This window comes from Musa acuminata, chromosome BXJ3-3 (genome assembly GCF_036884655.1).
Source record: "Musa acuminata AAA Group cultivar baxijiao chromosome BXJ3-3, Cavendish_Baxijiao_AAA, whole genome shotgun sequence".
Taxonomy (NCBI): Eukaryota; Viridiplantae; Streptophyta; class Magnoliopsida; order Zingiberales; family Musaceae; genus Musa; species Musa acuminata.
Window position 1 is genome coordinate 28729422 of NC_088351.1, and position 128065 is coordinate 28857486.

The following is a 128065-nucleotide window of genomic DNA, read 5'->3' on the forward strand; positions in this document are numbered from 1 at the left end:
GCAGGAGGAAACAGAGGAAAGGAGGTGCTGTTCGTCGGGGAGAAGAAGGGGAGGAAGGAGAAGAAGAGAAGAAGAAGAAAGGAAGGAGGAGGAAGAGGAGAAGGGAAAGAAGTAGCTGCGGCTGCGGCTGTAGCAGCTGCAGCTGTGGCAGGGAAAGAGGAAGAGGAAGGAAGAAGGGAAGGGGAGGAAGAAGAGAAGGGGAAGAGAAGGGGCTGCGGCTGCTGCGATGGCAGCTGCAGTTGGAAGAGAAGAAGGAGAGGAAGATGAGCAGGGGAGGAAGAAGAGGTTGTGGCCGCGGCTGAGGCTGCGACTGCAACCGTGCAGCTGGGAAAGAAGAGAAGGAAAGAAAGAAGAAGAGAAAGGAAAAGGGAAGAAGAGAGGAAGAGGAGAAGGAGAGGCAGCTGTGGCAGTGGCAGCTGCAGTTGGAAGAGAAGGAGAGGAAATAGAGCAGGGGAGAAAGAAAAGGCTGCGGCTGTGGTGGCTGCGGCCATGGTTGCGACTGCGACCGCGGCAGTTGCAGCCGGGAAAGAAAAGAAAGGAAAGGGGGAAAAAGGGATTGCGGCCACAGCGGCAGCGACTGCGTATGCAGCAGCTGTGTCTGCGAAAGAAGAGGAGGAAGGAAAGTAGTGCGGTGGAAGGGGCTGCGATTGTGGCAGCGGTAGCGACGGCGGCTGTGGCAGCTGCGTTTGGGAAAGAAAAAGAAGGAATGAGAGTAAGAGACAGCAGGTGACTGTGCCTCGATGTTCGACACGTGGTGTAGTTGCGAAGAAAGGAAGAAAACGGGAGCACAAAACGAAACAGAGAGAGGACACGGAGGAAAAGTAGAAGTATTTGGGCTAGCACCTTCTTTGGATCTTCGGATCGAAATCTTTGAAAGGCAAGTTCCCTGATCGTTTCTCCTATAATTGCTTTGATATTTCTTATTGCAAGTGTTCTGATCTTTCCTATTGCAAGCTTTCTAATCTTTCCTATTGCAAGTGTCATGATCTTTCCTTATCGCAATTTTACCGTTACATTTGTTTTGAATATGAGGAACTTTGAATTGTTCTAGCCTTTCATTTGATATATCTCCTGTTTAGACGTAACGATTCGAATCTATGCAACTTCTGATATTCTGACCCTTCTACTTTGTTATGGCTATAACTTCATGTATTGACCTCTGATTTGGACAAAACTTATTTGATCAGAATATAGACTCATAAACCTTTGTTTTGATAGCTTATTTTAAGAATTCGGAGTAAGTTTGTCTGCCCAAACTTCTGTTTCAAATGAGCCTACAGATTCTGCAAAACAGGGATCGTAATTTCTGACCTTTTGATACTGAACTGCTTATAAGTCCCTGTTGCAAACATTGATTTACTCAAAGCTTATTTCATTGGAAACCAGACTCATAGATCTTTCTTTTGATATATGGATTGAAAGATTTGGAATCCAAACACCTGCCCAGTTATCTGTTGAATCTGACATTATGAATTCTGCCAAACAGAGATTTTGTTCTACGACCCTTGTTTACCAAATTATTTGTAACTCTCTCTATTGGACAGTTCAATTCATATGAAGCCTGTCTTATCTGAAAGTATAATCCAATGATATATTTCTGAGTAAATTGGAGCACGATTGATAGTTTGAATCATTTGTTCAATGTGCCTCTTGTATTCTGCCAGAAATCGAGCTTTGGTCGATTTCTAATATTCTGGTTTCATTCCTTTGGAAATTGATATCCTTTAGCTTTCTTATTCAATTGAGCTTTATAATACTACTTTGAATTCTTGTATGCTCTTGTCCTTAAAATTATTTTCATTCTTGAAAACTATTGTGTAACGTTTAAGCTATATCGTATTGACTCCTATAGGCACATGTATAACTCATTGTTCTGCATTTGCTTTCGATGTGTGCCTATTCTAGTTTCATTCCCTTGGATATCGAATCCATCTAACATTCTTATTTGAATTGAGTTATATATGATTGTTTGGAATCCGTGTATACTCTTGCTTTTATTTCATTCCAAATCTGAATACATTTGTGAGAGATTTGTTCCTTGCATCATATTATCTTGAAAATGCACATGTACGTTTTGTTGTTCCGCGTGGGCTTCCGATATATGCTACTTATTGTTAAAACTGCCCTCTTGTACTCTGGTGTGTGGGATTGTCTGGACCTTTGCCAGAAATGGTAAAGGGTATGCGCTTATTGCCCGCTATGTGGGGTCCCGCTATGTGGGATATTCTGGACCTTTGCTAGAAATGGTAAAGGGTATGTGCTTAGAGCCTGCGATGCTCTGCCGGCCCCCTCTGACTTCACCTAGACGTGGGTGGATGGAGCTCCCAGACGTGGGAGACTTTTGTCAGGTGGTCATTCAGAAATGGATGAATCACATTCTGACTGAGATCCCACTACACATTCTGTATGTTTGATATGATATCCAGAGCTTTGGTTATGTGTTTCTGTACATGCTTTGGATAAGATTGATATGTTTGCAACGTCAAAGACGACGTTTGAGCTTCTGTACGGTATTTGTTATTGATATGCTCTGAAATGTTTCATCCACTGTTGATATGTTTCGAAATGTTCCATATGTCGTTGATATGCTCCGGAACATTTCATACGCCATTGATATGCTCCAATTACTCTGTGCTCCATTTGCTATGAACTGATATGTTCTGAATTGTCCTATCTGCCATTGATATGCTCCAATTACTCTGTGCTCCATTTGCTATGAACTGATATGTTCTGAATTGTCCTATCTGCCATTGATATGCTCCAATTACTCTGTGCTTCATTTGCTATGAACTGATATGTTCTGAAATGTCCTATCTGCCATTGATATGCTCCATTTGTTATGAATCAAATATGTTTTGAATGACATGATACATATGATTTTGTATCTAATGAGATGGTATCCTTGAGAATTCTTGTATTCTGCCTTACATTATGATACCTTACTCGTTTGAAACTGTTCCTTTTGTTTTGAATATGTTTTGTCACTTGCTGAGCCGTTTTTGGCTCACTCCGTTGTTATATAAATCTTTCAGGTCAGCGTGTCACTCTTCGAGATGTTTGATTTGAGCTGAGGCAGTGGATAGCTATTCAGAATTATGGGCAAGTCTTGTTGGTTTTTATGTTATTGTTGTATAAGCATATTTTGTATGTAATGAAATGTTGTTGATGAATCGAAATGGATATACTGTGTACAAGTGTTAGAAGATCTCTCTTATTTGGAATTTCGAAATGTTAAGCCTAATTTATGATGATATGAACTTGTGGTGAATAGTTGGAGTTCTGATCGTATAATTTATTTAGCTTGTGGATTTATAAGTGTTGTTCATGTTTGTTAAGTTGGCTTGGGTTGCCATAAATGTGAATTATCGAGTGATGTGATATATGATTATAAACTGCACATGTTTTATATATGTGAATTTGATAGAATGTTTTTCAGTGTCCTCAAATGTTAGTTTGGATCCTGGATTGGTCTGTGATGAAAATTTTAAAAATCATGGATATTTTGAGGGGCGTGACAACGACCGGCACCACTGTACGTAAGCTTTCGCGTCCCGGCACTTGGTCGGCCAGTAGTAGCCTTGGCGGAGTATTTTGTGCGCCAAGGTTCGCCCGCCGATGTGCTCGCCGCAGACCCCCTTGTGGGTTTCGGCTAGGACCGTCCGGGCTTCGTCAGGCTCGAAGCATCGTAGGAGGGGATAGGTGAAGGACCGTTTGTAGAGGCGACCACACTCCTCGATGTACCACGTGTGCGTGCGACGCAGGCGCTGAGCCGCGCCTTCGTCGAGGGGAATGGTTCCGTCCCTTTTGAAGCGTAGTAGGTCTTGCACCCACGTGATCGGCGCGCTGCTTGGGGCCGTCGTTGCTATTTCGATGGTGCGGGCAGGGAGTTCCTCAATCTCCGTCCCTGCTTCAGGGGTTGGTCTCGACGCCAGCTTGGCCAGTGCGTCGGCTCGCTCGTTTTCTTCCCTTGGAACATTAGACAGCGTAAAGTAATGGAACTTGGCGGTTAGGTCCCTTACCCGGGCTAGGTATTTCGCCATGGTTGTGTCCCTAGCTTCGTACCCGCCGTTGAGCTGCTCGGCCACCAGTTGCGAGTCGGTGTGGACGTGTATCGCGGCCACCTGCATCTCGAGGGCCAGCCTCATTCCTGCTAAGAGGGCCTCGTACTCCGCCTCGTTGTTGGTAGCTTTAAACCCGAAGCGGAGGGAGCGCTCAAATGAGCGTCCGTCGGGGGCGAGGAGTACCAGCCCTGTGCCGGCACCCTTTGAGTTGGCCGAGCCGTCGACGTGTAGGGTCCAAGCCTCGGGAGCCTGCTCGAGATTTATATCTTCCATTCGAGTCAGCTCCGCGATGAAGTCGGCTACCGCTTGGGCCTTAATGGCGGTCCTGGGCAGGTATCTTATGTCGTGTTCGCCGAGCTTCACCGCCCATTTGAGGAGCCGTCCTGCCACATCAAATTTTGTTAAGACCTGCCGGAGAGGTTGGTCGGTGACGACTTCCACCGGGTGTGCCTGGAAGTAGGGGCGCAACTTCCGAATCGAGAGCACCAGGGCAAGCGCGAATTTCTCTATCGGCGGGTAACGTTCCTCAGGTCCACTCAGGACGTGGCTAACGTAGTAGATCGGGAGCTGTTGGCCGGAGCTTTCCTTGACCAGGACAGAACTGACTGCATGCGGGGAGGCCGCCAAGTAGAGGCCCAGCCTCTCGCCGGGGGAGACGGAGGTGAGCCGGTGAAGGCTGGCCAGGTGCTGCTTCATCTGTTTGAAAGCCTCCTCGCATTCCGATGGCCACTGGAAGTTCTTCGGGCTTTTAAGCGCCTTGAAGAATGAGAGGAAACGATCGCCCGATCGGGCGAGAAAGCGAGATAGAGCGACAAGTCGACCGTTAAGTCGCTGCAGGTCTTTAACCGTCCGGGGGGACTGCATATTGATTATTGCCTGAACCTTCTCCGGGTTGGCGTCGATTCCTCTCTGGTGTATAACGAACCCGAGGAACTTCCCGGAGGTGACGCCGAAAGCGCACTTTGTGGGGTTGAGTCGCATGCCGAACTTGCGCAGCGTGGCGAAGGCCTCGGCCAGGTCTGCAAGGTGCGTTCCGGCCTCTCGGCTTTTCACAATCATGTCGTCCACGTAGACTTCCATGTTCCTCCCGATCTGATGGGCGAACATCTTGTTTACTGTTCTCTGGTATGTGGCTCCAGCATTCTTTAGCCCGAACGACATGACCTTGTAGAAGTACACCCCTTGACCGGTGAGGAAGGCCGTGTGCTCTCTGTCTTCGGGCGCCATCCTGATCTGGTTATACCATGAGTAGGCGTCCATAAAAGAGAGTCGCGCGTGGCCGGCCGTCGCATCGACCAGCTGGTCGATCTTTGGGAGGGGGTAGCAGTCTTTAGGGCATGCATTGTTGAGGCTGGTATAATCAACGCACATCCTCCAGCTTCCATTGTGTTTTTTCACGAGGACCACATTGGACAACCATCGAGGATATTTGGCTTCTTCTATGAAGCCCGCGGCTAAGAGCCTGTCCACCTCCTCTTGTATTGCACGTTGTCAGTCAGGGGCCTGGCGCTGAGGCTTTTGTTTCACTGGGCGAGCGTCAGGCGGGATGTTGAGGTGATGCTCCGCGACCTCTGGATCGACACCCGTCATGTCTGACGGGGACCAGGCGAAGACGTCGGCATTTTCCCGTAGGAGGCCGATGAGCTGCTCCCGTTCCCACTCAGGTAGCTCAGATCCGACCTTGACTGTCTGGTCCAGGCGAGCTTCTCGCAGAGGAATGTCAATAGTGGATCCCCTCGGCTCGGGGTGGGGAGTCAATTATTTTGTTTCCCGCGGGTCTTCCAGGGACGCCTCGGTCCTAGCTCTCTTGCCCAATGCTGTTGAATCTCGTATTTTGATGATGAAACTACTTGATATATGTTTATGATTTAATCTGCGTTTTGAGAGACGCAGGATGCTTCGATCAGGATGAGACAATTAAAGCAGGAAACTCATGTTGTGCCGAAGGAACATGTCAGAAGATTGGACGTCGGGCCGGTGGATCGGTCGACGTATCGACAGAAGGCTTCGGGTCGTGGACTCGGGCATCGGGCCAAGAAGAGCGGGTATTGTGCCAAGGAAATCGGAGTTGCGGAGTCAACTGGCCGATTGGGCAATAGGCTGCAGGAGAGGACGATGCGCCGAAGAATCGGACGAAGCGTCGAGGGACCAATAACATGCCGGACAACTTGGTTAAATTGCTTAGGATTAATTGTCTCGATCAAAGTTTTGTTTTAATTGTGCAGGATTAACTATGATAACGATGAAGATATAAAGCGAAACAAAGTGTCGGAGTCAAGCGCGAAGGATTTGTTGCGAGTTCGAGAGTTCGACGGAAGTCCGAAGGTTCATCGGGAATGCTACCGGAGCTCGCCGAGAAAGATCGGAGCTTGCCGAAGAAGCTCATTGTAACTCGCTAAGATCAAATCGTGAAGTCTAGGAGCTTGCTGGGAGTCCGCAGAATGGTTTCCGAGAGTTCATCGGAAGACCGTCAGAAGTTTGCCGGAAGCTCGCCAGAAGAAGTCTTGACTTGCGAACTTTGTAATAGCTTAGAAAATGTCTTTAAATTCATAGTTAGCATGTTAATTAAGGTTAGGATTAGGTGTTAATCCTATAACCCAAGTAGGGGCCAATTAGGCTCAAGTTCGGACTGGTTTGGGCCAAGTTTGGAGCCAAACCAAGTGAGTTGAAATAGTGAAAGAGGTGGCACCGCCAGGGTTGGAGGTGGCACCGCCCAGGAGAGGATCTCCCAGCGAAGCTGGGCGGTGCAACCGCCCCAAGCAGGAGGTGGCACCGCCTGGGCTCAGTCTCCGAGCGAGACTGGGCGGTGCAACCTCTCCTGACAGAGGTAGCACCGCTTGAGCTCGGTCTTCGAGCTCTGGCAGGAGAGGTGCAACCGCCTCAGTCAGGAGGTGGCACCGCCTGGGGCTCAGTCTCCGAGCCAGACTCAGGCGGTGCAACCGCCCCTGACAAAGAGGTGCAACCACCTGGGCTCAGTCTTCGAGCTCTGCCAGGCGGTGCAACCTCTCCAGTCAGGAGGTGCAACCGCCTGATCCCGGAATTCCGGGATTTGATCGTTTTGAGCTCCAAATTTTAACTGGGTTGGGGCCTATAAATACCCCACCCATTCAGCACAGAAAGAGTAAGAGAAAGACACCGAAATCTTGATCTTTTCTGTGATTCTTAGAGCTCAAAATTGTGGTTAAGGCCTAAAGTTCTCCTCCCTCCGTTCTTCAAGTTTTGAGTTGTAAAGAGAGGAGAGAAAGGTTCTGTAATGGTTGTCTCCTGAGCCCGTCAAAAGGAGTGAAACTGTAAAAGGGCAGTTGGCCTTCGCCTATTGAAGGAAGGCCTCTAGTTGACGTCGGTGACCTCGTCGGTGGAGGAAGCCAAAAGTGGAGTAGGTCAAGACTGACCGAACCACTCTAAATCTCTGGTGTGCTTTTACTTTGAGCACTTTATCATTACTGCAAACCTCCTACATAGCTACTGCCCTCTGCGCTTTTACGAACAAATCTCTAAGTTCTGATCTTTCCGAATCTGTATTCAGACGTAAATCGGTGTTTTCGTACGATCTTTACATTACAGTTTATGCTTACGTTCTGATTCGATTTATAACTGCAAACTATCTTCTGTGCTTTTACAAACAAATTTCTAAGTTCAGATCTTTTCGAATCTGCGTTTAGACGTAAATCGACGATCATTACATTGCAGTTTACGTTTACGTTTTGATTCCATTTATAACTGCAAACTACTTTCTGCGCATACATAAAACGCTTTTCAAAGTTCAGAATCTGCTTTTAGACGTAAACTACGTTTAGACGTAAAACTACGTTTAGACGCAAAACTACGTTTAGACGTAAAACTGCGTTTAGACGTAAAACTGCATTTAGACGTAAAACTGAGTTGAGACGTAAACTGCTCAAACTACGTCTAGACGTAAAACCGAGTTTAGACGTAAAACTACGTTTAGACGCAAACTGCGTTTAGACGTAAACTGAGTTTAGACGTAAAACTGCGTTTAGACGCAAACTGCGTTTAGACGCAAACTGCGTTTAGACATAAACTGAGTTTAGACGCAAACTACGTTTAGACGCAAACTGCGTTTAGATGTAAACTGCGCTTAATCTTAAGTTATCTTAGAATCGGCTTTTACATCGAAATCGCTTTTATTGAACAAACGCAGCTTTCGTTTGTATTCGCTGAAAGATTTCCGCTGCACTAATTCACCCCCCCCCCCCCCCCCCCCCTCTTAGTGCTCTCGACCCTAACAATTGGTATCAGAGCCCGGTTTTTCTCATTTCGGATTTACACCCGAGAGAAATGGATCTTCATGGTTTTCAAGAGGGCTTTTTGGTCTTTTGTCCACCGTCGTTTAACGGATTGGACTACACTTATTGGAAAACTCGAATGAGAGTTTTCTTGATTTCTACGAATTTAGATTTATGGAATATCATTGAAAACAGTTTTCAACTTCCCTCTAAACCGATGAACGAATGGTCGGATTTGGAAAAGAAGTATTTTTCTTTAAACGCAAAGGCTATGAATGCCTTATTTTGCGCTTTGGACAAAAATGAGTTCAATCAAATTTCCACGTGCGAAACGACTTTTGACATTTGGCGAACACTTGAAATCATGCACGAGGGAACTAGTAGAGTCAAAGACTCGAAAGTTAACTTTTTATTGCATGATTTCGAGCTTTTTCAAATGCAACCAACCGAGACTATAGGCGACATGTACACCCGTTTCACGGATGTCGTCAATAGTTTAAGAGCTCTTGGAAAATATTTTTCGGATTTTGAACTCGTAAACAAAATTTTGCGTTCTCTTTCTAAAAAGTGGGATTCAAAAGTAACTGCAATACAAGAAGCTAAAAATCTAAACAGCTTACCACTTGAAGAACTAATTGGTTCATTGATGACATATGAAATGGTGCACAATGCACATGATAAACATGTTGAACACAATCACCTTTCAAAGAACAGGAAGGATTTGGAACTCTGGACAAATGAATGCCACTTGAGCGATGACTCAAGTGATGAGGACAATGACGAACAAACCAACCTTCCAAAGAATAGGAAGGATTTGGGACATAGAACATTTGAAGACCACTCGAGCATAAGCTCAAGTGATGGTGAACTTAAACTATAAATGAAACGAAAATTAAAAAGCAAAAAGAATGGAACTACTTGCTTTAAACGCAAGAAGAAGAACAAAAATTGGGATGAATCAAGCTCCTCTGAAGACGAGAAAGTCAACAAAAGCGAGGCGGCAAACTACGCCTTACCAGCCTACGACATTGAGGTAATTAAAATGCCTTTGGTTTATTTTAAAATTACTTGATGCTTTCATGATATATTTTCTTTTTTAGTTTAGAATTAATTTTCTTGAAAATTACATGTTTAAAAATAAAAATACAAAAATTATGATCATGCTGATAATTTCGAAAATGATAATATTGCATGATAAACAAACAAAATGATTTTGATCATGGTTAAGAAGTAATAATGTGTATCATGTTTGATTAACATTGTTGAATGAAATCACGTTTGATTTAAAGTAATGCATAAAGATGTAATATTAAATGGTTATTAACAATTTTATGCATGAGATTTTAAGTTATCCATGATCATGAGCTTGTTTGATCTTCTTGATTTAATTTCAAGATCTATAGCAAAAATCATGTCTGAATATATGAAAGTGTTAATTTCATTTTCGGATTCACTTAACAATTGGTATCCTAACAATCAGATTTTCTCATACACTTATGAAAAATATTTTTCTAAAATGGATTTGATGAAATGATTCCTGCTTATAAATTCCATCTTGAAATATGAATGATAGTGTTTTTGCTTGCGAAGATTTGTTTCACATTCATATCTCCTATGATTCATGTGCAGAAAAAGAATTTATAAATCATAATACAATGAGATTTCTTATGCAAAAATAAAGTGCTTTTGTGATTCTTTGCTAAAGAGAATAATCATAATCATGATCTTGATAATTATAACATGAAGCTCTTTATAAATCAAGATCGTTCATTATGCTCCCTACATTTATCAAAAATGAGCTCTTCAAATGAAATGCAATTCAATGAAGTGTCATATTGATATCTTGAAACTTGGAATATTTTAAAATGTGATCTTGATAAGAATGTTTCAAGTTGCTCTTTGTACTATATCTTTTCGAATGAATCATGAGCCTTGATATCATATATTTCATAATACAAGATTTTTTTGCCTTATGTCTTGAACTTTCATGCTTATCTTAATTTGGCATATAAAGACTAAGGCATGCTTAGATGAAAAAGAATCTCTTAAAAAATGCTTTTCCCATCTGATCGAGATTAATGATTTCATGATATTTTGTGAATCTCGAAATTAATGACTTGATTATGAATTTCAAGTTAATGATTTGATTTGAATAAGTTTTATCTAAATCATAATCTTGATCTTGCAAAATTGAAGTCACAAATAATATCTTGTGGTATTCATGAATTGATACTCACAATATGAAAGCATTGATATTCATGACTTGAATTGGATTGAAACATTGTATGCTTAAATTAATCATTCTCCTATGTTTCAAAAATTCCTTAAATGCCTTATGTGATGATTGAAAACTAACTTGCTTTATGATGAATCACAAATCATGACTTGATCTATGATGTAAATGCCTTGAAATGATTGAAATATTTAACACTTTTATGCTCTTCCCCCTACTTTCTTCTTGTTTTCAATGATAAAATAGGGAGAAGTTTTGATCATGCATGGTAGGATATAATTTGACAAAATTGATACCTCATGATATGAAACATTTATGATGTGCAATTATGCATGCAATACTTGTGCTTTCTAATTATGATGTGATGTATTGCATATGATGTAAATCATGATTTAAAATGCTATGAGTGCCAAGTTACACATTTTGAGAAGAAATTGTTATATTGAAACATTAATGTAATTATGAATGGTGATATGATATCATGCATGTAATACTTCAACTTATGATAATGATGCATGCAATGATAAAATATTCATGATGAAAAATTGTCTTGACATTCATAACTTGATTATTCATCCTTTGTCATGATTTTGAAATTGTTGTAAAAGGAAAAAAGAACTACAAAACTGTATTCTCTCTTTCTTTTTTACAATGACAAAGGGGGAGATAGCTAGCTTGTACAAGTCAAGAAGATGCAAACACTTGATTGCTAGCTTGCCTATCTTAAGTAGCAAAGATTGCTAACTTGCTTATTTCAAGAAGAAAAATTGTCTTCTTGAACATCACTATCTTGAATATCTCAAGAAGCAAAACTTGCAATTTGCACATTGCAATAGGAAGCAAGAATCATAAGCTTACACAAGAAAGCTATCTTGCATTTTCTTTCGAAATTTTTGCTAGCTTATATATTGTGAAACTTGTATATCGTAAAAATTGCTAGCTTGTTGGTCTAAAGAGAAGCAAAAAAAGTTGCTATCTCAAAAGAAGCAAATGTGCTATCTTGCCTATCTCAAGAGGCAAAAATGCTAACTTGCGCATCTAGCAAAGTGAGCAAAATTTTCAAGAAGCAAGAGTTGCCTTCTTGAACATCTCTAATTTGCTAGCTTGCATGATGTAGAACTTGCTATCTTGAACATTACCAAAAGTACTATCTTATATGCTATAAAACTTGCATATCTAAAACTTGATAGCATGAATGTTCTAAGCATGATGTAACACTTGCTAAATCTTCTAGCTCCAAGATTGCATGATGATAAAACTTGATACTATGTTTTTCATGCAATGAGTTTAATCTATATCACAAACGATTGATTGTGATACTTCTCCTTTTTGTTGATGACAAAGGGGGAGAAGTATGTTGATGACATGACACGTGATGCATAAGTTTATACATATGTTCATGTTGACGTGTTGCAAGTATTCATGATGAATATTGCAATGACTTGAATTCAGTTTGAATTCAAGGTTCTATCAATATGGCATATTGATAGGGGGAGTTTGTTTAAACTCCGGGAGTTAAGTTTAACTCCGTCATCAAGTGGTTGTCATCATAAAAAATGGGGAGATTGTTGAATCTCGTATTTTGATGATGAAACTACTTGATATATGTTTATGATTTAATCTGCGTTTTGAGTGACGCAGGATGCTTCGATCAGGATGAGACAATTAAAGTAGGAAAATCATGTTGTGCCGAAGGAACATGTCAGAAGATTGGACGTCGGGCCGGTGGATCGGTCGACGTATCGACAGAAGGCTTCGGGCCGTGGACTCGGGCATCGGGCCAAGAAGAGCGGGTATTGTGCCAAGGATATCGGAGTTGCGGAGTCAACTGGCCGATTGGGCAATAGGCTGCAGGAGAGGACGATGCGCCGAAGAATCGGACGAAGCGTCGAGGGACCAATGACATGCCGGACAACTTGGTTAAATTGCTTAGGATTAATTATCTCGATCGAAGTTTTGTTTTAATTGTGTAGGATTAACTATGATAACGATGAAGATATAAAGCGAAACAAAGTGTCGGAGTCAAGCGCGAAGGATTTGTTGCGAGTTCGAGAGTTCGACGGAAGTCCGAAGGTTCATCGGGAATGCTACCGGAGCTCGCCGAGAAAGATCGGAGCTTGCCGAAGAAGCTCATTGGAACTCGCTAAGATCAAATCGTGAAGTCTAGGAGCTTGCCGGGAGTCCGCAGAATGGTTTCCGAGAGTTCATCGGAAGACCGTCGGAAGTTTGCCGGAAGCTCGCCAGAAGAAGTCTTGACTTGCGGACTTTGTAATAGCTTAGAAAATGTCTTTAAATTCATAGTTAGCACGTTAATTAAGGTTAGGATTATGTGTTAATCCTATAACCCAAGTAGGGGCCAATTAGGCTCAAGTTCGGACTGGTTTGGGCCAAGTTTGGAGCCAAACCAAGTGAGCTGAAATAGTGAAAGAGGTGGCACCGCCAGGGTTGGAGGTGGCACCGCCCAGGAGAGGATCTCACAGTGAAGCTGGGCGGTGCAACCACCCCAGGCAGGAGGTGGCACCGCCTGGGCTCAGTCTCCGAGCGAGACTGGGCGGTGCAACCTCTCCTGACAGAGGTAGCACCGCCTGAGCTCGGTCTTCGAGCTCTGGCAGGAGAGGTGCAACCGCCTCAGTCAGGAGGTGGCACCGCTTGGGGCTCAATCTCCGAGCCAAACTCAGGCGGTGCAACTGCCCCTGATAGAGAGGTGCAACCGCCTGGGCTCAGTCTTCGAGCTCTGCCAGGCAGTGCAACCTCTCTAGTCAGGAGGTGCAACCGCCTGATCCCGGAATTCCGGGATTTGATCGTTTTGAGCTCCAAATTTGAACTGGGTTGGGGCCTATAAATACCCCACCCATTCAGCACAGAAAGAGTAAGAGAAAGACACTGAAATCTTGATCTTTTCTGTGATTCTTAGAGCTCAAAATTGTGGTTAAGACCTAAAGTTCTCCTCCCTCCGTTCTTCAAGTTTTGAGTTGTAAAGAGTGGAGAGAAAGGTTCTGTAAGGGTTGTCTCCTGAGCCCGTCAAAAGGAGTGAAACTCTAAAAGGGCAGTTGGCCTTCGCCTATTGAAGGAAGGCCTCTAGTTGACGTCGGTGACCTCGTCGGTGGAGGAAGCCAAAAGTGGAGTAGGTCAAGACTGACCGAACCACTCTAAATCTCTGGTTTGCTTTTACTTTGAGCACTTTATCATTACTACAAACCTCCTACATGGCTACTGCCCTCTGCGCTTTTACGAACAAATCTCTAAGTTCTGATCTTTCCGAATCTGCATTCAGACGTAAATCGGTGTTTTCGTACGATCTTTACATTGCAGTTTATGCTTACGTTCTGATTCGATTTATAACTGCAAACTATCTTCTGTGCTTTTACAAACAAATTTCTAAGTTCAGATCTTTTCGAATCTGCGTTTAGACGTAAATCGACGATCATTACATTGTAGTTTACGTTTACGTTTTGATTCCATTTATAACTGCAAACTGCTTTCTGCGCATACATAAAACGCTTTTCAAAGTTCAGAATCTGCTTTTAGACGTAAACTACGTTTAGACGTAAAACTACATTTAGACGCAAAACTGCGTTTAGACGTAAAACTACGTTTAGACGTAAAATTGCGTTTAGACGTAAAACTGCGTTGAGACGTAAACTGCTCAAACTATGTCTAGACGTAAAACTGAGTTTAGACGTAAAACTGCGTTTAGACGCAAACTGCGTTTAGACATAAACTGAGTTTAGACGTAAAACTGCGTTTAGACGCAAACTGCGTTTAGATGCAAACTGCGTTTAGACGTAAACTGAGTTTAGACGCAAATTGCGTTTAGACGCAAACTGCGTTTAGATGTAAACTGCGCTTAATCTTAAGTTATCTTAGAATCGACTTTTACATCGAAATCGCTTTTATTGAACAAACATAGCTTTCGTTTGTATTCGCTGAAAGATTTCCGCTGCACTAATTCACCCCCCCCCCCCCCTCTTAGTGCTCTCGATCCTAACAAATGCAACGGAGGTGAGGTAGCACCGTCTGGACTCTCGGGGGCTTCCTGTGACTTCCCCAACTCCCGCACGGGTTGGGAACTTGATGGTCTGGTAGTAGGTCGAGACGACGGCTCTGACCTTATTGAGGGTCGGCCGACCAAGTATGACATTGTAAGCAGTGGGGAGGTCGACCACCAGGAAAGTGGTCATCACCGTCTTCGACCTTGGTGGAGTCCCCAGGGTCAAGGGCAAAGTAATAGCCCCCAGGGGCGATATTGAATCTCCCATGAAACCGGTGAGCGCCGAGCACATCGGGCTTAGATTTTCCCTGGACAGGCCCAGCTTCTGGAAGACATCGAAGTAGAGTATGTCGGCCGAGCTCCCCGTGTCGACCATGACCCTCCTTATTTGCGCGTTGGCTACCCTGGCCGATATCACCAAGGCGTCATCGTGGTCAGGTCGCTCGGCAGCTCCGGTGGGGAAGGTGATCTCGGGCTCGGGCTCATGTTCCAAGGCTTCGTCTGGAGCGGCTCGGGCATACGCCTTTCGGCCCGACATGGAACCTCCCTCGGATGCAGGGCCCCCGGCTATCACATCAATGTGTCGCTCGACGGGGCCCTCTGGGCGAGGCGACTGCTCTTTGTTCGGCCGGAGGTACTGGCCGAGATGACCCCTAAGGATGAGCTCCTCGATTTGTCTCTTCAACTCGTAGCACTGCTCAGTGTCATGCCCGTGCTGTCGATGGAATCGGCAATACTTCGAACGGTCCGCGAGCTCCCGTGGGTTCTTCATCGGGTGAGGGTCCCTGAGGAGCCCCTTTCCCCTCTCATGCAGGAATATTTCAGTCCGGGAGGAATTCAAGGCGGGAAGAGGGGGCCTCAGGTCAGGTCTGTCCAACTTTCGCCGGGAGGTGGCGGGTTGTTGCTGTCGAGGCGGCTCTGACTTGACCTTTTTGTGCTCCTCCCGCTTTCCAGCCATCCAGGTTTTCGCGGCGATAAACTGACTGGCGCGCTGGAGCATCTCGGGAACCACGGCCGGGGGCCGCTCTACGAGCGACCAGAAGAACCTGGAGGGGCGCAGGCCAGTCATGAAGGCCTGCATCAAGAGAGAGGGGTGAGCATCCGACAATCCACGGATTTGCATCGTAAATCGGTTCACGAAATGGGAGAGGGGCTCATCCTCCTTCTAGTTGAGCCCCAGGAGCAACGCCATGGATGGCTTTGGTCGGGCGTATGCCAGGAAGTTAAGCTCGAAATCCTTGGCGAGCTGATCGAAGGAGGCGATGGTCCCCGGCTTCAGGCCGCTGTACCACGTGCGCGCCGGTCCCCGTAGAGTCGTTGGGAACGCCCTGCACATCAGGGCGTCTGAAGTCCCGAACAGCGCCATCTAGGCGCGAAAAGCGGCTACGTAGTCCGCTGGGTTGGCGGTGTCGTCATACGCATCCAGCGAGGGGAGGCGGAAGTGTAATATCCCATTAGTCCCACATCGGAAGTGGGGAATGTGTGTGATTAGCTTATAAGGGTCTGATGAGTGTACTACGTAACTTCCCGCTTAAGCATTTTGGTCCGTCGTTGAGGACCAAAATGGAGTTATTGGCCAGTTAGTTCATCAGACCCGGGTCGTGACATTTGGTATCAGAGCCGACCTAGCATTAGGGCAGGGTGAGAGGGCTGCAGTAGGAAAGGGCTACCCGTGGATGGAGTCAGAGAACTCATCACGGTGTGGAACCACCACTGAGTTAAACCTCACATGCACTATGCTAGGGTTCGATCTGGGATATGTCGGGCCTTGACGAGGACGTCAAGCTAATTGAGTTGGGGATAGTGTAATATCCCATTAGTCCCACATCGGAAGTGGGGAATGTGTGTGATTAGCTTATAAGGGCCTGATGAGTGTACTACGTAACTTCCCGCTTAAGCATTTTGGTCCGCCGTTGAGGACCAAAATGGAGTTATTGGCCAGTTAGCTCATCAGACCCGGGTCATGACAGGAAGTGCGGCGGGATCGCCTGATCTTGTATCTCGGGGGTGAACGGAGATCCTTGGTGCCCGTCCATCTCGAGCTCTCCCCTTGACTTGCGAACCTCCTGTTGTACCTCGTCAAGCCTTTGACTGACGAGGCGTAGTTGAGTCCGTAGGGCATTTGTCGAATCGACGGTCGGAGCCTCGGGCTCGGGACGACTCGTCGTTTCTTTTGCTTCTCGGCTCCCGGGCCGAGCTGCGGGGTTTTGAAGTGAGATGGGGGGCTCAGGAAGTGGTGCGCAAGTCTGGACAGGGGTCTCCCGTTGTGGTGAGAGCCGGGTCGCGTGCAGAGGGGTCCGCTGGGAGACGATCGGGATGATGGTCTGGACCATGCTTGTCAGGGTCCGGACTTGGTGGGCGAGGTCATGAAAGGCCTCGGGTGACACTTGCGACGGGCCGGCGGGTGCGCCGCCGGGGGGTGACAAGCCTGGGTCATTGAACAGTCGCCAGTAGCGTTCTGATACCGCCGCGGGGCGTTCGTCGTGGGTTTCATCATGTGGGGGATGCTCCCCCAAGGCGGGGAGCTCAACAGCTGAGGATCCGCCGAGGTGGATTCGCTGATCGCTTGACATTTGGAAGGCCCTCCTTCTAGCGCCAATCTGTTACGGATTCGTAACTTTTTTAGCCGTGACCTCGGGGTCGACGCGGTTGGTTCCGGGCTCCGAATGGCTGGGATCAGACGTGGCTTCCCTCGGGGTGTTGTGGTGGCTGACACAGGGGACCTGGCTGGAAAGTTTTACGGCGCCAAGTGGATTCAGTAGCGATCGAGTACCTGCACACAGGTCGGGTCGGTTGCTCGGCCCGACCCCTCCGACGACCAAGTTAGTGATGGGGGAGAGGAGTTTTTTTTTAGTCCCCCCTTGCCCATGGGGAGCCAGAGGGTATTTAGCCGTGACCTCGGGGTCGACGCGGCTGGTTCCGGGCTCCGAATGGCTGGGATCAGACGTGGCTTCCCTCGGGGTGTTGTGGTGGCTGACACAGGGGACCTGGCTGGAAAGTTTTGCGGCGCCAAGTGGATTCAGTAGCGATCGAGTACCTGCACACAGGTCGGGTCGGTTGCTCGGCCCGACCCCTCCGACGACCAAGTTAGTGATGGGGGAGAGGAGTTTTTTTTTAGTCCCCCCTTGCCCATGGGGAGCCAGAGGGTATTTATAAATGGGTTTGATGTTACATGATGTGCCATCCTGTCGGGGCAGGGTCATACCTCTGACGGCGTCTGTCGTCATCATGGACGTTGCGTGGGAGGCCGAGCCGCCGCAGGGCATGGGGGTGTCAGTCAGCGCCTTCGCCTGCCTCGACCGGCCCCGAGGGGTCAACCGAGGAGGTTGTTCGGGTACGGTGGGTGTGGGTGCGTGTCGTGTCGTTGTTAATGCTCGTTCTAAAGCAGTGTGCCGCCCAGGGTGTCCGACGTGTGGGGGTGTATTACGTCAAATCAATTTTTCTTACCCCTATCAGTATTAGCACAACAATGTTGAAAATTTGATGATATTAAATATCATTAAATTGGATGATCTAACTCTCAAACTTTAAATATCCTATAAAATATTAGTAAAATAATTATTAGGTGGAAGCTAATGAGAGTCGCATGAAATAGAATGTCAAATATTTCCAGCAATTTATACGCCATCAGAGTTTACAGGGGTAAATATGTTACTCTGCAAACTTTGAAGGATAAATATGTAAACTCACATTATAATTGTTAGATTTAGATTAATAGAGAGGAAAACTAAAACAAGACAGAAAAATAGAAAGAGGCGGCCCTTCAAAACCCTCACCTTTTTCCCCTTATGCCTCGCCATTAATCCTCCGTTCTCCTTCTTCTCGTGGAGGAACTCCAACGACTCCTCCTTGTCTCGGCAAGAAGCTATAGACTTAATTGGTAACCTAACCCTACTTTTATTTTTTTCTCTTATTCGTTTTCTCCCTTTCTTCTGTTCTTCGGCGAGCTCTTTGCTGGCAGAATTGCTGCTCCGCGTCGTTATTGGAGTGCCGGAGCAAGGGCAGTCGGGTCGTCTTCGGCGCGGGAGATGGAAGGGGGTGCGGGAGGCTACAATCCGCGGACGCCGGAGCAGGTCTTTGGAGATTTTCGAGGCCGGCGGGCTGGAATAGTGAAGGCTCTCACAACCGGTACCCAATCATTTTGTCCTCCTTGTTTCTCTCTGTTAGATCTCGCGGTCTGTTGGGTTGGAGTAAATTTAGTAATTTTATGTTTTTTTGCTGTAGATGTGGAGAAGTTCTACCAGCAGTGCGATCCTGGTGAGATCCCTTGCTCTTGATTGGATCCTTTGGCATCAACATTTGTTATCGAATCCACCGGCTTTTGCTTCCTTTCTTGTTTTTGCGGTTTGGTTGCAGAGGAATTACGGGGAGGAAAATCTCTCTCTCTCTCTCTCTCTCTCTCTTCTCGACCTAGGTTCCGGTGGTTGGGATGCTTAGGTGCTTACGCTTTTTCTTTTCTTGGATTCTTTTTTTTCTCTTTACCTTTCCGTAAAAGCAATTTTTTTGCATATTAGTCCCCGAAATCTTTTAGGTTTTTTGTTAATTCTCCAAAGCTTTAAATTGCAATAAAGCCCCTAAAATATCGTTTTAAGTACCAAAGCTAATCAGATTGGAGTTGCTCATGATTTAATTTGACCCTTATGCCCCTAAGTCATTATATTACTTCTGACGTTGATGGAAAGTTGGTTTTTTTCTTTTCTCTATCTTGTAAGAAAGAAATGGGAGATAGTCTGAGGGCATCTTGATTACATTTATGTGATTGTATAATGCATAATAAATGTATGAAAGGTAGCATTGCCCAAAAGATGAGTTCTATGTTGAGTTTTCAGATTGGTTATTGAGTATGAGTTATCCTGCCTAGGGAATGATCTGCTTCTGTATGTTGGATAACAGTGGACTGCATGGACCATCCACAACAAGAAGGACAAATAATGTTGAAGACAAGTTAACGGTGTAGGTTGGAACCAGACGGCCCATTGGTTGACCTCCCACCAAGACTACCTCACCTTGAAACATGAGTTTGATAACTGGAAGAGAGGCTCTTATCTGGGTAACGAAGGGGTGGATATCAGAAATAGTTTCAAATAATAATGGAGAGTAAGGGATAGGAAAATGGTAGAGGGGCATGATGGGAATGGAACTGAGAAGAAATGTCAGGTCATCACAAAGTTAAATAAAACTTTATCTTCAGGCAATATGCTTCTTGAAAAGTGAGGGACAATTAATTATGAGGAGGCAGATTCTTGAAGGAGAAGATGATGGCATATTCACTTCAGAAGTTAAGGGTAAAATTGCACAAGTTGTTCCACTGCTAAATTAATTTAAAGTGAATAATAGATATTTCAGGTATACTCTTTTCAGGAGTGGTTAAACGTACCCCAAGAATGTATATATAAGATGTTATGTAATTTCAAGGATTAATACATAATATTAAGGATTATGAGGATTAGTAAGAAAATTCAAAAGATTGGAAACAAAACTGGAATTTCAAGTGTTAAATGGGGCTGGAGACTGAATCTTTTGCGACGTAGATTTCATTGATTTAGTTGTGATGTTTGTACTAGTGTGAATCACATGCCGGCTTTTCACTTAAAAAATATACACCGAAACATGTTTGGTAACTTTAATTATACTTTTTTACTTTTCTGAAAGCACTTTCCTCATTTATAAATATTTGGAAGGCTCATACTTTATAATCCCATATTTTTTATCACTTGCTTGTAAGAGTAAGGTTGTGCACATTATTCCTTCTGAGGCCCTGTATTGGCTGCCTTGTGGGCTGCCCATAATTCCATTTTCTTAAGCAACTTTCAACTCTTTTAGCCTCATGACCATCAAATGATCCTTGTAACATAGGCCATTGTTCAATTTTGCACCCTTCGAATGAGACAAAGCTTTGACCACTGAATGCATAAAACTATATATTATTTTTTTGTTATTTATTTGTATGTTTAGATGCATGGAAAACATAAGTGGGGCCTACTGGATGTAGTTTTCAGCTGTTGCATTATTACTGCAATTTTTCTACATACAATAAAATTCTATTCCAATGAGAAATTTGTAAACCTGCGGTCTTCCATGCAGTTTGTTTGGCCAAATATCATATGATGATTCCGTAAGTCTCTGATTGTTTTTGCAGAAAAGGAGAACCTATGCCTATATGGATTGCCTAACGAGACTTGGGAAGTGAACTTGCCAGCCGAGGAAGTTCCTCCTGAGCTTCCAGAACCAGCATTAGGTATAAACTTTGCTCGGGATGGAATGGATGAAAGGGATTGGTTGTCACTAGTTGCAGTTCACAGTGATGCATGGTTATTGGCTGTTGCCTTTTACTTTGGTGCACGTTTTGGGTTTGATAAGGAATCAAGGTACTTTAACATCTTTCTTCTGCTTTGCTGATTTATTACTTTGAGATCTTACCATCAAGAACATGTATGGAGCATTTGTCTTTCACTAAAACTTCAATTCCTGGATGTTTATTTGGTTTTTGCAAAGATGTGTTTATAAGTATGCCATACTGGTATTATGCTATTCTCATTTTTTGTTTGCATTTATAATAACATATTTGTGTGAAGCATGCATCTTTGAAGTAGCCTTGATTTCTTTCATTTGTATACAGTGGTTTTGTTAAGTTCTTTATTTATTTTGTATATCTAAGCATCATTCATGTTAGGAATTATAAAACTTAGCATTAGTTCTTCATTGTGCCTTGTTTTATCTTCGTTGTGTACTTATGTTTTGGTATTCTTCATTTTTATCAATAGCTTATATAGTTAAATCAAATGAAAAATTTGAGCTATGAAAAAGAAAAATATCATTTTTGATTTGGTAACATAATTTCTGAGTTCTAGATTTGGAATGGTATTTAAAGAAAAGGCGAGCATGCTTGCAGCTAAACAATAAATTGATAGCTTCCATGTTCTTAATTTTGAGTGTTTCTGTTTATTTAAGTGTATTGAGTCTGCAGCTATACCAGTCACCACGTGGAAGCTGTTTCTCTAGACAATCTGGGAAATATGTAACCTTTTATAAATTACTGTTGGTGTTGTTTGACATCTGATGTTCTTAAATATTTTCTGTACACATTTAGGTATCAACTTTACCATAAGAGGATATATTATGGCTCTTGTGCATGTGCAGTGTTATGTACCTTTTATTGTTATAGTGGCATATGTGGAAAAGCTATGAAAGGCTGTTCCAATAACTTCAACAAATAACTTGTTTAGTTCTTTGCTAATGTTGTGAGCTTGTAAAGTGATGCTAGGCTGCCTTGTAATATGCATTAGAAAGCAATCCATAGTAAATAGACTGCTCTAGATTTATGAAAAAAAACCTTTTTTATTATGTTTATATTATTAATTGTTTCATGCTATATGCAAACTTGCTTTAGTAAAATCTGATTAAATTATGAGAACAAATTTCTGAAAATATTGGGCGCCTCAATGCCCATAATTATAACTTGAGATTCCTCCTCTAAAGTTACAAAAGCCATGTTTGATAAGCCACTGGAAAAAATGATAACCTAACTACCTAAGTCTAACCAACTCAGTTGGACTGGTTCAATCTTTAATCCTGTCAGTTTGATGTGGTTTGACTCACCAATATTCTGTGCAGATATGCTTAGGGGGAGAGTAAGTATACTGCCAAAAACCAGATGATCTGTGGTTAGAATGTACCATCCGGTATGGATGGTACCCTATAATGTTTCATTTATAGTTCAGAGTTCAGACTAAGATATTATGCAAGTTTATACTATTTCAGGTTGAAGGTCAGAATTATACCTCTCTTCTCTGTTTCTGCTGCTTTAGTTGTATGGTGTAAGCCAAAGTGGAATAATTACATTTTATACTTAAGCAACCTTAAAAGCTAGATTTAGGTTTGGTTTGGTAGGGAGTGTCAAATGACTTGCTCTTGCTTTGCTCGAATTATTCAGGTATCATTTTGATACCTTTTTGTTCTAATGTTCCTTGCCAGTGTCTGAAATTTTGTTTGTACCTATGATTTTTCCAATGCTTAGATTGATTCTTTTTTATAACTTTCTAGAATATTTCTGGAATTGGTTGATGCTAATTGAGATCCCCAAATTCCCAATTTTTCATGGGATAGTATGAATTGGATACTAGTACTGCTAACCTTTGGGGGAACCACACTAATCATGCCTCTTGCGGACATACTAATCATGGTGTTTCTTGACATCTTCTGTCCGACACTGATTCCAGCCATTTAACATTTGTTAGGCAAAACCAAGCTGGCTTTGACTTGTCGAAGCCTTTTTCTGATTATTTTAAAAATAAATGTACTTACAATTAAATTCAGATCCTGTTACTAAATTATATGACCAATCCCAAACATGTGCACCTTGCTCTATAGACAAGTTCTGATGTATCTTTTGAATGATGTAAATCTTGTTTGGTGCTTTAGCTATGGTTTTGACAAGGCTTTGATGGATGTATTTGGGAAGGCACTTCATGTTTTATTGATACACTAGTTTAATTTGAACGAAAACCAGTTAAACAATCAGAAGTTCAAAAGAAGAAAAGTTCGAAGGGTTAAGAAAACTTCGGGCAATCTCTTTCCCATTTATTTTGTGGATGATTAGGAAATTATAGATGAACTCAATGGTGAGGATTTTTGTATGAACTAGGTATATGTTTTTGACCATCTGAACAATGAAATGCTCCATGGAATCTAGTGTTCTGATTTAAATTTATGTTTCTTGAGTACATGATTTAACATTAATGAGTGTTGGTAGTTCACTTGCAACAGCTTCTTTGTGAGCATTGAAATTTATTGTGTGTTAACCCTTTCAAGTTTATGTTGTTTGCATGCATTGTTTAACATTAATGACTCCCAGCAAAGAATTCTGCCTCTTTTTTGGAAGTAAGAGCATCAGTAAACCTCCTCCCTACTCCCTTCTCCCTCCTCCCTCCTCCCTCTTCTCCCATGCTCGGGTTACCTTAGAATGAGCTAAAGTAACTACTACCTGGATGAGAAACTCATTTTCCAAATTCTTGATCCTTGGTAGAGGTAGTCTACATTTTAAAGATATTTACTTTTAAGGTTTAGGCATATCTACTATCCCAGACGACTGCCAAACTTGGTGTCACTTGATTCTCCATATGTAAATGCCATGTCTAATAACATTCTAAATCATGGATTAGAAATGAAGAGTCAAGTTAGTAAATAGAATAAATTTTAAGCTAATTGAAATAATTTTTATTCTTGTACTTGTTACATGCATCGACATGGGTTCTCAATTATTTTGGCAAAATAGGCTTGTCAAATCTTGTTCAGTTTTCTTTAATTTTGCATTTAATTACCACATTCTACTAGCCTTTTGTTTTTCTGCCATACTACTTCTAGTGTTAATGTGCTCCACTAAGAGTTCCTAATCTGGTAATCATACTGACTACTGAGTGTACCCTTCTACATGAAAATTCTTTCTTTTTGGAGTGAGTTCTGATGTGTTTGTATCTTGAAGTTAGACTGGTGAACTTGTACCAGTCTTGCATGTTTTGCTGACTGGTGTGCTATGCCATACTAGATCATGATTTGCTGAACTGCTAAATTCCAGCTTGTATAGGTTCTAAAATATTACTAATAATAATGATGGTTTTCATCCATGCTTCTGTGGTGCCATTTCCTTCAACACATGTATCACATCAAACAATTGATATGACAGATTGGACCATATCAAGGTCTAAGTGAGCATCAGTAGATGTCATTTCTTGCTGAAACATCATGTTAGCCTCTAATTACATAATTACACTTCTTTTTGGCATTTGATATTGGAAACCACTGGACATGCTGCTTGATATCGGGTACCATTATAATTGCAGGAAGCGGCTGTTCAACATGATTAATGGTCTTCCAACTATATATGAAGTTGTGACAGGAGCTGCCAGGAAACAACCGAAAGAGAAAGCTCATAGTAGCAATGGCAAGAGCAACAAGTCTGGTTCAAAGGTCGTTTGGATAGACTGCTTGGTATAAATTGCTCCTTTGCCATTGATATGTGGCTCACTTTTCCTTTTCCCATGCCGCCTCCATTTTGTTTTCAGCCTTCAAGATCCTCCGAGTCCCATGCAAAGACCTCAAAGATGCCTCCACCGAAAGAGGAAGAGAGCGAAGGAGAGGACGAGGACGAGGAAGAGAACGGAAACACTCTATGTGGTGCATGCGGGGACAACTATGGCAATGATGAGTTCTGGATATGCTGCGATATTTGCGAAAAATGGTTCCATGGGAAATGTGTTAAAATTACTCCTGCACGTGCCGAGCACATAAAGCAGTACAAGTGCCCCGCTTGCAGTACCAAGAGATCCCGAGTATGAAGACAGACGATGAACAGGCATGTGGTTTCCGGCTTAAGAGATTAGGGCTTCAGAAGGGACAACCATTTTGAATGCAGCAGACCATGGGACCGCAAATTGGAGTCTCCTTGACCCTACTTAAAGACTAATTCATTGCTGTTGATTATTCATAGATATCTAGAACTAGCAAACTAGATCTGCTGCAATTTCCTTGCGTCTGAACATATCTTTAGCTTTTCCTATGAACACATCTGCGGTTGTTTCCGTGTCTGTTTGTGTTTAAGATTTGTGATAAACCTGTTTTGTTTCTTTGTAAACAAAGCCCTCCTTATGGTGGAACTTTCATGTTGTTTTGCCAATCTCTAATGCATTTAGCTCATGTCTTGAATCGTAGGCTTCTTTTAGAGATGTGAGTTATGGGTTTCTTAATGTTCAACATGTCTTGTCTGCCTATAAAACCATTTCTGTGAAGAAACCCTTCCTATTTTCATCAAGTTGATGCCATTTAACAGGATTTTACTGAAGAACAGCTCCTAAATATAAAGGTATATATATAGAGGTAAATCTCATATTGATTGGTGGATTGGATAGACTTAATTCTCCCGAACTTGATCCTTCCAAAATGGATCGGATCTAACTATGATAATTAGATTCTAATTCATATCTAAAGCCAAACCCAAATGAATCAAAGTTAAGATGGAGGCGGAGTTGGCTTCCGTGTCTAAGCTAAGCGACCAACCACATGAGTAAGGCCTCCCATTGGTCGGTATCCGTGGTTCCCACAGTCTTGCCATCCTTCCCACGGTGCGAGGGCTCGGGATAACCCCTTCGATTTGGAACCCTAAAAAGATCATTTTTGTTCTTCTTCTTGTTCCTCGGAAGGCTCGAGATTCCCGCGGTAGAGCGTATATTTCTGTGGGATCACGGCGTTTCCACTTCTCCCAGGATCATTAACTGCTCTGCCTCCGGGAGTCCGGCGCATTGCGGAACTCTCCAGCGTGCTTTGCCTTCTGCTCTCGTCCGTTGCCATCGTTATACTGGATGCATTCCGTTCTTCGACTAGGGGATTCCAGGTGATTCTCATCCTTATCCTTCCTTGATCATTTTATCGGTCGTCGATGGGTCTTTCTTTCGTTCTTTGATCGCAAGTAGTGTCGCTTCAACGCGCCATTTTGAGCGGATTGCCACGCTTATTCGCATAACGGAAAGACAAGCTTTTCTTGGTACGTGACGAGGGTGCCAAAGATCAACTCTCTATGGATGTTTTCATGTACCAACAAGAATTTGCGTGTATTATTCCGTAAACTATTCTCGAATGACCAATATATTGCTTCAAGGCTAGCGAGGGTAATCGTTCGTCACTTCTATGGTAAGCTGTTCTTTTCGGAGATCAGTACATTTCTTCTCAAATTTTAAATGATTTATAAAGTCTTATCATAGAACTCTATCTAACTTGTATCTATGTTGGTTGTTTTAACAAGAAATTGAGAATTTTATGCTCTAGATTGCAAGATCAGGGAGTGTTAAATGTACATTCTCATCGTACCGCTCGTTCACCTAAGCTTGGCTTATACCACATGACCATTGTCATAATTGTAAGACCCACCTGTTAATTTAGCCTTGACCAGAACACATAGTTCTTCCATCTACAATTTTTGGCTCTGTGAAAGTCTTCTAGAAATTTAATTGTCTTTTATAAGTTTTCAGTATGCTTATAGATTAGTCCATTTTCCAATTCTCTACTAGTATGCTTTGCAAAGATTTCTGAATGTCAAAACTCTTAACATCCCAATTTACCATAGAAAGATTAGTTAATTCACATCGAGTTAGATATATTGCTTTAAAAATTTATAGACATGACCCAACTTAAAATTTATCATCATGATAATAATATTGGATGATTACATGTGAAAATAATGTGAAAAGCCTACATGCAACATGACAAAGAAAAGAGCTCGACTAATGCTTTGGTTGAAAATCATGTTTTTTAGCTTTACCATTAGCTATAGTTGTTAGTTAGAAACAGTAGCTGGAAAGTCGATAAAATGACCTTTCTGTAATGGTAAAGCATGAGAAAAAAAATTATTGGCCAACTAGTCAACTACTATAAGTTTACATATATTCTAATTAGTAGAAATTGTGCATTTGTGGAACACTATTTGAGATGCCTGTACAATAGCCATGCACCAATCTGACATATAGAATGATTAAGTGTTTGAGTTTGCTGCTAATATCCCAAAATCTCTGTTCCTATCTGAGCATTAGAAAATAGGTTTCAATTAAAGTTAGATTATACTTGTGGCCGAACACATAAATATGTATTTGGACCAGTAAGAATCGATCATGTGACATCACCAATAGGATCAATCTGGTAGTACTCATCATGGAATAAATGTTGAATGATACATGTTGGCATTTGATGATTACTAATGAGGAAGGTGGTGAACCATTATTTTACTTCCCTGCATGATTTACTACAACATCCTCCAAAATTTTAATTAGTGGTTTGCTCCCACATCTACGTCCTTCATCGACAGGCGTGTTGCCCCACCTACATTTACAAGTACAAACTTATAACATGACTTTTATTGCTACTAATGAACTTTGATAGGAAAAAAATTCAACTCAAAATCTGTCTGCACTACTGATAAATCATTAAAGTAGACAGCAGAAAAATGAATTTTAGAAGGACAGACACATTCTTATAAAGATAACTATTCATATTAGTCTATCACGATGGACAGCGATGGCTTGGGTTTTAGTCATTTGGTCGAATTGGTGATTTTATTAGTATTTCAATATTTTCTTCCTTCTTTTCATATTATTTAAAATGGTGAATGATTGTTATACATATTTCCTTTCAAACCATTCAAACCCTTTGTTTTCTCTCTAAACCTACTGCATGATTTGTATGATTTTTATGTTTCTGCACCATATGCTTTAAATTTGAAGGATCATTTAATTTCTTTTATCCTGCTATTCTACCCTGAGTTGCATCTGATTTATACGTGATTATATATGCTTAAAACAACCATCGGCATGAAATAAATGAGTAGAATTTCCAGTCCTTTCACCTTAATTCAGTGTGTTAAAATCAATGATATCACTAGTCACCAAAACTAATGGATAAACATGTGCTATTGGAAGCACATTAAATTTGCAATTGGAAGTAAGAAACAGATATCAAATTGCATTATAATAATAGCCAATAAAGCAGTTATTACCTATCTTTAGAAAGAACATTTGCTCCAAACTCGATTAGGATATTGGCCATCAGATGCAAACCTTCTGAAGCTGCAACATGTAGTGGTGTTCTCCGGTCATAGTTTTTGGAATTTGGGTTGGCCCCATATTCCAGCAAACATCGCAATAAATCTATATTGCCATTCGTCACAACTTCGCATAGATAATTCCCAGCATCATCCAGATTCAAGATTGCACCATTTTCCACAAGAATGGCAGCAATCCTGTCATTTCCTGTCTTCAGGGCTTCAAATAGTGGAGAAGTCCCAAACTTGTCTGCATTGACGAAAAAGCACTCTATATCTGATCCTTCCTTATAAAATTAATAGGAGACTACTTTTAAATTTGGTAGCTTCACCTACCAATGCAATTGACATTGCTTCCTCGTTGTATAAGAAACTTCACAACTTGTTCATGTCCTTTGCATGCAGCCATTTGCTACAGAAAAAAAGATGTTATTATCAGTAAAATTCCCTCATATCATAAATCTATATATCTTGTTATACAACATATAACTGGAGTTTCTATATGCACTATCTTGTAAAACAAATTAATTTGCAAGTTATATGCTTGTTTGTTCTCCTGCAACATGTAATATCTTACAAGACATGCAAACAGACATGTGAGCAGATGTGTCATATTTTAGCTGATTGTTCTATGGCAATGATTGTTTTTAGAAGATAAGCCTGTTGTACCATGCTCAATCAGTACAATTGTTGAGGGAATGATTAGAAATAATGGGCTAAAAGTATTTTTTTTCTTCTCTAGTTATGATGCATAAATTTTGAAGGATGAAATTTTGATGAAATGAAAATGAGCAAAAAGAAGCTTGGTGATAGTGCTTGAAAAAGTAAAATCAAATACAAGTGCAGTTCTCCCATCATAGTCAGTTTTGTTTGGATCTGCTCCAGCATCGATTAAGACTTTTAGACGGTTAATGTCTCCATGGTAAGCTGCACTGTTGACCCCCAATGCTAGCTCAGCCTCTTGCTTTGAGATGAGATATTTGATATCTTGCTCCAACTGCTTGATACTCGGTTCGCTTCCTTTCCCCTAGGTGTTGCAAATAATTAAACCTCGTAGAAAGAAGATACCTGCTTGCTTGTTATTTCAACTTTGTAAAAATAGCTGGTTTCTTCTAGTCTTTTACCTTCAGTAAATTGACGAGCATCTGATTTCCATCCTTGAAGTATAGCTGTGATATGTTTGCTAAGGATTGCTTCTCTATTCGCAGGAGTCTACACAGCTCACAAACGCGCACTGTATATCGTTGTGGGATATTGCACAGTGCAGCAGCATCACCCAGTGCATCATAGGTTGTAAGTTTGGCAATTGATTCTTCTGAGCCATCTTCTCGAACAGCAACTGCCTCCTATGTGGAAAAAGAAATTTCCTATTTATTCAACTGCTGCTTTGTTATTTCTTATTTGCTCCTATAATACCTATGTTGCCTTTTTAGACAATATAATTAATGTACATTGGTCAAGTTTACATTTCCTCCTTGAAATGAATGGAACCTAAGGCTACAACAGTCTATTCTGACTCTATTGTTTTAGGAAACATAGCTCCGGATTGAACCAGCATGCCATTGACATTAAGGTAGTTGTAGTGATAAAGCCTTTTTATGCCTTATGAGAAATCTTGGTTGAAGTTCATTGGGGATTATTTGGTGCTGGTGATTTTAATAAACCAATACAGGTGAAGATTGATACTTTCAGATTTGGTTCCGAGATTTTATAATAAAAGAGGTTCAGACTTCAGAGCATAAGATAAACTTCTATTTGATGACATTATTGGTCTCAAGAGGCATCATAGGACGAGCTAGGATAGTTTTTCATCCTGAGAGGTTTGGTAATATTATTTTATAGCATGTGCCAGGACAGTTTTTCATGTGGATTACTGCAGAAACTTAACAACTTGGATTGCAGTTCTAAATTTCTAATAACTTTTCTTCAACCAGAGTTGTCTGTATGCCTTTTTTCCATAGTTAATTGTTATAACGTCCAGAAGTCTTTTCTCCTGAAATAGGAAACTGGTTTACATCATTATATTTGTTTAATTTCTCTTTCTCGTTTCCTACCAATTCTAAGTAATTCACTGTACTGATAGAGAACTAACTTTATGCCACTGATCTTATTTGAATGTTACTGTCTCTTCATTTTAATTCTAGCTTTCTTACATTGTGAGAAGCTCGGCACTTACCAGATATCCTAATAATATAATATAGACTTGATCCGCAGGACTTCCTTGTTCTATGACCACTTCTCCTGGGAGGAAGAATTCTTCATTCAGCATCATTACCTGCATTCAGTGTAAAAAATTTCCGTAACACTAGATTTGTGTTATAAGTTCTTGTTAAATGCGTAATGGCAAATAAATAATCTCTAAAGTGGTATATTGCAAAACATACAATCTGATTAAGGAATTCATCTGAACATCCTTGGAAAAGTGGAACTTTCTGGATCACATCAAGGTATAGAATTTGAGATATCTGCAAAAGTATTTTGTAGAATAAGTTTAATTACTATAACAAAAGAATGATTATATTCTGTAATTAAAAGTAACTTTCACGAAAACTGATATGTTTTGTGATGCTAATCATGACCAAGTTCTTATGATTGTGCAAAAGAATAATTGTACTTTACTGACAGTAAACAGGAAACCGATATTAGGAGCAATAAACATTAAATATCCATGATAAATTTAATCAAGGAATTATTGCTTTTCACTTAAAAAAAAAAATTCGTGAACCCAAATATTTTATCAAAAATCCTTAATGTTGTTTATTTTGACAATTGTTACAAGGCAGAAAATGAGCCAGAGATGAACTGTATTTCCTCTGCCGTATATGAATATGATCATAGTTAGCTTGCTTCTTTTTCTTCTTAGAATTTCTGATGTTATGAAATGTCTGGCAAACTTTCATTTTGTTTCTCTTTATTTCATTACTTAAGGATGCACAATTACCTTTGATCGCAAGGCCATTGGGACGTCTTCGAGAACACTTTCTTTGTTGTAGCTACTTTCATACTGTAGTCTTAAATGGTTTTTGATCTGAGATCTGATGTCTTTCCCAAGTTTGTTTCTGTTCATGTACTTGATGAGGTCTGTCATTTTGTCTCGAAATTGCTCAGTCTTGGACCCCTTGACAATCAATGCAGTCATATTACCAATCAGATAGGCGCCAAGTATCATTGTCAGAGAAATATATATCATGCTGAAAACCATCTCTCTAGTATTCACAGCATGTACATCACCATACCCTGCAATAGTATTGGCATGATGTGACAAAAAATGTCAAAATTCAATGGATGAAATGGTAAATCTCAAATCTCATTGAACATTTGAATTGGGATTCTCAGAATAGGGCAATTCCTTTTTCTGTCAGAACATAGCTTGAGGGCCTCCTTCTACCAAAACCCAAAGTAGTTTAGCTGCACCCTGAAGAGTATGAAAGTCAAAAAAAGAACCTTTCAGGACTCACCAACTGTTGCCAAGGTAACGATTGAGAAGTATAACGAAGTAATGTATCGTCTCCAGAAGTCAATCTCTCTGAAGTTTGTGTATTGATAGTCCCCCATCGACAGGCTTCCAATCCATGTATATCCTTCTTGTGCCGGTGGCACTGTTGTTGCTAGGTAATAGAAAACACATGCGGCCGTGTGCGTGCAGTATAGCTCGACCATTATAAGCTTCACGATCCTTGTGAAGAGGTAGTTGATTCTGATGTCCTTCTCCATCGTTTTAAAGAATTGATTGATCTTCCTTGCCCGAAATATGCGAACCCATATGAGAAACCGAATTGCTTCTACTCCCATCATCTGTGTTAAGCGAACATATGAATTATGTGTTTATAATATTCAAGCTAAACTCGCTTTATACTTTACCTTGTAGATGGAGTCCCAAGGAACACATCCAAGAAGATCAACAGCGAAGCTACCCTTCAGATAGCTGCATCACAGGAATCAATTTCCAGTCTTAAGTCCCAGACAAAGTGTTCATTTTCGTGGGATTATATTAAAGTATGCACTGGTAATCGATCAAAGGTGTTATGAACTAGTGGTTTCCTGCTTTTGTCCATTTATATGCAGTGATTGAGCTTCTCCCATCTCAGGGGTAAACAGTGCTGGAAGTGTCTCCACTTCTACATGGATGAACTGTCCTATAACTGGAATGAAAGGTGTTCCTCTTAAAGGATACTCGTAAATGAGAAGTGGCATTGAAATGGCTCTATCTTTTGTGTCATGGTGCCAACCTTGTTGTCATTCAAGCTGGTGGATAAGTTGTATCAATACTTGGTTTCATGAGGTGGTGGGTGGGTTTCATACCCTAACGTAATCTAGCAATATGCTCTTAGTGCAAGCAGGTCACCTTCCTCGAGTCTTAACAGCATGTTTCAGCTTTCATGTCTATCTAATTTGTCCAAACCTTCATAAACTCTATCAAATAGACATGTTCTAACTTGCGACTGTATGATGCTTTGTGCATAGTATTTTTGTTGGTGTCGTCGAGACATCAAACATGATGATATGGGATGACCATCGACTGTGCTGGTGTTAATCAGCTGTACAAAACGAGTGCACCTACCAAAGCATAAACATTGCCAAATAAGCTCAATTTACCAAACAAATATTAATGATATAGCTCACGAATCCAGCATGATCACCGGAAACCATTGTTCATGTTGGACTTTGCAGTGCGAGTGGCATGGGTGAGTCAGTGCTGAGCTCATGCAAACTGCGAGGAGCAAGCTTGCATGCAGAACTCAATACAGGACGTAATCATGCGTGCAGGAGTCATTCAATGCATGCGGAACCTCACGTAGCATCTGCTCTCACCGCAAGGCGATGCGTCTCCTATCGCAGACCATCTTGTACGTGTGCGCGTCCCTGTACGCCACAAAGAACTGAAACACTACATCAGCAAGGAAGATGACCTGCACGCAGTCGAGGTCTTTTAACAGCTCCGGCAAGCCTCGGAAGAAGCCGAACTCCAGTGGCGTGAAGAAAGCGGAGTAGATGGACCAGACGAAGACGACATCCACCCATATCCTGTACGACCTGCTGAAGCATGATGGCTTCCTACCTGTTCAGTATCATTCCTATCCATGCCTTGTGGAAGGACATGCATGAAGTAGCTGAGAAGACAAGGATACAGTCTGATATGTACGTGTATACCTTCCATTGGGATTGATCACAAAGCTCCTATAGCAATCCCTTGAGACCTTCAGCTTAGTACCGCTACTCCACTTCCTGTTTCCAAGTCCATACTCCCTACTGATCCAAGACAGCCTGCTGCCAACAGACCCTTCGATGTTATCCGCCACTTCGTTCAGCTCAAACTCTCCATTGACCTCTTCACCCATTCTCTCGCCCCCTTCCCTTCTCAGCGTCCGCATGCAAGAAGAGGGAGAAGGATCCTTTATACAGCTACGTGGGTGGAGATTGCAGCATGCATTACGGCCACTAGCAGATGATATTGGTTGTTTTAAGGCTCTCAGAGTTCGTTCTATTTATGTCATCACCTCACTTCATACGTGACATGCACAATCAAGTCGACCTACACACACACACACACACACTCGAGCAACTGCTTACATCTACTTCCTGCGTATCGACTGTGGTTCAGGTACAAGGATAAGTAGAAGAACATGCTGCAGGCTGTTGTTGAGATTTATGTGGTGGATGCTAAAGGTTGAGAGGCCAAAGATGCTAATCAAGTTTGCACCACTAGAAGAAACCCATGGATTAGTTCAAGGACGTACGCTTGTGCTCCACCACAGAGAAAGAGTGATTAGTATACAAGTGTCTCGAGTGGAAGGGCATTTAAATTAGTAGTGAGATCCGTATGGTTGGCAACCAAACATCAAAGAATACAAAGATTAATGGTATGGCTGTGCTACTTGTTATTAGGTCACAAATAACTTGATCAGAGAAGACAAACCACTTCACTTTCTTGACTTAATTTTATGAGACCAGTGGGAGAGATATGTTTAGGAATCCAACATGCATGAGAGAAGTCAGCTAACTTGCTGTAATCCCAAAGTGGTCAGCCAGCATCACTGAATGCCACTGTTGGTGGTGCAAGAACAATGCCCACTGTTTGGTATATCACCTATAATTAATGCTATTGTACTGTATCAGTTGGCTCTCAGGATGCCTTATGGTCTGAGATCAATTTATATTAATTAGGATCAAAGTGAGTGCACTTAGCTTTGCTAAAGCATATTTGTGTGGATTAAGTTTCTGTCTAAGCATCAGATTGTTGGTTTAGAAGACATGTTGCTGGCTTTTCAATGCAGCAAATCATTTTGTTCTGGTCATTTGTGTTCCAAAGATCATAAACTATGGAAAGTTGATGGGGATTGAGAACCTTGCATAGGAAGAGTGACAACTGTGTTTCTCTTTCATTTTGGTGTGATTCCTCATCTTCAGGATTCATTTATGTAGGTCCACATTAGCAGAGTTAGTCTTGCATAGCTTTGGAAACATCCAATTCCACTTAGTGCTTTTGATGAATTCAATTATTATATACTTAATTTTATATAATAATTATTACATGTAATATTTATATTATTCAGCTAATAATTATAGGATGATTTCTCTAGAAAATATCCCCATTTTGGGCATTTTCCAAATCTTTTGTTTTTATTATCAAACAATACCCTTAATTTAAAAATATCCAAAATACCCTTCGAAGATTTTCCCATCAAATCTTTCCTTGTCTTTTTTTTTTTTTTTTTTGCCAGTTTTGAACTATTAGAGTATTTTCATTTGGCTCGTTTATATTATTTTTCAATAACATTTATGGTATTTTATTGATATATTAAAAATATTAAAAATATTTTTAAAGAATACTGTAAATGATATCGTTTCATGTCTCTTTGATTGTCATTGCACATAGACCATCAAAATATTATATTCTTTATTTTTGAGTTAGTCTATTTAAATTATTTATAATATTTGTAAATAAGTTTATAGTATTTTTATTGTGACGATCAAAACACTGTGATAAGTCAGTAATAGACCAAAACACTATAAAAAAAAAAGGGATAGTTTGAATTTTTCTAAATTAGAAGTATTATTTAAGAAATAATCAAATGAAATGTATCAATTAAAAATAATCTAAAATGTGAATATAATATTTATTATTTGTGGGATCACATGAAGTAACCATTTGGGTTAATTGGGCCCAAAGAAGTGGGTTTATATGGGCCTAATTAGGGCCATCTTAATCTTAAATATAATAGTGCCGTCTCGGCCTGCTCTCTCCACGTTCACGTTTGGAGTTGACGACAAAAGGAGGCGGACCGGAAGGAAAGAGGAGTGGAGGATGGCGCAGCCGTTGGGGCCGACGGGGGAGTTCTTCCGCAGGAGGGACGAGTGGAGGAAGCACCCGATGCTCACCAACAACCTGCGCCGCGCCACCCCGGGCCTCGGCATCGCCCTTGTAGCCTTCGGCATCTATCTCGTCGGCGAGGCCGCCTACAACCACTTCCGCGGCCCCGACCCCCACGCTACCTCACACCACTGATCGTGGAACTGGTGGATGATGCGTGATCACTCGTTTCCCCCTCTTTAAGGTCTCTCCCCGCTTTCTTCCCCTTCCTAAAAGAAACGATTTTGCGAAGGAAAGTCCTTTTGTTGGTTTATGGACCGTACTCAATTTTGGATCTTTTCTTGAAAATTTTAATTTGCTGATGAAAAATCGTTTTATTGGTCTTTTTAGGGTTTGACTGATTCGTTATTGATCGATTAGGGATTTTGTTAGCATCAACATTGTCTTGTAAGTTGCCATGCTATCCTGATCTTGTTGGCCGTATGGTTCCTTTGTAGTTTATGCTTGGAATCGAGGCAATAGAGACGTTATGACCAAACCTTTGCGATATTGATTATTGTCGTTTGTAATGATTGATTTTGAAGTCAACTTTAAATTGATCATTGGAATAGCATTTGAAACCCTCATGGTTTGCTGATCCGGTTCTTATGGCCACAGTTTCTTGGTCCATCGGGCTTGTTGAGGTTTCTTGCTTCTCTTTATTTGTTTAGGATAATCTGATACCTGGTGACAAAGTTTTATCTTTGCGAAATTCATGATTTATCTTATATTATCTTTTCTATAGATTTCCCATTTGCTCGTCTGATGAAGCTTTTCTTTTTAACGCTTAAGTGGTCGATGAACTATTAAAAATTTGACTAAGCAATCAAAGAACAGAATCTCGATGGTTAGGCTTCTGACAAGTCATCAAGGATCAACATAAGTTCTTTTCGTGATGCAACCAACAATTCCAAAAAACAACACAAATATGTCCAGTGTTATATGTTCAAGAAATGATACAAACAAATATCAAGAAACTTTGAGAAGGCTAAGGTTGCTTTCTGGCCTCCTTGCTTTTAGAGCTAAGGTCGCTGCGTATCATTGAGTCTGTGAAATGATGGGAGAAATTTTGAGAGGGCCCTTTCCATGGCGGTAAGGTTGCTTCTTTCTAAGGCGGTAAGGTTGCTTCTTTCTAACCTTGATCACTAAAGTTCTGGCCTCTTTGCTTTTAGAGCTATGGTCGTTGCGTACCATTGAGTCTGTGAAATTATGGGTTTATAAAGCATAGTTAATCATGTGGGACAACATTCTTTACATCAACCAATTTTAATTTATAGATGAAGGGTTAAAAAGGTGATGGAGAAAAAAATATGCTACACAAAAAGTTGAAGTTAAAACTTAAAAGACTCCAAAGCCTAGCTAAGTAAATTATTCTAGAAGATGATAAGGAGATTGATTTGTGGCTTATTGGACATGCTACAAGAGAAAAGAGGTTACGACATGTGCAGTTGATCACCCGCATCTATATTTTGTTGATTAAAAAAAATCTACCTTACAATTTGACAACCAGATTAACAATCTTTATTAACTTAGACAGCATGTAACTTCTAAAGACCAAAGTGAGAATTTAATCAACTACAATCATATCTAATTTTATCAGGTGATTTTGACCTACTGATGTAGAATAAAGTAGAGAGAAGAGAGAAATAGAGAGAAAGCAAGAGAGCAAGAGAAGAGTATAAGAGACTAGGAGAGAGAAGATACAAGCCTTCTTTTTCATTCAAATCTAAAGTGTTTGATCCATTAACAAGCTCCACTATTTATAGGAGTTTAGGAGCCTCGTTACAATTAATGAAGACAATGATTTCTAAGAGTAATCTCCTATGGAATTAGTATGTCTTTTAGAAATCCAAAATGTGACTTTTATGTTACCTAAATAGTAAATGAGTGCACTTAATACAAAAGGAGTTTGTCTTTTTAATTTTCAAAACTCTTAGAATTTCTAGGCTAACTAATTGATTTTTTTTTATACCTTTGCCAAGAATAAACTTTTCATAAATCCTTTGTAAAGCTCGACGATTCTCCATCATTCTCCCTCAGTGGAAAAGAACTCAACTCTGGAGAGTGATTTGCACGGTACTGGTCCAGTAAGTCTAGTGTAAAGTCACAAAGTTCTTCCAAAGTAATCTAAGTGACATCGAAAGCTAAATGATCACACCACTTAATAAGAAAGTATTGAGTAATGCTAGTAGCAAATGTAACAAGGTGATCATCAAGAATGACCTTTACGTCCTCTCTGTGTTGTGGGAGAATCGGTGATTTGGGAGGATTATCACATGCAGGAACATGGGTAGATATAGGAGGAGGCACAAAAGTACCATGATATGGAGTTAAATACTCCACATTGAAAATTGGATTAATATTTAAGTTGGAAGGAAAATCGAGCATATATGCATTAGATCTCAGCTTTTGGATAATGGAAAGGACCACTGACTCGGGCATGCAACTTTTTGAATGAGTGTTTAGGGAAAATCTCAGGGCTAACGCAAACAAAGACATAATCGGCAACTTGAAACTCTTGACTTCTTTGATGTGCATTAGCAACAAGTTTATAACTTCCATTACTTAGGATAATTTTACGTTGAATTTTAGCATGCAAATCATGAATATGTTGAGCGAAGGAGTGGACTGGTTTTGAGACTCGATAGTAAAGTGAAAGGGGTGCAAGGTCAAATGGGGGTGCTAGGAGTATAGTCGAGGATAGTTTGAAATAGGTTTTTTTTCGATGGAGCGGTTGATTGAGCTATGATATGCAAATTCTATAGTGGGTAAGGTTAAGTCCTAATTTTTGGGTTTCTCTCTAACTAAACATCTAAGAAGATTTCCCAAGGAATGGTTAACAATCTCAATTTGACCATTAGTCTGAGGATGAAAGGGTAAAGAGAACTTCAATGTTGTGCCAAACAATTTTCATAAAGTTTTCTAAAAGTAGTCAAATTTCACATCTATATCAGACACCATAGTTAAGGGCAAGCTATATAATTTAACCACTCCTTGAAAGAACAATTTAGCAATGTGTGAGGCATCATTAGTCTTATCACATGGGATAAAGTGGGTCATTTTGAAAATCGATCAACAACAACCAGAATAGAGTTATGGCCACGGGCTGTTTTGGGAGTCCAAGGATAGAATTTAAACTTACATCTTCCCATGGCGAATGTGGAATAGGCAAAGGGGTGTATAGGTTAGTATTGTGTTTGCGAGTTTTGGCAATTTCACAAGTGTGACATTGCAACACCACTCGATCAACATCTTGCATTAAGGAAGGCCAGCAAGAACTATCCTCGACTAATGTAATGGTCTTGTCTCGGCTTAGGTGACCAGCTAATTCACTTGCATGCATTTCCTAAACAAGTCTCGAAGGGAGGATCGAGGAACACACAAGCTAGTAGATCAAAAAAGGTAATCTTCCTTGTGAATGAAGTTCATATTGTCACGGACTTAGCTGGTTTTGCCTAAGTCGTGCGGCACCCTTGCGAGTCCGTCCGCAAAGGTTAGCCTCCCCGAAACCTCCTATGGTCCCTTAGGACCTAGAAAAGAGAAAACAGGTTAGAGAAAGCGCCTCACTCGGGATTCACAAGCAAACATTTTAGAAAACACTTCATAGACAATGCAAATTACAAACAAACTTTACAAGATCTGAACAGTTGCACAACAAAGGATCAAAATGGTCCACTACAGATAAAAAATCTCTCACAAGTGTCCACATGACACAACCTTTATTTACAAGCCTAAAGTGGCCACCAAACCCAACTAAAATGGGGCTATTAAGCATTCGGTCGTCTCTCTACATGCTGTGCAAAGTATGAACATACCAAAAGATACAGACATATATAAATATTACTTCAAACATCCTGTTTAAAAGTTTGTCCGCGACAATATGTTCATGACAGTTTTCATCTTGGACTTCTCGATATATGTGACTAAAGTCTAAACATTGGGTATCCTCTTCTTTTTAATCGCTTGAATCCTATGACCTTGACACTCATGGTAGATAGGATTGTAGAAATTTGACTAAGGTCATCAACAACTTTGTTTTAAGTACTAAGACAATGCTTAATTATAAAAGAGCATTCGTTGAGAAACTCAACCCACTTTGCATGTTGAGCATTTAATTTCTTTTGGGCATTTAAGTATCTTAGGGCCTGCTAGTTAGACAATAAGACAAACTCTTATGGCAAAAGGTAATATCGTCAATACTAAGACATTGCACAATCACATATAATTCTTTGTCGTAGATAGAATAATGTTGTTTTGCATCATTGAGTTTCTTACGAGAAAAGGCAATAGGTTGACCCTCTTAACTAAGAATTCCTCGTATGCTTGTACCAAAGGCATCACAAGTGACTTTAAAGGGTTCACTAAAATAAAGGTGCCTAAGAACAGTAGTGGTGGTTCGTTTTCATGTGTAGCAAAGGCTTTGGTAGTATCTAGGGTCCAAGAAAACTCACCTTTCTTTAGGCAATTAGTGATAGATGCCATGATAGAACTAAACCCTCTATGAATCTCCTATAGAAAGAGAGTAATTCGTGAGAACTTTGAACCTCATAAATGGTTTTTGGCTTATGCCCTTGTAAAATGATGCAAATCTTTTCTAGATCAGTGGCAACATCTTTGGTAGAATAATACATGGGTTTGCATGAACGAACACTTTTTTGGATTGACATAACGCTTAGTAACTCGAGGGTAATAAGAACCTATCGACGATGTTCTAAATAATTCTCTTTGGTCTTACTAAAAATCAAGATGTCATCAAAGTAGACTACACCAAATTTGCCTATGTAAGGTTATAAAATTTGATTCATGAAGCGTATGAAAGTATTTGGGGCATTGGATATACCAAATGGCATGACTAGCCATTTGTATATGTCGTCTTGAGTTTTGAATGTTGTTTTCCATTTATCACCAGGTCTAATATAAATTTGGTGGTATCCGTTTCTCAGGTCAAGTTTTGACAACCAATTAGATCCATCGAGGTCTAGCATATTCTCAAGTCGAGGAATTGAGAAGTGATATTTGATTGTTATTTTGTTGATCGCTCGACTCTCAACACACATCCTTTGAGACCTATCTTTCTTATGGGTTAACAAGGCAGGGACAACACAATAATTGAGGTTGTGTCGTACATGGCCTTTAGCCAAAAGTTCTTCAACTTGCTTGTTTAACTCGGTTCTCTCCTCAGGATTCATTCTATAATGTGGAAGATTAAGGAGGTGTAATCTTGGGATAAGGTCAATGGCATGTTAGATTTCCCATAAGGGTGGTAGCTCACTATGTAATTCTAAGGGTATGACACCAAAAAATTCATCTAATAAGGATTTAACCTCAGGAATTAAGTCGGGAATAGTGCAAGGGTTAGGAATTTCTCTAGCAATGATGTCATATAAAATTTGTTATTTAGGCTCTATTTTAAAATATTTAGGATCTAGCAAGTGGAGTCCCTTGATAGTTCGGTTTTGTGGAAGAGACTTGGGTGTTCCTGTTTTGTTTTTTCTAATGGTTTTATTGATCGTAAGATAATGTTTTTGCCTTTGTATTAAAAGAAATATGTGTTTTCTCTCCCATAATTGGTAATATCAAGGTTATACAACCAAGGCCTAGCTAAAAGAATGTGCGCAACATCCATTGGTAGGATGTTACAATAAATCTTATCCTAGCAATCGCCTATTTTAATTGGTACCAGACAACTTTCGATCACAGGTAAAATAATTTTGTTAAACTAGGCTACTTTGAATAGGTCGGATGTACTTTAAGTTTAGTCTTTTGATAGCAGATTTTAAGACTACGTTTATAGTGCTACGTTCATCTATAACTAATTTACAAGTTTTTTTTCCGCTTTAGATGAAAGTATGGAAGACATTTATCCTCTTCCATTTATTGGAATCACTAGTAGTAGAGAGAATAATGCGGACAACGTTAACAAGGGCATCGTCAATTTCTAGTTCGTCTTTGTCACTTGAGTAGGCTTCAGGTTCAACTATTTAGTATGCTTCCTCGATTTGATCCTCTGGTTCTTGTCTTAAGGTAAGGGTACATTGAGGACAACAAGAGGTAATGTGACTTTTATTATGGCAATAGTGACATTGGATTTAAGACAAACTAGTTTGAAAATTCATAGTTGAACAAGTTGGACAATTCATGGTTGGACCAGGATTGTTGCTAGTAGTGGGGATTTTTGGCTTGATAGAGCTACTACTTGGGGTAGATTGGGAGATAGTTCTATTGTCGAGAGACCAAGAAGATGCTTGACGAATTGGATAAAGTTTAATGTTCTTCTCAATCTTAAGGTCTCATCGAGAACTCTATAGTGTCAGGGAAACTAAGGGAGACTTCTCATTGGATGTCAAATCTCAACCCATTAACAAATCTTCAGATAGTGATGATTTGGTCATCTTCTATTTCACACATAAGTAAAAGTTCCTCAAATTGGACCAAATACTTATCACACTAGAATTCAACTATTTTAGGTTTAACAATTGTTGAACCAATTGGCTTCGAAAGTAGGTGAGGAAATATTTTTCCTTAGTTTTTGTTTCATGACTTTCCATTAAGTGATGGGAGGCTCTCGACGGTGTTCGAGACTGTGGTGGACATGTTGCCAATATTTTCTAGTGGATCCTATCAGTTCCATTTTTGCAAATAGTACACGTTCCATATCAATCATTTCATACCACTCAAAGTTGTCTTCCATGCTATCTAACCGGTCAACAAATGCATTTGGGTCAAATCTATAATCAAAGTTCGACACATCCACTTTGACTCTTCTAGCTATTTCCTCCAGATTATTAGCAAATCAAACTCATTGGCCCATTACTCAGGTTTGTGGATTTCTAGCAGGTTCTAGGAATTCATCTCTAAGGTCAAGAGCTTGGTCATTAGGAATTGTTGGAGCATGATTGCAAATAGGTGCCTTATAGGTGGACCTAGGATTTGTTCGAACTGGAGCTTGGGGAGTAGTTAAAATTTCCTAATTTGAAGCTATGGATTGTGGAGAATGGATTTGTTGCTTAACTGACTCATCAACTTTTTCATTCATGGGTCATTTTTCAAGGTGTCGGAGAGTTCTTAGGACTTGGCTCATTTGGTCATATAACTGGTTTAACATTGTGTCATGATCTACTAGCTTGGTCCTAAGGGTGTCTAACTCACTCTATTGGTTTAGGGATTCATCAGGATTAGTTTGATTTTTATGTCGTCAAATCATGAATCTAATGCTATTAACAAATTGCCTTTTGGTAGTGAGGTTGTTAATTATTGCAATGCACAAGGTAGAAATACAATGTTTTAAATGGTTCTCTTTTTTTTTCCCACACTTTTTGTTTTGGTTTGTTTTTTTTTTTGAAAAACTCTCAAGGGTTTAAAATTTAGAGGTATTGTAGTTGTAGCTAAAGGGGAGCGAGAGGGTGATTAATATATAAAAAAAGAAGAAAATGGGGGGAGAAGTGATGAAAACCATGATTTAATGAAATGTACTATTTTTCTTTTCGACATAGAAATATTGGTAAAGTTTTTGCTTGGCATTGAGAGCTATGTGGTCCACCAGTTCCGTAGGGATAGTCGTCTTAAAGTCCAACTCCACACGCAAGGGATTGACGTTGGGAGTGCAAGGATTCTTGAGTGTTGATCGAAGCTTTTGCTGCTAGTTGGAACACAATAGGATACAGGGCAGATTTCTTGATGGGCTCTAATACCAAACTGATATAGAAAAGTAGAGAGAAGAGAGAAATAGAGAGAAAGCAAGAGAGCAAGATAGCAAGAGAAGAATGTAAGAGATTAGGAGAGAGAAGATGCAAGCATTTTTTTATTTTAAATCTGAAGTATTTGATCTATTAACAAGCTATACTATTTATAGGGGTTTAGGAGTCTTGGTACAATTAATGAAGACAATGATTCTCAAGAGTAATCTCCTAGGGAATTACTATGCCTTTTAGAAATTCAAAATATGATTTCTAAGATACCTAAATAGTAAATGAGTGCAAAGACCAAAAGACTTTTCAATTTTCAACACAGCTCTTATAATTTTTAGGGTAACTAATTGATGACTTTTTTTGTTGATATCTTTGCTTAGAATAATTTTTTAAAAAATCCTTTTGTAAAGTTCAATGGTTCTCCATCACCTCCTACCCTTTTAAGCCTCCTAATTATCAGCCTTTTAAAATACCATTTTTCATGAACTTCTGATTAGGAAATTACCTCACTGAAATTAGAGGAAATTTAGCTGAATAAATCATTTGATCTAAAAACCTAAGAGATTAGGAACAATTTACATCTGATAATTAACTAAATAAATCACAATTACATGAAGCAGACCTTACTAATATAGAGCAAAAAAACAGCTGGAGGACCCAAAAAGTAGAAAAGATTATCTGGATCCAGCTGACTCAACCGTGGCTCCGTCTACTTTTGACTCGCTTTGGACCTGAAAAACCAAACCCAATATGATTCTGTTATCTTAATTGGGTTGTATGTATGCAACTCTATCAAAACCATCCCTCCTTAGATATTGAATCCTCTCCAAGAATGTCTAAAAATTTATCGATGCTTATTTGTAAATTTAGAAGTTCTTGTGGATTGCTACACGTAAGTCACTAATATTCTAGTGTTAAGGACTCAACTTATGATATCTATAAAGACTCATTGGCAATACTGCCTGTGCGGATTTCTCAGTAACCCATCAACATAACAAAATCAACATAAATATAACATATAATACATAGAAACTAATTCCAAGGCTCTCGAGGAGTTTGGTATGATGTCTTAACTGACCTAAAGAAAACCTAATTAATCTTATATCACATCACAAATGTTTGCTGCATGACCTAATTGTTGCCAACACTGGGCTTTTCTCTGTGTTTTCCTTTCCCATGTGGTGTCTGCAGTTATCTAGTGATCATCTTTGTTTATTTCACACTTGTGTTACGACACTGTGTGCGATGCCAAAGGCTACAATCCTCTTTTTTCTGGGTTTTACATACATTACTTGCTGCAGTCCTCTTATTTGATCGGCTAATCCTTATTTACAGGTTTTTTTTTTACTGTGGATTTGGCCCGTGGACCCAATGTTTTTTCATTTTCTCTTTCAGGTAAATGCTCGACATAATTGACGTTGATCCTTTTTCTTTCCTGAAAGACAGCTGCTTCACTTACAAGATGGTCATACTCTTGCAGGTTATGGTGTACTCCGAAGAAATAAGTCTTTTTCTTGCATGGTTTTTGGAACCTTGTGATATGTACGTACTTTCTGAGATGATTAACTTGCTCCCATAATGTTAGACTTTTGAGGTCTTTGAAGGTTGACCATCTCCTTGAGTTGGCATTAGGAACAAAAATCACAAGACAATTTTTGTCTTGTGAAAGTTATGCAAACAGATTTATGCTTCATAAGACTATTTTGTTTCTCCTATGATCTTCCGTGGCATATGGCATGCACATCAAAGCTACCAAAGAAACGTCATGGTTGTGAGTTAATTTGGCTGTTCTTTCTCTCTGGATTCTTTGAACACCTCATGCCACAAGAGAAGAAACAGGTGTTGTGTTCTTCATGCCCATCGAGATCAGGTGGTGCACAGAAAATGCTTAGAGCAAAAACAATGAATAGGAGAGGTAGAAAGATTAGATGAGTTCATATGATTATAATAGCGCTCTTATTCCCTTCATTGTGATTCTGGATCGTCTACAGTTTTTGCAGGTCAACTGGAGGATGAGCCAGGGTCTGGTATCCCATACCAGCGTTCGAGCTCGACACCATCCAAGAGCTCAGTCCAAGACCACCCATCATGGCCCATGGGATCTCCCGGAAGCCTCTCACCCACAGCCGCTGTCGGCGTCGACGCCAGAGAGCCTGAAGGACTTTGGATTCCGCTACCGCCGCTGCCGTTGGCTTTGCATCTACCACCACCACTGCTGCTGCTGCTGTCGATGGCATCGTCGACTCTCACGCCGGTGATGAGGAACCGCTGGTGCGACGACCCACAGGGCTTGGCTGCGTGCGTCGTCGCGTCGCACTGCCGGCACAGCAACGCCCGGTCCTCCAAGCAGAAGAAAAACCCAGCTTTCTCCTGCAGAAGATCATTACGGTATGGCATGACATTACATTTCTTCGGCAAAGCTAATCGATGCAAGCATATTATTTTGCTTTCTAACACTCTGTGACAGGAAATTGCTTTTGGCCTAAACAAAGCGGAGAGCTTTCTCTCATTCCCCAGTGAAGAAGGTAAGAAGAATAAATGCTGCGCACTGCCCTCTGTTCTATAATTATGAGAAAGTGGAGATCTGATGGGGAGTGCAAAAAAAAAAAAAAAAAAAAAATCGATTGAGACAGCGAGAATTTAAATGCCAATTTTGGTTCAAGAAAGATGGATGGCTACCTGCTGCCTAATCCAAACAAAATAAAAAATATGAACTCTATTGAATTAAAGAGTCTTTTAGGCTTTTTAAATTTTAATAATAATAATAATATTATAATGATTATGATTAATTATTATAATTAACCAGAGATTATTGATTGGATGGATGCTAAAGAGGCATTTGAACAATCGAAAGGTCATATGCTAAAGGCATTTGGAATATGTTACAAGTCAAAAGGAAACGTCTTATATTGGAAAGAAGTATTATTACACATATGACTGACTACAGCAGAAATAAAAATAAAACACAAAAAGAGAAGAGCAGAGCAGAGCAGAAAAAGGGAGAAAAAAAAAAGAGAGGAAATAAGCGTGATAAATCAGAGCTACAGTCCGTCGATAGAACGGCTTCGGCAAAGACGACAACGACGTCACCTTGCAGACATCGCAGGCGGGGATGTTGTCAGCCGAGGTCGAGGAAGGATGCGGGGAAGGGGAGGAGGAGCCCCTCGGGAGCAGCAGAACTCGGCGGTGCTTCCCCGCGACCTTGTTGGCGGCGTGCACCTTCTCGTCGCAGCTCCAGCAGAGGGCGGCTTCGTCGGCGAAGCACAGCACCGCCGCCGCCGCTCTCTCGCAGACGTCGCACTGTATCTTCATCCTGACCCGAATGCCCCGCCCTCCCCCCGTGCTGCAGGTTACGCTACCAAATAGCAACGCACGTCACTCACACGTACATGAATGGGCAGCCTAACAACTGGAGACAAGCAGGAACAATCGAAGACGTTGACGGCCCGATCAGCAGATTTCTCACGCATTATTCCATCGATCCTAAGAACTTTCAGGTGAAGTGACTACGGAGAGAGAGAGAGAGAAGTGGTACCTCCTCTTACGTACGTGAAGTCCAAGGGTGGTGAAAATCTCGTTCTGGAGTTGCACTGGTCTTGTCCGGTGGAGAGAGAGAGAGAGAGAGAGAGAGCTTTGATTGGCGGTCTTATAGTAGCAAGAGGTGGGTGGGGGGGTTCGAAGGAAAGAGTGCGGTGGGAAAAAGTAAAAGGAAAAGAGGCAGCCAAAGAAAGCTGAGGAGATATTTTGGTGGATTGTGCGAGAGCACTATGATGGTGGCAGTGGCCGAGAGGATAACCCACCTTCTTTCCCTATAATATTTCTCATCAGCATTCAATAAGATGTGGTGTTAATTAATGGCCTCGGAAACATGACAGGTTAAACTACACACCTGCATGTACTTACTCTCTCTCTCTCTTCATATATACTGACAGCCCTCCTCTATAGATAGCTCTCTGAATGCAAAGCAGTAGATCTCAGGCATCGCATTTCAAGAACAAGGTAAGAAATCAGGTGACAAAAGCACCCATCCGAAGAAGCTGACTGCCAACGTCCGGAAACAATGAACCATCAAAGCGTTGCGTGCGTGATTTGCTGCTTGCAGAAGAAGAAGAAGAAGAAGAAGAAGAAGAAGAAGAAGAAGTTTTCAGCATCGACGATGACAGAACATATGTGAAGAGATATCAGATGGACTCAAATGCAGAGGCCAGTCTGCTGATTGGTGGGCAACTAGTACAAGGGACACAGTTGCAGTGGCGACGGCAGCTGCCGGACTTGTCTTGGTGCTATTAAAGACCATCAGCATCAGGACCACTGCGTTTGGCTAACATGCATTTTAACTTGGCTTCTTGGGACATTACCGCTCCTTTTGTTGGTATTGCTGTTGTTTGCATCTGACTGGCTTGGCAAGCAACATCTCACCATCTTATCTATTGACTTCCACACTAATCATTCAGAAATATTGGAATAGAGACATCAAAATCATTCGGAAATATAGTTATAAAATTCGGATCTAACAGATCAATTGGCTTGTTCGCTAAATATTTAAAAGATTTAAATACTCTCAACTTTAAAGTTTTCGATTCTCTTTTGTTCTCTCTTATCATTGCCCATATCATCTTCTTGAATTGTATTATATATATTTTTATATTATTATTACTAATGTATTTTATTGTTTGATATAATATATATTATTTAACAAAATTGTTAAATGTCAGAGTCCCTCCTCCGATTGATGGATTCCTACTTATAACATTTGTATACTTAATTTTATCCCTAGATATCTAATGTCGCTTAATTTTTAGGTTTTTCTTTTCCGTTCAAAATGTTATCCGTAGATAGGGAGATATGAAGATAAATTGACGATCGACATATTTGGTGGATGTGTCACGCACACTTGATTGATACAATATGCAATTCTTTGTTCTATAAGATCGATGCAACGCTGATCAAGATATAAATATTTGTGTCAATAGATGAGCCCATTCGATCGGAACGATGATCGACAAATCTGACATCAAAACGAGTTGTTATAGTCTTGAGTCAAAACGAGACCTTTCCTAAAGAAATAGTAGAAAATATCGATGATCCAATTAAATTATATAGACTTATACAATTAAGATGCAGTTGAGTGCAAATCCTCAAAAGAACATGAGATAGAATAAAATAGTGATTTGACTATGCAATCTAAAAATCCAACTCGCACAAAATCTCAATCCAATAGGGCCTAAGAAACGGCTAAAACAGTGATTGGACCAACTCAAACACCAAAGTTCCAATGCATCTCCCATGGGTACAAAACCCTTTTATGTTGAAGAAGAAGCAGTTTGATGCTTCGTCAATAGTCGAATGACTCTAAAAGAACTCAGAATTGACTCCACAGCACCATCAATGAATGGCTGGCTCATAAGTTGTTTGGTAGGGAAGTCTGTGTTTGTGATGGTGGATGATGAATCATCAGAAATTTCCATAGCTTTCTGCAATGAGTGGGGAGATCAGCATAAACCCTTACTAGCCGTGGAGGGTCACCCCTCACCATCTCAATGTTTGCAGACTCGAATCACCTGTGGTCCTCCTCCTCTCTCATGAATCATGAGTTGGGGAAACCACATGCTCCTTCCACTTGATCTCACCAAAATGCTTCCATGCCCAAAACATCTTGTTCCTGAATAAGATCTAACTCACATGCCATCAGGCTTTTGAGGAGCTTTTCTACTCTCTCTCTCTCTCTACCAACATGAGGAGTTCTGTACTTGAAGATTTGCAGAAGAGATCCAGTCACCTTATCCATAACTTTCATCATTCGTGAAAGGCCAAGAAGAGCAGGAGGAGAATAGTAAAGAAATCATTCCTGATCTAAAAGTTATTTTGGACTTGACCCCCAAAATGAAAGCTATTTTTCTTTCTTTCTTTCTTTCTTTCTTTTTCTACTGGTTATATTGTAGTGATTGTAGAGTTTAGGCACATCCAGGATAATGGGAAGATACATGCAGAGTGCTCTCTTTCGCCGACGTAAGATTCAAAGAGAGTCAATGTATATAATCTTATCTCTATTTTCGAGACTATCGATCCCTATATGTTGTCAACATGGGATGATGATATAAAGAAACGATTTTAACATTATACAAAGTCTCACCCACTGTGTATAATAATAAGGATAAATAAGATATCCATAAATTCTATTTAAATTACAGTCCAATTTCAACATCAATAGCTCGTTTTAGCATCCAAATCCAATTCAATAGTTAGTACTTGAAACCGCATGATCTAAAGTAAAAGATACTCAGAATCTACTTTAAACAGGTTGGATAGAACAAAACGATCATACTCTTTGAACTCAGCTCGAGTCTTTATTTTCTTATAGGAACTCAGATTAAAAGGCCTCAAATTTAGCTTGGATCAACATGAATCCCTAAAACTTGACCTACAGTAGTATCTCGAATCAAAAGCCGGTGATGGAGTAACGAAATGAGGAAAATTGATAAGCTATCGAAAGATTAACCAATTAAGCCTCCTGTACCTTATGCCTCACGTTGGAGATCTTCTTGTCACTTCTCATCCATAATTAAAAGGAAAAAAAAAAGAGATGATGAGATTGTTCCTGACATTATGCCTCACGTCACAAAAAAGGTTCCAAGCCTGTTCTTGTCATCCAATTAATGTTTTAGTTGGGAAATGGCAACAAAACAAGCTCGGAGAGAGGGAGGGCATGGAAATTGCTCCTGGTCGGGTGGGGGCGGATGGGTAGATGATGATGATGATGTTGATGAAACCCGAGTCCGGACCCATGACGGGCCACATGGGTCAATGTCGAGGGACCACATTGGCATGGGCAATAACTATGCCCACGATTGGAGGCACGAGTGAGATGGACATGGCCACCTAATCCGAGTGAGATGAGGCACCAGTCGCTGTCCGAGGGATGGGCACCAGATTTGGGTCGCTTTTCCCACTTGGCATCATCTCTCATGTCCTCCCTCGTAAGAACGAATCTTGATGCTTCGTCTTTCCCCTTCCCTTGCTCGTGTGTGTGATTACTAGGTTTTCCCATGGCCGAGGGTCACATTGATGATGATCTATTTCCACTTATGTCATCCGAGGCCCATGATGTCTTGTCAGGAATCCGATGATAACATCAAATCTTTTATTTTATTTTATTTATATTCTTATATTGGTGAATGAATGAACCTACCAGATAGAGATACATGTCATGATGTATTTGTTTTATTAGCCGATGATGCTGAGATAAAACTGATGTGAACTTGGATCGTGGAAATAAAACTATGATTTAATGCACGAAATATTTGTCAGAGCAATGCTAAAGAGAAGAACTGATCATGCAGATAAGATGGCTGAATAAAAAGCTTCTGTACCAAATGATTTAGGTATCTTAATAATTTGAGATTGGATTGGATGACCTTTAGTGTTAAATGATAATTTTCGTAACATAATTATTAGATCATTCATGTGATGGATTTCAGGTTCGAGTCCATGAGAATAATACTATGCATGCAGTTTGATATAATACTTATATTATGAAAAGAATTAAAAATATGGCAGCAAAATTACCTTCCAGTATGATGTGCTCTCCTGATGTAACTCATCTCTTCCGGATTGCTCACTGAAAACACTGAAAAATTGGATCGAAGGTTAGAATACATGAAAGCACCCAAAAAAAAAAATCTCCATATCAATAAGATCTCATCTGAAATAGGAAGAAATACATCAACCTGCAGGAAGTGAACAGTCAATGGCTGGAGTTGGTTGAATCTCTGGCATCTGAAACATCATCACTGGGGGCGCCTTTTCTGCAGATTATTGCCCATTGAATCATCAGATAAATCATTTACAACGTTGCAAACACTTGCATCTTCTTCATGGGAATTGCTGACCTCTATCCATATTGCGAGTTCCTCCACCGGAGCTTGCATCAGTTCCTGCATGCATCAGGAATGAGTGACATAAAAACATCAGCAGAGGCCAACACAAGTATATAATCAATAAGAGAATCCACCTGTTAGTGGTTGCAATGAGATATCCCAATCCTGAATCCAAATTGTGTCTACTTTCTTTGGATTTCTGAACACAATCTTCTCCTGCTATCACAGAAAATGTGTTCTTGAAGTCAATCCAGCATGCCTGTGCAACTGCTACATCAAATGTGGGGCAGTCTGAGGAGATGAATCTACTGGGCGTTTATGGAATATTCAGATAGTAAAAAAACAATATATATATATATATATTATTACAGATAATTAAGTTCATATAATAAATAAAGGTTTCAAGAAATAATAACCTATCTTGACCTAGTAATAGAAAGCTACCATTACATTACATCTGCGACCATACATAATGCCACAACAAAGATGCATTTAAGTGTTATCCTAGGTTTCCATGTTGACTACTGCCGCCAATGGTGGCTCTGCCATGGTGGGCAAGTACTGGAGCCAGTCCTTTGCACAAAAAAGTGCTTCCACTGTCTCTGGGCGTAAAGAACTTCGATATTCATCAAGCACTCTGCTCCCGGTTCCTGAACTAAATATAGAACAGCCTGTATCGACCATTGATACTGGAATAGCTAAAATATCCCGAGCCATCTTTGAGAGTGTAGGATACTTTAGGTAGTTGAGCTTCCACCAGTTCAAGATATCAAACTCTTGAATCCGTGGCATAAGTGACTCTTCCAAATACTGATCTATCTCTGACTTAGAGGACTGATTCACGGCTAACTCAGACAGATACATATCAAAGTCTTGAAGCCCATCCGCCGCAGGCATTGATGTTGTGGGCACATTTTTGTCATCGCCATTGGCATGGTTGGCCTCTCCTTGGTCCACATAAGCCAGAGTTTGAGGAAGTGGCTGTTCAACATATTCGAGATAGAGCTCATGAACACTGTCATCAACCAACTTAACATATCTGGCAGAATCTGCACCATAAATCTTTGAAAAGCTGAACTCAACTAGCTTCATCTTAAAACGAGGATCCATAACCACAGCAAGAGCCAAGACAAGGCTGCAATCTTTCCAATATTTGTCAAATTTCTCGTGCATCTCTTTAGCTATGCTGCTAACCATAGTGTCCTCACTCAATGTTGCATTAGTCAGCTCCGCCTGAGTTTTCCAAGCTTCATGAAAAAATATATTTGCAGTTAGATCTGCTGCTGCCATGACAACATTTGCAGAGTCGTATAGAAGTTTTAGGTATGTACAAACAATGTCCACCTTCTTCCAGTCATCAGCTGTTGGAGCTTCATTGTAATTATCGTCACAGGTTTCCAAGAAATTAAATGCTTGTTTATATTCCAAGGCAGCTACTAACATGAGGTAAGTTGTGTTCCATTGTGTTGTGACATCAAGAGATAGGGCCTTCGTGCTGAGAATTTCAAGTTGTAAGGCAATCTCAGCAAATTTTTCCTCACGGGCCGGAGATGCTTTCACAAATTTTATACTTTCACGAATGTTATATATGATACCATGAATTGAAGCAATCACATCTTCCGCAATAACATTCAGGATATTGGCGTAGCAACGTACAACAAACAATTGTCCTTTCAGCATAAGCATGTTTTTATTGGAGAGGTGATCCCTTAGATTTGCACTATAGATGTCATGTGATGAGCAAGTGTTGTCTAAAGTTATGGTGAACAACCTACTCTTCATATTCCAATCTGAAAGGCTAATACTGATGGCTTCGCTAAGAGCATTTTCTGAATGGGGAGAAGATACCATCATGAAGTTAAGCATTCTCCGATGCAACTTCCACTCGCTATCAATGAATTGCCCACAAAGGCAAATGTAGCCAAGAGTCTGACTAGTTGTCCACAGACCTATTGTCAGGCTAATCCTTCCAGGCATAGTTCCAAAGACCTGTATGAGGTTTTGTTTTTCCTTCTGATAGAGTGATAAGACCTCTCCTTCAATGGTATTGACATCGACCATCCTAAATAGCGGTTGGAGACTATGAACAAAAGCAACGAAAGCAGGGTGTTCAACCATGTCGTGAGGGTACTCATGCACAATGATCATCTTTGCAAGATTTACATAACTTTGATCCTGGTCGAATACACTTGAAAAGCCAGATGACCTATAGCGTCTTTTGGGTGGATCAAGGGTATCTCCATCAACTTTTGCAAGTGCCAGTTTGTTCTGAAATTTTATTTTGGGGCAGGAACCTAAGGCAATATGTCTCTTGAGGTGGCTGGTGCCGGCTATCTTCGACCCACTACTGTATGCAAAGGTTTGTTTGCAAAGCTTGCAGCAAGCTCGTGTACATCCTCCGGATACTTCTTCAATAGTGAAGTGCTCCCAAACTGACGATTTCTTTCTCCCGCGTCTTGAAGTTGGTGGTGTTGTTTCTGTTTTGACTGGTTCAGTATCATTACCTCCGGTCATGCTACATTAAGCATACATATAATATAAATTAAAATGTATTAAAGCAAAATGCGACCAAGGGCTCTTCAATATTGTCTGGATATGCTTAATCAAAACCAAAGACAAAAGATGGGAAGTTCATTATCAAACCATTACCCAACTACAAATTGGACAACAACAAAATTGGAAATGTTGCAATTTAAGGTTTCTGATTAAAAAAGGAGAGCACCCTGTAATTATTCGAAGTTATAATTACATGTACCTCATCAAGTTCCAAATTGCATGCATACCACTGCAGAGTTCACAATTGCATGTAAACCATCATAAGGTAGATTTTGTACATGTACCCTCAAAACATCAAAGAAGTGGTATTGTAATGTATCATCACTCACAAAAAAAGGAAGAAAGCAAGAAATCAAAATGTTTCTGAGAATGCACATAAATATGTGCTTTATAGTGTATAGAAACCTACAGAATAAACAAATGCATGCTCTAAACCAAACAGAATATGCACTTATGAATCCCACACTAAAAATTTGATATCAGCATAATTAGGTCTTTAGGGCCTTTTGTAAGGTTGACAAAGTAGCCATGGGTGCAATACAGTTGCCGCAGGTATCTTCTTTATCTTATGTGAAATGGTGAAGTGAGCAAAGTAAACCAAAATATGAAATAGGAAAATTGCTGGAGGATAATTAGATGATCTTTAATGAAATCGTAAGGCTTCACTCCAGACTCTTCTCTCTAGGCATTGATCTTCTGAGTTCCACCCTTGCTGTTAAATTTTGCATCCGAAAGAAATGAGGGGAAAAAAAGCTTCAACTTTGGTGAGTGCAATCTTTCTTGCCTAAAATGACGAGAAAGGGGAAAGAATGGAGGAAGATGTTTTCTTACCTACCAATCTCATCCTCCCCCATTTCCGTGTCTGAAGCCCTGGATTGGAGGCAGAACGTGCAGGGGAAGAGGTACAGGAGGTGGGTGGACTGCTGCACAAACAAAAGGTGGATGTGTAGAACATCCATGATAGAGAAGAGGGGAGAGGAGGAAGAGATGTGGAAACCATTGAGGGGCTGGTGAAACTAAAGACATAAGAAGCAGAGAACGAATTGTAGGTTAGGGGGTTTTCATTGGATGTTTTTCACGGCAGAGCTGAGGTTGGGATTCACCATGAGGATCAGAGACTATTATTTGGGCCATTCCCTAGAAGCCCAATCAAGGTTGAGATTCCCATAAAGTTTGAGCTGAAGTTGGCCCTAAACAACATAATTCAGAATCATTTCAAACAACAAAAAAAGTGAATGTTGTTCTGTATGAGAAGCTTCTGACAGAAAATGCAGTCTAGAAGGTTAATTGACAGATAAAAAAATCAATTCAACTAGGTTATCGCTATAGTTTAAGAAGCCAGTTACTCATGACAACCTGTATAACAAAGACTAGATAAAACAATAACTCGACAAACATCAAACTGGTTACAACTTAGACACCAATAGAAAATTAGATTAAGTTAGAAAAAGAAATAATAATGTATATGAATCTTGTTAATTGTTATCAGAAGCAAGGTTCGCTGTATCACAGTGTACCACTCGGTATGGGTGGTTCATACCAATCTAACAAGGGACCGGTATGGGTGGTACATTGGTATGACCCCATGTATCATGTGTCAGTATGCTCAGTATGACTCGATACAGCTCGGTATGTATCATACCGAGAGCAAGTTGGTACATCAGTATAGACTGGTAAGGCGAACCATGATCAGAAGCATCAAAAGAATTAATGTTCAACAAAACAAATACAAACTATGCATATCAAAGAGTATTTACATCCAAAGGTTGGTGAAATAAATAGTAAGCATGCAAGTACAGCAAGCATGAATATATGGACTTATACTAATCATATAAATCAAATCTATTTGCAATAAGCTTTCTACAAAAGTGTATGTAAATTGGCACTCAATCACAACAAAAAATTGTGTATAAAGAATAACATTAACTACATTTATGTAATGAAAATACTACATGCTTCCCAAAGCAAGAAGATCTTGCAAAATGAGACCAAGTTAAAATATCATGACCTAAAAAAGTGAAAATAGGCCACTGCATCAACAGCTTTTTCTTGAGTTCACATTGTGTTCCCACAATTGAACGAAATAACTAGTGACTTGAAGAAGTTTTGCAACTAGGGCTCATAATACAAGAAGGAATGGAATTGATTGAGGTAGTTTCGGCTACAGCTACATATACACACCAACAGCTGGGTCCCAACCCAATCCGGCTGATCTCAATGACTAGATTGCGATCAATTTTTTCATTGTATTTTTATCAGCTGAGCTTAGTTGGACCCAGCCCATATCATTCAGTTCTGGCACCTTATGACATAAGGAGGGTAAAGGGGAAGAGGAACTCAGCAGACCACCCATGACAGAAGGTTTCCCCAGTGGAAGAAAGAAAAAAATATTGAACCAGGTGAGACATTCAAGTTACCTTTTCTTGTTTTCTAAATCACTAAATTATGAAATTAATTCTTTTAAATGATAGATGTCCATTTTTTAATAGATTTTTTGGTTGATCCAACACAAACAATCCTGATAGAATGAACCTGGATACCATTGTATGGAAATAACAGCGGAAGTATAAATGATAGCCTACAACTTATTGTTGCCTACAATAATGACCATATACAACAGGAATGACAATCGTTATTTGGTTTTATCATATATATACACAAAACTCAATTGACTTTTTTGTCTTGACTAAAAATTAGCATCTCATATTGTTCATTTCTTTCATCAAGAAAAAGAAGCTTGCATCTTCTAACGTTGTCATAGTGATATGACCAACAACCAACAACCAACAATTCTGAATATTTCTCATTCAAGCATCAAAATGGTATACAACGGGCTTACATAAACAGCACATAGCAAGCTGGAAAGATACCTTTTCTACAGAAAATTGTCATTACCAGCTTCAGCATCAACCATTAAAGGTAACTTTGAGGAGAAGAACATACCTCATATCTTATGAAGAAGCAGTAGAAATCAACAGACCCCAAAGACCCAACAGAATAGACGCACTGCAAAGTCGAGGTACATAATCGTTACATAAATGATCAGCAAACACTCTCATAAAGAAATTTTGAGTTGAGGAACAGACGAGATGAAAAATAACCAGGAACAAAACAAGGAACCGAGAAATCCCCACAGAAGAAACATTCTAACGATGACACAATTACCCAGAAAGCCTGATCAATACATACTGGAACGAAAGAGACAATATTAAACCTCGAGAACTAATCTGCTACTGAGAGACGTAAACACCACCACCACTAGATTGAGAACAAGGCGGTAAAAAGTTCTCACCGACGTCCAGAGCCAGAGCGGGAAGGATAAACCGCGGAACGCTGGAGGAATCGCGTGAGAGAACAATCGAAGTATCCCCGCCCCTTCCGGCGGCGACGAGATGAGCAAGCAGGAGCGGGTAGGCCGGCGATCCGACGGCGGCGCGGCGGTACGGGGCCACCGGAGCCTGGTGGATTGGGTCGGGATGGGGATTGGGGTTAGGGTTTGGGCCGTGGTGTCGAGGGAGCTCGGCGGCGGGCACGGGCGCCGCGATCGAAGCCGAGGAGAGAGAGCCGCTTGGGGTCGCCCATGGGCCGATCCGTGGGCCTCCTATTTATAGCACTTCACGGACCCAAACCGGTCTGGTGGGAGTAATTGGTTCGATTCCGGTTCGAGTCGAACCCAGCCCATTATTCTTGCGTGACTCATGTTGATCTCCCTTTGCTCCACTTTGGTCTTTATAGAACAATTAAGGATCGAGAATAATTTTCTGCAATCTTTCTTTCATTTTTTTGGTGGAACTGAAAACGAATCAAATCTTTATTTTCCTTTAGATTTTATGTGTGCCACAAGAACTCCAATCTCTTTTATTTTCCTTTAAATTTGCAATAGAAAAAGCTCCAATCTCTTTTATTTTCTGAATTCTATGATCATTGTGAGGTGATAAATAAGCATTGTATTGGGATCACAAGGAAAAGTTGATGATCTCTAGACTAAGGTTCCATTCCAGTAAGATGAGTTCAACAAAGCCAATCATAGCAGTTCCCTTCTCAAAGGAATTATGATGAGCTGCACCAGAAAATGGCATGCAGAGATGTTAGCATTCAGCAAGTTCTATATCTGCCAATCTTGTGATGATTCCAAAAGCGAAGGGCTCAGAAGCTGGTAAAGGGAACTATAGTAGAATAAAGGAAATGAAACAAAATTAAAAGGTGGGAAAGAAGATTCAAGAAAGGGATTTTGGAGGAAGCAGAGCTGAATAAAGCAGTTTGCTGTAAAAAGATGCAGAGATGAAAAGAGAAGAGCACTAATCCTCAAGGGTAACATGTCAATGGGGATTGGTGAAACAGCCTGTTCTGATACAATTCCACCTTAAAGGTTTCATGTCGGCTTCCCCAGACATGTTCAAGGATCTCATGCTGTTCTACAGCAAAAGTGGCTTGTGATGGAGGATGTTGCTCAGCCAAAGAACAATGAATCCCATGGACCATGGCATTCACCTTTTGTTTTACCCTTTGTTCAGTGAAGAACCGGTAATGATCTTTGAATACAGAGCTCAAACACTCGATAAGAGTGTCCTCAAACAGACGTTTATGTTTCCGAGGAAGGAAGGAAGGAAGGCTCTGAAACCTTCAAAGCCTGATCTAAGCTCGAGCAGCATTGCCAGTAGCCGACCAAGATAGTGCAACGAATCATAGGATGCTTGAAGTAGGAGAGATGCACCGAGTAAAGTCCCATCGCACATGAATGGTGCATTATTTTCTTGCTGACAATAAGATAATGTGCATGAAGAGCTTCCCAGTGACGTTGATGACTGCAGGTTCTCATCGGACTCATTGCACGCCCGAAGTTGCTGCCAAATCGTCGACATCTGATTTCCTCGGCGAGAGGAATGGAATGTTGAGGGTATGCTGTGGGGACTTCGGCCACTCTCAAGCTGTGACGTGTTTGTGTCATTTGTTTTCCTGTAAGGGTGTATTGTTAGCAAGCTTTCTTTATGTTCCTCGACGCCATAATGAGGGGGACTGTTGCTGCTGCTTCCTCTCTCTCTCTCTCTCTCTCTCTCTCTGTCTCTCACCGAGTGCCTCCCTTCTCTGACACAGCAGTCGTCTCTTTCTCTGTCTCATCACTCTCTCCATCTATGGCGTAAGCTTGATTCCTGATAGTGCAAGCAAAGCAAACACCCCACTTTCTTTTTGTTTGGTCACAGCCTCCCTTAAAACTTTCTCGGTTTTCCTTTGTCCTGTAAAATTCTACCTTCCCTTTCTTGTTCCAACATTTGTGCTCCCTCACTACTGCTGTAAGACTCTTATTGTCTCACACCACAGCCCTTCTACCAAATCACTTTATTTCCTCTCTCTGGGATTTCTTCCACCCTTTGGCCTTTATTTGTTTTGCCTTCCTTCTTCGGTCCAAGTTCCTCTTGATGCTCAATTCTCGCAATGGAAAGAACAACGAAGCATACACTGTACCTTCTTATGGGATAAAATCCATGCAGATTTTCTCTCACCTTCCATGCCTGCAGCCGAGAGCGAGGATGGTGGGATTTGCTCTGTCCCAGGTTGTCAACCATTCTGCGCTTCTGCATGACTCCAGGTATCATGGAGTACCTCTTCTTGCTCTCTTCAGCTGTCCTTGGAGACAATGAAGAGGTTCTAGGAAGAAGACCTTTGGCACTGTTGTCGTTTTCTTTCTCACAGCCCATAGGAACTAATTGAGTTGTCTTTTGTATGAGATTTGAGGACTTCACCTTCTTAGAAAGAGTGGTAATTACCGGTCTACAGATCATAATGAATGCTTGGTCTTATGGAGACTCCAAAGTTCTTCCTCCTCCTCCTCCTCCTCCTTCGTACAAGGAAAAACTTCAGGGCAGTCATTCGGAACAAATTCTTCGAGTCTTCTTCTCCCCCTCGTTAAACTGCTAATCTTACATACCTTCCTCGACTTTCTTCTCAACGCATTTACATCGAGAAAAGATTCAAGCATCTCTTCCATTGTTAGTGTCTCCGATCTTCATCCACACTTGGGTCCTCACCCCAAGGAGTGTCAGGATAAGGATCACCAGAACCTGAGGGTTTTGATTTCTGCAAAAGCCAAAGTGATCCATTAGTATCTTAGTTGGATTTCCAAGACATACCCGAAGCCATAGCTTATGTTTTGAGCCTTGAGGGTGGTCTAGTCTAGCTCTCAGAAAGAAAGAAGAAAAAAAGATCAATCTTTCTTGTCCAGTGTCCTTTTCCTTCTGGTGTTCAGGTCAAGAAGAGCACTTCAAATAAAGAAAGAGAACAAAGATTGAGAGAGAATGGATGTTTCTGGTCGTGAAGAAGAGATGGCAACACCAATGGCCAGTGCATGTGTTGGTGATCATGGCCACAACAGCAGCATCCATGACACCCCTCCTATCCACCACTCCACCAATGGGCCTCCTCCTCCCCTCTCCATTGTCACCACAGAGGACCACCATCACCATGGCAAGAAAGGGGTGGTGGTGAAGTACAGGGAGTGCCACAAGAACCACGCAGCTTCCATCGGTGGGAGTGCTACTGATGGCTGTGGCGAGTTCATGCCAAGTGGGGAGGAAGGAACTCCAGAGGCCTTGAAGTGCTCTGCCTGCGGCTGCCACAGGAACTTCCACAGGAAAGAGACAGAAGGCGAGCCCTCGTGTGACTGCTTCCACCCCTTTAGGGGGAGGAAGGTGATGATGGGTCAGAAGGGCTTCCTCGTCTCAGGATCAGATGCATTTGGCTACAGCCCTGCAAGCAACAGCCTCGTTCCAAGGGTGGTGATGCCACTGGGAGCCATGCAGACCTCCGAGTCTGACGAGATGGAAGGAGTTGGCGGGATGGTGCCGAGGCCTGCCATGGTGAAGAAGAGGTTCAGAACTAGGTTTACCACAGAGCAGAAGGAGAAGATGCTGAGCTTTGCTGAGAAGATGGGATGGAGGCTTCAGAAGCAGGAGGAGAGTGTGGTGCAGCAGTTCTGCCAGGAGACTGGGGTGAAGAGGAGAGTCCTCAAGGTGTGGATGCACAACAACAAGCACAATTTGGCAGGGAAGGTCTCTCTCCAGCTTGAATGACCACTTCAATCTGCCATTCTCACTGTCATTTAGTGTTTCCATAGCAAATGCTCATCCTACAAGTTTTGAGTTTGGTGGTCGCATGTCATAACTATTTTCTCATGTCACTCATGAGGTGATGAAGGAGGATAGGAAGCTTGGTGGATTGAAACCATGAACTTTTTCTTCTACAGAGTTCTCCAAGCTTAGATGTTGATCACTTCAATGTCATTCCAGGACTATGCTTTCAGGTGTTTCTGACAGCTGACAAGGAAGACATCCCTTGAATTGTTATCAATCACTGCCTCTTTCTTTCAGATGGCTGTATGACTTCTCTTTGGCCTTCTCTTTTCATTCTCAAGAACTGGTTTGTGTTTTCTTGATCCTTCATATAAGAACTTTGAATATGAACAGCATGTCATAATTGGCAGATCAATTGGCAAACCATCAAAATATACTTAGTTGTACATATATAAACACAAATACATATATACATATATACACAGAGAGAGAGAGAGAGAGAGAGAGAGAGAGAGAGAGAGAGAGAGAGAGAGAGAGAGAGAGAGAGAGAGAGAGAGATGCTATTTATACTTTAAAATAGAGGACAAGTAGATCATATATTTTATCATCAAGAAGATGATCAAAATGAGGACCAGAGCTGGCTCTGCAAAAAGATTGAATTAATACATTACCATGTTTCCTTAAGGTCACTATGATCTCCACCTTTGTTTGTCAAGTAGGTCACTATCCTACTATCATGGTTGAAAGCACTCCCCCACTGAGTTCAGCAAATACATGTGGATCCAATTGCAGAAGCCAAGCATGTAGTCATCCATGCAATTTATTATTTTTGGCTAAGAAAACTGACCAGAGCTGCCAACTATCAAACATTATATTCCCATTCAAGTGTAGAAACTTGGGACAACATACATGCATATCATATTTCCCTTTGAGTAAGACAATAAATATATTAGTTCACCATTGATATTTGAACTGCCAACCTTTAGAAGACATTGCTGTCACCATTTAGTCAGTCTTTTGTCATTAAACATTGCCAAGGCAATAGCATTTACTAGTTTGGTGCCATCTTCCTGAACTGACTGTATGTTCAGTTTCCTCATGAGTTGGTTCTGAACAATGAACAGTGCAGTGAAGTGCATGGGATAAAGTTCATGTGATATTAGTAAAGCTTTCTTTATTCTCAACTGAAGCTGAGTGCTCACCAACATTATCTCCCTAATAGAGATGTTTTTACAGCATCCCCTACTAGACACTACTATGCTTCTCCTATGTTGTGGGAACAGATTGCAGGTTTCACTGCCCATAGGCTGGTAAAGTACTGGAAACTTACCACAGATGGGAACCAAAACAGCAGGTCAACTCATTTAGTGGCATTTATGACAAGGGTATAAGGAGCATCACTGCTCCATTGGAGAGTAGTGCTCCCTGGTTAGCAATCACATGCTTTGACCCTGAACATAAATCCTGAACATAAATATTTGTCTAGCACTGGAAGGTCTATTATACCATAGAAATAGAAGGATGTGCAATGTTCTCAAAGATTTGGGCAATCAGTGTCCTCAAAGTATAAAAGTTGCTTGAGACAGTACATTACCATATGAACTAGTCTGAAGCACATCTACAGTGTGCTGGCATTGCATCAAGGCATCAAGGTAGGACCTTTGTGGTGCGCAAATGACTGATTTAGCAAAGAAGTGTATGTAGTTTTGCTAGGTCTCCTTTATTCTCTAAATGTGGTCAGCATAAAAAATAGGATGATAATGATGAGTGGTTGGGGTGATCACTACTAACAAAGGATAAATGGTGATGACCATGGAAATATTTAATGACAAAGAAAGACATTTATATGATTACATATAAATGGTATCTGTACTTGAAGGAATTAGCATACTTCAACAAAAGCTCAATCGTGGAATTTCTCAGTGGAATGCAATCTATCAGCTAAAGGTACTGGTTTAGATTTGTCAAATGAATTACTGAGCATCATACATTTCTTCACTTCTTTTTCTAGCTGGGCGAAAGTTTGGTAAATGGCACAGCTTACTGCATGAAATGGAAGGGACACATCTCGTGTGATACAGTCCAATGAGCTTGCGAAAGAAAAGCTAGTTACTGGCAGAGTATGTCTGGAATAAGTAAGACAAAATCTTCTTATAGTCACCCATTTGTAATCCGGTGTTAGGATCAACAAGATATGGTACCTGCAACAGATAAATGCCACACAATTGATGTTAGGATCAATTACATTAGATGTTGCAATAGCATGACAACAAAAATATCTCAATGAAACTTGTCATTGCCAAGCAATCCTACCAACGGATCCAGCAGATGTCATTGCCATTATTTTTGAAGTCCCGTTCCTAGATACCAATCCATGCCATCATATTCTTCTATCTATGATCTCATTGCATTACTAGCCTATATCTCCAGATAATCACATACTTAGAGAAACCCATAATTGGTTATCAGCTAAAAGCCTACTTGCTTTATAAAAAAAATAAATTTCTCATGATAAAATAGAAAACAATTGAAGTATACAAAGGATTATTGGGCTATGCTTGTTAATTATGTGATATTACCTAGACCCATAAATACTTCCTACTGTGTCAAGAGGATTAGCAAGGAAGAACAGGTGCCATGTGGCCTCTTTAATAGAAAAATGGGTTCTTGTGCTGACATAGCAAACTCTTTTTCTAATAAGTGCATGATTTCCCAGTAAGAAGTTGTTTACTTGGCTATCTAGAATAGAGAACATTGTGCTTAAAAATTCAGTTGAGATGCAAGCACAATATCTTTCTGTGTATATTTAGATATCTTCTTTTGTTTTTAATGGAAATCGATCTTTACACCTTGATGGCTCACCTTGTTCGAACCAGATGTCTCAAGAAGCAACTTGGATTTTGTTGAGCCCTCTCCAACATTTTGGAGAATGTATGGAAGTTCCAACTCACAAAGCGCTTCTCGAACAATCCTAGAATACTACATATAAAAAGAAGATTGAGGATGGAAAAGACATCAAAAGAACATTTGTAGAAGGGAAGTATTGCATACCACACTGTTCTCATATGAATAAAGTTCTAGCTTCATCGAAGGTTCCTTTCCTGCATTTTTCCACAATGTCATGCCTCTACCGGCCCGTAGAAGAGTAGGTACCCATCCTGTGAACACTGTGCTGCTCCTCCCATAGGTGGGTAAGATTTCAATTTATGAAATTAGACATTCTAGAAATTGGTGTTTTATTTGGCAATATATTCTCAAGTAAAATGATTCGACAGTCCTGCACCAACAATGCAACGATGATGGCAGTGAAGAATTCTTAACTACTTAGATGTTGAAGTTCACTTGATACACATGTATATCATCATCGTCACATAAGCCTTTTTAACATCAAGATGAAGTCGGTACATGGAGCCTGAAAATTGTACCAGCCACATGAATTACTTGATTGCCAACCTGACCAGGCTAGGGTTGAAACAAAAATATTTATAGTTCACAGGTACACGAATGGCTAAAGAAAGTACATACACATAAGGACAAGCTCAGCATAGGTCAAAAGCTACAACAAAGGTGACAGTAAATTGTAGTTTGTACATCATACCTAATTCTTCCTCGGAGGGTACTATGTTATGATACTGCATAAAAGTTCCTGTAGCTATGTATCTCTTTCTAGTTCCTATGTAGTGGCTCATGTCATAGGTTTAGCCAGTCTTCATTAATTTAAATTATCATGTGGTCTTCAACTAAATGAAACAAGAAAAGTAACATTATACAGAGAGACAACCTAAGAAGACATGTAATGGTGATTATCACAGAAAAGAAAACCATTGAACACAGCGATTTAAAAAGGCGCTCGGGCGCTCGCCTAGGCACTACGTATAGAGATGTTGACGGAATCGATTAGGACGAGATGGACGATCACAGGGCATAGAGATGTGTCGATGCACACGTAGATTATGATGTGAGTGATTGGGCCCATTGGCTCGGGCTTGATCATATTAGATTATGATCCATGATTATTTGGTATGATTACTCATATGATGTGTGATTACTTATACACCTATTAGATATATATATATATTTGCATGTGATGTAAAAATATATATTAAATATATATATGTGTGATACGTCATAGGAGACCGAATCAAAATCTCCCCTCTCAATAATATTAAGTCGGTAAACTTGAGGCAATTAGATTGACCCACATGGCCTTCCATCGTTATAGGGAGAAATTGATTCTCGGCGTAGGTTGAGTCCCTCGAGGCTCACCTATATCATGATTCGATATATTGCCTATGATATAGAGATGTCAACGGTGACCTGAGGACGTGGTATGTTTGGTCGAGTCCCTTGAGGGCATATCATCGAATCAAACTCATCTTTTAACGATGGTGATGAGTTAACCGAACATCATGGTTGGTCGAGTCCCTCGAGGCCATGATGGTTCGGAGGCCAAACAAGACAAGAATCATAAATAGTTGTGATCGAAAAGAGTTGCATGCCTTTTTGGAGTCGAGGCGAGGCCCGAGCGCCTCGCTAAACTTCCAGGCGGCGCAGGCGCCGCCTGGGCGCTTTCCCGAGCCCAGGTGCTGGGCGCTTCGGGCGAGCGCCTGGGTTAAACCAGGCGACCGAACCAGAATTTTAGGTCTGGTTCGATTTTCAGTGGTTAGTTGGTTCAATCGAACCAACTAAAACCGATATTAGCGACAACTCAACCCTAACCCTCATTGCCGCTGTCGCTCTCGATCCCGATCCTGTTGCTCGCCGCTGTTGCTGCTCGCAACCGCTGCCGCTGTCGCTGTCGCTGCTCGCAACCGCTGCCGTTGTCGCTGCTCGCAACCGCTGCCGCTGTCACCGCTCGCGCCTCCAGCTGCTCGCCGCTCCTGCTCCTGCTCTTGTTGCCGCTGCCACTATCGCCGCTCCCACTGCCATTGCCGCTGCCTCCTTACACTCCCGCTCCCGCTGCCTCCTTACACTCCCGCTGTCTCCTTACATTCCCGCTCCCGTTGCCGTTGCCTCCTCACACTCCCGCTGCCGCTGCCGCTGTTGCTATCACTTCCTCTTTTCTCAATCAGCACCCCCTTACACTCTTCCTTCTTCTCCTTCTATATGCTGTTAACAGTATACAATAGTATATATTTAATATACTATATCTTATATTTTCTTAATTTAACAGCATATTTTTATTTAAAATTTTAAATAATTATATTTATTAATTATATTATATATTTTTATATTTTAGCACCTCGCTTTGCTCGGGCGAGCGCTTGGGCGAACGCCTAGCGCCTCGGGCGTTTTTGGATCTTAGCACCTTTTGGCGCCTAACGCTTTTTAAATCACTGATTGAACTACATAATGAAAGAATTTGACAACAGTTAATATAAATTATTAAGAAATATTCAAGGAATTTTCAGGAAAAATTATACCTCAAGGAATTAAAGAGAAATTGACTGTGATTAATAACTAATTAGTAACTCATATTATCAACAACATAATGACAAATTCTGATATTAAATGGTTCTAGAAGTATGTTCTACAAGCATGCTAATAGATAATGAAGGTAAACAGAATCGTACATTTAGAATGATCTAATTTAAATCCAAAGAACAGGATTCCTGGTCTGCTACCTTATATTAAAACCTAGGAACAATCATCAAGAGACATCTTTGCAGAAATGAAAAGCGACATATTCAAACCTGAAAATCTTGAGATTATATATACAGCTCTAAAAGAAGAGTCTTGTAGTGCTCTTGACATGGATATAATTTTGCTAATATAACAAGAAGTGGAAAATATGACACAAATAGGACTACTGTCAAAATACTGATTCCTCAATGGGACACCAAATTCAACTTACTTATGGATGCTTGCATGGCATGTGTATAAAGTTACCAGGATTCTGTAACATCCAACCAGCATCTTAAAGAAGTTCCAAACTCTTTGGAACTACGGTCAACAAGGCCAATATCAATTTCAAGAGACTTAAACTAATCCGACTAAGTAAACCTGTAACTAAATGATCTTCTCAAGTTGGACGCAAGATCAACTTCTTTTATATTACATATGCCAGCTATTGCCTACTTTAGTCACATTTCTAGTCATAGTACTTCTTTGAAAGTAATTGAACATTTTTAATGCTTGAACTAATACTCCTCAACATTCAAGCATCACTACATGTTATGTTATCCCTCAGAAATCAATACTAAGAGGCCAGGTGTTAGATTCCCAAACTCCCCTCCCGCTGAAAACAAAAAAAAGCAAAATATAACAAAACAAAATGAAATGTCAGTATCTAGATGAACAAAACTTCAAAATGACTGATAAATATTACCTCTCCAAGAGACCAAAAGATGGGTTCCTCCCTTGACCATACTGCCTGAATAGGTACTTCACTATATCATCTATACATGTACAAATTACATGTTATAAGGAGGTTTTCAGACATCAATAAAGTTTACAAGCAAGATCACAGTAACATGCAGAAAGATAAATATTTGCATGATTCTAGAAGTAGCAAATCACAAATATGATATCCACCTTCAAAGCTCAGTTTAACATGAATAGCAACTGGTACACGAAAGCATCATCCTTGTACAAGAAACCTAGCCAACTAACAGTAGATGCTATCACAAATTGTATCAAGACATTGCATTTGTGTGCAGATAATGGCATGAAAATGAAGCCTGCCATGAAGCTACTACCTCTTATCAATGATAGGAACTTCACAGATCAAAAGATCCCGTTATACATTATAAATTTAAAATAATTCCATAAGCAATACTGGTATCAAATAGATATATCAGTAATCATCTCTTTGTTACATAATAAACTTTAAAAGGTCATTTGGTTCACAGGTTTTGATCACTGGAATGAGAATTAAAATAAATGGTTTCAATTTCAAGAGTTATATTTGGTTATGGTGAATAAAATTTCAAATCTCATCGTTAAGGGAATCAAAATCCCCCATATGGAAAGATTTGAAATTCTACCTAGTGAGCTGGAAGTGTGATTTCAGATCTCATTCCTAAAAATTCTAGTGGATTTCAAATTAAATTCTGATTTTAATTCTGATGCCAACTGTTATGGAGAAGACAATAGAGAAATACCAAACTAAATACTCTGGTTTAAAAATTTTCACCTATAAGTTCTGTATTCATGTGCAATAACTGAAAGCATACTACAGCATGATGACTTACTGCTTTCGTACATTGAAACACCAGTATTCAAATCCACAAGAAAAGGAAACCTGCATAAAAGCATTTTTCAAGTAAAAATGAGATTCTAATAAACCCCACATAATAAAAGCATCACAACAAGAAAAACTTCACATCACAGAAATATATTCTTTCAATTAATAACTAAATGGCACGTCTCAGACCAATTCATTGAAATTATGCATATGCAAATGTCCAAAAAAGAAATAGAAAATAACATAAGCTGCAATATTTATAAATGAATATGTCATATTAACATCAAACATGATAATGGATGACAATTATAATTATGGAAGTGCTATCACTCAAAGTGTTTGATTAAAGACAGTGAATGTAATACTTACTGTTCTTTCCCACCAATACTCCAGACCAATTCTCTATGGCGTAGTGATCCTTTTGGGCAAGGGTAAACCTGAAAACTGATCCAAATATGACAAACTGACATATGAAAGTACTTATCAAAAAAGAGAACATGTTAAAGTACAATATCATGGATGGACCTGAAATTGAATCGATGTATTATTTCTAATAACTCAGAGAAAATTTTACTGGAAACCAATTAAATCTATGTGGGAGATTAAATGATCACTAATTCCTATTCATTTATATCATCAAATTATGTTTCTTAAGCATGAAAGAAAGTAGGACTTTGGATGCCTTCATTGCCAACCTTCTTCACACAAAATTTCAGATAAATGTGTATACGGACTCATAGGGTTAAGGGTAATAATAATATAACGTCTGCAGTGCCGAACTGTACCGCCTGGTACGGGCGGTACGTATCGGTCCGATAGGTTGTCGGTATGCGGACCGCCGGTTACCGGTCCGAGTGCACTGTATCACTGTAGCATTGCACCGTAGCACTGTAGCAGTGTTACAGTACTCGGCACACCTGAGTGTACCGCTCGGTATACCGTACCGTATCGGTACCGAGCCCAGATCGAAATACCGATACAGTACGGTATTGCGAACCTTGAATATAAGTATCACTTTTTAGTACCTCTACCGTGAGATCCAGCTCAGTCATTGCTTCTCTGACCCTCCTACAAAAAGGGCATGCCTCTGTTGAAAAATAATATTAAGAACATTCCACTTGTGAATCAATGCTATTATGAAAAAAAGTATCGCAAGTCGCAACACAATCAACATAAATATCATAGTGAATGAATCATTTTCTTAATAAGGTAAGAATTTTAAGTTGAGAAATACAACTTCACAGGTACACATTTCATGTGTTGCCCTAAGTCAAACAAAAAAATGTCTTTTCGATTTACTTGATGAAAAACAAGCAAACATGACCTCTAGCATGTAAATGACATGAATGACCTGGATTAGACTAAATTCTCCAATGATGCCTCTTTAATTTTAAGTTGATGTAACTAATAAAGGCACAATGATGTTTTATAAGCCTCCCGATGGGTTTTAGAAAAGAAAAAGGAAAGAGAAGTACATCTACTAAAGATGTAAGTTCTCTCACCATATTAACCAAAAAGGATTAATAACCTATGATCAATTTTTTCGTGAACAAACAAGACAATAGGATCAACCCAGTGCACGAGGATCTCGTAAATGGGGTCTTGGGAGAATCAATATATGCAACCTTACTTTACTTTATATTTACTTTATAATTAGAGATATTGTTTCTGAGACGTGAATACTGATCACCCATATTGTAAAAAACAATCTTACCATTGTACCAAGACAAAGAGACTCATAATTCTTTACAAGTTTGTCAAATGAATTTCATGTTCTAAGTAGGAGTTCCAAGTAATGATTCTTAATCTACTTTGTTCTTAAGCATTAACGAAGTTATAGTGGGTTGTTACTTAATTTGGCTGGTTTTATATGATCACTTAAAAGCATATCTAAAGCTAGATCCAATCACTTGTAGACTGTTTGTTTATCATAATTAAACATGAGAATCCCTCTGTAGATGTAAGAAGAAGCTTACCAAATTCATATATTTGCAAGTATGGTTGTGGACTTGTTGCAGATTCCAGGTTGTTTATGTTGTTTAATGATTTTGAACCCCATGGAGATCTAGCTAAACTAGATATTGAAGATGTTGCAACCTGTGAGATAAAACAGGTACTACAATAAAAAATAAGACATGTGCTACAATCAAAAGGATTACATTCTCATATTACAAAGAAAATTGTATATGTCCTTTATCCTAATAGTTGTTCGCTGATTGGTTAAGTGCATCATGTAGCTAGCAACTAATTCAGATGAAGAATGATGCATATTGTATACTCATAGCAGTTAGTAGTAAAAAAATATAAGATTAGGATGTATCCTACCTCTAGAAATTCATTTCGTTCTTGAGACGGATCTCCTCCCTGTTGCAAAGAAAAAGATCAAAACACATCAATCATATCCATAGAGCGGCTTAAAACTTTAATGGGTTCCTCAAGCACAACAAATAAAGCTAACTAAGGGAAACATTATCAGTCTAATTATTTGTTGAAATTATCTGGCAAGCATGGTATTATTACAAGTAAAATATTCTCTATGCATGAAAAAGCTTGTCAATAATAGATTTGAGATCATCTGTGTTGAACTGTCAGGTCAAGGTGCATTTCAAATGGAATGGATCCATTTTGAATCCAGAGGTCCAAGGGCAAGACCTGGGAATTAAAGGGTAGAAACCAAAGAAGGTACCAAATAGACAAGGTCCTGACCCTCATATTTCAACCTTCTGTAATTTTGTAAGATGGTTTTATTTTACTCTCTAAAAGACAAACTTCTGCCATATGGCTGCAAACGTCGATATGTAACAAGAAAAAAGGCAGTTTAAGTGTCTACATTATCCAAAACATTTGGTAATTGAATCCGAACTTTAGGAAATGAATCGATGTGAGATAACTCTTGTTCCCATTTCATGGTCCATTTGGTTCAGAAGCAGGAGGAAAGTATAAAAGACACAAAAGGTCACAATGAAATGTGCTATTCGTAGGGTTCATCAATTTAGTTCTAACAAGATAGCCGCTTTTTAGTTTGAATCCAGGTTTCCAATCTACCAAAATCACTAATATCCTCACCAGATATTCTCATTTGAATTTTTTGCAGAGAGAGAGAGTAACCCACTCAAATTATATGATCAACCTTTCTTTCACATAAATAGATTTGATTATTGCTTCCCTAAAGCAGGTTTCATCAAAATTTCGACTTTGATCCTATCTGGCTCCTCCGGCACTAGGGGTCCAGTTTCTAATCCAGAGAAATGAAGAAGGTGAAAATTAATTTGATTTGATGTTTACGAGGCACATGGATTAGAACAAACAATCCTATTGAGAATAACCCTAAAACTGAAAGCACGAACTAAGATTCGGAAAACTAGAACAACCACTTCTTTAAAGTCCTAGAACGTAGTACAATCAGAATCAAGAACAGAAATGCCAAAGAGGAGAGAGTAATTCTTACACCAAAGAACTTGAGAAGAGGGCAGAGCAGGGACAAGAAACTAGTAGAAGGGCTTCCGGAACCAACTCTGCTTTCCACGGCAGGATCTCCGTCTGTCCCTGGAGGCCGCGCGTTCCATCTGCTTCTTGAGGAGGACGACGAGGGGGGCAAGCTTCCGCTGCTATAGGATCTCCACGGTCGGCATGGGGAACCTCGCTCGACGATTGAAGCCCTGCTGCGTCGGACCACCAGGCGATTGGGTTGGCCATGGAAGGATCGCAGGGGGTAGAACGGGCGGCCGCATGCCACGGATAACATGATGGTCTGTGCCTTCGAACGCCACCAGAGGGCCGCGTGCAGACCCTTGATTTTGTACGCGTGATTCTTATCTGACCGTTAGATTCTAAATCAACGGATGTGATGTCCGGAGAGAGTACGTTATGGATGATGGGATATCTGCGCAGTTTCTTCCTCGTGCCACTTAGTATGGCTTCTTCCTTCCATTGCTCTCCCATGGATTCCAAAGCTTTGCTCGCCGCCAACTCCAAACCCCCCGTCTTCTTTCCTGCAGCCGTCGCCAAAGCCTCACCGAACCCTCCCCCCGATGCCTTCCGCTCCAAGCCCCGACAGCCTCCGGCCGTCCGAGCCCTCAAAGCCCCCAAATTTGCCGAAGCGGACGCCTTCCCGGACTCGCTCCCCCTCCATTCGAAGAACCCCCACGCCATCTACAAGGACATCCAGCGCTTCGCCCGCCTCGGCCAGCTGAAGAAGGCCCTCACCATCCTCGACTACCTCGAGCACCGCGGCGTCCCCGTGAACACCACCACCTTCTCCGCCCTCCTCGCCGCCTGCTCCCGCCTCAAGGCCCTCGCTTTCGGCCGCCAAATCCATGTCCACTTGAGGATACACGGGCTCGAGAGCAATGAGTTCCTCCTCGCCAAGCTCGTCGAGATGTACGCCTCTTGCGGGTCGCCGGACGACGCAAGGCGGGTGTTCGCGGAGCTCTCTCCCAAGAGCGTGTACCCGTGGAACGCGCTGCTCAAGGGGAACGTCGCCGGCGGCCCCCGGTGGGGCCACGCGCCGTTGGCTGTCTTCTCGGAGATGCGGGGAATGGGAGTGGATGCGAACGAGTACACGTTCTCGTGCCTGCTCAAGAGCTTTGCGGGCTCGCCGGCCTTCGCTCAGGGCACAAAGGCGCACGCTCTCCTGATCAAGAATGGATTTGCAAGTGCTTCTGTGCTCTTACAGACCTGTTTGATTGACATGTACTTCAAATGTGGTAAGACTCACATGGCGATGAAGGTCTTCGATGAAATTACCGAGAGAGACATTGTTCTTTGGGGAGCGGTGATAGCAGGCTTTGCGCACAATGGGTTGAGATGGGAGGCTTTGAAGTACTTGAGATGGATGGGAAGTGAAGGGATAGAGCCCAATTCGGTAATAGTAACATCAATTCTTCCAGTGATTGGAGAGCTCGCAGAACGGCATTTAGGCCGTGAGATTCATGCTTTTGTGTTAAAGAGGTTCAGGAACTATGACAAAATGGTATTTGTTCAATCAGGATTGATTGATATGTACTGCAAATGCAGGGATATGGTGTCGGGGAGGCGGGTTTTCTATGGGTCTAATGAGCGGAATGCAGTGTCATGGACCGCTCTGATGTCAGGATATGCATCAAACGGCAGGTTTGAACAGTCTCTGAGATCAGTTGTTTGGATGCAGCAGGAAGGAATCAAGCCAGATGTTGTCTCGATTGCAACAGCTGTCCCTGTTTGTGCCCAACTGAAGGCATTGAGACAAGGGAAGGAGTTACATGCTTATGCTGTGAAAAATTGGTTCTTACCAAATGTCTCCATGTCCACTTCGTTGATGACCATGTATTCAGCATGTGGAAACTTGGAGTATTCCTGCAGATTGTTCGATATGATGGAGAAAAAGAATGTCCTTGCTTGGACAGCCTTGGTTGATTCATACCTGAAGAATGGCTGCCCTTATGATGCATTGCATGTGTTTCGATCCATGCTCCAAGCTAACCGGAGGCCAGATGTTGTTGCATTAGCTAGGATTTTGAACACTTGCGGTGAGATAGGGGCATTAAAACTTGGGAGGGAAGCACATGGTCAACTGTTGAAAATGAAACTAGAGTCAGCACCTATTGCTATAGCAGAAGTAGTGAAAATGTATGGCAAATGCAGAGATGTTGAGACGGCAAGGAAGGTGTACGATAGGACCGAGACTAAAGGATCTCTAAGTTGTACATCTATTATAGAAGCTTATGGTTTTAACTCTCAGTACAAAGAAGCTATTTATCTCTTTAATTCAATGCTATTGAATGGTTTTGTTCCAAACCATTTCATGTTTGATGCAATCTTGAGAATTTATGAGAGAGCAGAGTCGGTTGATGCAGCTCTCAGAATATTTAATATGATGATCCAAGAGTATGATCTGAAGGCCTCCGAAGAAAATTATGACTGCATTATCAACCTTCTTACTCGTGTAGGTCGGATCAATGAAGCACAGAAGTTTCTCTATTTAAGATCCATGTTGCTCTCTGTATGATGTGCATGTCACTTGATTTCTGGCTGGGGGTGCTTCCCTTGATATGGTCTATTTTCTGGAATCTGAACATTGAGTTGTTGATTTGGATCAGATGGAACAGGTTCTTCAGATATCTAATCATTAGCAGCTGAACTGGCTGATACTTGAAAATGTTGTCCAATCTCTCAAGAACTTATTACTGTTCTATATGTTCATTGCAGCTGATGGATCCAGGGAGGGGAGGATCATTCCCGTTATGCCTAACAACATAAAGGATCCAAGTTTGCTGTGATTTAGTTTTTTATTTTTTTGTTTAAAAATACCAGTTCTCCGGGAGCATAGGGGAAACAATGTACATACTAGACAACTGAATTCCAAGTCTGAACTCCATCCCTAGCTGTTGAATTCTTCTTTTATTATTTGACACTACCAAGAATAGCATCACTGTAAGTTTTTCATCTTACTTTTTGATTTGAGTACAGCTTATCGGATGGCTAAGCAGGCTTAAACTGCTAAAACAGATTGTTCCTTCACTTTGATGTTTTGTATAATGATCTCGTTAGGTTGTTCTGATACAACCTGAAAGTTTGAACATATCTTTCTATTTTTGAAAACAAAAGGATGAAGCACCCATTTTTCTGACAATTTCTGATCTCTCTAACTCTTTTCCTGTATCAGCTGCATCAGCATATATTATCTATAAACCAAAATCTTTGTGAAGATATTATAGTGATCAATGTATTGTGTCTACAGTTTAAGTAATCAAAGGAACTAAATCATTTTTAGAACTAAAGCCTACTGCAATGCGATACATTTTGCAAGTAATAAAAAGAATCATGTCTATGATTCATGGTTGTAGAGATAAGAGGAAATATTTTCTTATCAATCAGAAATTTTTTTTTCTCTCATATATTGTGACGGTAGCCCGTACAAAAGCGAAAAGCATTTGAGTGGGAACAGATGTTACACGAACCAGGACTTAGAATAAGAATTTTTAATTATGCCCAGCCTTAGCATTTGGATTTGTTGAAAATTTTGGAAGAGTTGATGATGAAATTTATGCAGAATATTATGTAGCTCCCCTTAAAGAATAATGATGAATTGATGATAACAAAAATGATACATTGATAATTATGCCAATTTTTGATATATCTATACAAAGATGACTTGATTAGAATATAAAATTCTTGACAAAATTATGCAACAATCCTTTCTTTAGGTCTAACTATTTCTTTTTTTTTAATCCTTGAGAGGCAATTCAAGTAATGAGCATGAATCTTTAATGACCACAATCAGAGGCCTTCCTGTATCTCAAAGCAGCTGATGACTCCATTGCCTATAGAAATCTTGGCCTGCACATTTGGCTTTCAGCATTTTGCACTATGTATTCTGGTTCTTGTTATCAATCTGTAATATACTAATATGACAAGTTCATTGTTTGGTTAAATGCTTCATACTTCTTGCATGCCTGATTTCTGTTTACATTGTCTTAATCTGTTGTAATTTTGTTCTCAGTGAGTATTAGCCTTAGAGAGGCAAAGACTGTCAGATCATGAAGAGGATCTCTTTGCTGCTGCAGCAGCTGCTGCTGGTTTCCATGTGATGAACAAAGAGAGAAGCCAGAATGCGTCAGGTTTTACGACAATGCTGTCGATGTACAGCCTAATAATTGCTCATCATGTCCCTATTCTCAAGTCAATTTGCTGGCCTGCCTGCTGTAGAGTTTGCATCATTTCTCCTCTCTCCTCTCTTCTCAGATTTGAAGCTTGGTTGGAGTCTGACCAGATCTTGAGCTGCAAGAGGTGAAACCATGTTGCTAAGGTGCTCATCTTTATGGAGCTATGGCTTGCAAGGAAGCATGCAAAGCTATTACAGATCTGTGAGAGTGTACCTACCACACTGTTCATCTCCTGCTGCCGCTACTACTGCTGAAATCTGAGGCACCAGTTACATTTGGGGTGCATGTAGTGGAGGAGCTAAGGAATCCCTTGTGAATGTAGCCAAGATACTTGGCTTTGTTTCAGAGGACAAAAACCTAATTGTGACTCTTAGTTCTTCATCTTTGGCCATAGAATCTATTATGTTATGGTCATCTTCATGTACTACTAATCTTTACTAGAATATTGTTGGTGTCGTATGAGCAATGCACAAAATTGCCTACAAGCTTTGGACATCATACTGCAGCTTCAATTACACAAGCAATCACCCAAGCAAGTCATGTTTGATCTTGGGTGATAGAGTGTTCATGAATGATCTTTGCAATGTGAGGCAAGAGGGAGACTTTTTTCTTGGACTACTTCAATCAGAAGTACAGCATCTTCTCTTGTATGCTTTGGACCATTACCCTACTTCTGGTGACAAGCCAGTGTAGCCTTCCCTCCGGTTGAAGGACCTGATGTGGTGAGGCTTTCAAACAACAAAAATAAGGAGAAGACAAGAGAGAGAGAGATGGGTGCTGAAAGCTAATTTGCATCTCGACAGCAGTAGGTTTTGAAGCAACAAAAACAAGGAGAAGACAAATATGAGAGAGAGAGAGAGAGATGTGAGAGTTGGATGCTGTAAGCTAAATTGCATCTGGGCAGCAGAAGGTGGGGCAAGAGGAGTCAGTGACTGCAACAGAAGTTTGCAGAGTAATGACCAAAGAAATAATAGTGGAATTGACACTGAATATAATATAAGATGACAAGAAATCAAGAAATTTTTATCCGAAAGACTGATCCATAAAAAAAAAAAACACAACCGAAGATCAAATTATATGATAGCAACTAAAAAGAGGGGGGACATTTCATTGTCTTATTTCCTTAGATCCATGTGCAGGTCAAGATGCTTAGGAAGACAGCGAATCTAGTTGAAGCTCCGGAAAATGGCTGCAAAGATCTCACCACCAGAATCCATCGTCTGACCTGTAACTTTCACGGTTATTCCATCGCAGATATATGCTAGATATGATGTCTCTTTTAAGATCTTGTGATTCCTCAAACAAAGGTTCGAGGGATGACCGCTGCAACGCCAACCACCACCTTCTCATCTCCGTCCCCACTCCACACATTCTTCCTTTCATGAATAGGTTTCTGTAGCTTCATGACGCCATCCCACTTCACGCAGTCTTCAGCTTTAATACAAAGTGCAGATCACAGGAATCAGTGGAGGACTTGGGGTTCTACAGTGTTGTCGGTAGAAATGGAATTGATCTTTTAATCATGCTTTTGTTTGCTATATGATATCAGCATGCATAAATGATCTCTGTATTCAACACACAGGATAGGCAAATATGTGTAACAAATCAAGAGAATTATTTACTCGACAGCTACTCCTTTTGACTCAGCTGTTCACTGAAGAACAAGTGGTCAGAATGAATGACCATTATTTTGTCTCATGCTAATCTAATGGTTTATACAAGGAAAACAGTATGATCTGCTACTTGAGCAGCTTGGCATCAGCTTTTACCTCTTTTTCTTTTATGTAATATAAGGATGTTTTAGTGCGCATATAATCACAGAGAGAGAGAGAGAGAGAGAAGTCAACCATATCAGGGAGATGCCAGAAGAGGGAAACAAATATCAACCATTTGCTTAGAGAAATCAACAGGAAGGATTTGTTTCATTGCTAAGCTATGGGCTGATAACATCCATAGGAAGAGAAGAAATCAGCAGGAAGGATTTGTTTCATTGCTAAGCTATGGGCTGATAACATCCACAGGAAGAGAGAGAGAGAGAGAGAGAGAGAGAGAGAGAGAAGTCAACCATATCAGGGAGATGCCAGAAGAGGGAAACAAATTTCAACCATTTGCCTAGAGAAATCAACAGGAAGGATTTGTTTCATTGCTAAGCTATGGGCTGATAACATCCATAGGAAGAGAAGAAATCAGCAGGAAGGATTTGTTTCATTGCTAAGATATGGGCTGATAACTTCCACAGGAAGAGAGAGAGAGAGAGAGAGAGAGAGAGAGAGAGAGAGTATATATGCAGTGTAGGGCTTCCAACTATTGAGGACTGTTAGCTGCTTGTTATTGCGGCAGCTATTTAGATGCCTCCGGGGGTCGATGTGATCTTGTTCTACCTTCCTTTGGCATGCGTCTCTGGTTTCTCTCTCTAGGGCTATGGTAGGTGCAGTAGTGTAGATTGATGTGAGGCTTACTGCATGCATGCAGCTGAAATCCCAGCATCAGAACAAGTAGCTCATGGAATTCTTCACATCGCTGTTTGGAGATCACATCAATTGAAGAGTAGTTTCGTGATCATTCATGCCTCCAGGTTTTTACCCAAGCAGATTCGTATCTGCGTGAGAAAAGGAATGAGGGCTTCGACAGTGGGAGTGGGAGCGGGAGGAGGAGGAGGAGAGGCTGTCGCTTGAAAGCCATGCGTGGGGTTGATGCCGCGAATCCAATGGCAGGAAAGATTCCCCCCGACAACAAAATCTAGGGGAGGAAAGCATTCCGTTCCCCTCCCGAGGGGGCCCCACGCACACAACACGCGAAGGGTCCCACCATCGCCTTCCGCTTTCCTTATAAGAGCTTCGACTCGCTCACCATCCCCTCCGGCCTCTGGGGTTGATCTCCTCCTCCTCTCTGCCGCATGCATGATAGAATTCTTGCGTTGGACTCTGCGGTGAGTGAGTTGCAGGTAGATAGAGGAGGAAGATGAGCAAGGAGGAGGTGGAGGAGGCGAGAGAGGAGGGGAGTCATGGCAGCATGTTTGAGGGAGGGGTGGAGGTGAGGGTGTTGGTGGTGGATGACTCCCCGGTGGACAGACGGGTGGTGGAAGGGTTGCTCAAGAGGAGTGGAGCCATGTTTCAAGGTGAGATCAGTGAGCAGGAGATGGTGTTATGCCCTTTTTTTTTTTTCTGTGTGGTTTCAGATTTGGTTGGTGTCTTCTATGATCAATTCATTCTTTCGTTTTCCCTTTTTGTCTTTTTAGCTCCTTCTGTTATCTTTTTTTTCTCTTAGATTCTAAGCTTTTTCAAAGAAATAAAAGTTATCTTAGAATTTGGCATGTTTTATTGGTGTAGTGATTACTTTTCCTTTCTTCTCTCTTCTGTTTAGTGTTTGCTGTACAAATTCAAAGTTCTTCAGTCTCTCTCTCTCTCTAAAGACACATCTTCTATCTCTTTCAATAACCCCAGTGCTGGATGTTCTTTCTTTTGCTAAAAATCTGTACTTGAAATGTGGATTGGTATGTGTAGTCTGGGGACTATCTACAGTAGGCATCTCTTGAAACTGGACCACAATCTTCTGAGGTATATTTTTTGGGGACCATTCAGAATCTAGTAGCAAATATGCATCTATCCATCAGTAAAATCTCTATTTTCCACTGGCAATTGCATTGTTAAGGTTCTTCCATGTATGATCATGAAAGAAAAATGTAATCTATATCTACACAAAAATTGGTTTCCAACTTTTGCAGAACATACATGAGGGATTTTGATCTATCTTTTTAGTTTGCTCTGCAACTGTTGCCGACAGATCTAAGTTAAAAAGTTCAAAGCATTTAGCTATGCTTTGTCCATTGACAGATTTGTTTCAATCATTTTGATGGGACTAACTAAAATCAAGCGTTAGGAAGCAATCTATGATGATGAAACTAGAAAATTTTCATGTGATAATTTGGTACGTCGATTTCACCAGCAATCAACATCGTTTTGTTGCTACTGTCAATTCCAATTGAAAGTTTCATTTCTAATTGGAAGACTTCCAAAGCCTGATTCCTCAAACAAGCTATTTTCATGCAGTTATAGCTGTCGATAGCGGAAAAAGAGCAATGGAAGTTCTTGGATTGACTGAAGGGAAGGAGGCTGAACAGCCTACTGTTGATGTAAGTCACACTGTCGATCGAAAAAAAAAATGGCAATCTTGCAGAAAGATTATGTAGTTCAACTTTGCAGTAACTCTAAATCAAGTCAATTGTCATTCGACCATTAGGTCTAATTATTTCACTGTTAATGCATTTAACGAGATTTAAAAAATAATGTAGGATCCAAAGATAGACATAATCCTCACCGATTACTGTATGCCGGAAATGACTGGTTATGATCTTCTAAAGGCTGTCAAGGTATGATGCTTCATTTTCCCTCTACTTCACATTTCTAGTCATATCTATTGCTGTGTCTGTAGTTAATCATAAGCAATTCTTGATATTGCTTTTGTCACATATCTGTCTTAAATTTCAGGAGCAGAGCTGTCAAAAACCTATTCCTGTGATCATAATGTCATCAGAGAATGAGCCACAGAGAATCAGCAGGTCTGTAGCTTCCTTAATTTTCATTTCCAGTCCATATGATGTTAATATGAAATCATATCAAACAATCTGTTTTTAGCACAAATATGAACAAATCTAGATACAAAACTCGGTAGCCAAGCAAACATTTTATACAGATACCTAACCACAGCTCATTATCAAATATCTGTTATCTGAAAAGATTTGGCCTAATTCTTCTTCTTTCTGTCACTATAACAACTACAAAGCAAGTCAAGTTAATCCGAGAATGAGAAAGTAGAAACCAGCTTTCTATGTACGCATTGATCTTAGATCCCCATCATTTAATGAACCATCATAATCAGACAAGCAAGTTTCTATTACATTGGTCACTTTGAAGCCTTTCTTGGTCCTAAGGAAACCAATAGACTTTCTAGGCATGCCATGTGTTATCTATCAGGATATATATATAATCTAGGATACAATGATTTTTCCTTCTAAAGTAGGATAGAGTTGTGGATTGAGAGGTACAATGGATGGACAGAACAACTTGATTCAAGTTTTGCTTTTATGATTCGCCAACTAGATATTGGTTAACTTTTGTTGAATAGTTCCTTTTCTTCAATGACATTGATGTTCCCCAAACTTAAAGCAAGCTATGAAATGATTGTGGATATGAAGATCCAATTGTGTGGTTGATATGCAAAAGATATCACTGCAGTCAAAAAGTTCTTAGCTAGAAAATTATCAGAGTAAACTTATCATTTTACCTTTTATCATTGTCCATCAACATATCATATGCTTTCCTATCCACCCATCTGAACTGGCATCAAACAACATAGTCAACAACTTATCATATGCTTTTCCTATCCACCATCTCCATGACTTCTGGAAACTGTTTTTCCTGCTGAATTGTCCTTCTGGTCCTTGCTTTTAGCTAAACTGAAGATTTTGATGTTTCTTCCTCGACTAATGCCAGCAACACCAATTGATCGCCCATTTGTTTCATTGTAGGTGCCGAGCTATTGGCGCTGAGGACTATCTCCTTAAACCTCTTCAAACAAATGATGTACTGAGACTGAGGGATTATGTTCGACCGACAGCGTTATCACCCAAAACAGGCACCAAAAGGAAGATCGCAATAGAAATGATGGCTGAGAACAGTGGTTCGGAGAGGAGACAATGCCTTGCTGGGTTGGCAGTGGCCTGATGATAATCATTCAAGCATGATAAGGAGGCTCTCATGCTGTAACAACAATTTAGTGCCTATCATAATATATCCCACCTCTCCTTGTGCTCTCAGTAGTGAGTTTGCTTGTTGGTGTGAGTGGATGAATCATCTACAGACAACTGTTCTTCTGAGTTCTTGTGAATGTTCTCCTAATTAAATTCCATAAAAGTTCTGATTCTTCTAGGCTTGTCTGCTTGCATTGGACTGTCAATTTGAACTCCTTAATTCTGTGTCTATAAGGGTGCTTCTTTGCAACCTGAAGATTTTAACTACCACCTGAATGTTTATCTGATAAAATAACCTTGTGTTGTAAGATCTTACAGGTTCCAACACATCATTATTTCTGTCTGACTCACCATAATCACAAACCCAATTCAGTAAATATTCTTTTCCTCCACTCCATCAAATTTTAGATTACTCCTACACTGATACCACCAAACATTGAATGTTTGATGTTCCAAGATCTTGCACTACTGTTCTTGAGGAATCTCAAATGACACTGAGTTGATCTTAATCAGAAACTCTTTTCTCTGCTGCCACAGATATTAAACAGCACTTGTTATTAGAACTAGAAGCAGCTAATCCAATAGAATGCCAGCTTTATGGTCAACATTTTGTTTCCACCAAGGAGAAAACTTCAACTAAAAGTTCTCAGATTATCATTATAACTGATTTCATTTATAATCAGCTAACGCTTTTTTCAGGCAACATCCGTGTAGTTGAGGCATCACCGACTACTATATGTTTACTTTGTTCTTGTGTATGTTGCTCTGGAGGCCTGAGTAATATATAAATTGTGGGAGATATAGCGAAGATATTAGATGATCAAGAGCAGAGAAATCTGTCTGTTTGTTCAAATGCAAATCCTTTCCATTGGCTCTTTCATCAGCTGATCCAAAGTCCTCAGTGTATTGTAAATGAAGGTTCTTTTTCGATGAGATAGATCACCAGCCACAAGTCCATGTCTCTTCATTGTCAGTTTGCTCGAATGCAAATCGTTTCCATTGGCTCTTTCATCAGCTGATCCAAAGTCCTCAGTGTACTGTAAATGAAGGTTCTTTGTGGATGAGATAGATCACCAGCCACAAATACATGCCTCTTCATTGAAACCTCAAGCCAGCTGCATCCTGCTGGCTTCTTGAGGTCCCTGGTCTTCATCAGTCTCCTGACCTGCTCAACACCTTCCCACCTCTCATCTGCAGCATATATATTTGACATCACCACATAGTTTCCAATGTTTTCAGCCTCAGCATCAAATAAGTGATCTGCCACCATCCGCCCAATTTCCACCTCCTTGTGGATTTTACATGCTCCCAGCAGCGTACCCCACACATTGGCATTAGCCTCACAGGGCATGTCCAATATAAACTCATAAGCTTCTATTAGTTGTCCTCTTCGAGCAAGAAGATCCACCATACAGGCATAGTGCTCCATTGTAGGTCTAATACCATGAATCTCAATTGTGGACTTGAAAAGCCTCCACCCAACATCAATTAACCCTGCATGACTGCAAGCTGACAGAACAGCAGTCATGATAACATGATCTGGTTTTACATGGGCTTCAAGCATATCAGAGAAGACTCTGATTGCCTCTTCTGCCAATCCATGCATTGCATAGCCACCAAGCATAGCAGTAAAGGTTACCAAGTCCTTCTTGGGGCTTGCCTGAAAGAGTTTGTATGCATCATCTAAGCTTCCACATTTCGAGTATGAATCTAAGAGAGCACCTTCGAGGTGAATGTCGTATAGAGAAGTACGGATCACATAGCCATGACACTGCCTTACCAGACAAGGAGAAGCCAGACGTGCACAAGCTGGAAGAATGCTCATGATGCTCAGAGAGTCAGGTCTCATGCCCTCACTCTGCAACTGATGAAACAGAGTAAATGCAAGATCACTGCAATCGTTCTGAGCATAAGCTTGCACCATGAGATTCCAAGATGTGATATCCTTTTCACACATCTGACCAAAGACCATCTCTGCATCCTCTGAACGACCATGCTTCAGATAGCCTGAGATCATTGTATTGCCTGTGATGACATTCCTTCCTGTCAAGTTCAAGAAGGTTCTATGTGCACCCTCAGTGCTCCCACACTTTGCATATGCATCAAGTATCGCATTTCCAACAGTAATATGACTCATGAAACCAGCACGAAAGGAATAAGCATGAGCTTCTCTGACCTTTCTTATGCCATATGCAGTGCTTGCCCGAAGAACACTCAAAATTGTTATAGAGTCAGGTTGTATCCCTTCGCAAATCATTTGAGTCAGGAGGTCAGCAAACTTCTCCAACTGTTCATTATCGATACAAGCTGAAAGCATTGTGTTCCATGATATTATATCTTTCTTATTAATACCCCTAAAAGTTTGTAGTGCATCCACTATGTCACCACACCTTCCATAGAAATCAACGATAGCATTCCCTAAAGATGTTTCCTGGCACAGTAGATTCTGCCGAATAACATAACCATGGATCTTCCTTCCCCCTTCTACGTCATACAGTTGAGCACATACAGGAAGAATGCTTAGGAAAGTAACTGAGTCAGGTTTTGTGCTACCGACCAGCAACTTCTGAAGTAAATCTAATGCCTTTGAGGTCCACCCGTTGATGGCATAGCCAGCAATCATGGTGTTCCATGTCACGAGGTCCCATGAATCCAATCTACCAAAGATATATTCAGTTCTCTTCATGTCTCCAACCTTTGAATAATGCGTCAGAAGTGAATTACAAATAGAAAGTTGCACATCTAAACCATGCCGCAGAATGTAACAGTGGAATTCATTTCCACGATGCCAGCCACCTTCCGTGAATGCACAGATAGGAAGAACAGTCACAAGTGTTGTATCATTCGGCAAGAAATTCATCGACACCATCCGAGAGAAAAGTCGGAATGCCTCAGCAAATAACCCACACTGAGAGTACCCTCCAATCAAGGAATTCCATGATACCGTGTCCTTCGAAGATATGAGCGAGAACACTTTGTGAGCATCATCGATGACGCTACCGCATTTTGCGTACATCGACACAAGTGCATTTCCCACCAAAGTATCAGTGTCTAATCCAATCTTGATCACGTAAGCATGGACACCTTGCCCTGTCTTCAGAACGTTTAGCTTGGCGATAACCGGAAGGATCACAGCAATAGTCACCGCAGTAGGCTTGACACCCTCGACACCACACCCATGCATGGAGTGGAACAAACGCATCGCGTCCTCGGAAAGCCCGGCACGAGCATATCCCGTCAACAGCACGTTCCAAGTGACCGAATCTCGCTGACCCACCTCCTCGAAAACCTGGCAAGCATCACGCAGCGCTCCAAATCCGGCATACATGTCGATCATCGCCTTCTGGACCGCCACGATCCCCGCGAATCCCGCCTTCACAGCAAACCCATGGACGGCCCGTGCGTGTCCAGCGACACGAAGCGCCGCCGCGGACTTGACGACGGCGGCGAGCGCAAAGCCATCGGGCCTGAGCCGGGCGCCAAGCATTCGCACGAACACGGAGAGCGATGCCTGGTAATCGCGGTCCGACGTATGGACCCTGATCCTCTGGTTCCATATTCGGAAGTCGGGCACGGGCATTTCGTCGAGCAGGTAGAGGGCGGTGTTGAGGGGCGATCGTTCACGGGGCATTCCGAAGCCATGAGAGGACGCAAGTGGTTCAGCGGAGAGGGATCTAACGACAATGGATGTTGGAAGAGGGCGAGCCGAAGGGTTGGGATCCGAGGAGAAGAAGGTGACGACGGGCTTGGAACTCGGTCGGATGGCTACCTTGCGAGTCCAAATCGGGACCATCAAAGCATAGCATGGCAACTTCTCTTCGCCTACAGACGCATCCTGATGCGTTTACAAGGGTGGATATGACTCCACGTTGGCTATCCGAGAAGGCTTATTATTATCTATCTAAATGTAATGCACAAAATACAATAGCAATTTACGGACCCATATCGAGCCATGCAACATATATCACTTGGTTACGTTAGCCATATCCATATCCATATCCATATCGCAAGGCCTAAGTGACCATATGTCGCCGTTTAGACATAGGAAAACCTCTATATATTTAGCCCATTAATTACCAAACTGGAAAGTCTCGTCTTGCTCGATCAAGAGGATTAAAAATCTTCTTTGCATAAAAGACCATCAGAACACTAAATGTAGTCGAATAAAGCAGCTTAAAACTCGAATGGAAAGATGAAACGTAGGAAAGAGTGATCCATTCTCAAAATCTTATCCTTGGAACGGATCGACGGCCGTGATTCAGCCACCAGCTGCTGCGTTTGGAGTCCTCTCTCCTCTATAAAAAGGCTTCGTCGTCGAGTCTCTCCACTTCCTTGCGTACGTGATGTTCTCTTTGCTTTCTTAGCTTCCCTCGGCGCGGGCGACAGAGAGTCTCATCCACCTCGATCAACCTTTTGGCGCTCCGAGCACAATTGGAGGTGTTCTCTTTGGCCTTCCTTTTCGAGTTTTCTCTCTCTCTCTCTCTCTCTCTCTCTAAAAACCTTCAATTGGGTTGCATACTCTTATGTACTTCTGTCCTTTAAATCATTTTTGGGTTGACTATTTTATGGTTCTATGATGCTTGATAAGTTTATGCTTTAGATTTACCTTATAGATGGGCAGTTATTATTCTGCTGGGGGTTGAATGTATAGGTATATGAATGATTTCTAATATTCACAAATCGTATAAATGTAGAATGTGATAGAAACATCCTGCATAATGGTGGAGAATATGTATCTGATGTTGTAAGAGCTATGGTGGTGCAGAAGGTGACTGCTAACATGGACTCAGCGAATACTAGAAAGGATGGAGGTGTTGGTGGTAATATTCCACCACGGGGGAGAAGTGCTGAAGAGCCTGATGCTGGAGAAGGCAACGCTGCTGTTGATGACCCGAACAAGGACAAGGAAAGTGTAGGGAAGGACTCACAGGAGGATGGATGGCAGGTGTACACAAGGAAATCCAGGAGGAGGAGAGCTGGACGTGCCTCGTTGAAACCTTGGGGTTCTTCTGTTTCTTCACCAAAAGCTGGTTGGTCTTCTGGTAAGGATTGTGCTCCATTGGAACCTTGGGGTTCTTCGATTTCTTCACCAAAAGCTGGTTCGCCTTCTGGTAAGAAGGATTGTGCTCCATTGGAACCTTGGGGTTCTTCAATTTCTTCACCAAATGCTGGTTGGTCTCGTGGAAACAACAGTCTCCAAAACAATAAGAATCGGCCTCTTGGCAGAGGTAATTCTAAGCAGAAACCACGGCACATGGCTTCAGCTCCGGTTATACCTCCGCCTCTGCCACATGGCTGGCAGTGCGCAACAAGGTTTGGGCCATCTAGTTCTCAATCGAAGGTAGAAGAAGACTGTCATGTTGAGGTTGCTGATGCGGAGGAGGAGGAGGAAATAGTCGATGACAGCGATGATGATCTCACTAGCTATTATGATACTGATGCAAGTCAAAGGGGCCACGAGACCAGAAGGAAGAACAAATGGCTGCAGAAATTTTTTGGAGAGATGGATGATCTGACGGCCGAAGAAATTAGTGATCCAACCAGAGAATGGCAGTGTCCTGCATGCCACGGTGTTCCTGGTGCCATCCGCCGTTACAAGGGCCTGCAGAGTCTCGTGAGCCATGCAAAGACACGGAAGAAGGCCCGACTAAAGCTTCATGGAGAGTTTGCTTCAATGTTGGAAGAAAACCTTGGTCGTAGAGGAGCTTCTGCCGCACCTGCCGGTAAGGTGTTTGGCAAATGGCAGGGGCCGAAGAACATGACGACCGATCATGAGATAGTCTGGCCTCCAACGGTGATTGTCATGAACACCCGACTCGATCATGATGAGAACGAAAAGGTACTTGTACTTGAGGATTGCTATTTTGCGAACTTGTGTTCCGATTCATGTTACTGTTGTTATGCTACAGTGGATTGGGATGGGAAACCAAGAGCTCCGCGACTGTTTCAGCTCATATGATGTAGTGAAGGCCCGCCATTCCTATGGCCCTAATGGGCACCGTGGGATGAGCGTTTTGATCTTCGAAGCCACTGCGACGGGCTACTTGGAGGCCGAGCGGCTGCACAAGCATTTTGCAGAGCAGGGAACCGATAGGGATGCATGGGCACACCCTTGCCCGAGGCTGTTTTGTGCAGGTCGTAAGCGGCAGCTGTATGGTTACTTGGCCCGGAAAGAAGACATGGATTCCTTCAATCGCCACTGTCATGGTCGATCTCGTCTGAAGTATGAGATGAGATCATATCAGGAGAAGGTTGTGATCCCGACGAAGCAAATGCGTGAGGACGCTAAGCAACTCCCCAGGCTCGAGAAGAAGGTCAAGAGGCGAGAGCGACAGTACCAGACCCTCGAACAAACCCTCGATGACATAACCCAGCTATTGCATCAGGTCATGGAAGAAAACAGCGCTGTGAAGCTTAGAGCCAAGCTCCAGCATGAAGAACACAAAGCACAGGTGATCTTATTCTTCATGACTTCTGTTCCACGATCACTTTGGACTTTGATCTTTGCATTGGCTTAATGATGTTTAGATGGACAACCAAGATAGATTTCTCAAGGAACAAATGGACAAAATTCACAAGATGACTAAAGAGAAACAGAGGAATTTTGAGAAGCAGCTGCCGGAGGAGCGTGCAAAGGCAAAAGATTCGGATCAGAGGCTCAGGTAAAGCTTAAGTTATCTACGAACACTTTCGTAAGCTTTATGATGATGACAGTGACGGTCATAGAAATATATACAGGAACGAAGAGATCGAAAGGTTCATCAATAGCCAAGTTAAAGAGGTGGAGAAATTTGAGGCAGACAGAGAGAAGCTGAAGCATGCACATGAGCAGAAGAAGTTGGAACTGAAGAAGAGACGTCAAGCAGAGAAAGTCGAGCTGGCGAAGGAGTTGGATGCTGCGCTGACAAAGTTGATGGAGAAATACACTCCTGCTGGTTTCCATGCCTCCTCCACCAGTAGCTCTTAGAGGTTTTAGGAGAAGAGGAATCGTGTACAGAATCTTTCTTTCATTTGGAAAAGACATAAACATGACAGAGTCCATTTGATCTGTGTATTACTAAACTTGTGTGAAATTAGAAGTCCTCTCTGTTTCCAGGTGTTGGGCTGGCAGCCCAAAATGGGTTCAACCCATAACCCATACCCCTTTGATCTAACCCTAGATCAATATAAGGGGGGTGTGGGGGCTACGTTTTAAAAGCAGAAAAGAGACAGAAAAAGGCAGCAACGTGGGCAATAACGTTGACATCCTCGTAGCAACAAAGAGAGAAGAACAAGGCAGAAAAACAAGAGAAAGAAAGGGAAGAAGACAAGGACAACGCAGAGAGATTGTTCTCAATCATCTAGCAGTGTTCTCATCTCAGGTTAGATCAAATCTACAGTAGACTCTTGCTGTGATTACTTGGGGAGGTTTTAGATATTGTGGGCAGTGACGTAATCCTTATATCCCAGTTATTCTGTTGTGGTTGTTGCTAGGGTTTTGGGCAAGAGATTGAGATTTGTATATTCATTATTCTCATAGTGGATTATCTCTAGTTTGCCCCATGGTTTTTACCCTTCACATTGAAGGGGTTTTCCACGTATATCTTGGTGTTTTGTTTGATTGTGTTTCCATTTTATTCCGCTGCGTATTATGGTCTTCTAGTATTTGTTCATATACAAAGGTTATTCCTCTTTATATCCACTTCAACTGGTATCAGAGTAGGGTTTTGATGATTTAATTTTTGTATTTGAACATGGAGGCCAGTAATGTTTCTCGCATGATTAGTTTGAATGGAAACAATTGGATGATATGGAAACCAAGAATGGAAGATCTCTTGTATTGCAAAGATTTGTATGGACCTTTGTAGGGGATAGTGCAAAACCTACAACTATGACAGATGATGAGTGGAAGAGGTTAGATCGAAAAACAATTGAGTTTATTAGACAATGGCTTGATGATAGTGTCTTTCACCATGTTTCTACTGAAATTTCTGCATATTCTCTTTGGAAAAAATTGGAAAGTCTCTACGAAAGAAAAACAGTTGACAACAAAGCTTTTTTGATCAGAAAACTTGTGAACCTAAAATATAGAGAGGGTGCTTCTATTGCTGAGCATTTGAATGAAATGCAGAGTATTACTAACCAGTTATCCTCTATGAAAATGTCTCTTGATGATGAGTTGCAGGCATTGTTACTTCTAAGTTCATTACCAAAAAATTGGGAGACACTGATGATTTCCCTTAGTAATTCTGCGTCAGATGGTATTGTCACTATGAGTCAAGTAACAAGCAGTTTGTTGAATGAGGAGTTGAGAAGAAAGAGTTCGGCAACATCTCAGAATGATTCACAGGCACTTATCTTAGAGAACAGTGGAAGGTCAAAGTCTAGAAGCAGTTCACATATGGGTAGGAGCAAATCAAGATCAAGAAAAGATATTGTTTGTTATAACTGTGGTGAGAAAGGACATTACAAGAACCAATGTAAGCAACCTAAGAAGAACAAGAAAAAGGGAAAAGAAGTGGAGTCTACAGAGTCAAAGGATAATACTACAGCTACAGTGCAGGGTGGTGATTATTTGATTTTGTCTCCTTCTGGTGATATTTTTTCTTGTGTATGTCAGGATCTTGAATGGGTGATTGACACAGGTGCTTCTTATCATGCTACACCACGGAGGGAGTTTTTTGCTACATACAGGTTTGGAAACTTTGGTGTTGTCAAGATGGGCAACTATGGCACAGCAGACATCATTAGCATGGGTGATATCCATTTAAAAACCAACCTTGGCTGCAAGTTGGTACTTAAGGATGTGAGGCATGTGGTTGACTTGAGGCTGAATTTAATTTCAGTTGGAAGACTAGATGATGAAGAGTATGAAAGCAGATTTTACAAAGGGTAATGGAAACTCAGTAAGGGTTCTCTTGTTATAGCTAGTGGAAAGAAATATCATACTTTGTACAGGTTGCAGGCTAAAGCTTATGGTGAGCAGTTAAATGCTACAGAGAAAGACTTCAGTATGGAGTTGTGGCATAGGCGATTGGGACACATGAGCGAGAAGGGGTTGCAAACTCTTTCCAAGAGAAAGGTATTGCCAGATCTCAAAGGTATACATATGAACCCTTGTATTGATTGTTTGGCTGGTAAATAACATAGAGTTTCATTTGCTAGTGCTGCTTTGTCTAGAAAAATGCATGCCTTAGACCGTGTTTATATAGATGTATGTGGTCCTTTGAGGACAAAAACTCCTGGTGGATCTGTTGATGTTCTTGGTATAAGTGGTGCACTTTATTTTGTCACTTTTATAGATGATTTTTCCAGGAAAGTTTGGGCTTATGCTTTGAAGACCAAAGATTAGGTTATTAATGTCTTCAAAGAGTTTCATGCCAGGGTTGAAAGGGAGACAGAAAGGAAATTGAAATACATAAGATCAGATAATGGTGGTGAGTATACGGGATTGTTTAATGACTATTGCAGGTCATATGGGATCCAACATGAGATGACAATTCCTGGTACACCTCAGCATAATGCAATTGCAGAGAGGATGAACTGCATCATCATGGAAAAGATCAGATGTATGCTTTCACAGGCCAAGCTACCCAAAAGGTTTTGGGATGAGGCTTTGAGGACTGTAGTTGATGTGATTAACTTATCACCATGTACAGCCCTAGATGGTGATGTTGCAGAGCATGTATGGTCAGGGAAAGATGTTTCCTATAGGCATTTGAGAGTGTTTAGTTGTCGTGCATTTGCACATGTTCTAGATAATGAGAGGTCCAAGCTAGATGGTAAGTCTAAAGAATGTATTTTTCTTTGTTACTCACATGATCAGTTTGGTTACAGGCTTTGGGATCCAGAAAAGCAGAAGGTGTTCAGGAGCAGAGATGTGGTCTTCTTTGAGGATCAAACCTTTGAGGATTTGAAGAAGAAGACATCAGCCAAGACTTCTGCAGAAGGATTAGCAGATTGTGACCCAATTATTCCTCCAATATATCAGGGTGATGGGAGAGATGTGCAGGAAAATAGTGTAGAGCCTGATGTTGATTTACCTATAGGACATGTTGAGCAAGAAGAAGTAGGAGAGCAAGTTCCCGTAGAACCTCAGTTGAGAAGATATTCTAGACAACGTCAACCTTCTAGAAGATACTCTACAGATGAGTATCTTCCAGAAGATACTCTAGAGAGTTACCAGGAAGCAATTGAGAGTGAGTAGAAAGAGAAGTGGTTAGTTGCTATGCAGGAAGAGATTGATGCTCTTCAGAAGAACCACACTTATGATTTGGTGCTGCTACCAAATGTTGATGAAGACCTTACCAAAAGAAAGACATGAGATATGCCGACAGTTGGTCGGCATGGCTTCACATTGAGGAGTCATGGGACAGCCTCCCTTATGGGCCGAAGGGGGAGGTTGTTGGGCTGGCAGCCCAAAGTGGGTTCAGCCCATGGTGGGCTTTATCAGCCCACAACCCACACCCCTTTGACCTAACCCTAGATCAATATAAGGGGGGTGTAGGGGCTACGTTTTAGGGAAGAAGATAAGGACAACGTAGAGAGACTATTCTCAATCATCTAGCAGTGTTCTCATCTCAGGTTAGATCAAATCTACAGTAGACTCTTGCTGTGATTACTTGGGGAGGTTTTAGATATTGTAGGCAGTGACGTAATTCTTATATCCCAGTTATTTTCTTGTGGTTGTTGCTAGGGTTTTGGGCAAGAGATTGAGATTTGTATATTCATTATTCTCATAGTGGATTATCTCTAGTTTGCCCCATGGTTTTTACCCTTCACATTGAAGGTGTTTTCCACGTATATCTTGGTGTTTTGTTTGATTGTGTTCCATTTTATTCCGCTACGTATTATCATCTTCTACTATTTGTTCATATACAAAGGTTATTCCTTTTTATATCCCCATCATCGGACAATGAACGTTTTTTTATCACCGTTTAGTTGATTGTTTTGGGAGCTAATTGAATCTTTCTTTTCTACTAAAGAAACTTTTCTACTAAAGAAACCAGCTAAAGCTTCGTAGCAAAGCTTCCGAGGGCAGGAAGGGCCAGTGCAGGTAGCAGAGGAAGAGGAGAGCCTGTCCGTCGGCTGTCATCGTCAAATGATGGCAAGGCAACTCACGTAGGAAAGCGACACTAATGCTTATGAATAATTGAAGGGATTTGACAGGAGACGATTGGCAGAGATCAGGAAGGGATTACAAAAGCCAAATGCTATGATGGAAGACTGTATTGTACATGGACCCGAATAGAGCTGCGTGACGATGCTGTCATGCTTACTCTGCATCCAGCAAAACCCTGTACACATGTTGAACTGGGAAAAAGCACCGTTATTCCAAGCATTTCCTTACCAAATTCCGTTCAATTCTGAGGAAATAGCTTGCATTGGGTCAAGAGATCACGACAGAGCTCGTAGCTGTTGGCCTCCTTGTCGGCTCCGCTCCCGTCTTCTCCAGGAGGAGGAGGAGGAGGAGGAGGAGATGATGGGAGTGGACATTGGTCGTCCGTAACGTGGTGAGGGAACTCGGAGAGCATCTGCACCACCTCCCTCATGGTTGGCCTCTCCACGCTGTTCTCTTGGACGCACAGCATCGCGACGAAGAAGACATGCATGACTTCATCCGTCGGCACACTGCTCAGCCTGCAGTCCACGATGCTTGCGGCGTTCTCTCTTCTGCAGGCGGTGGCCCTCTTGACCCACTGAACTATGTCGACGCCGTCCCCAAAGTCCCCGACCGGGCGCCGGCCGGTGATGAGCTCCAGGAGCACCACCCCGAAGCTGTAGACATCGCTTTTCTCGTCCACCTTGAGAGTGTAGGCATACTCTGCACACAGAATCGCCATGTAAGGGCTCAATGTCAATAACACCAGCATCATGTTCCGAGACAGGGATGAAGTGGGTGGCAACAGCCTCAGCAGTCCCAAGGTAAGAAGAGGGCGAGAATCTTTGGTATCTTGGCACCGAGATGGTGCGCAGCACATGCTTGGCAAAGACATGGAGGAGTTGGGTTGGTGATCTGAGGGCTTCACTTTCACGAAACCCTAGTCTGCTACTGTTGAGCTGCTTTATCGAGCCGAGCTGCCGTCTCCGTCGCCCTCCCCATGCCAATGACTTGGACATCCATTTGCGATGGTACGATCGCTGACAGTGACTGCTGGTGTTTCCTGACTTGGCTTTATGGGGCGTCTGAGTTGACTATTTAGACTTCAACTAATGTTTGATCGGAGAGAATCTAACTACGGGTCTAATCCAATATACATCCAATCTTTATAATGTAACTGTTGTAAACGATGCGGGAAGCAGGAGCAAATGAAACCGTCCAACGTACCCGGGGCGATGTATCCGTAGGACCCAGCGATGGCAGACATGCACTCGGACCCACTATTGTCGTCCTGCAAGAATCTGGCTAGCCCGAAATCCGCCACGTGTGCCTCAAACTTCGCGTCGAGCAGGATGTTGCTGGACTTCACGTCGCGGTGCACTATCATCGGACTGCAGTCGTGGTGGAGGTAACATAAGCCCCTGGCCGCCGCCACCGCTATCCTGTACCGACGGCCCCAGCTCAGGCGCCCGCCGCCCTTCCCGTGCAGCGCTTCCCCCAAGCTCCCGTTGGTCATGTACTCGTACACCAGCACGTTGGTGGCAGAGTCGGAGCAGACGGCGAGCAGCCGGACGATGTTCCGGTGGCGGACGCTCCCCAGCGTCCGGATCTCGGCGCCGAACCCGCCGTCCGATCCCAGCGCCGCCAGCCGCTTCACCGCGATCGCGCCGCCGGAGCGGGTCCTTCCCCGGTACACCACCCCGGCGCCGCCGCGCCCCACCACGTTAGCGTCCTTCATGCACCCCAGCACATCCGACGCGCCGAAATCCACCTCGTGGAACGCGGTGAGGCGCCACGTACCGCCGCGGCGCGACCGGGCCCGCACCGTTGCCGCGAGCCCGAGCGCGAGCGAGCACAGCAGAAGCCCCAGTGCGAAGATCAGCTTAGAATCGCCATGGGAGTGCCCAGACCGGGACGCGCCCGCCGCGTCGTCGCACGGGTTGCCGAAACCCGGCCCGCACAGCTTGGGGTTGCCGGAGAAGGCGCTGGCGTTCAAGAAAGCCAACTCCCCCAAGTCCGGCAGCCTGCCGGAGAGATCGTTGAAGGAGAAATCGGCGGCGGTGAGGCTCCTCATCGCTGCGATCGACCTCGGCATCGGCCCGTTCAATCCATTGCGCGATAGATTCAGATAGTTCAGTATCCCGATTCCGGCGATCTCCGGCGGGATGGGGCCGGAGAGGTTGTTCTGGCTCAGATCGAGGTAGGTGAGCTGGCGGCAAGCTCCGACCTCCGGCGGGATCGAGCCCGATAGGCCATTGCGGCTAAGGTCGAGCTTGACCACATGGCGCAACGAGCCGATCGAACCGGGGACCGGACCGGTCAATCGATTGCCGCTAATTAGCAAGGTTTGGACGGAAGATAGGTTGCGAATGGAGGAGGGAAGAGGTCCAGTGAGCGAATTATCTGAGAGGTTGAGTTGGACCAACTCGGTCGGACTCTGGTCAGGGTTAGAGTTCTCTGGGATTGGACCGGAGAGGTAGTTGGCTTGGAGCTCTAATAGGTTGAGCCGTGGCAAGTAGAGGAGGCCGGAAGGGATGCTTCCATTGAGATGATTCTGACCGAGCCTCGCTCTGGTTAGGCTCAAACACTCGCCTAAGCTCTCAGGGATGGGACCACAAAAGGAGTTCCTCAAGAGGATGAGGACTTTGAGCCTGTTGAACGGGCAGAGGTTTGAGGGGATCTTACCGGTGAACCTGTTCGACGAAATGTCGAGCACGCTGATGTGGCCGCCGGCGCCGAGCTTCTGTGGTATGCCGCCGGTGAAGTTGTTCATGAAGAGCTGGAGAGTGTCCAGTTTGGGCAGCTCAGCGACGAACTCCGGCACCGGCCCGTGCAAACGGTTCATGAAGAGGTTGAGGAGGCTCAGCTCGGTGAGCGCGGCGAGCTGCTGCGGGACTTCTCCTGTGAGCTCGTTGTTGGACAGGTCGAGCGAGACCAGCCTCGTGAGGTTCCCGAGTGACAGCGGCAGCGGGCCGGATAATTCGTTGGTGTGGAGGAAGAGGGTGTCGAGGTTGGTCAAGTAGCCGATCTGGTGGGGAATTCCGCCGCCGAGGCCGCAGCTCGACAGGTCGAGATGGGCTAGATTGACCAACTTCCCGAGTTCGACAGGAATGCCGCCGTCGAACACATTGTAGTAGCCCAAGTAGAGCTGCTTGAGGCCTGTGAGATTGCCCAGTTCGCTGGGAATTCGACCTCGGAGATCATTGCCGTTCAGCGAGAGGTACTCTAAAGCAGCTAAGCTTCCATAGGTCACCGGGATTCTTCCAGTGAAGTAGTTGCCACCGAGGTCCAGGTACTTGAGCCTCCTCAAATCTGCGACGCCGAGCGGTAACGAGGCCGTGAAGTTGTTGTCGTAGGCGTCGAACACCTCCAAGCTCGGCAGGCTGGTGTAGTTCCAATCGAGCCCGCCGTTGAACTGATTGGAAGAGATGTTGAGGTATCGGAGACCAGGCAAGTTCGCCACCGTGATCTCACCTTGGAGATGGTTCCCGGAAAGGGAGAGGTTGACAAGGGAGTCGATGCCAGAGATCTCGACCGGAACGGAGCCGGAAATGTTGAGGTCTGAGATATCGATCCCGACGACGCGATCGTGCTCGCACCGGACTCCGAACCACGAGCAGACGAAGACCACATTGGAAGTGTTCCAGCTCTCTAGTTCTGGGGTGGAACCACGGAATCCTTGTCTTATAGAAACTAACGCTAAGGCATCACTCTGAAGCGTAGTGCAAGTGCAAGAACTTAGAAGAGCTAACAGGGTAACAAGAAACAGAGGAACAGGGTCCATCTCCTGAGGTTTCTTCTTCTTGGATCTTCTAGTTGGACATGGTCTTGTGGTCATTGGAGTTCGAAGGATGGAGGACAGAAATGTAGTGTTAAGTGTGCAGAGAAGCATACAAGGCTAAGGAAAGGGAGAGGAGATGAGATAAGAGAAGCTTCAGAGGGTAGTGGTATGGGAGCAGAGGCATCTTTGGAGGAGAGACTTCAGAGTGAAGGAAGAAGAGGATATGGAATAAGTACCTCTTCTATTTTCATGTTCATCAAGAGAGTAATGCTTGCTGATGTGTTGATTCTCCTGCTGCTCTGCTCATGGATTTGCGTGTAGGAAGTGGCTGATGGCTGTGGTTAGAGGTTCACTGCTTATGCCACTTAAGATGGGCAAAAGAAGCAGGGGAGAGAGAGAGAGAGAGAGAGAGAGAGAGGGAATGGGAGAGCTGATTTAAATTCTATTAGCAGGACAAAAACACTAGTGCATTGGCTGCAGATTGCCTCTTTTTATGCTCAATGTTCTTCACCCAGCCCTCTCTGGATCTGTTGGCGAAGGTAGAACAAGCTTGATGTTGAATGATCCTGTTCCAAAACCAGAGATCCAACATCAATTTGTCTTTGACCAACAAAGATTCATAGTTATGGTCAACTCAAGTGAGTCAGGAAACATCATGTTCGTATGGAACTAGTTACATGAGATGATCACTAGTTTACACACAGGCATTGGTTCCGGCATCCTCCTGCTCTACTCACTTCAGAACCGTACACTGCCATTACAAGTCAATCTTGGGTCACAAGATCTCACCAAAACTGAGTGGTCACTGTATGGTTTCACTCACATAGATGCAAGTGCAAATGGATTACTACGCAGTTGATGATGGCTGAACTATCATTTCAAAAAGCCTACTTCAAATTGGGGTTTTGGCAGGAGGAGGATGAATCATCATGGCAAGGAATCATTGAAGCTTTTGTGAGCTTTATTCTTTGCCTCTTCCTTCCCCACCCCAAGGATATGTAATCTTAAAGAGAAGGCTAGAAAAGCAAAGGAGAGAAAATGTGGGGTTAAATCCCCTCCCACTCCACATGGGAAAGAAAGCTCTTGTATCGTATGGATTCAGATCGGTGCATGATCTCCTTTCTCCCTCTGCCTTTCTAAAGTAGCCTTATTCCTCTCTTAGATCTCCTTTTTACTACTGCAGACTTTTGTGACTCACCCTTCCAAGTCCCTTAGCAAGGGTGACTCTGTTTTCTGAGAGGTCACAATACGAGCCTTTATTTCATTACAGTGCAAGAAGCGAGTGGTCTGTCACTGGGGTTCACACACCACTAAATGACCGAGGCAGGTTGATGGATTGCCAGTGGTTTAGGCAACAAGTTCTTTCTTTCTGAAAGACCATTCTGAATCCGTATGCACAGAAAGATTCATCAAAGATGAGATACGGAATGATGGTGAGTAAATGCATTGAGTTCTATAGTTTGAGTTTGATGAATACGGTAAGGATTCTTTGCTTCTTCCATGCTGCTGCCCTTCTTCCTACAGCTTCAGAGGGCATCAACAGGCTTTCTTACAGGAAGATCACTTTATGAACTTAGCAGACTGGCCTAATGAGGTCTGCAAATAAGCACTTACGTACTGCTTCATCCAGACACAGGTAATTTGCGATTGCAGACACTTTGGTTCGGGAGAGGGATTTAGCGTTTCACATCGATGGTCTCAGTAAAAGGAAGATTGAAATGCCACTTTTTGTGTCGAAAACATCATATCATAATCATACTCTGCCATCAGCTGAATGATTGCCGAGTGGAACACTACTCCCCTATCTTTCTTTGATATCCCATGCACATTGATATCTGCCAAAAAGCTGGTCTTCATTCGTGGAGGAGATGGAGATGAAGGCCCTCTAAAAGCTAAAGCGCAAGGCACAGCCTTTTTTATCTTTGTTGCATGGTGCACTTCAGCTTATATTATATTGAATGAAAGGAGGCCATCATCATAGGGAAGAAAGTAAAGCAGGAACACAGAGTTCTTCCTCGAGATCTATACACACTTTGGAGCTCAGTCTGCCTTCCAGGAGAAGAGAGTATCTATGGAAGGTGCCAAGGTTCTCCCTTTGTGCTGCAACGAATGACATGAGAGGTGAAAGGATCTGAATGAGGACATGAGCTTCATTGTTTGAATGCCTGTTCATTTGATTTCTGCTGTGTCTTGGCACACAGTCACAAGAAACAAACATCTCAAGAGTCCAGCCTTCGGACATACGATCAGAGGATGAAGACAAACAGCCCATGCTTTGTTCACCTCCATGACACGGTTGAACTCTACCTCACATAATCTGCACACCCTGCCTTGTTTGCTTGCGTTCAAGTTATATGTGCCGCTGCTGCTGTTGTTGCTCAGGTATCTTAACACCCCTCTCTGCATCAAGTTTGCCTGCCAGTGATCTATAAAAGAAAGGGAAACTTTGTCTCTTATCTCTGCTCAAATTGTAATGGCAGGAAGGTACGCTGTTCACGTCGCAGAAGGACGGCTGACATCTGAATCTGTATCCATCTATCTATCTATCTATCTATCTATCATACTCTTAAAGTATGAAATGTATGCAATGCTCGAATTCAAAAGACAAGATTGGGTCACTGGAACGAAGGTCAATGATGGTGATCTAGATTTATTGACTGCAAATGACATCGATGGAATCCAAGATTGAAACAATATTATGTAGAATTGTTTGAAGTTGAGCTAATTAAACTGTGTGTGAATGGCCTTAGATTGATTGATGTGACTCATAATAATGTTCTACAGCTCAATATGTAGGTCAGTGCTCAAAGAAAACTTGAATATGAACAAGTGGCCCCATCTCTCTTCTTCTCCCTTGCAGCAGTCATTAGTCCAACATAAGAGTATCTAACTGTAGCTTTCATGGTATTACCATGACTGTTTATCCCAATAAAAATATACTTTTTTTTTTATTGCATTGCAAATTGTGATTTAAAAGGGTAAGACCAAATCATTGATACAAAGTGGGAACATGTTTTGCATTACTCTATGGTATTATCAGAGGTCAGATATTATATCTTCTCCATCTACAGCTTTGTGATGTGGATCCAAACACTTTATTTGCTGAGAAAATATGCATTTTTTTGGGCAACTTGATACACTCAGAGATTGATGAAGACTGGACAAAGCATGACCTCCCTTGGTTTTGGTGAATAAAGTAGTTAAATATATGTTCTTCTGACCAACATCTATCAAAAGTCAAAAACAGCTTATCTTCATCTCATTAATCACTTGCTGCTTCCTCACATAATGGCTGGAGTAGATTGACATAGAAGACTGGTGATGGAAGGACTTGTGATTCTATTCTTTTCTATCAACAACTCCATGAGAAGAAGAAAATGTTGAGCATGTTTGGACTTGTTGAGTTTGGTTGGCGATGTTCACAGAGAGTCTTCAAACTTGGCTTGCTACTCCCTCTGCTCATGATTGATTTGTAGACACAAAAAACCAATTGTTTCTGCACCTCACCAGATTGATCTTTCTTGGATTGGCCTCTCTGGGTATGGGAGGACCCAATAGCTTCTGTTCTTGAGGTTTATGCTTGATAATAGTCAAGATCTTCGTAACAACCTCGACAGCCAAGATCTTCTCAACTATATAAAAAAATATAGTAGATCTCCCTTCTAACATGTATAAATAGGGAGTATTGTATTGTGTATTGTTTCAACTCAATGCAATCTTCTTCTTTGTATTTTATTTCTATCTATCATGGTATCTCGTGATAACAATCTCAACAACAACTAAAATCTCAACAACAACCAAAATCTACTTAACTACATGAGGAAATATCGTAAATCTGTTAAGAAAAATTCTTCTAAATTTTTTTTCTTTAAATAGAGAGTATTGTGTATTGTTTCAACTTAATGTAATCTTGTATTTCATATTTATCAACACTCTCAGGATGGCTTCTCTGTCCAAAAGAAGAGGTAAACATGGAAAGGTCAAATAGGTTTGAGGTGGGGGGGGAGGGGGGCCTAAACAACCACCGTCTTATGTGCGGTTGTCATGATCTGCACGCTTCCTTCAGAAGCTGACAAGCCTTTCCAAAGTCCTCAACCAAAAATGCCAAACCCCACCAACCCTATCCTTCCATTAGATATTCAAGGAGAAGACTCGAGTATGGTTTGGGCCACAGAAGTGCTTCTTACTTGGTGTTTGAAGATTCCACATTTCCATTGTCTATATCAGTTTGTTGGCTGCAAGAATCTGATTACATGTATGATGCTATCATTGCTGATGGTGAGATCGATAAGTTCTTCTACCGCGACTGCTTTACATCCTCTCAAGCCCATCACTTGCCATGCTTCGTTCTTTGTGTTCAAAAGCCAAAGCAAAATCCTTCTTTTCCAGTATATTATGTCAATAGTGATTCTCATCATTTCTCTCTATCGAAGTTCTCATCATTTCTCTTTTTATCTTCGGGTTGTGAGAGAGACTAAATCTTCGTATCATCATCAGATTGGCGACCCCTTCTCCACAGTCCTTTTGACAATAGACAGCTGACAACAGATCGAGTATGGAATGAGTCAGACGAGACTTTGTGGCTGAAGGGAACTCAGAAAGAGTATTCCTGAGAGGTTCTTACACGATGGACTTGGTCTGTGCCACTGACATACCTAAACCCGCGTCTGCACCGTCTTCAACCCCAACAAAACCATCACCTCCCACCCCTTGGAATTAACAATGATCCGAAAGACGAGTTCAATTCTTCAAGCTCATCTTCCTCTCTTTCTCTCTCCCCCACTATTCCTCCTCGTTCCGTCTCTTCCTGTGTTACGATGATATACGCCATCCTCTTTGCCGCCCTTCGCCTCCAATGCGTCCTCCAAGCTTCGTGCTCCTCCTATTCCTCCTCCTCCTGGTCCTTCTTTCGATCTCTTTGCCGGCCAGTGTTGCTTCTCCTCTGTCGACGGTAGCTATATCCCGTGCGTCCAACACGACGGTGGTTTGTGCTGTGGTTCGTTCCATAGCCAACGATGAGTACGAGCTTAGTTGCACCAGCCTGCCCACGGGGCTCCAACTCACGTACACGTCGGGCAACATCTCCTCCTCCGCCATCGCTGGCGGTGAGGGATTCCTGTGTTTCCTCCGCATGTCCACCAATGTCTCCACCATGGTGTGGTGGGGCTTCTATCAGGAATCCGACTACTATGGCTCGTCGCGGGACTACAAGAGGGTCTACCGTGGGCCGCCCCTCGCTGACCTCTCGGCTGGAGACTCGCGTGTTTGCGGCATCCATGCCGGAGGCCGCCCCATTTGCTGGCGATGGAAGCAGCTGGTCTTCCCGGAGGGGGTAAGATTCTCTGACATCGCCGTCGGCCGGGACTTCGTCTGCGGATTGTTACGGGGCTCCATGGAGATCCGGTGCTTCGGAAATGACACCGGCGTCGTGGGCCACGAGCCGACGGGGTCGTATCGGACGATCGCCGCCGGATCCCGGCACGCCTGCGCGGTGTCCAGGGAAGGCAAACTGGTCTGCTGGGGAACAGGGGCGCCAGCAATGGGAGCGACTCCGTCCGAGATCAGCTCATTGGCCTTGGGGGAGAACAAGACGTGCGCCCTCGGAAGCCAAGGAAGAGTGACGTGCTGGGGAGAGAGGTCGAATTTGCCGTGCAGCCTCAACGACACCCAGTTCATGGCGATTCAAGCGAAGGGCAGCGCCATCTGTGGGATCCTCAGGGTGGACTACTCGTTGTATTGTTGGGGCAGCGACGTTTTCGATCACAATCCGGTCGTCTACGCGAACGTGTTGCCCGGCACTTGCGTGCCGATATCTAGTTGTCGCTGCGGCGTCCTGGAAGGCTCCGGCACACTGTGCGACAGAGGAAGCGCCGTCTGCCGTCTATGCGAGCCCGAGAAAATATCGAATCCGACGGCATCTCCGACTCCTTCCTCTCCTCCTCCTCCTCCATCGACAAACAGAGCCGAGACTTCTCACAAGAGGAGAACGGTTTTCGTGGTGATAGGCTCCGTCGGGCTCGCCCTCGGGGTTGCGGCATCGTTCTGCTTCTGTCTGCTCCACTTCGGTCGATGCAATGGCCGCGTCCACGACTTGGGCGGAATGCACAGCGCGGCGGCAGGGGCGCTGCCTCCGGCCGTTCCGTCAGCGCTCGCGAGGCCGCACGGCTCGGAAACCTCGCACACGCCGATCGAGTGGCGATTTAGCTCGCTGGTCGGCGGAGGCCGCAGTCCCATGGTGGAGGAATTCCCGCTGTCAGTCCTCCTCGCCGCGACCGACAACTTCGCAGAGTCCCACAAGACCGGCTCCGGCAGCTTCGGGTCGGTCTACCGAGCCACGCTGGACGACGGCCGCGTCGTGGCCATCAAGCGGGCCGAGACGTCGGCCTCGACGTCGAACACCCCCGCCGCCCCCACATCAGCAGCGGCCGAGAACAAGCGCCACGACAAGGAGTCGGCGTTCCTCTCCGAGCTCGCCCTCCTCTCCAGGGTGAACCATAAGAACCTGGTGCGCCTGCTGGGCTACTGCAAGCAGGGCGCAGAGCGCGTCCTCGTCTACGAGTTCATGACCAACGGCACACTACACGACCAGCTCCACAAGCTCCCGGGCGCCAGCCTCGCGTCGTGGAGCGCGCGTCTCCGGGTCGCGCTCGACGCCGCGCGCGGGCTCGAGTACCTCCACACCTACGCCGTCCCTCCCATCATCCACCGTGACATCAAGTCCTCCAACATCCTGCTCGACGACACATGGACGGCCAAGGTCGCCGATTTCGGCCTCTCCCTACTGAACCCGGTCGACGAGGAGCAGGGCCCGGTCCGGACCGCCGGCACGGTCGGCTACATGGACCCCGAGTACTATCGCCTCCAGCACCTGACCGCCAAGAGCGACGTCTACAGCTTCGGCGTCGTGCTACTGGAGCTGCTCACCGGGTGCAAGGTGATTCGGCGGTACGACGACAGCGGCACGCCAAAGAACATAGTGGAGTTCGCGGTGCCGCACATCGTGGCCCACGACATCCGCCGGGTGCTCGACCCGAACCTCCCGTCCCCGATACCGAGCGAGATCGAGGCGGTCACCTACGTCGGCTACCTGGCGATCGACTGCGTGAGTCCGGAGGGCCGAGAGCGGCCGACCATGACCGAGGTCGTCGACGGGCTGGAGCGGGCCGTGGCGGCTTGCGACACGCCGGCTGGGTCCCTGGACCGGTCCACCACGGTCCGGTCCATCTGAACCGCAGATGCGAAGCGGCTCGCACGTCTTCCCAATTCTTTTTTTTTATTTTGTAATCTATAATTCATTGGTTGAATAAAAGATATTTTTATGCCTCTGAGTGCTTTAAAATTCGGGCTACTATGGTTGGAGGAAAATGGTGGGATGTGACATTTGGCTAGTGGAGTCGTACCGCACTTCTTGCAATCTCATATGGGATGGGGACGCACCAAACCAACGCAATTCACGGGAACGTGGAAGACCATTCCCACATATTAAATGTGGCTCGCCAGCAAACAAAGAAAGGACTGATTCAAGCTGTGTTGGCCTGAAGCCATGGGAGAGGCATTCCTGACAATGTTGACTATGGAAATTAGGTGGATATTTCAGTGTGTGTAATTGATGCCATTGTTTCGAGCATGGCATGGCTGCAGTTTTGGGTTTAGTAGAAGTGAATCCAAGTGAATACGTTGGATAGGTCATGTTTCTGGTGGTGTATTATTTTTATTAGGATACCGTTACCATCATTAGGGCATTTGGTACTCTGATGTCAATGCCACTGCATCATTGCTGCGACGAGTACAATAATGTTTCACCGGTTGGAACCCTAATAAGCTACCTAATTAAATTACTGCAAGCTGTGTGCGGGGCCCCATGCCATGCGCAGGATAAATATTTTAATGGTTGGGAGATTGTGGAATCTATAATGTATATTTTAAATTGGATTGAGTTTGATTGCGTCCACATGTTGAATTAGGATATTGAAGGAAAAATTAAATTAAAAATTAAATTGATACTGTGATCAAATATTTATAGTGGTAGAATCCTTTAAATTATAGTTTAATACCAAGTACACAATCAGTTAATTTCTATTCAACACACATGATCATCACATAATGTCTAAGGTGAAAGGAGAAAATGGTTATCCTTCACTTATCTGCCCACATGGGTAAGGATCCAAGATAGACGATTATGTGTTACCCCTTGTATCGCTCATGTGAACAAGAGACTAAGGAGAAGGTCTTGGAGACGGTTAGATATTGTCTATAAAATATTCAATGAAATATCTTATCCCTTTACAATTATGAAAGTTTATATCCAATATAATGAATATAAGGTTACCTTTTTTACCACTCGTGTCGATACTCAAATATTTTGAATTACTAATTTGGATATCAGAGGGATCGAGTCAGAAAACCTTTTCCGACCTCAATCATAATGCATATGGCACCTTAGGAGATCGACATTTCCACTTCGCTCGGACAACCATACATATACGGGTTCAAACCATGTCGAGCTGACTAGGACATCAATGACTTATTTCCTTAATATTTTTAATGCTAAAAGAATGGCCATCAAATAAACACACACCAACCAATCCTCATAACGAATGCTTGAGCGAGGAGGCTTTGCTCTCGATCAACAGTATTTTTACTCAAGGGATGCAATAACCACCTTTTTTGCACATAAATGCATCAATCTCGGTGTAAATATCTATATGATATTAGCGTCTATTCAATAATCTAAATCTCTCACCCTTAGGGATGACCCACAAGCCACCTGCTCGTCTCTACTGATGTATTCTTAAATCTCACCTAACAAGTACAAATGCTAACGAGTATGATATAAATCATCACTCCACTTTTGTCTCATTAACTTAACAAGCGAAACCACCAACTTATTTATAGTCATCGGCTCAACCATTGGCACCAACACCCATCGAGGTTCCCTAACCCGGCGTGGTATCAATATCTCAGGAGTGCCCAAGACCCATTGAACCACCAGTCAAGGGGCATTTCACTCCACAACCTTAAAATTTAGTAGACCATACCACCATTCTATCATACCTGAATTTGAGACTCAATCGACAAATTCAATGAAGATTCTATGCAGATCCAACTATGGCAAATGGATCAACATTTGGATAAGACATGACAAAAGTTTCAACAATCCAAAAAGGAAGTGCTAGTTGTCCCCACCTCTGGTCGGTCATCATTTACCTAGAAAATTTAGAAGGAATCGATCCAATGGACTTTTGAACTTTTGCAGCTTATTGTTATAGGCATTCGATGACAATATTGGCTCGATATAGCATATTATAACTTTTCATGCTTAAATATCATTGTATGGTACTTCAAATATCCTAATGTATCGTACCCTCCTGACCACACTTAGAGACCTAGCATAAAAATAGTATGCTCGCTTGAAGCCACTTTCCATCAGTTCTTTTGTCTAGCAAGCGAGAGAGTTCAAAATTCACTTCCTTAGGAACGTGTGCTCGAGACTATCGATGGCAATACTTATTGGACTTAAGCAAGGGAAGGAAAAATAGTCGCAAACTTCATCATTCAGTTCACGAGTGAGATCCAAGGCATGCTAGATACTCATATGTCACTCATAATATAAACCTTTACGATAGGGCTAAGGCCCTCTCGCCTCTTATAGTCATTAATAGAGATACAATCAGTAGCTTTGCCAAAGTGTTGGGAAAATATTTGGGGGCGACATCACATGCGTAGCGGAAGAACAAGAAAACAAAATCCCTAATTCTCAAAGAGATGTTCGTTGTCGTGCGAAGATTGGTGTGCAAAATTCACGAAATTGAAAAAACTGCGTATAGAATAGATTATGTTACCTAGGGAGATCGTATATCCATGTTTTCTTACAGATCCTTAGGAGATGTTGAAGGAGGTCAAGCATCCTCCTCTCTAGCGGTGATCCACACAATAGGACTGCGACGACGCTCCTCAAAACTCCAGGCCTGCTCAAAGGTGGAGAGGGGAAGGAGAATAGGAGACACAAGCAAAGACTCTAGCCTATGAGGCTCTGAATACCTCCTATTTATAGAGGTCCTCTGTCAAACCCTAATGGATCCTCCCCTAGTGGGTATTGGATCTGCATCCAATAACCCAAGCCTTTTATATTAGTAGATTTCTATCCAATAATCTCTCATGGGCTCTTATTGGATCTCGTCCATGGGATCCAATCATTCAGGGGCTTATTGGATATCCAATAAGACAAGGGCTCCGTCGGATATCTCATATCTGAACCTCTACTCATCGCAATGCCTACCATATGTATGTGACCCTTTAAGCCTAATATCCGATCTCATTTTTGTGATCTCATCACGATCTGATTCTCATTGTATAAATCCAAGGACATCATTATATATATATATATATATATATATATATATATATATATATAATAGTTATAAAGTGATATATGTCAAAATATAATAAGCAAAAAGATTCTGTATCAAGTCACACGTGCCATCACTCACGTGATTAGCTTGTTGGGCACCTATGACTAACACAAAGATCCTTCAAATGGCCAATCAATATATTATCGTTATGGTAATGGTCTCGGGCAAGCATAAGGAGTCACGTAAGAGGGCGAAAAAATGGCCACAATCAACCCCGACCATGAGGTCACCACGATAAGGGAGAAATGAATGACCTAAGATACCTTACCCAAAATTTGAACTCTCCTAAATATGACTAGAACTAAAATTTTTCTATAGATAAAAGAGAATAGACTCTTAAAAGACCCTTACCCGATAAAGACCCTATTGATAAAAAACAGATAAGTCTAAATGCTATTGATTCTACTAGAATTATGACCTTAACCCAAATCATGACGATGCCTTAATAAGTTTTTTTTATGGATGATCAATGCTTGGGCCAAGAGAGTCATGATTGACACAGTAGCTCTATTGATATCCTCTACTATGATGCTTTCCAAAAACTCGAACTATCAACTAACAACATTATCCCTATAACTTATTCACTAGTAGGGTTCATTGGCAACTCTATCTCGCCTTGTGGGATGGTGAACCTACACATCAAATTCGGAGACGAGGCTTGCTTCAAAATAATACTAACTAAATTTATGGTAATATATGTCTCTCGGCATATAACATGACACAAATTGATATACTAAATAATAGACTAAGGGCAATGGTATTAACCTACTATATGGTGATGAAGTTCCCAACAAAGATAGGCATTGAAGAGTTGAGAAGTAATTCAAAGGAGTTGCGCTAGTACTACATGATGATGGTCTCCCTACCAAAGAAAGCCTAACTTGAAGTGTCACCTATAGACTCTCAAGACTTCGCTAAGTCCATCCTATGTCCTAAGCTAGTGGAGCCACTAATTAAAGCACCCCTAGACAAAACCTGAAACTTTGGAAAGTTGAAGTCAGTGACCCAACTAGATCATGAGTTAAGCTAACGTCAAAATAAGAATGGTCATATCAAATCATCGAGGTCGCCCAAGATGAAACCTATTGCCTTGGGATAACATAAGGCATGGCTCCTTCAAGGACATATCATATTATAAATTTAAAGATGTTCTACTCTTGAGACATCCCTTGGGTTTAGGTCGGGGTGACTATGTCCCGAGCGTCAAGCCTTGGTCTATCATGCCTTTAGTGTCAGTTGTAAAAAATATATTTTTAGAGTATAGGTGTTGCAAGTTGAGGAAAAAAAAATATTACTTGAAAAAGACTATACTAACTCGATCAAGTCTCTACATCCAAAATGAGACATTGATCTACCGAGGTGGAGACTACTCAGGTGGACAAGCCACATGATGTAGCAAGGAAAGACATGAGAACTAAGTCGGATATGTAGACTTGACAACTTGGTAAAGACTAATACCTCATAAGTTAAAATAATGATAACCTCCCCCCGAAACCTCACAACTTGCTCGACGAGCCCATAGTAGTATGCCCTTATCGAACTTAGCTCTTGGCAAAGCATCGGTCGCCCTCTTCTAGTTGTCTCACCAACTTACTCCTCGAGCCTCTACCTCAGTGACAAGTGCTGGGTCTCCCCTTTCTTCAGCCCCTTCACCTTTTTGTGGAGATTTGTCGATCATGAGAGATCACTAATTAATGACGAGATGCATGCATTAGAAAAACCCAACCTACATTATAAGAAACATGCTACGATGAGAGACATAATACAAAATGTACCCAAGGTGTATGTATCAGAAAAACTTGACCTATATTACAAAAAACCCGCCATAGTAGGAGGCACAAAACCAAATGTGCCTAAGGCATAAAACCAAATGTGCTTAAGACACAAAAATTAGGAAAACTCAACCCTCGTAAGAAGAAATCTACCATGACGGGAGGCATAAGAGATGTATCCAAGGCATATAAGTCAAAAAATTTCAACCCACATGAGAGTAAATTTATCACGACGAGAGACACAAGGGAAACAATGGCCAAAGAAGGAAGGTAGAGCATCAACTACTCCTTTACTTAATGTAGGTAAGCCATTGTCTAATATAGTCCATCAGCCTAAAGACCCATAAAAAAAGAAAAAGAAGATACGAGCACCTCGGGCAAAAAAAAGGGTCCTCGCTTGAGGTGGGTCCCTCAACAATAGGAGGGGTAGGTCGACAGTGGACTATTGCCATGTCGGGAAACACGAACCCCTCCTCCGTTTCTTAAGGCATTGAGGTCAGGAAACTCAACCCCCTCCTCCACAATAAACAAAGGAAGAGACCATCTTAATACCACCTATAGTCGAAGGTGTAGAGGTTGGGAAACTCGACTTCCACCACGATAAACAAAGGAGTTCACCTCTACACCGTTTGTAGCATGCACTCCTCTCGCAGCTCGCCTCAATGACGAGTAGGGGAAGAGGTTAATAACGAGAGGCTTCATAGTATCCCCGTTGTGGACCCATTGCCCGACATGGGTCCCTCGGGGATTAGCATAAGAAGAGGGGCACTACTTGCTAATTACCTCGGCTCCCCTCGTAGCTTCATTTGATAATAAGAAAAGGAAGAGGGGTAGGTCGGTAGAGGTGTTTCGCAACATCCTCATGATAGACCCATTACTAGACATGGGTCCCTCAGGGACAAGCATAGGAGGATCCTATCTCTGTTAGGATCGAGAGCACTAAGAGGGGGGGGGTGAATTAGTGCAGCGGAAATCTTATAACGATTAAAAACCAAAAGCTGCGTTTGTTCAAAAACTATTATGATGCAAAAGCAAATTCTCAGTTTGTATCTAAGTGCAGTTTGCGTCTAAGCGCAGATTGCGTCTAAGCGCAGTTTTGCGTCTAAGCGCAGATTGCGTCTAAGCGCAGTTTTGCGTCTAAACTCAGATTTACGTCTAAATGCAGATTTACGTCTAAACGCAGATTTACGTCTAAACGCAGTTTTACGTCTAAACGCAGTTTTACGTCTAAACGCAGATTTACGTCTAAACGCAGTTTTACGTCTAAACGCAGTTTTACGTCTAAACGCAGATTTACGTCTAAACGCAGTTAGACGCAGATTTACGTCTAAACTTTGAAACTCGTTTGTATACTCGCAGAAGGCAGTATGCAGTTGAAACTAAGACGTAAACGTGAACTGAAATCTGATGATTGAGCGAAGAAAGCCGATTTACGTCTGAATGCAGTTTTACGTCTAAATGTTGAAACTCGTTCGTAAAATCGTAGAGGACAGATTGCAGTTATTAATAGGATTAAAATGTAAGCTTAAACTGCAAGGAAGCTCGTTCGTAAAAGCACGGAAAACAGTTCTGCAGAATCAAACGTAAACGTAAACTGTAATGTATGAAAATACGAGTTTACGTCTGAATGCAGATTTGGAAGAACAGCACTTAGATCTTGTTCGTGAAAGCGCAGAGAGCAGTAGTGATGAGGGAGGTTTGCAGTAATGATAAAGTGCTCGAAAATAAACGCAAACCAGAGATTTAGAGTGGTTCGGTCAGCCTTGACCTACTCCACTTTTGGCTTCCTCCACCGATGAGGTTGCCGACGTCAACTAGGTGCCTTCCTTCAATGGGCGAAGGCCAAACTTCCCTCTTACAATTTCTCTCCTTTTGGCAGGCTTAGGAGACAACCTTTACAGACCTTTCTCTCCTCACTTTACAATTGAAAACTTGAAGAACAGAAGGAGGAGACTTAAAGGTTTTACAACACTTTTGAGCTCTTTAGAATCACAGAAAAGATCACAATTTCGGTATAGGTCTGTATCTTTTCAGTGTTGAATGGGTGGGGTATTTATAGGCCCCAAACCAATTCAAAATTCGAGCTCAAAACGATCAAATCGATCAAATCCCAGAATTCTGGGATCAGGCGGTTGCACCTCTCGACTGGAGAGGTGGCACCGCCTGGCAGAGCTCGAAGACTGAGCTCTGCCGATTGCTTCTCTCTGCCAGAGCTCGAAGACTGAGCTCGATGGTTGCATCACCTGGCAGAGCTCGAAGACTGAGCTTGGTGAATGCATCACCTGGCAGAGCTCGAAACTGAGCTCGGTGGTTGCATCACCTGGCAGAGCTCCAAGCTGAGCTCAGGCTGATCCACCTCTCTGCCAAAGCTCGAAGACTGAGCTTGGTGAATGCATCACCTGGCAGAGCTCGAGACTGAGCTCAGGCTGATGCACCTCTCTGCCAGAGCTCGAAGACTGAGCTCGGTGGTTGCATCGCCTGGCAGAGCTCGGAACTTGAGCTCTGGCGGTGCAACCTCTTGGCTGGGGCGGTTGCACCTCCCAGCCTCGCAGCCCAGGCGGTTGCACCTCCTGGCTGGGGCGGTTGCACCTCTCAACCCCTCAGCCCAGGCGGTTGCACCTCCTGGCTGGGGCGGTTGCACCTCTCAACCCCACAGCCCAGGCGGTTGCACCTCCTGGCTGGGGCGGTTGCACCTCTCAACCCCACAGCCCAGGCGGTTGCACCTCCTGGCTGGGGCGGTTGCACCTCCTGGTGCAATCAGGGTCCGAATGGTTCACTCCATTCGACCCACTTTGAATCTTTTCAGGGGCCCAATTGCCCCAAGATTAAGCTAATGGGATCACCTCCCATTTTCATGCTTAATCATCATGCTAACTACGATTAACTCTAAGACAACTTCTGCAGCTTTGCTCCGATGCGTCAATCGCTTCTTCCGGCGAGTTTCCGGCCAACTTCCGTCGATCAACCGATAACCCTTGGTGATCCTTCTGCGGACTTCCAGCATACTCCTGGACTTTGCGACGATCCACTTGGCGAGTTCCGACGAGCTTCGCTTGGCAAGCTTCTGGACTTCTCGGATCTGTTCTCTCTGAACCTCCGACGACCGTCCGAACTTCCGTCGAACTCCCAACATGATCATGATCTTGACTCCGGCGCAACTCCTGCTGCTTGTCTTACTCTCATCGTAGTTAATCCTGCACACTTATCTCAACACATAGATTAGATAACAAATGACAATTGACTTCATCATCAAAATCCGAGATTCAACAATCTCCCCCTTTTTGATGATGACAATCAATTGATAAAGGAGTTGTCCTTAACTCCCCCTATCTATATGCCATAGTTGAGATAAGTCAACCTTGAATTCAAGACCTAAGAATTCAAGTGACGTATTGATAAGTTAGATCAGTTAAACTTATCAATGCTCCCATCATGATGCCTATCATGATGTATCTCTTCAAGAATTATGTCAAGGCATGACATACATCATCAAGTTTGTATGATAGTGTTTGTAACCATTCATCATGTAATCATATAAAGCTACGAAGGACTTTTTACATGATGCTCACATTTGAGATTTTCTAGTACGTTTGCATTTTCTTCACAATATCAAATCAAGATATGATGCAAACTATAGTATATGTTCACATATCTCTTGGTGATGCAATGATGGCATAACATTATTTATAGCATCACTCAAGTATTTGCAACTATGACATAGATATGATTATGGCAGTTCAGCTATGACATAGTGTTTATCAATTCATATTTTTATAGCATCACTCAAGTATTTGCAACTATGACATAGATATGATTATGGCAGTTCAGCTATGACATAGTGTTTATCAATTCATATTTTTCTCCCCCTTTGTCATCAACAAAAAGCATGATAGCATTATCAAGCATATAAAGGAAGTCATGACACATATATTTCTTTATTGTTTTTGCTTGACGGAGGAAAGTCATTTTCCAAAGAGTTTTCATAAGAGTGTACGGGAACATCCCATTTTTAGCATACAACCCGAAAAATGAACTTTTTACATGCATTTGGTTAAAAATATTTGTCACATAAATTGCATCATGTTATTTGATCAAGCGTTTGTCAAGGCATGTAATAGTAATAACATCCGAAAAATAATTTTAACTAGTTAAAGTATTCGGACACATCAATAATCTCTATGGTTCCATCATGATTAGAGACATGATCTCGTATAAAGTGATGTCTAATATCAATGCGTTTGATTCTTGAGTGTTAAGCTTTTGATGTAGTAACACAATTATTTCAAGTGTAGCATTATATCATATTGTATAGCAAGATTCTTATTTCAGCAAGTGTAGCATTGTATCATATTGCATAGCAGGATTTTTATTTCAGCAAGTGTAGCATTGTATCATATTGCATAGCAGGATTTTTATTTCAGCAAGTGTAGCATTGTATCATATTGCATAGCAGGATTTTTATTTCAGCAAGTATAGCATTGTATCATATTGTATAGCAGGATTTTTATTTCAGCAAATTTTTGTTTGGCATCTTGATACATGGCATGATAGCAATCATATTAGCAATAGCAACCATATCAATGTCATACTGCTGACTTATCAACTTACATTGGTATGTTGCTTCATATTTTCAAGGCATAGGCTTTTAAACCTTTTTAGTTTCAGTGCAAAAACCGAGATAAACAACAAGAGATGTTTGCAAATATGCTTACACAGACAAAGATAACCATATCAGGGTAACATATGTACAGCATATCAGGTAACCATAAAGACAAAGTCCTTCATGAATAACATAAGGAGTTTACAACATGTCATATCAAAAACATCAGATGTCTATACAAGCTTATTCATGAGGTGGAAGATTAAAGTGCCTAAGTAAAGAGTCAAATTGTCGATGGATTTGTTGTAGCTCGGTTAGGATTTGATCTTGTCGAAGTTCTAGCCGTTCTTGTCGTTGCTCAAATCGGTCCATCCGAATCCCGATATCTTCGATGGATGATGTGTGAGTTTGCTCAACCGGATGTGTTTCCTCATAGGGACAGATCGGAGGAGAGTGGGTACTCCTAAAGACTGGGGTTTCCGGCTCTGGTTCAGGTTCAGGTTGAGGGGGATCAGTTCTTCTAGGCATTCTAACCCAGTTACCGTTCCTATAGTGACATCTTAGTCGGTGAAGTAGATTTTTGTTTATTATGCTGTATCTATCTGATTTCATTACTTCTTCTTCTAGTGGTATTTGAATGTCGTAAGCTTTCATTATTCTAGTAATAATTCCACCATATGGGAGCATCATATCTTTCGTAGATAATTCCAACATGTTTTGTTGGATCAGATAGCCAAGACAAATGTCACGTTCTTTCATAATTAGGTACATAATTCCTAATTCCAATTGACTCACTTCATCATGATGGTATTGCTTAGGAAGAATTATACTAGTCATGATATGATGAAGTATCTTAGTGTTAAAGGGCATTAGATGTTCACAACTTTTAGGAATAGATTCTACGTTAGGATTGGCAAGGATTGTTCCTAAGGCTTCAACGTAGGATGTTTCAATAGTTTTTTCATCCCATGATCCTTTGAAGTAAAGTCCTATGCTTTTCATGGGAATACCTATCATATCACAAATGAATCTATCAGTGATTGAAATGTGTTGTCCTAAGAGATAGGTTGATATCCTTTCTTCATCATCTTTTTGCATGTTGTTATAAAACAATCTAACTAGTCTAGGATAAATGGGTTCGTTGATCTGCAAAATGGGAAGTAGATTTAGGTTTGCAAACCAATGGATAGTCTCTACATCTCTTAGTTCATTCAGATCTACGTATTTTCCCTTATTGATGCTTCTTAGTTCGAAGGAGAGAAATTTTTCAGCATGGTTTTTGGAATCAAAAAGAGTGAGATCAAACTCTTCTACTACTCTCCTCTTTCCCTTGTCCCTTGAGGATCTTCTAGATCCCATTACTACTGCTGTTTAGAGGGATGATGATGAGCTAAAGTAAATGAAGAACAAAACAGAATTTAAGAGCTTCTTAGAGAGTACCTTTGTGAAATCTTTAAGAGAAGGAAGGATTCTTGATGTTTTGCTCCGAAATAAGAGGTATTTGGAAGGCTTAGAGGAGTGAAATGGGAATGGAGGAGACTTGAAGAGTAGAGGAGGAAATGGGGGTGAGTTGGGGTCGGTTCCTCAGCCGGCCCTAGCGTGATTTTAAAGAGCAGAGCTGCTGGCGGTTGCACCTCTGGCTGGAGCGGTGCAACCTCTGGCAACCCGTGATGGCTGGAGGTGCAACCGCCAGCTGGAGAGGTGCCACCGCCTGCAGCAGGTGAGCTCTCAAGATAATTTGATTAGGGAGCCTTTGCCTTGAGGAGAGTTTCAGAGCAATTGATGTTTGTTACATGATTTCGTATGAGTTTTTATCTAAGGAAGAAGCTCTTTGTAAGATAGATCTTTTAACGTGCGTACGTATGTTTGTTTGGTGTCCCTTTTAAGATCATGACATATTTAGTTTCTACAAGAATTAATTCGTAGATGAACAGGTTTTGAAGATCAGGGGGGTATGATATATTTCTAATTGTATCGTATTTGTGATTTCATAGTTTCCACTTGTTACTTTGCGAGTCCCTTTTTGATTCTTGGTTTATGACCATTGAGAGTCAAGGAGCAGAACATTATTTCTTGCTCCGGCCTAATGTTTTTATAGGAACGAATGATCTTTAGGAACCCATTTGCTTTTGGGTGCCTCATAAATAGATCTACATTTTCTATCATGTTGCATAGAGTTTATCATGGTTCCTTTAGGAACCCAAATCAATTTGTTTGGACTTATTTTCTTGAATGGACAACAATGTGTCTTGTGTCCAGATTTGCAACAAAAGTTGCACTTGGTTTGGTGTTGAACGTGTAAGATGGGGCCTTTTACAAAGGTAGTTGGATTTCGGTGAGGACTCCTCAAAAATCCAATCCCACTTCTTTTGGGAGCATGACCCTTGTTTGTAAGGATCATGTTTAATGACTTGCTACCAACCTCGAATTTCTTCAAGGTGTCCTTAAGTAGCAAGTTCTCTTTTTGTATAGTTTCTAAATCATGACATTTGATACATGAATTTAAACTATCATGATGTTCGACTTTTAACTTATCAAACTCACAAGTAAGATTATCATGTAGCCTTTTTAGCAACTTGTATTTCTTATTTATAACTTTGCATTCATCAAATAAATCATGGAATGCATTTAGTAATTCATCGAAAGATAAATCAGCATCTAATAAATCCGTTACCTCCTCTTCGATGGCCATAAAGGCGTAATGAGCAACTTGCTCGGTGTTGGACTCCTCTTCCTCAGATGCGCTCGAATCATCTCATGTTGCTTGGAGCGCCTTCTTCTTTGTTGTTCTTTTTTTTGACTTGGGGACAATCACTTTTGTAGTGTCCCAGCTTTTTACATTCGTAGCAGATCACTTGGTCCTTCTTTGATTCAAGTTTATTTTTCACATCGTTTTTAAACTTGTTTCTTTTGAAGAATTTCTTAAACTTTCTTGTCAAAAGTGCCAAGTCATCGTCACAATCCTCATCACTTGAGTTTTCTCTCAAGTGGCATTCAGAAGTTTTAAGTGCCATATCCTTCCTGTTCTTTGGAAGGATGTCTTCTTGCTCTTCATGAGCTTTGCAGGTCATTTCGTAGGTCATTAATGACCCAACTAGTTCTTCAAGAGGGAAATTTCGCAGATCTTTTGCCTCTTGAATGGCGGTGACTTTAGGATCCCAACTCTTAGGAAGGGATCTTAGTATCTTATTAACAAGCTCAAAATCCGAAAAGCTCTTTCCGAGTCCTTTTAGACCGTTGACGACATCCGTGAAACGGGTAAACATGTCGCCAATGGTTTCACTCGGTTTCATTCGGAAAAGTTCAAAAGAATGCAGCAACAGATTGATTTTTGACTCTTTCACTCTACTTGTGCCCTCGTGGGTCACTTCAAGTGTGTGCCAAATATCAAAAGCAGTTTCGCAAGTTGAAACACGATTAAACTCGTTTTTATCAAGTGCGCAAAATAAGGCATTCATAGCCTTTACATTAAGAGCGAAAGCTTTCTTCTCCAAATCGTTCCAATCGATCATTGGAAGAGAAGATTTTGAAAATCCATTTTCAACAAGGTTCCACAGTTCAAAATCCATAGAAATAAGAAAGATCCTCATTCGGGTCTTCCAGTAAGTGTAGTCCGTTCCACTGAACATGGGTGGACGTGTAATCGAATGCCCCTCTTGGTTTCCGGCGTATGCCATCTCTCTTGGGTTTTAATCCTTTAGAGAGTTAACCTTGCTCTGATACCAATTGTTAGGATCGAGAGCACTAAGAGGGGGGGGGTGAATTAGTGCAGCGGAAATCTTATAACGATTAAAAACCAAAAGCTGCGTTTGTTCAAAAACTATTATGATGCAAAAGCAAATTCTCAGTTTGTATCTAAGTGCAGTTTGCGTCTAAGCGCAGATTGCGTCTAAGCGCAGTTTTGCGTCTAAGCGCAGATTGCGTCTAAGCGCAGTTTTGCGTCTAAACTCAGATTTACGTCTAAATGCAGATTTACGTCTAAACGCAGATTTACGTCTAAACGCAGTTTTACGTCTAAACGCAGTTTTACGTCTAAACGCAGATTTACGTCTAAACGCAGTTTTACGTCTAAACGCAGTTTTACGTCTAAACGCAGATTTACGTCTAAACGTAGTTAGACGCAGATTTACGTCTAAACTTTGAAACTCGTTTGTATACTCGCAGAAGGCAGTATGCAGTTGAAACTAAGACGTAAACGTGAACTGAAATCTGATGATTGAGCGAAGAAAGCCGATTTACGTCTGAATGCAGTTTTACGTCTAAATGTTGAAACTCGTTCGTAAAATCGTAGAGGACAGATTGTAGTTATTAATAGGATTAAAATGTAAGCTTAAACTGCAAGGAAGCTCGTTCGTAAAAGCACGGAAAACAGTTCTGCAGAATCAAACGTAAACGTAAACTGTAATGTATGAAAATACGAGTTTACGTCTGAATGCAGATTTGGAAGAACAGCACTTAGATCTTGTTCGTGAAAGCGCAGAGAGCAGTAGTGATGAGGGAGGTTTGCAGTAATGATAAAGTGCTCGAAAATAAACGCAAACCAGAGATTTAGAGTGGTTCGGTCAGCCTTGACCTACTCCACTTTTGGCTTCCTCCACCGATGAGGTTGCCGACGTCAACTAGGTGCCTTCCTTCAATGGGCGAAGGCCAAACTTCCCTCTTACAATTTCTCTCCTTTTGGCAGGCTTAGGAGACAACCTTTACAGACCTTTCTCTCCTCACTTTACAATTGAAAACTTGAAGAACAGAAGGAGGAGACTTAAAGGTTTTACAACACTTTTGAGCTCTTTAGAATCACAGAAAAGATCACAATTTCGGTATAGGTCTGTATCTTTTCAGTGTTGAATGGGTGGGGTATTTATAGGCCCCAAACCAATTCAAAATTCGAGCTCAAAACGATCAAATCGATCAAATCCCAGAATTCTGGGATCAGGCGGTTGCACCTCTCGACTGGAGAGGTGGCACCGCCTGGCAGAGCTCGAAGACTGAGCTCTGCCGATTGCTTCTCTCTGCCAGAGCTCGAAGACTGAGCTCGATGGTTGCATCACCTGGCAGAGCTCGAAGACTGAGCTTGGTGAATGCATCACCTGGCAGAGCTCGAAACTGAGCTCGGTGGTTGCATCACCTGGCAGAGCTCCAAGCTGAGCTCAGGCTGATCCACCTCTCTGCCAAAGCTCGAAGACTGAGCTTGGTGAATGCATCACCTGGCAGAGCTCGAGACTGAGCTCAGGCTGATGCACCTCTCTGCCAGAGCTCGAAGACTGAGCTCGGTGGTTGCATCGCCTGGCAGAGCTCGGAACTTGAGCTCTGGCGGTGCAACCTCTTGGCTGGGGCGGTTGCACCTCCCAGCCTCGCAGCCCAGGCGGTTGCACCTCCTGGCTGGGGCGGTTGCACCTCTCAACCCCTCAGCCCAGGCGGTTGCACCTCCTGGCTGGGGCGGTTGCACCTCTCAACCCCACAGCCCAGGCGGTTGCACCTCCTGGCTGGGGCGGTTGCACCTCCTGGTGCAATCAGGGTCCGAATGGTTCACTCCATTCGACCCACTTTGAATCTTTTCAGGGGCCCAATTGCCCCAAGATTAAGCTAATGGGATCACCTCCCATTTTCATGCTTAATCATCATGCTAACTACGATTAACTCTAAGACAACTTCTGCAGCTTTGCTCCGATGCGTCAATCGCTTCTTCCGGCGAGTTTCCGGCCAACTTCCGTCGATCAACCGATAACCCTTGGTGATCCTTCTGCGGACTTCCAGCATACTCCTGGACTTTGCGACGATCCACTTGGCGAGTTCCGACGAGCTTCGCTTGGCAAGCTTCTGGACTTCTCGGATCTGTTCTCTCTGAACCTCCGACGACCGTCCGAACTTCCGTCGAACTCTCGAACTCCCAACGTGATCATGATCTTGACTCCGGCGCAACTCCTGCTGCTTGTCTTACTCTCATCGTAGTTAATCCTGCACACTTATCTCAACACATAGATTAGATAACAAATGACAATTGACTTCATCATCAAAATCCGAGATTCAACAATCTCCACACCACATATAGTTTACCTCAGCCCCTCTCAAAGACCGCCTCAACTACGAGTAGAGTAAGAGGATTACGTCGGTGACGAGGGATTCACAACATCCCTACCGTGGACTTATTGCTTGATGTTGATCCCTCGGGGATGAGTAGAGGAGGAGCCCACCTCCACACGACATGTAGCTTGCCTCGACTCCTCTCGTAACCCACCTCAATGACGAGTAGAGGACGAGGGGCAAGTCGATGATAAGAGGCTTCATAACATCCGTATTGTAGACCCGTTACCCATAATAAGTCCCTCGATGATGAGTAGAGGATGAGGGGCACCACTTGTAGCCTGTCTTGGCTCCTCTTACAACCTGCCTCGACAATGAGTAGAGGAAGAGATTTGTGTTGGGAAAAAACCTATTAAAGCGGAATAATTTTTTTCCCTCTTTGTGTATCATAATGGGTTCTTTATCAAAATACCAACTTGATATTAAAATGTAAATAACAACTAGAGCAGCATAAATAGTAGAGCAATAAATGAATCACATAATGAGATCAAATTTTTAACGTAAAAAACTCAATGCGAAAAAAGTCACGAGACCGTAATCCACCTCAAACTTCCACTATCAATAGTAATGATAACAGGTTTAGAATAAGTCTTCTCTAAAATAACCAAAGGATCACAATAGCATCAAGACCATATATCTTGGCTCAAGAATAACATATCTTCATCACATATATGGATCTTATCATGAGAGAATTTTTGGTCTCATAAAGTGGGTATAGCAGGAAAGTACCTCAGAGAGGGTAAATTACATATCAACATATTAGGATTGTAAAGCTTACTGCAAGGATTCTCTGTATAAAATTTGAGCTAAAACTAATAACTTTTGGCTTCTGATTGTCTAAGCATAAAACTCAAAGTCCTAATGTACGCTCTAGTTCTTTTTTTTTTTCTTTCACGTTCGCTACCCTCAAAAACTTCGCTGCACATGCCGTGCACGTCTCTTTTTAATTACTAATTTGGGCTCAAAAGACCCATTTATCCAAGCTCACATATGGGTTGGATCCAACAATTCTCTCCCTCCAACTCATATGGTGGGTTGTACTAAACCCGCACTTCACATACATGCTTCAAGCTTCTCCTTAGGCAAAGACTTTGTCAACATATCTGATCCATTCTCATTGGTATGTGCACCTTTTCCAACTGTAATTCTTTCATCTCAATTACTTCACGAATCCAATGATATCTCACATCAATATGCTTGGATCTAGATTGGTATATTAAATTCTTGGAGAGGTAAATGACGCTTTGACTGTCACAGTAAACAGTATATGCTTCCTGTTTCAAGCCCAATTCCTACAGAAACTTTTTCATCTATAAAGCTTCCTTGTAGGCTTCAGTAATTGCTATGTATTATGCTTCTGTGGTTGATAGAGCAACACAATTCTATAACTTAGATTGCCAAGAGACTGCTTCCCCTACAAATGTCATCAAGAACCCCGAAGTGAACTTCTTGGAATCAATATCACCTGCCATGTCTACATTTGTGTAACCTTCTAACATAGGTTCATCACTGCTAAAACATAAACACAACCTGGAAGTACCTCTTAGATATCTTAATATCGATTTCACTACTGCCCAATGTTCCTTTCCATGATTAGAGAGAAATCGACTGATAACTCCAACTACTTGAGCTATATCTAACCCAGTATAAACTATAGTATACAACAAACTGCCTACTACAGATGAGTAAGGAACTCTAGACTTTTTTTCTTTTTTTTCCCTACTTGTAGGATATTGTTTCAAACTAAACTTGAAATGACCTACAAGTGGAGAACCAACTGCTTTGGCTTTACTCATATTGAATCTTTCAAGAACCTTTTCAATGTAAGTCTCCTGAGATAGTCAAATCTTCATTTTCTTCCTATCACGAAGAATATTCATGCCAAGTATTTGTTTCACCAATCCAAATTCTTTCATGGCAAAAGACTTACTTAGTTCTTTTTAAGTTTTTCAATTTTACCAGCATCATAGCCAATAATTAGCATATCATCAACATATAACGGGAGAATAATGAAATCATCTTAAAATTTAATCATAAACACACAATGATCAAATGTGGTTCTATCATACCCTTAACTCATCATAAAGGAATCAAACTTCTTGTACCACTTTCTAGGTGTCTGTTTAAGTCCATATAAGTTTTTCCTAAGCTTATACACTAGATTTTCTTTTCTCTTGACTTTGAAACATTCTGGTTGCTCTATGTAAATTTCTTCTTCTAAGTCACCATAAAGAAATATTATTTTCACATCAAGTTGCTCAACTTCTAAATTCAAGTGGACAGCCAAACCAAGAACAACTCGGATAGAAGATATTTTCACAATTGGAGAAAATATTTCTTCAAAGTTAATATTTTCACTAAATCCTTTCACAACTAGTCGTGTCTTATATCTTTATTGTGAGTTATTATTTTCAGTCTTCAATTTATAAACCCATTTATTTTTAAGAATTTTCTTCTCTTTAGGTAATTTTACCAAGTCATATGTGTGGTTCTCAAGCAAGTCATATCCTATTTCTTCTTGCATGGCTTTAACCCACTCATTCTTATACTCGTATAGAATAGCTTCTTGGTAAGTTTCTGGCTCTCCCCCGTCAGTAAGCTTAACATATTCATATGGAGGATATCTGGTAGATGGTTATCGCTCTCTTATGGATCTTCTCAATAGAATCTCAACTGGTGGTGGAGGTACTTGTTCAGTTGGTTCCACATCATCAATTGTAGGAGTCTCATCACTGACATTCTCACCATGATCTTCTTGTTTATCTCCCCCATGATTATTAAGAACTACAGGTGAAGGAATTAGACCTAAACTCCAAGGAATATAAATAGAGGTTTTTGGCTTCTCAACATTATCATCATCATCAAACAATTGGTCTTCAAGAAATACAACATCTCGGCTTCTAATAATCTTCTTATTCGTTGGATCCCATAATCTATATCCAAACTCTTCATGATCATATCCTAAGAAGATATATGCTTTTGCCTTATTATCAAGCTTGGACCTCTTATCTTTAGGAATATAAATAAATGCTTTACACCCAAAAACTCTCAAGTGATTATAAGATATATCTTTTCCTTTCTATACTCTCTCTAGAATATCACCTTTCAGAGGAACTGATAGAGAAAGATTTATCAAGTCAACTACAGTTCTCATAGCCTCCCCCCAAAATGACTTAGGTAACTTGGCATGGGAAAACATACACCTAAATTTTTCTTCAATTATTCTGTTCATCCTTTCTATCACACCGTTCTACTGAAGAGTTTTAGAAACTGTTTTATCAAGCCTGATACTATGGAACCTGTAATAATTCTTAAAAGGACCTTTGTACTCGCCACCATTATCTGATCAAACACACATTAGCTTTCTACCAGTTTCTCTTTCAACACTGACATGAAACTCCTTGAAAACATCAAGTATCTGGTCTTTAGATTTCAAAGCAAAAACTCACACTTTTCTAGAATGGTCATCAATAAAAGTAACAAAATAAAGAGCATCTCCAAGAGTTCTAGTTTGCATAGTATAAACATCAGTATGAACTAAATCAATAACATCTGATTTTCTAGATAATGTATATGTATGAAAGGCAACTCTATGTGTTTTTGCAACTAAGCAATGATTACAAGATTTAAAAAATGTACCTTGCAACTCTGGTAAGAATTGCTTTCTAACAAGAGTTTGAAGTCTCTTCTCGTTGATATGACCAAGCTCTTATGCCAAAGATCTATATTTTCACCCTTCTGAATTGCATTAATCTCTTCTTTGTATAGCTTAGCTTCCATGCTATAAAAAGAGTTAAACTTTTTTCCTCATGTCACAATTAGAGAACCTTTAGTGAGTTTCCATTTGCTTTCATCAAAATAATGTGCAAAGTCCTCATCATCAAGTCTGCCTATAGATATCAAGTTAAGACGAATATCTAGAATATGTCTTATATCTTTGAGTATCAATTTGTTCCCAATACTGGTCTCCAAGCAAATATCTCAAATACCCACAATCTTAGATGTACCATTGTTTCTTATTCTAACATTACCAAAATCACTAGCAGTGTAAGATCTGAAAAAATTATCATAAAAAGTAACATGAAATGAAGCACCAAAGTCAATTACTCAGTTATTGTCCTGAGCTGCAAGACTGATACAACCGTCATTACAAACAATAATGATATCACCTTCAGCAGCAACTATATTGGTCTCTTTTTCATTTTTCTTCCTTTCATTATGTTCTTGCTTCCAAAATATATACTCTTTCTTCATATGACCTAGTTTGTTACAGTGGAAACATTTAATATCTCTTCTAGACTTCGATCTTCCTCTATAACCATATAGATTTCTGCTTTGACTTCTTCCACGTCTTTTTTGTTTTTCAGTAACAAATACACTAGAAGAAGATTCACAATGTTCTTTCCTTCTGGCATCTTCATTTAGCAAACTATTTTTAACCATATCTATAGTTAGAGTCTCCTCTGACGTGGAGTTACAAATTATCATCACATATGTTTCCTAACTTTCTGGTAAAGAGCTGAGAAGTAGTAATCATTGTATCTCATCATCTATATTCATTTTCATAGCAACAAGCTTGTTTGCAAGACTCTGAAATTAGCTTATGTGCTCAACAATATTACCACTATCTTTATATTTCAAATTTACAAGTCTTCTAAGGAGAGAAATTCTATTTCCTATTGTCTTTTTCGCAAAGAGGTTTTCTAACCTTTGCCAAACAACATCAACTCTTGTTTCATCATAAATATGCTCATGCAAATTTATATTCATCCATCTTCTAATATAGGCAATAGTTTTTCTATGTTAAACTTCTCATTCTTCATCGTCCATAGTAGAAGGTTTATCTTTAACCTTGATAGTCTTATACAAATCTTTACAATAGAGCAAATCTTCCATCATACGCTTCCAAGTGGAATAATTTGATGAGTTCAATTTAATCATACTATCTGACTGATCCATTTCAATCACACAAGAAAAACTAGCACCAAATAACCTGGCTGCTTTGATACCACTTATTGAGAAAAAACATGTTAAAGCGGAATAATTCTTTTCCCTCTTTGTGTATCAAAATGAGTTCCTCATCAAAATACCAAATTGATATCAAAATGTAAATATTAACCAGAGCAGCATAAACAGTAAAGCAATAAATGAATCACATAGTGAGACCAAATTTTTAACGTGAAAAACTCAATGCGGGAAAAACCACGGGACCGTAGTCCACCTCAAACTTCCACTATCAATAGTAATGATAACAGGTTTAGAATAAATCTTCTCTAAAATAACCAGAGGATCACAATAACATCAAGGCCATACATCTTGGCTCAAGAATAACATATCTTCATCACATAGATGGATCTTATCATGAGAGAATTTTAGGTCTCATAAAATAGATATAGTAGGAAAGTACCTTAGAGGGTAAACTGTATATCAACACTGTTAGGATTGTAGAGCTTGCTACAAGGATTCTCTACATAAAATTTGGGCCAAAACTAACAACGTTTGGCTACTGATCATTAAGCAGAAAACTCAAAGTCCTAATTTTTCTTCTCTTCTTTCTCTCTCTCTCTCTCTCTCTATCTCTCTCTCTCTGCCTTTTCTCTCACCGTGCACTGCCACAGTTTGTTGTGCGCTCTCGTTCATTTTTTTTTCTCTCACGTTCGCTACCCTCAAAAACTTCGCTGCACACACCGTGCAGGTCTCTTTTTAATTACTAATTTGGACTCAAAAGACCCAATTATCCAATTATTCAAGCCCACATAGGGCTAGATCCAACGGTTTGCAATAGGGGGCTTTGCAACATCTTCTTTATGGATCCATTGCTCAACGTGAGTCCCTCAAGAATGAGCAAAAGAGGAGCCCACCTTCGCATGGCCTACAACCCGTCTTACTCCTCTCATAACCCACCTCGACAGCTAGTAGAAGAAGAGGGGTACGTCAATGATAGACCAAAGTTAACATCGATCACAACCCTTGCTTGTGATCCTTATTGAGCCAAGGAGGTCGGGATGCTTAACCCCCTCCTTCGCCCGAGGTCTGACGGTTGAAAAACTCGACCAAGTTGGGTAAAGACATGCCCCCTCCACCCGAGATGGGTTCCTCAACAATGAGAGTGGCAGGTCGATGAAGGACCTGCTAGTTATAGGTGCCCTACAAGTCAATCACGTGAGTGATGGCACGTGTGACATGATATATACTCTTTTTTCTTATTATTTATTGATATTTTTTCTCACTTTATGTTGTCTATTATATGTATAGTAATGTCCATAGATTTGTACAATAAGATTGGATCATGATGAGAACATAATAATAAGACTGATTTATCTTTAAACGTAAACCCTAAATAATCTCAATCATATATTACTCGAAAGGGACATCGAGATAATCGAATAGATTAGTGTGTTGGAAACTCATTCATATGATGGAGGTGGTTAGTTTTATAGTTACTCATGTGTGGACACTAGGGATATAGTACAAGTACTAATTGGAGAATGAGTTCACTGATCGATCCGCTCATGAAATGCTAGATGATTGATGATATCTCATTGTTAGACCATGATTTCATCGTCCCAGTGGTGTATCTGGTCATTATAATTGAGATACTAATGATGTTCTATATGAGTACTCCGCTATTTGATACCGAACTTATATGACTGATAGTTCCAAATCTAGCATAGTCGATCATCGAGAGTGATAGTCAACCTTACGATGGTCATTTGAGTATCGATAGAGGATTATCCACTCTCGATATCATGAGAAAATATTTTATATGTTCTTATTAAGGCAAATCCCTAGCTAGGGTCATTCGGATTAAGAAAGAAAGAGTTTTCTTGGAGAATCCGATTAGAGCGAGACTCGAGCAAATTCCATATGAGCCTGAAAGCACCATGGCTGGTATACGATCTTTGAGATATTAGATGGATGAAAAACTATAGATATACAATAATTAAAGATAGACAAGTCCAATGGATTGGATTCTCTTATATCGTTTGGGGACTACGACATAGTAGTCTAATACGTCTGTAGTCGATGAGTCGAGTGAATCATTATGGAGATAATAATTCATTAAGATAGAATGAGTTCTGACATGTATGACTCATAGTTAACTCGATATTGGGCCTAGAGGGTCACACACATATGGTAAGTATTACAACGATTAGAAGTTTGGATATGAGATATCCACTAGAGCTCATATCTTATTGGATATTGTGGATAAAATCCAATAAGAGTCATTGAGAGATTATTGGGTAGAGATCCACTAATCCAAGAGGCTTTAGTAGTTGGATAGAGATCCAGTACCTAATAGCACATGATCCATTATGATTAAATTGACAAGGGGCCTTTATAAATAGAAGGGAATCAAAGAGTCATAGGCTAGACCCTTTTGAGCTGCCACATCTTAGACTCCTCTCTCCCTCTCCTCCTTAGCCAATAGCCCTAATCTGGGGCATGTGGATAGTAATAAGAGACAGCTCCTTCTTGATCGCATGGTGCGTGTGGAAAGAAAGACTTTCTAGCAATTTGATAAGCGTCTTGATAGCTCCTACCATGTGGATCACCGTTAGAGATAAGGACAATTGACATCCTTCATCTTCTCCCATAGATCTATAAGATTTCAAGGATATACGATCTCCCTAGGTAACACATCTTTCATATACACGTAGTTTTCGGTTTTACGATTTTTGTGCACCAATCTTCATACGATGATAAAACTTTTTCTACAAGAAATCTATGATTTTATTTTCTATTCTTTTATTGTGCATACGATGCTATCCCAAATTTTCTAACATGACTGTCTTGTTAGCAATGCTCGCACTCATTATCTGTGATCCTCACAGAGCCAAGTAGGTTAGAAAACTTAACCCCCTCCTCCGCCCGAGGTATAGAAGTTAAGAAGCTGATACCTATTATTGTCGATATCCACACTCAAATGAGGGTCGGATTCACAATGATAATGATTAACCTACCATCGATGAGGGCCCATCAATAAGAAGCGACCATTTACTGAGGGACTAAGGTCATCAATTCAAGATGGGGGTCAAGCGCCCCCGACTTTATTGGAGTCACTTAATGTGTGGAGTCGAAGAACCAAACGAAGAGACATAAGTTTAACATGTCAAATGAACTAGATGTTGCACTTCAGATCACTCTCGCGAGAGCCCCAAAGCACACCTTGGGAGGAGACAAATGATACAAAGTACATCATCAAATAATCTTCATATGACACATGATCGTCACCCTCCACCCATCTGCCCATGTGGGCTAGGGTCCAAGGTAGGCGGTTATTAGTTGCCCTCTTGTCACCCACGTGGATAAGACACCAAAGAGATGTTATTAAAGGCAATTAGAGACCGTCTCCTCATAAAATATTTCATAGAATATTTTGCCCTTTTATGAGCAGCTATAAAAGCTCCTCTTGAACACAATGAAGAGGGGGGTTATCTTTTTTGACAACTTGCGTATACACTTAGATGCCTCAAGTTAGGGAGTTAGAAGAATTAAGTCAAGAAACCTCTTCCAACATTCATCTTTGTACAGGTGATATCTCAGGAGCTCGACGTTTCTACTTCAAAAGCACTTTAGATAACCATACGCATATAGGTCTGAACCATGTCAGACCAACATGTCAACAACATCTTCTCTCAACACATGACATAATTAAGAATATTCATTTAATTTACTATGGATTAAGAATTTTCAAACACAAGAATAATTTATTATAGATTAAGAATTTTCAAATTGATCGCACGCAAGGAAATACCTGCGTATATTATCATACAAAATAATTATAAGAATTGCATTCAGGTAAGCAAAAGGAACAGAGAAAAAAAAATCTATAATATGATAAAATTCCCTTCAGTAAATCAGCTTGTAGTCCTTTGTTTTATTCATAAAAGAAACCATAAAATTACAAATAATAAAATCTAAAATTCGAAAAAACCGAACAAGAATAATTTCTAAGGCTTATCAAGCTAAATGTCAATTCAATATCATGTTTATTTTAGATTTCTTGGCAAAAATAAAATAAAAAATTAGTAAGATGAGAAGGAGAATTCCAAAGTCCATTAAATATATTATTTATCGGCTAATGAATAATTTGGATCCTATATA

At 41.6% G+C, this 128065-nt stretch overlaps 13 protein-coding genes and 2 long non-coding RNA genes across 19 annotated transcripts; 7 read left to right on the forward strand and 8 right to left on the reverse strand.

The window, feature by feature from the left end:
* Positions 1-5552: 5552 nt before the first annotated feature.
* LOC135632514 (uncharacterized) lies at positions 5553-15655 on the reverse strand. Its single transcript, XM_065141125.1, has 2 exons — positions 14651-15655; positions 5553-5750 (listed from the first exon to the last, which is right to left on the reverse strand). The coding sequence occupies exons 1-2, from the start codon at positions 15653-15655 to the stop codon at positions 5553-5555; spliced, it is 1203 nt and encodes a 400-aa protein (XP_064997197.1).
* A 2617-nt stretch (positions 15656-18272) lies between these two features.
* On the forward strand, positions 18273-25233 carry LOC135634291 (PHD finger protein ALFIN-LIKE 8-like). Of its 2 annotated transcripts, none has more exons than XM_065144657.1 (6): positions 18273-18412; positions 18494-18660; positions 18757-18789; positions 20672-20900; positions 24372-24519; positions 24594-25233. In XM_065144657.1, the coding sequence occupies exons 2-6, from the start codon at positions 18561-18563 to the stop codon at positions 24864-24866; spliced, it is 783 nt and encodes a 260-aa protein (XP_065000729.1). In that variant the 5' UTR covers positions 18273-18412; positions 18494-18560; the 3' UTR covers positions 24867-25233. The 2 variants fall into 2 exon arrangements, with proteins under 2 accessions (XP_065000729.1, XP_065000730.1); XM_065144658.1 differs by having other exon boundaries at positions 24372-24498.
* A 1447-nt stretch (positions 25234-26680) lies between these two features.
* On the reverse strand, positions 26681-33453 carry LOC103978495 (potassium channel KOR2-like). Its single transcript, XM_065141126.1, has 12 exons — positions 33266-33453; positions 32927-33148; positions 31960-32045; positions 31573-31896; positions 31056-31351; positions 30499-30579; positions 30291-30389; positions 29239-29460; positions 28953-29141; positions 28451-28526; positions 28070-28364; positions 26681-27396 (listed from the first exon to the last, which is right to left on the reverse strand). The coding sequence occupies exons 1-12, from the start codon at positions 33451-33453 to the stop codon at positions 27300-27302; spliced, it is 2175 nt and encodes a 724-aa protein (XP_064997198.1). The 3' UTR covers positions 26681-27299.
* An 11029-nt stretch (positions 33454-44482) lies between these two features.
* On the forward strand, positions 44483-45277 carry LOC135632274 (uncharacterized). The gene is made up of 3 exons (XR_010494657.1): positions 44483-44548; positions 44634-45068; positions 45145-45277. It is a non-coding gene; the product is annotated as an uncharacterized LOC135632274 (long non-coding RNA).
* Positions 45093-46465, reverse strand: LOC135632273 (B-box zinc finger protein 22-like). The gene is made up of 2 exons (XM_065140697.1): positions 46244-46465; positions 45093-45523 (listed from the first exon to the last, which is right to left on the reverse strand). Exons 1-2 carry the CDS (start codon positions 46463-46465, stop codon positions 45155-45157), a joined length of 591 nt encoding a protein of 196 aa, XP_064996769.1. The 3' UTR covers positions 45093-45154.
* Positions 46466-47178: 713 nt separating this feature from the next.
* On the reverse strand, positions 47179-51248 carry LOC135632275 (uncharacterized). Its single transcript, XR_010494658.1, has 4 exons — positions 51165-51248; positions 51043-51087; positions 50881-50958; positions 47179-50780 (listed from the first exon to the last, which is right to left on the reverse strand). It is a non-coding gene; the product is annotated as an uncharacterized LOC135632275 (long non-coding RNA).
* A 114-nt stretch (positions 51249-51362) lies between these two features.
* Positions 51363-57165, reverse strand: LOC103978493 (zinc finger BED domain-containing protein RICESLEEPER 2). Its single transcript, XM_009394303.3, has 3 exons — positions 56879-57165; positions 56530-56592; positions 51363-53545 (listed from the first exon to the last, which is right to left on the reverse strand). The coding sequence occupies exons 2-3, from the start codon at positions 56532-56534 to the stop codon at positions 51535-51537; spliced, it is 2016 nt and encodes a 671-aa protein (XP_009392578.2). The 5' UTR covers positions 56535-56592; positions 56879-57165; the 3' UTR covers positions 51363-51534.
* A 949-nt stretch (positions 57166-58114) lies between these two features.
* Positions 58115-61022, forward strand: LOC103978492 (zinc-finger homeodomain protein 4-like). The gene has a single exon (XM_065143273.1). The coding sequence runs from the start codon at positions 59880-59882 to the stop codon at positions 60651-60653; it is 774 nt and encodes a 257-aa protein (XP_064999345.1). The 5' UTR covers positions 58115-59879; the 3' UTR covers positions 60654-61022.
* A 1566-nt stretch (positions 61023-62588) lies between these two features.
* LOC135633605 (uncharacterized) lies at positions 62589-71618 on the reverse strand. Of its 2 annotated transcripts, XM_065143271.1 has the most exons (10): positions 71288-71618; positions 70165-70203; positions 69816-69936; positions 68865-68926; positions 68209-68276; positions 67847-67896; positions 66982-67051; positions 63705-63825; positions 63516-63632; positions 62589-62854 (listed from the first exon to the last, which is right to left on the reverse strand). In XM_065143271.1, the coding sequence occupies exons 1-10, from the start codon at positions 71582-71584 to the stop codon at positions 62759-62761; spliced, it is 1041 nt and encodes a 346-aa protein (XP_064999343.1). In that variant the 5' UTR covers positions 71585-71618; the 3' UTR covers positions 62589-62758. The 2 variants fall into 2 exon arrangements, with proteins under 2 accessions (XP_064999343.1, XP_064999344.1); XM_065143272.1 differs by lacking the exons at positions 68865-68926; positions 69816-69936 and having other exon boundaries at positions 71288-71617.
* Positions 71619-71657: 39 nt separating this feature from the next.
* LOC103978490 (pentatricopeptide repeat-containing protein At1g71460, chloroplastic) lies at positions 71658-76050 on the forward strand. 3 transcript variants are annotated; one of them, XM_018824158.2, is made up of 3 exons: positions 71658-74250; positions 75320-75459; positions 75562-76050. In XM_018824158.2, the coding sequence occupies exon 1, from the start codon at positions 71687-71689 to the stop codon at positions 73823-73825; it is 2139 nt and encodes a 712-aa protein (XP_018679703.2). In that variant the 5' UTR covers positions 71658-71686; the 3' UTR covers positions 73826-74250; positions 75320-75459; positions 75562-76050. The 3 variants fall into 3 exon arrangements, with proteins under 3 accessions (XP_018679703.2, XP_009392573.3, XP_009392572.3); XM_009394298.3 differs by having other exon boundaries at positions 75320-75437; XM_009394297.3 differs by having other exon boundaries at positions 75320-76050.
* Positions 76051-78336: 2286 nt separating this feature from the next.
* LOC135632868 (two-component response regulator ORR2-like) lies at positions 78337-81409 on the forward strand. Its single transcript, XM_065141704.1, has 5 exons — positions 78337-78600; positions 79532-79614; positions 79774-79851; positions 79970-80040; positions 81010-81409. The coding sequence occupies exons 1-5, from the start codon at positions 78444-78446 to the stop codon at positions 81203-81205; spliced, it is 585 nt and encodes a 194-aa protein (XP_064997776.1). The 5' UTR covers positions 78337-78443; the 3' UTR covers positions 81206-81409.
* Positions 81410-82056: 647 nt separating this feature from the next.
* On the reverse strand, positions 82057-85146 carry LOC135632867 (putative pentatricopeptide repeat-containing protein At5g08490). The gene has a single exon (XM_065141703.1). The coding sequence runs from the start codon at positions 85022-85024 to the stop codon at positions 82202-82204; it is 2823 nt and encodes a 940-aa protein (XP_064997775.1). The 5' UTR covers positions 85025-85146; the 3' UTR covers positions 82057-82201.
* An 838-nt stretch (positions 85147-85984) lies between these two features.
* Positions 85985-88310, forward strand: LOC103978543 (protein SUPPRESSOR OF GENE SILENCING 3 homolog). Its single transcript, XM_009394373.3, has 4 exons — positions 85985-87070; positions 87141-87683; positions 87760-87893; positions 87970-88310. Exons 1-4 carry the CDS (start codon positions 85985-85987, stop codon positions 88196-88198), a joined length of 1992 nt encoding a protein of 663 aa, XP_009392648.3. The 3' UTR covers positions 88199-88310.
* A 4097-nt stretch (positions 88311-92407) lies between these two features.
* LOC103978486 (leucine-rich repeat receptor-like serine/threonine-protein kinase BAM3) lies at positions 92408-96602 on the reverse strand. The gene is made up of 2 exons (XM_009394293.3): positions 93539-96602; positions 92408-93034 (listed from the first exon to the last, which is right to left on the reverse strand). Exons 1-2 carry the CDS (start codon positions 96201-96203, stop codon positions 92571-92573), a joined length of 3129 nt encoding a protein of 1042 aa, XP_009392568.2. The 5' UTR covers positions 96204-96602; the 3' UTR covers positions 92408-92570.
* A 3713-nt stretch (positions 96603-100315) lies between these two features.
* LOC135632444 (serine/threonine-protein kinase-like protein CCR4) lies at positions 100316-103415 on the forward strand. Its single transcript, XM_065141037.1, has one exon. It carries the CDS (start codon positions 100948-100950, stop codon positions 103318-103320), a length of 2373 nt encoding a protein of 790 aa, XP_064997109.1. The 5' UTR covers positions 100316-100947; the 3' UTR covers positions 103321-103415.
* Positions 103416-128065: the final 24650 nt, after the last annotated feature.

Bases quoted from the DNA above. Each gene is read 5' to 3' on its own strand.
- LOC103978486 (XM_009394293.3), bottom strand. From the start codon at position 96,203: ATGCTTCTCTGCACACTTAACACTACATTTCTGTCCTCCATCCTTCGA. The intron at 93,035-93,538 runs GTACGTTGGACG...TTCTGTGTGCAG, and splicing joins CTACGGATACATCGCCCCGG to AGTATGCCTACACTCTCAAG.
- LOC135632868 (XM_065141704.1), top strand. From the start codon at position 78,444: ATGAGCAAGGAGGAGGTGGAGGAGGCGAGAGAGGAGGGGAGTCATGGC. The intron at 78,601-79,531 runs GTGAGATCAGTG...ATTTTCATGCAG, and splicing joins GAGTGGAGCCATGTTTCAAG to TTATAGCTGTCGATAGCGGA. The intron at 79,615-79,773 runs GTAAGTCACACT...AAAATAATGTAG, and splicing joins CTGAACAGCCTACTGTTGAT to GATCCAAAGATAGACATAAT.
- LOC103978490 (XM_009394297.3), top strand. From the start codon at position 71,687: ATGTCCGGAGAGAGTACGTTATGGATGATGGGATATCTGCGCAGTTTC.
- LOC103978492 (XM_065143273.1), top strand. From the start codon at position 59,880: ATGGATGTTTCTGGTCGTGAAGAAGAGATGGCAACACCAATGGCCAGT.
- LOC135632273 (XM_065140697.1), bottom strand. From the start codon at position 46,465: ATGAAGATACAGTGCGACGTCTGCGAGAGAGCGGCGGCGGCGGTGCTG. The intron at 45,524-46,243 runs GTGACGTCGTTG...GATCTTCTGCAG, and splicing joins CCGCCTGCGATGTCTGCAAG to GAGAAAGCTGGGTTTTTCTT.
- LOC135632444 (XM_065141037.1), top strand. From the start codon at position 100,948: ATGCGTCCTCCAAGCTTCGTGCTCCTCCTATTCCTCCTCCTCCTGGTC.
- LOC135632514 (XM_065141125.1), bottom strand. From the start codon at position 15,655: ATGCAAATCCGTGGATTGTCGGATGCTCACCCCTCTCTCTTGATGCAG. The intron at 5,751-14,650 runs GTCAGAGCCGTC...CGCCTGGACCAG, and splicing joins GTCGGCCGACCCTCAATAAG to ACAGTCAAGGTCGGATCTGA.
- LOC135634291 (XM_065144657.1), top strand. From the start codon at position 18,561: ATGGAAGGGGGTGCGGGAGGCTACAATCCGCGGACGCCGGAGCAGGTC. The intron at 18,661-18,756 runs GTACCCAATCAT...TTTTTGCTGTAG, and splicing joins AGTGAAGGCTCTCACAACCG to ATGTGGAGAAGTTCTACCAG. The intron at 20,901-24,371 runs GTACTTTAACAT...TTATAATTGCAG, and splicing joins GGGTTTGATAAGGAATCAAG to GAAGCGGCTGTTCAACATGA.
- LOC135632867 (XM_065141703.1), bottom strand. From the start codon at position 85,024: ATGGTCCCGATTTGGACTCGCAAGGTAGCCATCCGACCGAGTTCCAAG.
- LOC103978543 (XM_009394373.3), top strand. From the start codon at position 85,985: ATGGTGGTGCAGAAGGTGACTGCTAACATGGACTCAGCGAATACTAGA. The intron at 87,684-87,759 runs GTGATCTTATTC...AATGATGTTTAG, and splicing joins ATGAAGAACACAAAGCACAG to ATGGACAACCAAGATAGATT. The intron at 87,894-87,969 runs GTAAAGCTTAAG...AAATATATACAG, and splicing joins GATTCGGATCAGAGGCTCAG to GAACGAAGAGATCGAAAGGT.
- LOC103978495 (XM_065141126.1), bottom strand. From the start codon at position 33,453: ATGGGTGAAGAGGTCAATGGAGAGTTTGAGCTGAACGAAGTGGCGGAT. The intron at 28,365-28,450 runs GTAGGTGAAGCT...TCGTCAATGCAG, and splicing joins AAGCAATGTCAATTGCATTG to ACAAGTTTGGGACTTCTCCA. The intron at 27,397-28,069 runs GTAATAACTGCT...TTGTAAATGTAG, and splicing joins AATGTTCTTTCTAAAGATAG to GTGGGGCAACACGCCTGTCG.
- LOC135633605 (XM_065143271.1), bottom strand. From the start codon at position 71,584: ATGTTATCCGTGGCATGCGGCCGCCCGTTCTACCCCCTGCGATCCTTC. The intron at 70,204-71,287 runs GTAAGAATTACT...TCTTTGCAACAG, and splicing joins CTCTTCTCAAGTTCTTTGGT to GGAGGAGATCCGTCTCAAGA. The intron at 69,937-70,164 runs GTAGGATACATC...TTTATCTCACAG, and splicing joins AACGAAATGAATTTCTAGAG to GTTGCAACATCTTCAATATC.